We start from the raw sequence: 144,179 nt of genomic DNA, 5'->3' as shown, positions 1-144,179 counted from the left end.
GTTCTTTTTTGTTATGTTTTTGAGAAAGACAAACTATACATAATGGCTCCTTTGTCTTTTACAATTATTTTAGTAATTAACATCAGGTTCATTAATATATTACGCCATGACTTTATCATTATGATATTGTGGCTGCAAATGGAAAGAAAAAAGATTTTATTCTCAATAAAAATATCTTTCGTGGCATAAACAAAACAAATTTACTGGCGTCGGCCTTAAAACATTCAAACAATTAAGCGTTCAAAAAACAAAACAAAAAGCCACAATTCAATATATAGTCTATCTTCCTCTTATCTCGATTATCTTGCAGTCGAGTGGGCATGGAATCGACTAGTCTTTGCAAATAGCGACTGTTCTTAGACACGATATTCCAGGCATTCTGAACATACCCACATACATAAGTGTTCTGTCCATGGGCAGGTCTTTCATTGCAAACACAGCAATTTCCAATCTTTCCTATTTTCTGCCTTCCTCTTAGTCTCTGCATACGATCCACATATCCTAATGTCTTCTATTATTCTTTTCAACCAGAGACCCAACCAATTCCTTTTTCTCTTTCTAATCAGTTTCAGCATCATTCTTTCTTCACTCACTTTTTCAAACACAATTTTATTTCTTATTCTGTCTGTCCACTTCACACGCACCGTTCTTCACCACATCCACATTTCAAATGCTTCAATTCGTTTCTCTTCATTTCGTCGTAATGTCCATGTTCCTTCCCCATACAATGCCACACTCCCCACAAAGCACTTCACTAGTCTCTTCCTTAGTTCTTTTTCCAGAGGTCCGCAGAATATCCTTCTTCTTCTATTAAAAGCTTCCTTTGTTCATGTTTGCAGTTTTTCTTGGGAAGGATAGGCCTAAATGCGGTAACATCCCGTTGCTTTCGCACACCACTATCTCTTTCGCATCTTATTAAATTCCAGGGGACCCAAGCATGGAGATGAGGAGAGTGGATTTGACTAATTGGGCCCTCCGGACTTCACCGAAAGTCACGGCAAGGGTTAAATATTAATTCTATCAGAACGTTTGACCCGATCAGAGACCGGGAAATCTCAATTAGCCTTTGCCCCCCGCATCCTGGACTAGCTTCTACGAATCATCAGAAAATCTTAGAGTGTGATTGGGCCAATTTTTCCGAAAATGTTTCCACACTTTTGCCCTCGTAGCTCAGCGGACGAACGTCGAAATTTAGATGTCAACGTCTCAGGTTCAATTCCTCGTTACTCCTTTTCATTTTATTGTGGTTCAAGATAGTATAATGTAATAATACAAAAAGAAAAATTAATACCAGTATTATGCAAATGGATTTTTCCAAACCTAACATTAAATTTATGTTATTTATATCGCTAAAGAACGATTACAATATAAATAACTAGAATATTATTTATACAGTATCACTAAAGAACGATAACAGAATATAAATGATAAATATCGGTTTGTTTAATTAATATAAGATATTATATAATACTTATTTAATTATCTAAATAAAATAACCTATTTTACAAAGAAAGATGTTTATTTGTGTTATAATAATTACTTACATAAAATACAGATTATTTATATTTCGAAAGAACAATAACAATATAAATAACTTGAATATTATTTTATAATGCTAATGAAGGAAAACAGAATATAAATGATAACTTGAATATTATCTATATCGCTAAAGAACGATAACAATATAAAAAACGTGAATATTATTCATATCGGAATTTCACAGATTTATTACAGATATATTTCAGAAATTGTAGAATAATAGTAATTAGTAACAGTGTCCTATTTATTCTTTTTGGAGCCAAATTTGTAACTTTTAAAAGTGCGGTTACTATGTTGAAGTGTATGTGTTGTAACGGATGCTTGATTTGTTATGTATGTGAGTCAGTTATGTGATGCTTGATGTTGTCGCAATGTCGTAATTATAGTTTGATTGTGTTTGTGTGACTATTGTGTATTAATTTATGATGTATGGTACGGAAGGCTGCGTATTTGTGTTATAGAAGTGTTACGTATGTGTGTTGTTAATGTTTTTGTATGTTTCAAATTGATACCTGATATTTATTTTGCAATCTCAATGCCTAATGTACGGTTTGTTTATGTTTTGTTTACATCGCGTAAGCTAATTTAATTTTCTTTTCTATTTCTCTTTATGCTTATCTTTTTTGTGTATGAAACTATAGCCCTAACATACATATGAAAAATAGGGCTAACCACCATTGGAGTTACAATAATAATAATTGTTATTCATATCGTTATAAAACGATAACAGAATAGAAATGAAGACTTGAATTTTATTCATATCTCTAAAGAACGATAACAAAATATAAATAACGTGAAATCCATAAAGAACGATAACTGGATATAAATGATAATTTGAATAGCATTTACATGGCTAAAGAACGATTAAAAAATAAAATGAAAACTTGAAGAAGGCCCGAACCCACAACCTTTGAATCATTAAGCAAGCACTCTACCCGTGGCCTACGAGGCGCAGACATGGAACACTTTCATAGTTCGGGAACTGCTTGTACAAGCACATGCATCGTGTAACATCGCCGCGACCCGAAGTGGACTTTGAAAATATTCGCTGTTCACGAGTGCGGCCACTTTTTTTTTTGACAGCTGTACCACTTGATTTCTTCAGGAATTGCAGCCACGTGATAATGTGAGTAGAGTAAATTTCTGCAATTGCGTGTTGGATAATATTAATAATGGCTCTATTGATCCACATTTAATTTTTTTCACATGTGTCATGTAGCGACACAAAACAACTGCATAAAATCCGATCTTGAACACGAAATGCCATTGGATGATCAAAAAATTGGTGTATGGTGTGCAGTGACTGCTTACAGTGTTGTTAGCAGAAGAGGAGATGATACCAAGGGATATGCTACTGGAACTAAATGACATCTGTGAGCAGTATGGGATGAAGATAAATGCAAATAAAATGAAGACCATGGTCATAGGAAGAAAACTAAAGAAGATAAACTTAGGAATTCTAAATGAGGCAGTAGAACAAGTGGTTAGCTTCAAATATTTGGAGGTACTACAAGCAGTAACATGAGCTGCAGCCAGGAAGAAAGTCAAGAGGAAGATAGCAATGGCAAGTAACTACGTAAAGATTAATTTTTTGTTCCTTAATAACTAATGACTAAGGAAGCTTTTAATAGAAAAAGGAGCATCTTCTGCGGACTTCTGGAAAAAAAACTTTGGAAGACACGAGAGAAATGCTTTGTGTGGAGTGTAGCATTGTATGGGGGCAGAATCATGGACATTACAACGAAGTGAAGAGAAGCGAATAGAAGCATTTGAAATGTGGATATGGAGAAGGATGGAAGTGTGAAGTGGACAGACAGAATAAGAAATGAAGCTGTGTTGGAAAGAGTAGATGAAGAAAGAATGATGATGAAATTGATCAGGAAGAGGAAAAGGAATTGGTTGGGTCACTGGCTGAGATGAAACTGCCTACTGAAGGATGCACTGCAAGGAATTGTGAAAGGAATAAAAGTTCGGGGCAGAAGAAGATATTTAAATCTAAATCCATTTATTTATTCTGGCAAAGTTAAGGCCATGAGGCCTTTTTTTCCACTTAGCCAGAAACAAAAGAAGCTGATACAATTTTACAGACTAATATTTAAAAAACACTAATAGATATCAGATGACAGAAGACATTAAGATATGTGGATCATATGCGGAGACTAAGAGGAAGGCAGAAAATAGGAAATATTGGAGAATGCTGGGTTTGCAGTGATGTATGTATTTATTTTTTTATTTTATTGGGTTATTTTACGACGCTGTATCAACATCTAGGTTATTTAGCGTCTGAATGATATGAAGGTGATAATGCCGGTGAAATGAGTCCGTGGTCCAGCACCGAAAGTTACCCAGCATTTGCTCGTATTGGGTTGAGGGAAAACCCCGGAAAAAACCTCAATCAGGTAACTTGCCCCGACCGGGATTCGAACCTGGGCCACCTGGTTTCGCAGCAGTTACTCCACAGATGTGGAATGTATGTATGTATGTATTGCCTGATAATGTAATTTTATTAAAAAATGTGTGAGATGTGTGTCGGCACAAGGACATCATTTCCAATAACTTTTATGAAAAAGGTAGATCTACATCACCAATCTCATTGATGCTAAATAACCTCGTAGTTAATACAGCGTCGTTCAATAACAAACTAAAAAAAAAAAAAGATGATCAAACGCGACTACCGAGGAAATAGTGTGTGCATTTCTCTTGGATCGGGCGTCGGAAGATTTTATGTCAAGACTTCGTATAGGCCTATGCTTATCAAGAGAAAAATAAGGAAAAATGGAGGTAATTAAGCTATTATACAAACTTCTGCAAATAGAAAGATTACAGTGTCCATCAGAAAATATGTAAAGATCCATTGAAACCTTACATTAAGAATATAGTAGGCTACTTGATGAATTAGTAAGATGTACAGATAGTTACGTGTTGTTGTACAACACAAAATGAATAGCTCTCGTATTGTACATATAGGCCTATTCTTACGTTCGATGACATAATATATTATTTTGTTCCTGTCTTGTACCTGTTATGTTTCTGAAAGTGATAGAACGTGTATTGTGAGGAAGAGAAGTTTGAGTAAACATTATTTTTTACACGTCTTTCTCTCACATTACTCAATAATTTGATTGCTGATCTAGAACCCCATAATTACACCATTTTACAGTAATTATGGGGTTGATTGAATTTCTTTGATTCTTGTGCTAAGGATTTCCTCATTGTTCAATTATGTATCGATATATAGCAACGTAGTTTACATTAACTACTGTATTACTAGAGAACTTCCAGCTTCAAATTCTTCAATTTATTGGTTTCCTGCAGATACCTCACTTTTGTTCAGTAGGGCAAAAAAGGCTCCCACATTTGGAAACGTTGTTTTGTTCATATTACTTGGGTAAGAACGGTCTCGATGTTGAAGAATGGGCATCTTACTGCAGTGCGAGTTATAAAAGGATATGCAGGCTTAACAGTGGCCAAATGCGTTTACAGATTATCTTCTAACAACTCCTGCTAACAGTTACAAGATGACAAGATATACGACTAGGGAGCGAATTCCTATGTAATTAAATATTTTTAGTACGTGATGAAACTCAATTAACAAAGTTAAAAATTCCGACTGTGAAGTTCAGTGGCGTATACTGGTTTAAGGGTCTGGGCTACCACTGACCCTATTATTACACAAAATATATTTTAAAAACCCTATAATAAAATTCTTTACCTATTTATATGTGAATTCCAGACGTCTTGATTGGGACGAAAATATTTTGATGACTTCGTCATTGAAATTACATTTGGGCCGCTTGCGAAGTTTCTGTAGAAATGACTTTTCAATGGACATCAGTGCCAAGCCGGATAAACGTTCTTGTGTATGAGTTGATCTACAATAGGATTTTATTCTCTTCAACGCAGAAAATGTTCTTTCTACCGATGCTGACGTAGCTGGTATTGTCACAATTAATGTTGCCAATTTAAGGACTTCAGGAATAACTTGGTTCAGCTGGTTTTCATATATGGCAGATAATATTTCATGGATAGGTTTGTTCGAAAAATCAAGGACTTCTGCTGAATATATTACACTTCATTCATTTTTCAAACGTACTTGATCAAAATGACTGTTATAGGACTGAAATAATTTGTTTAGTGTCTCATTCGGAAAGTTTTCTCTATAAGCAGAAAATTTTTGAGAAACTAGAAGATGTGTGAACTGAAGTTTTCCATAATCAGAAAATCTGTCAGTAATTTCCATGTGCATACGATCTAGTATGCTGTAGTACAGCTGCCTGTATTTCAATTCATCATCTCCTTTTCTTCGCATGAATGGTGGCTCCATTGTATTGGCTGAAGAATTTTCATTTTCCATATTACTCCATATGGACGGAAACCCACTACGTCTGAACTCGGATATAGTATTTTTTAACTTTGATACCTTTTGCAAGCAGTATGCTATGTCTAGACTTTTTGTCTGAAGAATATTGTAGAGCACATCTGTATGTGCGAACACTCTAGCATAGACTTCAAGAAGAAATATATTCTGAAACTGTGTGAAAAAATACAAATATCCTTGAGCCTGCACAATTACATCATCATCCCAGTTTTCTTCAGAGTCATTACAAATGATATTTTCAAACAAAGCAGTCAGTTGTTCTCTGTATTCCTTTACTGTATTTACAAGCCGAGATGTAAAATTGCATCTAGTTGGTGCTACTTTTGGGAGTTTCTTGTTCATAAATTCCTTGAGTTTTTCTGATCTTTTAGGAGATGATGAGAAAAATGCAGCTAAACCCGACAGTGTTTTGAAAAAAATGCGGCATTCTGGAATGGATAAAGTAGTTTGTCGCAAAACTAAATTGAGAACATGGCTGTAACAATGGACAAATAGTGCTTGAGGATACTTTTCTTGAACTTTTGTTTTTAAGCCATTAATATTTCCCGCCATAACTGAAGCACCATCGTATGTCTGTGCAATTAACTTATTGCCGACATTGTATTCTGCTATAACACCTTCCACATGCTGAAACAAAGCAGCAGCAGTTTTGCCCGAACTGACATTTGTGAATCCTATAAACCGTTCTTGAACATTGGCAGTACTGTCGACGTATCTTAAAACAGTGGACAATTGACTCTGATTAGAGCAGTCACTTGTTTCATCAACAACAATGGCCATAAAAGGTGCTTCTTCTAATTCAGATTTTATGTTCTTTATCATAACCCCATTTATAGCAAATATTAAGTCATTCTGAATTGCAGGACAAGTACCACGAAATACTGTTGAACTCTCAAGATGATTGGCCAGTAAATGGTCAAATTCACTTAAGGAACTTAAATATTCAATATCATTTCCTCTATTATCTGATTCCACACTCTCATTATGACCCCGAAAAGCAAATTCTTGTTTTCCTAGAAAGCAGACTGCGTTAATAAGACGCAGTAAAATCTCCCGATTTTTTTTCACAAGAGCATTGTGTTGGTTGATGTGTAGAGCTTTCTGCTTATCTAGCTGTAAATCAATTCTTGTCTTCCCAAAGTTTGCAAAGTTCATGCTACTATAAATATGAGCTTTTGATTTGTCGTGTTTTAGGACTGCCGTTCGAAGGGAGTTGATATTAGAAAATCCTCTTTTGACCACACATTAGTTTCGCGGCTAAATAACAAACATGGCCAGCAAAATAGTTTAGACAGTTTAGAACTACCACACAACCAATTCCACTTACCAAATGATATTGAAGTGAAATGGCGTGTGTACTCACGTTGTTTTTCTTTTACGTCCATGGACAAATTTAACTCAGGAGTTGGTCTTTCCATTTTCACAATTTCAACTTTCTCGTTGTATGTACGACGGTTAAATTGCACTTTTAATAAACCTTCTATTACACAGTCATTTTCAACACAAACCTCTCCAGAAACTTGTTCTGCCATATTTTTCACATTATCACTTAATTGGGAAATTAAAAACTTAATAATTCACAATTAATATAACTCTTAGACAAATCACAAATTTAAAATACTGCACTGCAAGAACACAATCACATTAATGAGCTAGCGTACTAAGATTTTGTTGCTTCGCACCTGCCAAGAAACCGATCACGAGAGCGGCAACTCACCCGTCTACACTGCACGATAGAAACTGAAGGGAGTGGGACGGGCAGTTGTGCGACGTGAGCGGAACGGTCACAGGCTACCCTTCGCAGCAGCGGTTTCTCCAGTGATGCCGCCTTGACAACTTGTTTCTTTTCGAGAGCAGAGAGCGCATATAAATCTAACAATTACTTTAATTTTAATTACTGTGGTAAAACTAATACGGTAATACAAAATTATTACGTTATGTTATATTATAAACTTTTTCTTTTGTAATTTCCTTGGGCTACCGCCGGTAGCCCCGGTAGTCCGTAAAATACGCCCCTGGTGAAGTTTCAAGCGCAAAAACCAAATTTTAATTTCTAATAAAACAGATATCCCCACAAAAAATGTTTCATAAAATTTAACACATAAATCTTGGAGTACCTATTTTTTTTTATTTGCATTAATATTTTAGATGAACTTTCAAATATTTTAAAATAAATAATTTATATTAATTAGAAGCACGTTACCTTACGTTACGCGCTGTGTTGTGTATATGTGATCCATTTTGTTGTTTGACAAATATGTGGCTGTACTTCCTTAATAGTAATGCGTCAAGATCTGAAAACTGCTAGACAGTACATCATCAATGTTATTAAAGGCTGTGTGATGTATCTTGTCTCACTGTGAAAAGAGAGAGAAAGGAGATATGTCTTACTTCGTCTGTGTTGTTATGGCGATGGGGGAGTGGAGCGGTGCCGTCCGTCCATCCATCCAGTGGCGGAAGGGACTGGTTGATACATTCTGTAGCGCAAAATAAAATAATAAAATATATCTCTTCGTACTGTGTAGTTCCGTCACTGAGCTGTCTTTCAAGAAACTGAGTTCCGGCAGCCTGTACAATAACAAGATTTTGAAAGGAATCCTGAAAATTTACAACCCTCCCATAATCTCCACCCTCATTTGAAGGGATTTGGTTTTATTGCTACTGAGACAAGATAAACCTTACCAGATATAGAGGGTAAATTAACATGAACAAGAACGAGAAGTCTTGCAACATATAATTTCTAGGAATGCTTTTTATTGCTTTGTCCTCGTTTGAAATATACAACCGATAAGAGTTCAGTATAAACAAAGGTTCTGTCTGTCGCTGTCCAATCAAAATGAGGCAATACTGCAGAGAATAACTCAATAACTCGAGTCACAAGGTGCGTATTGTGTGTAAGAGGTGAAGTTGACACCGCTTTGCTGTCACAGCTTCGGAAAAATCGCTGTGACGGATAATAGGGATTTTGTCACAGTGTAATTTTTGTTTTCTGATGATTTCTGGTGATTGTGAATGTTTCTCATCACGAAACGACAGATGTTTATCGCTGTTCTGCGAATTGAATTAATATACGATACTGCATACCGGTGCCATGTCTTATATCAACAACAGTGATTAGCGCGGTGAGTATACTAAAAGTTCTTAGCTGTTTTATTGCGATGTGTGTGCGCGTATATTCGCCCAAAAATGTTTACGAATGATTAGGTGAATCATTTGTGGAAGAATATAGCGAATGGATTGCATAGCTTCAGTATGAAAGAGTTGCCGACGTTAACCTTTCGAGTGGGATGAAAATTAATTAGATCCAAGTTATGTTGTCCTTCAAGTTAATCTTGTGACTTACAGTTGTCTGGACTCTGGAGCAATCACATATAATACGTACACTGGCGTTCAAAGATATCTGACACGATTTTATGATCATGTAAGCCAACTTTCTAACTACGGGATAAGTCGAAACCAAAGATACAAAAAATCGACAAACTTTGAAATACCGGTAGTTCTCAATAGGTGGCACCATTATTGGGGCAGTTAAAAAGTGTCGGGGAAAATGATGATTTAGATTAAGCATAAATTATTCTCATATATAATTGACAATATCAGCGGTTTCCCGCTAGAGTCAGTGTTGTTTCACAATCAGCAGAGGGGGATGAAATATTGAATTCCATAATGCGGGTATAGTTATGTACGATTGGTAATACTGACTGTTATCTTCGCCATCTATTCATAGAAGTAATAATTAAAGAAGCCACACTTACACCAACAAATCACAATCGATTAGTAAGGGTCAGATATCTTTGAACACCAGTGTACATCAGTCCGGTGGCGGCTGGTGGTTTGAAAATATGGTGGTGCACAATGGATATCGAAGAGGAGTTAAACATACTTTACTTTAAAGTTTAAAATCGTGTATACCTGAGAGCGTATACATATAAAGCTAATTTATATGCAATTAATAAGTAAAATGACTAAATACAAGCATACCTATTTATACAGAAGTCCAAAAGTGGAAGGGATCGTGGGCGGAACTCTCTTTATTGCGATTTACCCTCATGAAAAAAAATTTGAGCACAGAAACGTCATCAGAATGCTATCTAGTTCCAAGTGCAACGTTTTCGTTCATAAAATTCAAATGCAGCTTTCGTAGGCTGTCGGGAGATAGCAGCACTTATTGTCAGAACGACAACTCTTAGAACTTTAAAACAAAATACAAGCTCCTTTATGTATTGTGCCGTTTGTGTGCATGTAGGTTGAGAAAGTAATATGCGAAATATGCGACTGTTCCTTGCACAAGCCGAATGAATGCATTTTGCATGCTTATTACTTCGGACAAATGTCTAGTTGAAACAGATACTTTCCCACTGAATTTAGTTTCTTCTGCACTGACGTTGGTGTCCATGTCAGGGAGTGCGACAAACAGTAAGTCTATGGCGACAAACCGTTCTCAATGAGGAAAGCAGTAGACCACGCCTCTAATCTCCTGTCCCCGCAATAGCCGAACATCTCTATAAACTACCTTCCCTAGATTTTCAATATCTTTGCAAACCAAGAGGCCTTCAAAGCCCTCTTGTTGCAAACCAAGAGGCTCGGAGGCTCCTGCAGACGTACAAAACAAGACGCCAGCCACAGATAGCCATGAATGAAAATTGTAAAATAAAATTATATTTTTAAAAGTAACAAAGCCGGGAGATTAGGAATGTTACTGGGGGTTTACAAACCTGCAACCCCCTTGAGAAGCCGCCACTGCATCAGTCACCATCGCTGTGAGTCACATACGGGGTAGAGATGGCGATTTCTCGGAGCTGTGATTTTGAAACAAACCTGTCACAGAGACAAAATCACAGATCTCCAAACCACACCCCACCACTATAGTGGAACACAGAGTTCTGAAGTGTTCAAGGTCGTACGTAGTTTCGCTCGCTTACCCACCCTCCTCATGTACTGTTCCCTTTAGAAGTTACGCTGCAAAAAATATTTTATCACAAGTGTTGCTCATAGGCAGGTGAATTTATTTAACATAATTTTGTTTTTGACCACCTCTGTGGTGGAGGGGTCAGCATGCTCGTCTCTTACGCACAGGGCCCGGGTTCGATTCCCGGTCGGGTTGAATTTCCTGGTTGAGGTTCTTCAGGGTTTTCCTTCAATCGTAAGGAAAATACCAGGAAATTCGGGCCAAAACATCCCTGAATATCACCGGCCTCATTCACACCAAAAATCATATTCGTAACAAATCAGTAATATATCTACAGACGCCATGTAGTTCACAACAATAGAACCAGTCTCAACAATAGTACACAATAGTTGGATTTCACCCAAAAGATTAACTCGCGATATGATCAGAGATGTTAAAGCGAATACGCGTAACAGCGAAAAAAAAAAAAAACAGTTTTAATAGTTAATATTTTGTTTTAATGTGTAATATAATATGTTTAATGTATTTAATAGTGTTTGGATATTATTCTTTTGTTTTTATTTTTATTTCCTATAATTTAAATTGTAAATTTCTTATGCTTTTGTTAAATACGTTATAATATTTAAATAACGATTGTGAACATGAGTGAGATTGAATTTAATTTTAGTAGATAAATAGGCTAATTGCGTCTTTTTAAAAACAAAAAAGAAAAAAAAAACATGTAGGCCTATTACTTTGAATTTATATTAGTGGTATGACAGAAAATGACTTACGATCTCGTCCTAGACCATTGCTTCTATTCCATCTTCGCGTTCTGCTTCTTCTTCCTCGTCGGTATCCGCACTGCCATCTGATTCACTGCTGTCTGTAAGTGTTACTATAATGCTCTCGAGAACATTGTCTCGTAAGCCTTCTTTCAAGAAATCCTCTTCTTGCAAACGTTCAGCATGTTGCACGCATTTTCTCCAGTTGTCAACACTTACTTTGTCCAGTGCTTCGTGAAGTAATTGTTCAACGTTTGATAACCGGAAAGAACTATTTCCATTAGCTACTTCTTTTTTCACTTGCGCCCATATTAACTCGGCCGGATTATATTGGCAATGGTAGGGTGGAAGTCGAATTACTTCATGGCCCAGCTCTGCAGATATTTTATCCAATTCGTATGTTCTGTACTTCTGCTTATGAAGTCGTACAAGAGCCAATAATTCGTTCCTGGTTTTAGAATTGTCATGAGGAATGGACTTCTCCTCGAGCCACTTTTCTATTTCAGCTTTCCTAGTGTTTGAGGAAGGGGGCTTTTCTGTAAGCACAGAATGGTAGCTTGCGTTATCCATCACTATTACGCATCCTTCCTCCAAACTGTGCAACATGTTAACATACCACTGTTTGAAAACATCGTACGTCATTTCACTGTGATAGTCGTTGTTGCTTGATCCGGATCTAAATACCAGTTTGGCGCCAGAAATGAAACCGAACTTAGCAGATCCCGCATGGCAAACAATAAGACGACCTCCTTTACCCAGAGGAACTTTTAAACCACCACAACGATTTTTATCTTGCCAAATGAACGATTTTGTGTGGTTCTGATTAACCCACGTTTCATCTAGATAAACGATAGGTCTTGTGTCTTTATTCACTCTTAAAGAGTGCATCTTTCTTAAAAATGCAATCCTAGCCGCAACAATGTCTGATCTCTCCATCAAGAATTTACGACCGTCGTTACATTTCTTGAATGAGAAACCAAAAGATCTTAACAATCTTCGAGTAGACTCTCCCGAACCACTGTAACCAATTTTGTCTCTTAATGCCTCTGAAATCTTAGCACACGTCGGGAACTGTCCAGCATCGTAAAATTCGTGCACTGTTCGACGTAAAATGTCCTTATTCAAATCATCCATACCAGTCACTGGCTTTTTATTGGAAGTTTTCTTCTTCTGGGGAGAACGAAAATATGGGCGTGGTTCATCTTCTTCTAGGGAGGCCGATTCATTCGCTTCAATGCAGATATTTCTTACGGTGTTTAAACTCACACCACAAGCTTTCGCCGTAACTTCTTGTGTTTTACTAAAAATTGAAGAAATAGCAGGCGACTCACTGGTAGAAAGATGTTTGAAGTATTTGTAAACGTTAAAAATAATCTCTTTTGTCTGGCTGCGTATATTTCGACTGTGAGGCATACTTGAAGTATGTACACATAAAACACAGAATAGGACAATATAAGTTTAGACAAGGCACTTAACTGTGTACGTATCTGTACATAAAACACAGACGAGCACAATGTAAGTTTAGATAGGCACTTAACTATTTACGTATCTAACAAGGAAGAGCACTGCACAAGGTTAGACAAGACACTGAATTTTGGCTTTTTCTTTACAGTGTAGGAACCTCAGAATTTTACAGTAGAACCGGTCCCCAACCCCTCGCGGTGGCAGGAGGGTGAGTAAGATAGCAGTGAAAAGAGGGAAAAGTGAGTGACCTTGGCAACCATAAATCCTTGTGGACGACTATAGTGTGTGTGTATGTGTGTGTGTTGTTGTTGTATCACTGAAGAGCGGACCTTATATATTAGTAATCCTTACTGACCTTACTAACCTTAGACATTATAGTGACTTCACTATAGGTAGCATTTCTCCGACAGTCCACACCTGTGGAGTAACGGTCAGCGCGTCTGGCTGCAAAACCAGGTGGCCCGGGTTCGATTTTCGGTCGGGGCAAGTTACCTGGTTGAGGTTTTTTCCGGGGTTTTCCCTCAACCCAATATGAGCAAATGCTGGATAACTTTCGGTGCTGGACTCCGGACTGATTTCACCGGCATTATCACCTTCATCTCATTCAGACGCTAAATAACCAAAGATGTTGATAAAGCGTCGTAAAATAACCTAAAAAAAAATTCTCCGACATTGTCAGTAGCTGGAAATATTTACGGTGCGTGTTTATTAGCCTCTTAAAATGCCAAAAATCAAATCGAGTTTAACGTCGCCTCTTCAGCAACATGTAGACGAATTTTAAAAATGTTTGGACAAATTTCAGAATGTGTCCGGGAGAAACAGTGGCTACAAGGAAAAGTGTCATTTTTCTCAAGTATTGGAGGGTGCGCTTGTAGGTGAAATTCACAGTGTATGTGTAACATTTCTCGCTTTAAATATGCACGTCTGACGTTCTGTGACGCGGAAAGATCGTATAAGTCGTTGTTTGCGATCGGGCTTCTACTAGCGAAGACCCGTAAGACCAATGCTTGTTTATTTCTTAAGGCGGAATACTCTATAGGAGAATGAATGCCTGCATTGAAATCAATTTTGTATCTGTAAATACAGACTAATAATAATAGATGGCGCCACCACAAATAAAATCGAATCTCGAGTAGCGCCACTATATATAATATGAAGAAATAGCGTAAAAATACGTGATGTAATGTAACCCAGCAATATTTTTATGAAGTGATTACGCTTTAAGTTCTGTTTATCACAAGGTTTACGGGTTGGTAAAAGAAGCTAATGACAGTGTAAAAATGAATTTGAATCGGTTGCCCGTGCTTCTAAACAAAAGTTCTTCAGATTTTTGCGTTGAGAAAGATTAATTCCTAATAAAGATAAGAAGAAGGATAATAGGCCTATATATTATGAAGCTGTAGGAAAAGTTCGTTGACAAAGAAAACAGGTTTAGATAGTGAGGGATTCATCCATGATGTTGTCAACCATCGTACTGTATATAAGCTCAGGGTGACACGAGCGTTGAGCGACTTCCGCAGATTTTGGAATAGACACCGACGCACTTGAACTGCCAACATAGAAAACAAAAAGTCACACTCAATCTTTCACCTTCATCTTGACGGGATAATAAAAGTCTAAACTAACTTAACCTAACCTAAGTGCGTCGGTGTCTATTGCAAAATCGGCGGAAGTCGCTCAACGCTCGTTTAACAAAAAATTAAAAAAAAAGAGGTGTGAACCTGCAAGAAAATATCTGTACGTTCACAAACACAAAATCAGCGGTTATAGCCTACTTTTCTTTTAGTGATGGACGAAGTTGTTCTTTTCCCGGAACAGTTCCGATTGTTCTGGTTCCGAAAAAATACTATGTTCCAAACAACAGTTCCGAAATAACAGTTAAAAATATACAAGTTGAGATGTATCTGAATCGTTCACTGATGCGAGTTATCTCTTTGACTCTCGCTCCATTTGAGGAGTCGTTCAAAGGGCGGTACAGTACCCCTCCCTCTACCCCAAGCAGCTCGCACATACGTTGGAGCACTCATCGCTCGGACTCCTCTTAAAATACGTTATCGGCATGACATCATAGCACACATGCTTCTCAATAGATGACATTCCAATGCACATTCGAATCGGTTTGGAAACTGGCTGTGTATGCGGATAGAAGCTTCATGTTTATTAGATAAACAGCTGTTGAATACAAGGTCAGAATGCAACACTAATTGAAGGGTCCAGTGCAAAAAATGCCTAAGTCCACTTTTTTCATTTTTGGGGTTTTAACACCCCTTAAGTGAAATTTACACGATCTATTTGAATATGCTTTCAGTTTTGTTCCAAGTAGTACCCTTCTCCCTATACACACAGTGCTTATGTTTGTGAAAGGCAGGTATTTCTGTTCGAAAAATGCCTAAGTCCTTTTTTAGGAACAAGAAATGCCTAAGTCCAAAGTTTCATTATTTTTTTTTTCAATAGCTTAGTTCCACTGTAGCTGCTTTAAGTGTTCTGTTTTATATTTAATTTTATCATTTCTTTAACTAAGTTAATTCAGTTTTTTTGGAACATGTAATATGACTTTTAAAATTTATCCTTAGGGACTATAGGACATTATTGTAATAGTTTGTTAAAGATGATTGTTCTAGTGTGTTTAAAAAATTCAGAGTACCTTGTTAAAGTAAATGTACATAATGGCGTACGGTATCTAAATATTTGAGATCAACCTAACAAATGATGAGATTTCTTCAGAGAGCGAATATCAAGCACTGGAAGAAATGCTGAAGTCAGATGGCAAGAAGAGGAAACATAATCAGGGAGAATGGGTACTGAACAAGAAGAAGAATCATCTTGTTATGTGCAAAATGTATATATCAACGTGAAATACCAAATTGTAGATGTAACTGTCAAGGAGAGCTCAGTCCTGAAAAGCAGAAAAGTATCTTTGACAAGTTCAACAACCTATATTCCCACAATAAACAAAATATACATTTTCAAGTGTGTATTCGTAGTGTAAACGTTAAGCGTAAGAGAAGGAATACAGATCTAGATGACAGAAATGACAGACGTATTTCCACGTAAGCCGTAATAGTTCGAGATAATACAGAGTTAATTATGTGTCAGAAGACATTCCTAGCTATACACGGTACAGAACGACAAAGATTGAGGGCTAAAGTTCAGTACCCGGAAAAAGATATCCTATATTGTAGATGGAAGCATGTGAATCGAACACCTCAGAACACCATGCAAAAAGCTAGGGAATTTACAGACAATCTTCCAGCTAGGGAATCTCATTATAGCCGATCTGAGAACAAACATCTTAAATATCTAAGTTCAGATCTTAACTTAGTTGAACTTCATAGGATATATTCCCAAACTTTAGGAGCGGAATATCCTATATCTTATGATATTTCAGGATGATTTTTAACGAGATTTTTAATAATATTGCATTTGTTCTTCCTAGAAACGATATTTTCAATATTTGTACGAAATTTGAAGTTGATATATGAGCTGCTGAAATTGAGAAAAGCCGGTATGTTTTGAATATAAACAAACAAAAGCAAGAGCTGCATCACAGACAAGATGAGGTCTTCTTCAAAAAACTAAAGACAGTAAAAATGATCCAAAGAGCTTAACTCTATGCATGGATTACCAAAAAGTATCTTCCACTTCCTGTAACTAATACCCAAGATGAATATTACAGGCGACAATTATGGATACATAATTTGGGTATCCATAATATGGTACAGAACATTTCGCTCACAAAGGTCCAAATGAAGTTATTTCATGCCTTGATGACTACCTATCTCAACCACAACAAAAAATATTTAAAAAATGCTGAAAATATTCGTGGACAACTGCTATAGCCAAAATAAAAATCGCAATCTTTTCATCTATCTTGATAATCTCATTGGTAAGGGGATCTTCGAGGATATTTTAGTATCTTACCCAACTTCAGGATACACAATGATGCCCATCGATCGTGATTTTGCATTCATTTGAGCGCTGTAGGAAAAAAAGTGACAAAGTGCACAGTCTTGACTACTATATAAATGTGGTGAACAAATGCAGAACAAAAATTCATTTGAAGTTGTATTCGTGCAACACAGTCTCTAGGCAGATGGAAACGCCGCTAATGAACGCGTTGTAAAGGTACTTGATTATAAAAGCTATTTCGAGTCGGATATGAAAACTTCTGTTCCAGGAATATCCAAATGGAGAAAAGTGCACTTTTCCAAAGGAAACGAGGAAGGGGAAACCATGAGTGGGCCCTTGTACAAAGCACAAAGTGGGAGGACACCGAAAAGGAAACATCTTCTCCTTACTTCGATGGACAATACATTTGAATAAATTCGAAAAAAAAGTAATGATATATTGCACCTCTACAACACAGGAAAAGCAGCAGAGGAAATTCAAGATGATATGAAATGAAAAAAAGAGGATATAGCCTAGATCTATTGAATGTAGTCTATTTGGTTCAAAATATTAAAATATGTAATATGTAGAAGGGAAAAATCATGATGGTGAGAATGCATTCAAAATGTGGATATATATAATCTAGTGTGTGTTAAAAGTTTACAGCACTGAAACAAACTTTATATATAACAGGGTAAAATTATTGTGGTGAGTTCATGATAATGAAACATCAAATATTTAAAAAATGTAACAAATTATCTTTGTAGTTAGAAAAAGAGCATGGTGATGCAACTTAAAACATGTAATTTATGCCAATATATGAGTTATAGCATAATAAAAATATTGTACTTAAGAAAAAATAAAAATAATACTGAGTGTTACAAATTCAAAACATTAAACTGAAAAAAGAGCCTCTTACAGTTACCGTTAAAATCTAGTTATGCTGCAAAAATATGTAATTTACAATAATAAACTATGTAAAAGTGAAATAACACAAAAAACATTATGTAAAGAGTCTAAAAAATCAGTTAACATTATTTGTGGATAAAAATGCCTAAGTCTATTTCTTTAAGCCTTAATAACTGGATGGAAATTAGACTATTTCGAAAAAAATGTTTTCTCAAGCAAAACCATTGGTCGGACAGTATTTCATGAAACCAAACTCAATTTACTTGAAAGGGAAGTGTTAACTGTGGAAACATTAAAAATATTCAAAGCTCATTTGCCACAAAACTGAAAAAGTGGACTTAGGCATTTTTTGCATTTGGCCCTCCAATTGTTATATAAAGTCATGTAGATACGGTAACCAACTCAAAAATTTAACATGTCATTTAAAACGTGTAGTATGTAATTTTTGTTCTCCGTGTTACATATTTAAAAAAAATTAAAATCATTAATTTTTATTTTTACTTTTCTTAATGCTTAGCTATAATAATAATAATAATAATAATAATAATAATAATAATAATAATAATAATAATAAAAGTTCATACATAATAAAAATATATAACTACTGTATATATTGATATATTAGCATTAGTGAAACCTGAAACCCCACACTTAGTAAAATGTTAGAAACGCTCTGTACCAAAGTGTAGTACTTTAAACTTCGCATCGCTCCTCGCTCTGTGTCATTACTTATGATCACACTACAGAGATTTCAATTTCCTTGCTTCCTCATCCATCCACGTGAGAGTTCCAAGTTCCAGCTTGTTCCAAGTACAACATAAAGAACGACGAGAACAGTGCAGCCGGCAGCCGCGGCCCGCAAGGTGAAGTGACTGAAGTGGCTCTTCACCTACATTTTAAAATTATAATCACAATAATTATGCATTTTCATCTTATCATAGTTATAACCTGCTCACAAATCTCCTATAGCTATCTGAAAGACGAAAGCCTCGTGAAGTGCCTGGGTGTATCGCTGCACACTTTCCCTTTCGTGTCGCTTGCTGACACTCACCCCCTATATAATGTAAGAGTAGCTACTGGTTTCCAAGAAGAAACGCTTCTTTTTCCACATTTCTAGTACACAGGCCTGTTGTAGGTTGCCATGGTAACGAGCATTGACCCTCCAAGGATAGAGGAGCCGTTCCTTTGCCTATTCAAGGAATAAAGAAACAGGTTTCTAAACACCCCTCACTTGTCCAACACGCCAAACCCCGACAAGGCGACAAGTGCAAACCCATTGTGAGTTTTATCCATTTCTTGGTGAGAGAAACAAGTTAATTTTGTTATTTGTGTATTATTTAGTGATGTTCATAAGTGATTTTGCGAATGAATCCAGAAAACGATGTAGTGTGTAATTTATTAGAGACACCGTTTTCTCGTTGGCGCGAGGAAGATAAGAGAGACTTATTAGTGTTTAATCGCCCAACTCCGCGTTTATCAGTGTCTGTTAGAAAACAAAAAAAGTCCGGAAATTCTTATCATTGCATTTTAAAAGTACCTGGTATGGGGAGTATACCTGGTTATGTGGCAGTGTTTTTCTACAAAAACTTTTCTGCTGGGCTTGCCTTTTATTAGGAGTGAAAAAGAACGTTTGGAATAACGCGGGGTTTGGCGATTTTGCGAACTCAACTCGTGCATTTCACAAACATGGGGATTGAAGTGCGTATTGCAATTGGAACAAGTCGAAAGAAATTTGAACTCAATTCGCGATGCTTTACAGGAGTCGTCCTTATTGTGTATTAAAATATTTAATGAGAATGTTCGGTTAAACAGGACCTTTATGAAAGTTGTGGTTCAAGCCGTTATATATTTAGCGAAACAAGAGTTGCCATTTCGAGGACATGATGAACAAGTTTCGTCACATAACCGCGGTAATTTCAAAGAATTGCTCCAAACTTTGCTCTCCGTAAGTTCCGACGAAGTTAGAAATCAGTACAATAAAATTAAATGTGTATTCAGCGGCGAGTCTAAGACAATACAGAACGAACTAATTGAATGTATTTCAGACTACGTATGTAACCAAATCAAGAAAGAAGTAAATGAAACTGATTTTTTTTTCATTGCAAATTGACGATGCGACGGACGTTGGACAAAACTGTCAATGCTCTATAAAAGTAAGATTCGTGACTTCACATGGTAAACTGGTGGAACGTTTCTTAGGTTTTTATGACGTAAGTTTTGATCGGACTGCACAAGCCCTGTTTGAACTAATAGACAGCATCTTAGGGCCTTTGAATTATCGTAATAAATTGATAGGACAGTGTTACGATGGCGCTAGTGTAATGTCAGGCCACATAAATGGCCTACAGAAAAAAGTCAAAGATGAAGTTCCTCAAGCTATTTTCATTCATTGTCTAGCGCATCGTTTGAATTTAGTTCTGCAACAGAGTTGCAACAGTATTTCAAGTTGCCGAATTTTCTTTGCAAACCTAAGCGGAATTCCCACTTTCTTTCATCATTCAGGTAAACGTAACCACATTCTAAATTCGATAGTTGGAAGGCGAATTCCAACAGCTGTGGAAACGAGGTGGACATCGAACTCCAAAACACTCAAAACAGTAGTAGAGAATTGGGACGGTTTAAAAGAGGTTTTTGAAGAAATAAAAATAAATCCTGGAACTGATAGTACTTCCATCCGTCAATGCGGAGGGTTCTTGAATGACATGAATGACTTTGAATTCAGTTTTTTGGCTCTGGTTTTTTATGACATATTCAGTCTAACTGATGTTTTGTATGATGTTCTGCAAAAGAATGTTTAGACATAAGTTACTGTGCAGCTAAAATTCGAGGTACTTACGATTTGATTAATAGTAAAAGAAATGAAGAATACTGCAACAAAATATTTCGTAATGCAAAAGTGAGAAGTAACTGCAACCATAAAAGTCAGCATGCCCAATTATCCGATGAAGACATTTTCTTCAAATACAAGTCATTGTTTTACGAGATAGTAGACAATATTCTGTCACAAATTAATAATAGATTTCATGACTTGAACAAAGTATCATTTCTAAATTTGGTAGATACAACAAAATTTAAAGACTATTCTAAAGAATTTCCATCAGTTGCTTTGCAGAACTTGATCGAGTGCTACTCATCCATATTTTTAAAAAATCAACGTTTACAAAATGAACTTGAACTTCTTTATGGTGATAGCAATTACAGTGGCGTTAACGCTTTGAAAGCATTGGAGATGTTACGTCAGAGTGATGTTCATCAAGACGTATTCCAGGAAGTGTATAAGTTGTTTTCACTTGTAGTGTCTTTGCCATCCACCAGTGTGTCCGTAGAAAGAAGTTTTTCGTGTCTAAAGAGAATAAAAACTTATTTGCGGAATACAATTTCCCAGCAGCGTTTGTCCTCCTTGGCCAACATTTCTATTCATAGAGAACTTCTTTCGGAACTTGAAGGAAAACCCAGCTTTTTAGATGATATCATTGACAAATTCGCGGCCCTGAAGAACAGGAGAATAGACCTACTCTACAAGAGATAAGGTAAGATAGAAAAAATATTGTTTCTTGTCACATACAGTTGTCAGCACTTCACTTGTCTTCTGAATCACGGGCCGCCCCTGGCAGCCGGAGCTGTCATGGTTCAACGGAACAGGTTCCGACTGTTCTCTGTTGTCTCGGAGTGGAACATGCCTTGCGCAACGCAGTACTGTGGGCCCGCAACAGCTAGACAAATGAGCAGCTCGGAGTCGGAGCAGTGTTATTTCGGAACAGGAGGTTCCGACCTACTCAGCGAATAGGGATTATAAAGAATGGACACTTCGCGTCGGTACCTTTGATGTAGCCGGACCGATTTCAATGACCTTCAAGCCAGCTAGAGCGTCAGATTCTGCTTTCTCCCTAGAGTTGGCGCTGACATCACACCAACTAGCAGTCGACACAGCGGAAATATAACACATACAATTAATACATCTAGGTACATTATGTAATCAAATAAAATAAATTGGATCCATAAAATAATAAATCCTTCATTAACTGTAATGTCTAGACTCTAGAGTGCCTTTATAATGAGAGTTCAGACGTTGACCCCAACAACAATAAAAATATGTAATGATTTGATAGCGCTGAAAATGGAAAAACAAAACTCTCACGAGAAGTAAAACCATATACCTATATTATATTATATACAAATATTAAACGAATTCGATACTTAATTTTATAATGTATTATATTATTTTATAATATAATTTATGATATCTGAAATATAAAATATTATTATTACAACTAGTTTGTCACTGAGAAATAAGGAAAAGCTGTTAACTTGAATTTATTTGAAGCAAAGCGTTACTGGATTATGCAATAAGGTAGGCGATGTTTGGATCCTGTGCCTTAATTCTATTCTCAATTATTATATTAGCTTATGCTCGATTACATTACCTCTAGCGCTTGAATGTGGAACTAGCCGCTGGCGCACAGAGAAACAAAACACAGGAAAATTCGCTCAGTGTCCATTCTTTATAATCCCTATTCGCTGACCTACTGTTCATTTTTGCAACAGTTCCGAGACCGGAACAGTTCCAAAATAACTGTTGTGTTATTTTTTACCCATCTCTATATTCTTTCATTAGTGAGAGAGTATCCAGAGCATGAAGAGAAGGAAGAAGCAAGCAAAGAAGCAGCTGCTGCAGACAGTGTGCACAGTAGAAGACACCAAAGACGTCTAGGGTAGGTGCATAAACGACATAATTATATGTTTCTTTTATAGAAAATTGGCATTTTTCCCGAGTAAAATCAAGGTACAATCACATCGAGTTTTCATAACAATGGGTGACTTTGCAACGTTCGATCTAATGTGCTTATAAGAATTAGAAATGTTGGTCATAAAGTAATAATGCTGTTAAGATAAATCTGATGGTGAATCTTCGACCCCGCTACCCACAACATCTGGGAGAAAAAACTTAAATTATTGAAAATAACCCCGGAATTGTAGCACTTCACTCTGCGAAAGCTATAAACCTACCGGACATGATTCCATATACGAACAACGGCAAATCATTTTCTCAGAATTTTCACACGAAATCATCATGTAACTCAGTGGTGCCACCATTAGGTCTATGTTGCACTACGTAGGGTAGCACTCCTTTCGTCGGTCCAGGGTAAATCTATTTGGTACCCCTACCAAAGATGTATATGCAAGGCCAGGGCTGGTTCTGGGTTATTTGACGCCTGCGTGCTAGATATAATTGACAGTCCTAAACAATGCACATCGCAAGTACAGTCACAGCTTAACCCAACCCATGGAAGCCTATTAGTACCCATATGTTTTTTTGTGACAACCATATAATTGATAAAAAAAAATCCATAAAAATTGTTACTTATATTTATTTGAAGTTTATAAACATAGAAACTGTAAATAATGTATCAGACAGAAGCAACTGTTATTCAGTATATTAGAACAGCGCTCTTCTTGCTTTCTTATTTGCCAGTTCATCAGTAACATCTGATAAATCTAATTTTTCACGCAACTCATTTTCTATAGCTAACAATCCTAAATCATTAAACCTTTCTTGAGTCATTGTTCTTAAATATGTTTTAATAAGTTTGAGTTTTGAAACATTCCTTTCACCTGATGTTACACTCATAGGTAATGTGAAAAAAATTCTCAAAGCTGCAAACAGATTAGGAAATGATGTCAAGTTACTCGTATTTTGTGCAATGTAGGTCAAGTTTTTTTAATGGATCAAATTCTGAAACGCCATCATTGCTATTGCTCAAAGTTCTGAATGTTATCAGCTCATTGAAGAGCTCAGAACCATCAACATCTTTAAGATTTCCACTTCCTTCATTAATTTGAAGGGAAACATCTAAATCAGAACAACATTTTTCAATTTCATCCTGTTATTTCTCTGAATTCACAAATCAATTTAAATAGCCTATACTATTACAATCATTCAGATTAATGGAATTTAATGCAGTGTAAACAAATATTAGATAAAATTGTATTCTAAACAATTCTTTTGGATCTTTTATTTCTCCGTCGGAACTTTCATAATCAAATTGGCGAACTTTAGTTCTGCTCCTTATAACTGGAAATTCGGATACTGCATTAACTTCTTTGGCTAAAACTTCTGCACGACTAATATATAGGGCTTTCATTTCAAAATGTCCCAGTCTAAATAACTAATTATTTAAATTAAATTCAATTTAAACAAAAAAATACGACAATTTAGATATTGAGGGGGAAAGTCTGAAACCAGGCTTAATTGCATTTTAGATTTTACTCCCCACCTCCAGCCACCCCCTTTAGAAATTTCAAATGGCACCCGTATATTTTTATATTTATACTAGCCGTACCCGTGCGCTCTGCTGCACCTGTTAGAAATAAATATAAAGTAATTACATAATTAAAATAGGACGTTTGATCCAGGCAACAACTTCTACAACAGCGCAAGATAATCTGCTTCGCTCATTACCAAATTTTCTTTTGCATTGCATTTATTGCATATATATTTTAAGTATTTTAACACGATTCAATTGAGCATAGTTAAAATTTGAATTATAAAATAATGGATTGCTAAGCTAACGTACTATTACTGCATACTAACACTCTCGTTGTTCGTTAATTCTCTGAGATTAAAATGAGTGTACATAAATATTATTTTAAGAAATACAGAAAACGAATGTACAAAATAGCCTATCAAATTTTCTGTGCATAAGAAGGTACGGTATTTTAATCTTACCTGTCCTCGATTTACTCAGACGTTACTGTAATAACATTATAGCATTATGTCCATCTAGAGAAACCACACTTTCCAATGGTGAAATAATAATAATTAATTATACAAATCGGTTATTTTAGCTTCTGATATCACTTCATACAAACACAGAAACATTCTCTGTAGGCTATGTTTAATAGCTTTCGATTGTTGATGGCCAAGGCCCCTGTTTCGATTGTTGTTGTCCAAGGCCCCTTATAGACGAAGTCATTTGTTCTTAATTCATTGCACCGTCTTAGATGGCGTTATTTTAATTTTAAAACTCATTTATCTCATTAAATATCAGTCCTATCAAAATTTTGTAAAGAATAAAACTTATCGGAAATCATTTTTAAAGAAACTTTTGTTATGTAACATTTTTCATAAAAATCAATAATAAGCGAGATATTTAGATTTATTCAATTCAGGCCCCCTTATAACCCCCCTTTTAAATAAAGTATTTTGAATGCCATATAGCCTAAAATCTAAGTTACAACGAACTTAATTTATATTCCAATTTTCATATAAATCGGTTCAGCCATTATCGCGTGAAAAGGTAACAAACATACAGACAGACATACAAACAACAATTTCAAAAATGCGATTTTCGGTTTCAGGGTTGTTAATTATATATGTTAGGACCAATTATTTTTGGAAAATCGAAAATTACCAGAAAAATTTCGGCTACAGATTTATTATTAGTATAGATATGAAAGAGCATTCAGTTGTTTATACACCTCATTCATTTATTTCACATCTTTTGTTTTATATCGTTGCCTGGCAACCTCGATTGTTATTGCTGTTGATTAGAGCTGAAGCTACAAATACCATTGGACATTTCTTGTAATACACTGCTCAAAAATGTGTAAGGAACAAGTACATTATTTCCTTCAGTTTATTATTCAGAGCAGTGAAATGGATATTACCTTATCTAAGAAATAAATTACCTTGTCTAACAAATAAATCAAGTAAATTTAAATGATTATTTTTATTTTTTATGTTGAAAACTAAACAATAACTGAAATGCTGCATGTTGAGTAAAATGTCAGAAACATTTTGACAGGACAAAATTGAATAATTGCATACCGATTGAAATGAATCCAGTTATTAGTAATGAGTATGACGTCTTCGTGCATTTAACACTGCTTGGCATCGACTCGGCATGCTCGAAATCAGATGTTCAATGTCTTCTTGCAGAAGATTATCCCAAGTCTGAATTAGAGCAGTCTGGAACTTTCCAGCGTTTCTTATATTCTCCATACCTGGTGTTACAACTCTCTGAAGTTGACCCCATGCATATTCTGTGGGACTGAGCAGACCAAGGCAGTACAGAAATCTCCCCTTGCTGAAACCATTCACAAACTGCTCGAGTAGTATGAGCACGGACATTGTCATGCAGGAGAACGAAACTTTCTCCTAGGCATTAGCAAATGGTCTCACAATTGGTTGCAGAACAGAATTTAAGTACACATTATGATTCATTGTCCCTTCCAGGAAAACGAGCTGTGTTCTTCTGTCCATCATTACTCCTGCCCACACCATGATCACCTCTGTAGCTATGGACTTTCTGAACATGACGAAGGATTTCTGTTGATCCACGTTGACGCCAAACCCTGATATGCCTTCCATTGGGGTGAAAGCAGGATCTGTACTCATCAGGAAAATAATATGAGCCCATTCTTCATAATCCCAATTGACATGTTTTTCTGCCCATGTTAGACTTGATGCCCGATTGTTTTCCCGAAAGGCTGTTACTCTGAGAGGGTGTCGAGAGAAGAGGGTGTCATGAAGTCGGTTTCTTTTAGTCTCGTCACTTACAACAACTCCAGGTGTACTGGATGACAGATATAACATGCCAGGCAGTGAAAGTCCACTGATGCTTAGTGTGCATGTAGGTGGGATTTTTTGTGACTTGGCTAAAGCATTTGATTGTGTAGACCATAGTATATTAGTAAAAAAATTGAAGTTTTATGGCATTAAAGATGAGATGTTGGGTTGGTTTACATCGTACTTATCAAATAGAAAACAAAAAGTAGAAATAAATGTACCAAATAGTCATAAAGTTACTTATTCAGAATTTAGAAATATTAAACATGGTGTTCCGCAGGGGTCAATTTTAGGTCCATTGTTGTTTCTAGTTTATATTAATGATTTAGCCTTGACCATAAACAATTCATCCCATGTAATTTTATTTGCAGATGATACAAGTGTAATTATTTCAAGCAAACAATACGATCATTTTATAAACACTTCTAATACAGTGCTGAATCTAATGAATGAATGGTTCCATGCAAATAAACTAGCACTTAATGTTGATAAAACCAGTGCAGTCAAATTTAGTACACACAATAGTGCTCAGGTTTCCTACAGTATTCGATTAAATGGAACTCATCTCAAAGAATCTATAAGCACAAAGTTTCTTGGTTTAGAATTGGATAATCACTTGAACTGGAAAACGCATATAGAATGTATTACTCGTAAATTGAGCTCTGCCTGTTATGCATTAAGATCCTTATCTACTATTGGTGATATAAACTTACTTAAAATGTCATACTTTGCATATTTTCACTCTGTAATGAAATATGGATTAATACTCTGGGGTAACTCGTCTGAAGCTAAACACGTTTTTGTTTTACAAAAGAAAGCTATAAGAATAATGGCCGGTGTGCATAAAAGGACCTCATGTAAAAATATTTTCCGAAACTTAGAAATCTTGACTTTACCTTGTGAATACATTCTTTCCCTAATGATGCTGTATATTAAGAACCAAGATAAATTCAGTACTAATCAAGACATTCATCATTTTAATACAAGACATAAATCAGATCTTCATCTACCCTCTGTTAGTCTAAGCTGTTTTAAAAAAGGAGTTCGCTATTCATATATAACAGTCTTCAATGCACTGCCTAATTATCTTAAAGATTTGAAGAACAACGAGAAAAGGTTCAGAAAAGAATTAACCAAATTTCTACATACTCATACCTTCTACACAATTGATGAATTGTTTATGCTTGTGAATTGAATTATTCTACTTAAATGACATGTACAATTTTATATAGCTCAACTAAAATATGTTTTTATATTGACTTAATCTGTTTACTATGTATTGTATTTTTTGTTTAGCATAACTGATGAATTGTATGTACTGTAAATTGAATAGTATACTGTATAGGTCAACTGATGAATTGTTTAAGCTTATAAATTGAATTAATCTACTTCATATGAATTGTATAGCTTAACGAAAATAAGTTTGTAAATTGAACTAATTTGATTGTATATGTTTGTATAGTTTGGCTGATGAATTGTATATGTTCTTAAATGATTACTAGTCAGTGTAGCTCTACTGATGAATTGTATACAGACCTACTGTAAATTGAATGGTAATATGTATAGCTCAACTGATGAATTGTTTATGATTATAAATTGAATTAATCTACTTGATATTAATTGCACAAATTTGTATAGCTTAATGAAAGTATGCTACTTTGTATTGTATATATTTGTATAGATTTGGCCGATGAATTGTATATGCTTTAAATTGAATAGTAATCTATATAGCTCTACTGATAAATTGTTTGTGTTTGTAATTTGAAGTAGTTTGCATGATATGTATTATCAATTTCTGTATATCACAACTGGTTGAATTGTTTATGCCTTAAATTTAATTAAATTGTTTTGTATTATAATATAGCTCAACTTATGAATGATCGTTTGCGTTTGTAAATTTAATAATCTGATTGGCTATGTATTGTATACTTTTAGTAGAGCCATCGATGTTGGTCAGTCGACAGACTCGCTGGGCTGCTGATCCGGAGCTGCGTTCGGGCTTGGGTTGGACCCCCCTTTGGACTTTGGTTTCTTCGGAGGTTTTCCCCAGCCGTGGGACTGAAGCCGGATGGTCTATGGCGAGTCCTTGACATCAACCCCTTTGATTTGATTACCCCCTTTGATTTGATTACCTGGTTGGGTTTTTCCGAGGTTTCCCCCAACGAAAAGGCAAATGCCGGGTAATATTTTGGCGAATCCTCGGACCTCATCTCATCTCACTACATCTCGCCAAAATGTAAAAAAATGTAAAAAAATGTAAAAAATTGTACAAAATTGTAAAAATTGTAGAAAATTACTAAATTGTAAAACTATAAAAATTTGTAAAAATTGTAATTGTAATATTGTAAAATGTTGACATGTTCCACATCTTAAAGCTTCATTGCTCATGTAAGATCTATGGAATAAAATAAATGAATGAATGAATGAATGTGCAGAACCAGAAATCGATCCTGCCATAATCGGTTAATAACACTTCGTGATATGTTCAACACTCGAGCAATACGAGCCTGGCTTTGACCATCTTTCATCATTCCAACAGCTCTGAGCATTTCAGAAGTTTTGAAATGACGACGTTCCATGATTAAATAAAATGACTTTGTATGATTCCAGTAAGAAAACAAGAAGATATCTTGAAATGTTACACTTAAGAACCATGCATAAATACCTTCAACAATATAATATCTATAAAAATCTATAAAATAAACAATTAATTGTTCAAAATGTTGTCATGGCAACGCCAAGGAGTAATTATTTTACTGATGTCATAATCAGAAATGTAGGAGAAGTATAAAATACACAAGAAATGTGGTACAAATTCTAATTGTCCCTTAGAATTTTTTGAGCAGTGTAGTAGTTATGTTCGTGTATTAAATTATTGTAAAATGGTGTATACCCTGCAAGAGAGAACAGAAATCATATCTATTTATGGAGTTGAAAACCGTTGTGCTCGTCGGGTTTTCTTTAATGAAAATTGGTCCAACAATATCATTCCCAAAAAATTCCAGTCCACACATTTATCTTCTGAGGAAACTGGATGTTATCTTCAAGAAACACATGATGATTTTCAGTGTCCCAGTATTGTGTTTGTTGGTAAACCCATTTAAGAGTCCACACCTGTGGAGTAACGGTCAGCGCGTCTGGCTGCGAAACCAGATGGCCCAGGTTCGAATCCCGGTCGGGGCAAGTTACCTGGTTGAGGTTTTTTCCGGGGTTTTCCCTCAACCCAATACGAGCAAATGCTGGGTAACTTTCGGTGCTGGACCCCGGACTCATTTCACCGGCATTATCACCTTCATATCATTCAGACGCTAAATAACCTAGATGTTGATACAGCGTCGTAAAATAACCCAATATAATAAACCCATTTAAGAAAAAAGTCGCTTCATCACTAAAGCAAATATTTTTTTGTCAAATTTGGATCATCTTCAATTCTCTGAGACATCTGTTCACAAAATTCTACTTTTCTATCAAAATCGTCTTCACTGAGCTGTTATTGACTTTGTATTTTGTATGGGAAAAATTTGTTCATGTTTAGCACTTTATGTATGGAACCAACCGAAATGTTTGTTATAGCAGCTACTTTCGGAATGGAGGTGGTGGGTTCATTAATGAAATGACCTAGTATTTCAATCTGCGATGTTTCATCGAGTTTTCTATGTTGGCCATTTGCTTTAATACATACAGAATCAGTTTCTTCAAATTTCTGTATTAGATCTGTGACGTATCGATGACTTAAGTTGTTCTCAGGATGTTTCTTGTTAAAATCTCTAGCAGTTCTACGAGCACAACGGTTTTCAGCTCCATAAATAAATATGATTTCTGTTCTCCCTTGAACGGTACCAGTATACACCATTTTACAATAATTTAATACACAAACACAACTATTACAAGAAATGTTCAATGGTATTTGCAGCTTCAGCTCTAATCAACAGTAACAACAATCGAGATTGCCAGGCAACGATATAAAACAAAAGATGTGAATTAATGAATGAGGTGTATAAACAATTGAATGCTCTTTCATATTTAAGTATAAAAATAATAGGAGTGCCATTTGAAATTTCTAAAGGGAGTGGCTGTGGAGTGGGAGGTGAAATCTAAAATGCAGTTAAGCTTGGTTCCAGACTTCCCCCTCAATATCTAAATTGATGTGTTTTTTGTTTAAATTGAATTCAATTTAAATATTTTTTTTGCTAATATTAAATTCATAATACTAATATTTACACACAGAAAACTTAATAAATTTTACAGAAGAAAGAGTTTATTCAAAGGGCTGGATTTGGGAAGAGTATCTAAAATTCTTATTGCATTTCCACGTTGAATAGCACTACTTAAGCATTGACGCAAATAAGTAGTGCAACAGCAATCACCAGTAAAGGAGATCAGAATTTGGCCGATTTGAGATACCAAAACTTTAGCGTCATGACTTCAAGGACCGAAGGTCTCCACAGCAAAGGGGATAAAGATATAAGTGTCTGAAAGATGAGCATATTTATTGGCTTTTTTCTTCACGGCTAATTCAGCAGCAGATGCTGCGCGTCTGGAGGTATTCGGCAAGTGAGATGGAGCTAGAGTTTCAACGCAAGTGGAATAATAAATTAAAGATTTTCCTCTAGACTATGGAATTAAGGTGAATTAATTAGTTATTTAGACTGGGAAGTTTTGAAACGAAAGCCCTGTATGTATTACATGCTTCATTACATCTGGCTTCACTTAGCAATTTAACAAGCTCGCTCAAAACTTTAAGGGATTCATTTATGTTGGATTGAGGGCAACATTTTGTTTATGACATCAATTTTTGAAAGAATATCGTTCCATATAACAATTGAGCAAATGAACTAAAAACATGCAACCTGATCTGACAAACACTGAGCTGTGTGCTTTGTTTTTATGTCTCTAGAATTATCAACTATTAAGTAATTTAAACTTTTCAAGACTTCATTTAATTGCATTCTGAGAGATCACACTGCTTTTATTCTACTCTCCCAACTTGTATCACTTACAGACTTTAATGTTAACCTGGTCATATTGCTTTTCAGTATATCTCACTTATAAGGAGATGCAGAGAAAAATGTACCAGTATATAATTCTTGGGTAATGTTAAAAAATGAACTGTTTTTAATGTTACTTTGGCAGCATTGTTTACAATTAGATTCAAAGTATGAGATGCACAGGGCACAAAAATGCTCTAAAATTGATATTCTTAATTTTGTTCTGCAGGCCATTGTGCTTACCACGCATATTTGCCCCATTACCGTATTCTTGTCCACGCATACTTTGAATATCTAACTCATAATATGGCAAGAGTTCACTTAAGAGATAATTATTGCATAAACCTTCCCTGAAGTGTCTGAAACAAGCTAAAATCCAAGAAATAATATTCGGTTCTCGAACTGCAACATCAGAAGTGCCAGTATTTACATTTGTTGCTACAAATGATATTTGTTCTGTGTGATTGGCATCTGGTGTGCAGTTGAGAATTACAGAAAAATATTTTGCTTTCCATAAAAATTCCTTAATTTTTTATTTAATACCACTTGCTAAAACAGATATAAGTTAATTTCATTTTGAAAAGCATGACCTAAGTAATGAGGCATGAGACTTCATGAAATTGATACTAAACCTTTGTGTTGTACTAGTAGACTATATTGTAAACCTCTTCTGTATATATTTCAACAAGGCTGTGACTATAAATTAAGACTTTATAGCAGTATTAAGTTTTTTTTACTTTTTCCATATTCTAGCTGTGAACAATGTATGAATACCATGGAATGTTAATACAATACAATACGACTTTTAGCAGTTTGAGAATGAGTTAAGTCATTGACATGCTGTGAAATAATGTGATCAAATTTCGCCAACATTTTTATAGCCTTTAAAAAATTTCCATGATTTTTTTCATATAATTTATCATTTGCACCTCTGAAAGCTAAACATTGCCCTGCTAAGAACTGCCATCTTCTTTATTCAGATTCAAAATACCGTTGTTGTTCTTTGTCAATTGTACAATATTATCAAGGCGTATTTTTAATTCATATCGACCACTTTTTACAGTTTAGCATATGTTCTGCACTTGTTTCATTCCGTTTCCATAGTTCAAGATAAAAGAAAAAAGGCGAAAGGAAAGATGCTCCCTGAATTTAAAATAGATAGGCGTACTTATTTGATTAAATATAATACGAATCCAATTTATTGAGTCTTCGATCTCGCTACACATCACACACGGGACTGATATCTGATTTGTGTTGCGTTATTTCGTAATGAGGGATAATGTAATTTTACAAATATAAGCTTACCAATAAATATATCTAAAAATAAATAGGTGAGTTTTCGTAAGGTGGAGTAGGCTATCAGTCATAGGTTAGATTTGGTTTGTTCAGGCTTTTAGTATGTCTTGCTAAATGACACACTGAAATGCAACGGAAGTTTATGTAACCATTTTAAAACGCATTTTATACAAGTATCAGTGTATGAAATAGAAGTTCATGAGTTCATTGTATAAAAGAGTTTAACTAATTATGCATTAATTTTAAGAGTAAGTGACTGAGGTATAACGGATCTTTACTGTAGGCCTATTCATGGACAGTTTTTTAAATAAATTTCGTCACCTGACGCATCGACTTGTAGAGTATCAAACCATATTTTATAGAAACCTTCTGCGATTTCTGGTAGCTACCACTTTAAGGGACCAGTGGGTTAAGCTATACTTTATCTAGAATAGCTCCAAAAGTACAGAGTGGGCACAAAGTCCTGTTATCCCCTATAAATACCTCAAATATACACACCATTTATGTAATTCCGCATAATACAGATATAGTATCCACTTTACACTAACTGTGTGCCCTAAGCATCCAAAAGATCAGTATGTTCCTCATCATAAACCGTTAATTGTTGATCTCAGCAGCGTAGTCGGTATAGCACTGGCCTTCTATGCTCGAGATTGTGGGTTCGATCCCGGCCCAGGTCGATGGCTTTTAAGTGTGTTTAAATGCGACAGGTTCATGTCAGTAGATTTACTGGCATGTAAAAGAACTCCTGAGGGACAAAATTCCGGCACACAGGCGATGCTGATATAGACTGACCTCTAAAGTTGCGAACGTCGTTAAATAAACCATAGTTTAAAAAAAAATTTAATGAACACCTCTATCTGTACCTGCTGTGGACTTGGTTTATAGGAGTACCTGTATTGAAACATCTTGGGATCAAAGATGATCGCTAGTTGCAGCAGGATGGGACTCCTGCCCATTATGCCATTTCCGTTTGTGAGTACCTACCTCAATTATGTGCAACCTAGTAGTCAGGATGCAGATGAAATTTCTAAATGTGTTTGGAATGAGTTAAATTCGTTTTTCGGAACAGATACCAGAAAGTTATAGCTCAAGCATATGATAATGCATCTGTTATGAGTGGATCAATAAATGGTATTCAGATCAGGATTCAAGAACATTATCCTCATGCGAACTATGTTCACTGTTAATGTCGATCAACTGAACCTTGTAATGTAAAAAACAGCTGCGCAAAACAAATCAGCAAGGATATTTTTCTGTATTCTTTTTGTGTTTACAGCATTTTTCTCCCATTCTCCTCAACATATCTCTGCATTACAGGAAGAATGTCCAAAACATATTCTTTCACCGTCATCAACTAGATAGAACTTCAAGTTAAGAACTGTGACAGCTGTACTACATGAAAATCAAGAAGATCTGCTAAATTGTATGGAGAAATTAAATTAATTGATGAACTAGTGGACTTACTCGTGTTAAATATGTAATATTTGTCCGGCTTACAGCTGTTTCAGTGCTTCACGCACCATCATCAGAACCTACTAGATCGTGGCGTCATCTCGAACTTCTCTGCCTGTTAGGAGGGTGTGTTTTATTGTTGGAAGTTGTTGAAGTGTGGAGTCGAATAGTGTGTGTGTGTACTGAAATTGATCTGTGTGTTGAGGATTTGATCGGGTGTGTTTAGCGTGAAGCACTGAAACAGCTGTAAGCCGGACAAATATTACATATTTAACATGAGTAAGTCCACTAGTTCATCAATTAATTATATTCAAGTGTTAAAAGTGGTGTACGCAAGATTCAAAATGGAGAAATTAAAAAACTACTTTGCAGTCATATAAAACTGTGCAGGAAGCCTCCAAGGTCTCAGGTTTAACTTGATGGCTGAAGATCTTCTATTTTGGCTGGAATTTTTTCACAGGGTAATGTCTCACGTCGAAATTCATCAACAATATTTCTGTATCTTATAGCTCTACTGTTTAAAATGTAGGTGTCTATGTTGACGAAAACTTAAGTTGGAATAATCAGATTACAAATATTACAAAAATGGTGTTCTCAGTTTCTACTTTCTAACCGACATAAAAACATCTCCTCCCCTTTTCTCTCAAGAAATCCTTATCCAGACTCTTATAATGCCGTTAATTGATTATTGCGATATTCTATTAACTGATATACCGTAACTTCAAAATTAGCCATAAAGCTACAATGTATCTATAATATGTGCATTAGATTTATATGCAACATTCGGAAATATATTTCACCATACTTCGAACAGGTGTCTTGGCTCTGACTTAAGAAACGCAGAAAACTACATTCGCTCTCGCTGCTGTATCAAATCATGCACACTTCTTGTTCATCTTACCTGTCATGTCGGTTTCAGAATCTCTCATCTCTTCATAGTTTTGGCACCTGGTCTCAAAAGGAAACTATTACTCATATACCTAAGCACAGAACATGTCTTATTCTCAATCATTCACAATCTACATCTCTCGAGTTTTCCCCAACCTTAAGGCAAATGTCACGTAATCTATGGTGAATCCTCGGTTTCATCTCGCCAAATACCATCTCGCGATCACGAATCCCATCGACGCTAAATAACCTCATAGTTGATACAGCGTCGTTAAATAACTAAGTACAGTATATATATTCTACATCTCTCGAATCTGGAATCTTTTTTCCGCCGATATTAGAACCTGTCGGATGGTAGCCTACTGTCTTTCAAATTTAAAATGCACAATTACCTAATTCAACAGGGATAGTAAATTACATTCGCTCTAAAATGTAATACTCATAAGGAATAATAATAATTAAGTTTTTTTCAGACTAGTTTACTGAATTGCTTTTCGCTTCATATGTTAAATAGTAATTATATTTAAATATCCAAATAATTATATTTTTATTTCATAAATGATAAGATAATTGTCTTTACATTTCGAATGTATTCAGATCAACTAATAACTTAGATAAGTTTCAATAATAGTATTTCACATTATTATTATTATTATTATTATTATTATTATTATTATTATTATTATTATTATTTATGCACTGGTATTAATTGTAGATGTGGTTGAGTGAACTAGAAGGCCTTATGGCTTTAACTCTACCAGCTAAAATAAAATAAATAATAATAATAATAATAATAATAATAATAATAATAATAATAATTATTATTATTATTATTATTATCATTATTATTATTATTATTAGAACTAGTTGAAATTTTCCGCAGTCGATCAGTTTGAACAGAATGTGGCTGTTTAATTTCTCTTTGTTATGCTTCTTTCAAGTTCCCTAGATCTTTTACCAAGGGTGCCCACAGGATTCAGTCTCATTGGTAGAAAGATGGTTAAAAAATTAGAGGAAACGGATGGACGAGGAGAGAGAAAATTGAACATGAAAAATAGCCAGTTCTGAAATCTAAATTACCCTGAGCACGCATTTATAGTTTAAAACACTCGCTTTTGTTGAATTGTTTACTGAGGATTTGAGAAAACATGTATCGAACACATAAAGAAAAATAAAAAAGAATACTTTAAAAATTTTTTAAAATCTCAATGGTAGCAATTGTTACCACTGGTTACCCACTGGGGGCGCCCTTGTCTTTTACACTTGTTTTGCTCCAAAGATCTTAAATCCCGGAAAGTAAATATGGAAAGCAAAACAAGGTATTTCTCATGTTACAGCTACAAATCAAGCGTGTTCTTCATATTCCTTATTAAAATATCTTTTGTATTTTTTATGTTTATTCCCCCTCATCGCCCTCTGTTTGAGTAATATTTAAGTGTGTAATTGGTTGTTTTTTTTTTCAATTTTTTTCCTCGAGAGTTTTCATGGAAAAGCAATGTTTCAAAAACAAGTCCACAGAATTAATATTGGGCCTATCAGAAATTGAACTGCATGAATCCTAATATGCAGCACACTATAAAAAAATGTTAATTATTACACAGTCTGTATGAAAATATTTTAAAATCAATTATTTAATAAATTTACGAATGGCATTACCTGAGAAGTTCACTAGAAAGATTAACGTAACATTATCCATTGCATAGAAATCACTCACAAAAAGAACACACAACTTACACAACTATCCACGTAGCAGGTTGGCATGCAACAACATGCGCAGCTTACTTGAAAACAGAGTTTTGGCACTTCACACAGGGAGAAAAGAGAGGGGAGGCAGCACTGGCAAGGAATGGTACGGGCTATCCATGTGATCACATGCTCACTTGTTCTTTCTGCCAACGCCATCTCCCATTCAGTTACATTTTGTACAGCATCACAGAAATATTAACGTTGTCTTGAACGAACAAAGTATACTATTAATTGTAGGAATGAACTAAAGAATTGAATATAATCAGTTTTTTAATTGTTCAGCACTGTAACCTATATTAAGAAACCGCCACTGGAGTCACTCTGCTGGGATGGAATTACACTGCTAGCTCTTGTAATGGTGAGTCACTAATTGTATTAAGTCACTCTTCTGGGATAGGTTACTCTAATGGTGTTGAGTCATTCTAATGGTATTGAGTTACTCTATGGGTGTTCAATGACTGTCTTGTCACTCTTTGGAATTAGCAGTCGCTGTTCTGGTGTTGTTGAGTCACTCTGCTGCTATAGAGTCACCCTGACGATACAGAACCAACCTCTCAGCAGGTGTGCCTGTTGTAGATGTAAAATTTCTATTTGTGGTACTGTTGATCCAATAGCTACGGGATTTCTTTTCTCCCAAAACAAAGAATAGAAAGAGCACAAAGCCCTGCAGGGTGGCAGTGATACAGAACAAATAAGCAAAGACAGTGCTGAGACTGCTCAGCAAGCCAAAGACCCAGCTGAGTCCGAGCAGGAAGAAGAGCAAAATGCTGGTGGCCACACGTCGGATTAAAAGTGTCTGCTCAGCCTTTACATGGCGCTTCACAGAATTTCCCGCGAATATTGTTCGCAGTATCATGCCAAACACAATGACGTTAGTGATTATGATCAGAAGCACAGGGCACAGCACTGCCAGATAGAAGGCAAGGCCTATTGGATAACAGAACTCGCGTGCATCTTGGTTGTACAACCCCACATCCACTACGAGAAGCACACACACTGGAAGAAGTGGCACTCCCCAGGCAAAGAGGGAAGACTTGAGGAGCAGATGCGAGATATGTTGAGCTCCGAACACAGATACCAGGCGCATAAACTGCAATCCGGCAGACACTAGCATCCAGCAGAAGGACACCAGCACAGAATAGTGGAGAATGACGCCCAGAACGATGCAGGCTGCCCTCGTGCGAGCGAGGCCCGTGGTTGTGATGAGAAACACGAGCATGTTGAGGGCTATCGCAGCAGATAGATGCAGCAGGATCTTGTTTCCCAGTTGTACACGCCATTGCCGGAATGCTGCACCGGTGAAGAAAATACCCAACAAACCCATGAGTGACAGGGAGCATCCCACCACAGAGATGATATCCAGAGCATCTCGATGAACAGGATCTACCAGCACTCCTGGTGGAGTTATTATCTCTGCGAAGTGTGTGAGGTGGGTGCAACGGCACACATCCTGCGAGCTGCTGTTAGATTGTATTAACTCACAACCTTCGGTCGACCAGCCACCCTCGCTGTTGAGAGTGAAGTCCCAGAATACGCACTGTTTATCTCCTAATAGCTTCTGGGGCTTGAAAATAATATTCACATTCTCTCCACATGGGAACTTGGAATTTCCCACAACATTGACACCCAATATGTAGCTGTTTGTTTGATAGTTTTCACGTGCATTATCTTGGAAAGCAGCATCGTCGCTGAAGAGAGTGAATGCGAGGTGCGAAGTATTGTTGGTGAGAGATGGTGGCAACCACACACCGACTTTCACTTCTGAGGACATAACTTGTTGGTACGAGTCTGCATTCTGCAAGGATACGCCTTCAAGGTCTTTATAGCTTTTACTACCTGTCAGAGTAATTCCTTGAGAAGGTTGTCCCTCTACATTGATAACAAATACTGCAATCTGTGTTGTTACATTTTTAACTTTCTGGCCAGGCTCCAGACGCACTCTTGTAAGCACATCATCAAGGCTGCGTATTATGGAAGTCAAATCTTGACGAGCATAAGTGAGGATGGAGTGGTTGACCTGCATTGGAAGAAAAGTTTATTCATGCTTCATAAATATTGATACGAATTCTTACTGGTATTAATGGTGACAGTGTTTAAGATCTTAATGGTAGTATATAAACGTTTAAATTAGGTTTCATGGAACATATTTGAGAATTATGTTGGAGTCATTCCACAGTAACTCACATTTGTGAATTTATCAGATATACTTACTAAGACAAAAAGTGAAGCTTTTTAGGAAAGTTTTTTGACTTATTTATTGAATTTAGGAAGTTCTCCATGGCATTAACCAGTAATCAGGAATATAATTAATTGTTTGTGATTTATTAATGAAATAGTTGCAGCTCACATTACACAAAAAAGACATTCCAAGCAATGACAGTAATATTAAATCATTACAGTTTTGTTATTATTATCTTAATATATTTAGAATAAACAGTCATTTTATTGAACCTTGCATAACAAAAGGAGGAATAAAATAAAATAATTTTATTAGTAAGTACTGGTAACTCACGTTACATTTTGTCCTTAAGTGTAAATTATAGATCATTATGTTTTGTTACACAGATGATTCATAAATCTTAGTGGAAAATATAGCAAAATAAATTTTTTAACAACTGTCTTTTATAATATTGCCACAAAAGCTGATTTTCTTACTTCATCATATGATGTAATACAGTGCGATCAGTTATGCTTTCCCCTGTGACACAGGGTTTTCCTATGAGCGAGTCCCACTCGTTTGCCACGCACTGGAGGGAGTAGCAAACCTGCTTGCTTACTTGTTGACCTTGTTGAATGTCGCAGCGCAGCTGTTCCCGGGTGTGTGTTGTGTTGTTCATTTATTAATTGGACAGGATACATAAAGTTTATTATGCCTTGTGAGTTTACAACCGCACAGCCTGTCTTTATTTACGATTCATATGTGTTAACTCAGTTCGTGAAGTTCGAAGATGGTTTCAAGGAAGATTCCTGGGTGTAGATGCTCCAGATCGTAAAACAGTCCATAATATTTACCATAAAATTCAGGAAACTAGAAGTATCTAGCCTAAGAAACCAAAAAAGCAGCATAGGATTCTCACTGAAGAAAGATTACATAACATTCGTAACCATTTAGAAAATTCTCCTAGAAAAATTTCTTCATCGTCTTGGACAACAAGTGGGACTTTCATATGGGTCTGTGCAAAAGCCTACTAAATTATGCACTTCAAGCCATATAAAATAACTGTAGCACATGCTCTTCAACCAGGTGACCCCGTATGTAGGCGCACATTTTGTGAGTGGATTCTGGAAAATGTGATGAATAACTTCCTAAAGAGTTGCGAAAAATGTGTGGAGAATGAAAGCTAACAGTTTCAACACCTCATTTGATAATTTGGTAAGTAATGAGCCTCTTAAGTTTGTTTGTGTATTGTTGTATGGTTGGTTTGTTTTATTGTTTTACCCTCCTGCTAATCATCGAGACCTGGCTAACTGGCTAACCAGTTAACGAGCAGCACACTCACTTACAGGCAAAACACTCCAGCGGAAAGCAAAACTGATCACTGATTATTTTAAATTTCCATTGCATACACAATGATCAATGAACATTTTTATTTCAAAAGAACATTAAATTCCAAGGTGTTAGCCTATACCGTATATAATATAAATCGATTACACTTCTTTAATATCAATTTTCGTATCAAATTTCTTTGTAACAACTGAAGTAGATAGCTTGCATAAAATATGGTTCCGTTTCACATATGATGTGAAAAGAAGGTACACCATACAGTATGCAATTTTTCCGATCTAGATGGACAAAAATCAAATTTCGACTTGTTTAGTTATGCATAGGTGAATATGAATTCGTGTCCTTTAATATCTGAAGGATGATGTGAGTAATAGCTTTTACTGATTTATCAGCGGAAAACTATATTTATAAGGATATAAACTTTGAGTTCTTCCTAACACTTCTAGCTCCGGTTCAATCATAGAGAGAGAGGCTTACTATGTGTGTGAAAAAGATCCAATTGTTAGTGATTTATTGTGGCCTGAAACATGGAATTTGTTCATATAGGTACGTTCTTACTAAAGTAGTTCAATTATAAGTTTGTAAAGTATTTTCCTTCTTACAGTAGGGTTTAAATATTACAATTGAAAAACTTATGTTTTTAAAGTTCTCCAGATATAATGAGAGTTCTAGTATAGCCGGTCACGTCCGGTTACAACAATTCTTTTACCATTTAATACAGCATCATTTAGAGTGTTGAATCCTTGTTTTAAAGTTTACGCGTTCTTGCACATTTATCAGTAATTAATTTTTTTCATTGATGGGGCGTACTGTAACTGTTTCATGTTTGGCTTAACAGCAGGAAAGAATCATTGACTAAGGAAGCTTTAATCACTGTGAGAGAATTTTAGGCCAACAATATTATTTACATGATATGGAATATCAGTTTAAAAATACATTGGAGCTCCTGATTGGCTGCCGTGTCCACCAACCAGAATGCGCCTGGCAGTCGGGACTAGGAACTAGCTCCTGATTGGCCCGCAGAGGGAAGCCCTACTTTTGCATATATACCGGCTAGACATGGTCCCACATCACTTCGTCCCTGAAGAAGATGGCAGAGCTAGCCGTCGAAAGCTTGGAAGCTAATCTCCAACTCACCTGGCTGAGAACCCGAGAAGAGTTATTCTATATCAAACACCGGGAAAGCCTCAAGTCATACAATCTCTAGATACTTTGGAGCTTTCAAGTTACTTGCGTGAGCTTCCTGCTCTTCAATCTCTAGATACTTTGGAGCTTTCAAGTTACTTGCGTGAGCTTTCTGCTTCCGGTGCTTCAGGGATCAGCGAGTTACAGCTCGCAAGGCCACCGGCCGCAAGTATACTAAATACTAATACTTGACGCTTGTCTGAGCAAGTAATGAAGAGAGCAGAAAGCGCACGCAAGCAAATCATTAGCTGGACAAAATTAATAACTTCTCTGCGGTCTAACGCATTGTTATGAAACTTTGTATATGATTTAAAGGTGGCACATATAATTTGTGTACAAACTCTGATTATGTTTACACAAGAAAAGCTAACCCTTTATAGTGGGTGCATTTAGACAGAATTAATAACTTCTCTCCTATCTAAAATATTTTTATGATACATTGTAGGGAAGTTGCAAGTAGCATATTTGTTTTTGTGCACAAACTGTATTTGCGGTTCCATAAGTGGACCTATTCTTTTTAGGGGTACATTTAAACAGAATTACTAAATTTTCTCCTATCTAACAGATTTTTATGAAACTTTATACAGAAGTTTCAGGTGGAATATATTTTTTTTTGTCTACAAAGTCTGATTACCTTTTATAAGAGGAATTGCTTCTTTATAGCGGTGCATTTAAACAAAATTAACAACTTCTCTCCTATATAATATATCTTTATGCAACTTTGTACAACTTCTAGGCCTACAGGTAGCATATAGATGTAATCAGAATTTGTACACAAAAAATATGTTACCCGTACCTGTAACTCCTGTACAAAGTTTCATAAAATCTGTTATGTAGGTGAGAAGTTAATCTTGTGTAAATGCACCCCCTGTAAAGGAGTACTTCCTCTTTTGGAACTGTAAATATAGTTTATACACAAAAAATATATCCTACCTGTAACTTCCATACAATTTTTCATAAAATCTGTTAGTAGGAGAGAAGTTACTATTTTTGTCTAAAACCACCCCGTATAAAGGGGTAGTTCCTCTTACACAATCGTAGTCAGAGTTTGTACACAAAGAATATGTGCTATCTATAAGATCTGTACAATGTTTCATAACAATCCGTTGGAATGCAGAGAAGTTATGAATTTTGTCCAGCTAGATTTGCATAATTGCACTCTGTGCACCGGTGGCAACTTTTCCTCATTATATGGTAGACTTAATGCAGTGTACTTGTGCTAGGCTTATCCCTTTTATGTCTGTGGCACTTTTAAACATTGTGCTTAAATTGAGTCTGCCACGAAGCATTGAAGTAATTAATCAAACACAAAAGTCAGACATTAGGCCAAGCAAACCTAAAAACTTCTTCGGCTGACATGCATTGAAAGTATTTTTGTTTCATGCTTTCTAATTTCAAGAATTTTAACATCTCATGAAGTGCAATATTTAAGCTTAAGGGAAATTGTATCTAAATGTCGTTATAACCAACGTTACATATGCATAACTCATGCTATCATCACTCAAATCTCCGAACCAAACAATTTTGTACACTGAAAGAGTTGCTTGTAAACAGGTGTAGCAAGTGCTAATAATAATCATCACCAGTGCTGTCATGGCAGTTCTTTTCTTGGCCATATGCCCCACCTCTTGTTTTCTCGCTTGAAATATATTTTACTCTCCTCTCTCTATCTCTCCGACTGTCATTAATGTTTTTCTTAATATTAAAGAAGAAGTAAAGAAATTGTTTTGCTTTACATTTTAATTGTACAACAAGTTTGATTTAAAGAATACATCATGTAGCACCACCGTAGATGCACACTTGTTTCGAACTTGGAGTGTATATTTACAGCACTTCTTGCTTCTTGTTTTTCAACTATTATTTTATATAATTCTGGATTCCAGTGCTGCAGAGATGGACAATTTTTGTTTATGAACATCAAACAAAAAACATTAGGAACAGCAAGAGATGATCTAAGATCTGTACAGATCTCCACGTACAAAACTTAGGCACCCATATGGCATATGGCTTCATACAGATAAAAGTTTCTTTTCCTCATATGATTAATTAAACAAATAATTATTGTAGGTTTTCATACAATGTATGGCCCCGTATGGCCTCCATGACAGCACTGATCATCACCAAACTAACTCGTGGGGAAATACAAGAATAAAGCATTTTCAGAAGAAAATATATTAATGTTGTGAAAATTCACTTAATGTAGACTACTTCAAGGAAACATTGGAGTTTAAGACAAAATGATGATTTTAAAATTCAGTGCTTTTGTTTTCCATTTCATGGAATGATCCATAGGTTTTTAAAACACTATTTTGAATTTTGTAAGGTTTGTATTAGGAAAATGAATGCTTATAACATCATTATATTTAAAGTTCTGTGTTTAATGTATCAAATCTTCTAACGAATCAGTTTCATACTTCGCATAAGGTAAGGTAGTGTGGTGCACAGTGAGACAGTGCAATTTTAAGAGTAACAGAAATGCTTAGTGCAAGTGGCGCCCCTGTCAGGAAAGGGAATATATTAAGCTTACTGCATGCTACCACAAGTGGGCAATTCTGAATGTTGCTTAGTTTTTTTAATTTTGTGTGATTTGTTGTTTTAAGGTAAGATTGATAAATTTTTGTCTATATATTTTCTTCTGCAGCATTGTTAAGCTATTAATAAACTACTGGTACTGTATTGTTTCATTCTGTTGAAAGCATACATATATAGCGTTCCTACAAGCAATGTCTGAAATATATAATCATTGTTAAGTTTTTTATTATGAGGAATAAATTATAATCAACAAATCAGAATGGTGCACATTGAGACGACAAACATGGTGCACACTGAGACATTGTCTCACTCTGCACTATGCATTTGCCATTACTGTAATAACTTCATAATCTTACATTCGTGGAGTGATGATGAAAAATACAAGAAAAATCAGAATCAGTGACTCTTAAAAAAATCAAAGAACCAAAGAAAAAACTATTTCCTAAGATAATAGATGAAGATGACAAGAACGAAGAAGAACTTACACCAGTATGGTCCAACACTTCATGCGATGGTGGATTATAATTTGTAAATGAAGATCCTGAAATTAATTATGATGAATTTGGTTGTTCTCCGAAGGAAGGAGATTTCATTTTGGTAGAGTTTAAAACAAAGGCATCAGTTTTCTATGTAGGAAAAGTTTTAAAAGAAGCAGACTGAGCGGGTCCAATTTCTTTGAAGAAGTCTGAAGCAGACAAACTGTTTTTACTTTTCTCAGGTTGAAGATATAGCATCAGTTGCTGAAAGTGATGTTTAGATTATTCTACCCAATCACTCAAATGCCAAAGGGACAAAAAGAACAAATTCATTTTTCAAGTTTGAAGTCAACTTTTTTGGTGTTGAGGTACGATAAACAATTGTTTTTTTCTTTTAGCAAATATATAAGTTTATGTTATATTAAATTTCCAATAAAGATGTCTTTAACTTAAAGATAATTAAAAAAAACAGTGATTTTATTGAATTACATTCATGTCTCTGCACTACCAATTCTTGAGTGATGTCTCATTCTGAACCACATGTGGTGCAGAATGAGACAGTGTAACTTTTTGAAAAATGTGGGACAATGAAAAACTCATAAACGATACCATCAATTTCAAACATGAAAATCATTACAAATGATGAAATATAACTTTGATTTAAAATTCAAGGATCTGAGGGAACAAATGTGGCGACCATGGGACTTTATAATAAAAATGTCTCACTGTGCATCACCCTACCTTACCGGTATGGAAAATGCCTTGATGTTTATTAGAACATTGAAACCATTGTTTTCACAGTCTTTACAATATTCGTAAAATGATAAATTAGTTTAACATGTGCCTAATGGTTGAATGTTCTAGCAGGCAGACATCAACAGGAATGTGATGAAGCAGGGTTTGTCAAGGCACTATATACATATGAAGAAATGAGCAGATTAGGGAACAAAAGACGATATAGAACGTTATAAATTTTTTTCATGTATGTCACACATAGCCTACACACATAAGCAAAGTTCGATAAGGATTATTTCTATCGTACACTTTCATTTTAATGTAACAGAATACCATGTTTGTAGGATTGGGTATCAGCAGTAGATATTGATCAGATGACCAATTTCAACCTAATAATAATCTCTGGACAACAGCAAACAAAATTTGTAGTGTAGGATACCATAAATTAAATATTATAAAACTCTTAACTAGAAAATCCACCAACTCCATTTGATATATAAGTGAAAAACAATATCAGACTAATTAGAGTATGCTGGTACTTAATGGGTTTCAACATATATTTCTTTTTATAAAGCTTTTTTAATATCATTGATCTAACAAAAAAGATTACAATTTTAAGAGTGTTCTTACCTGTAAAACTTTGCTGATCAAGTCAGTGGCCCTGCCTATGTCTGTGGGTGTGATCACAGCTTTCGTGGCAATTTCCTGCAGACTATGAGCAGTCTCAGACAAATTTGCTTCTTTATCTGTCTGAGCTAGTTCCATGTGATTAATTTCCTCAGTCACATTGAGCTCAGTACCAGGATTTTCATATTCACTGGTACTCTCCATGTCTGTGCTTGGCCAGGTCAGTACAGATTGTACTACTGTTGAGTTGAAATCTGCTTCTTCATCTGTCTGAGCTAGTTCCATGTGATTAATTTCCTCAGTCACATTGAACTCAGTATCAGGATACTCGAATTCGCTGGTGCTTGGCCAAGTCACTACAGATTGTATCTCAGTCGAGTGTGATTCTGGGACACACAGCTTGGGCCAATCGCCATTCCAAGTGGTTGGAGTGATGTACTGACCCCCATGTGTTGAATTCTTGATACACATACGTACTGCATCTGTGCATACTTTGTTGTGGTTGTTGTTGATGAGCAGAACATGGCTTCCTAAGATAGTTTTTAAAATGTTTATCACCTAAATGTAACTCATACAACACCATGTTAGGAAGAATGTGTACATTAATATTTTATTTTTATATTCTTAATATTATCAAAAGACACAGTTATTCCACCTATTATACGAAGAAGATTGTTTTTGGCATGTTGGCTATCTATATGTCTATCCGTGTACACTGTACATGGTCTTCATGTTTGCTATAGTAAGTCCAGCATTGAATGTTCCCGGTGTTTCAGCCAGCCAGCCAGCAGCAGATCTCCCTGCTACCACCACTGGTTGCAACCATGATCTCATGGCATTTTGCCGGAATAAAACTTGCGTAATAATAAATGTAATAAGTTTTCAAAATTGGACAGCTCTGTTTTATGATGAACCACTAAAGATGTCGATTCGACTGTTCTCACAAATTCGTCTCTTCTTACCTCCATGGGTGGTGAGTTCCCCAATATTTAGCTTATTTTGTCATTCCTGACTGGTGTTTATGTTATCCTCCACACATAAGCTCTTATTGACTTATTGTGTACATGCCAAGGTATATGTAGGGAATGAGGGAAAGAAAAATAGAGATCATCATGTTGAAATGGCATAGTTGGTGAATTATTGTCCCCCAGAATTAGCTGTGTCAGTCTGTCTTCAATAAAGTCACACAGTGAATCAGTTAAAAATGAGTGCAGTTTATTACGTTGTGTTGTGTTTTGCAATGGTTACATATGAAGACGTTATTACAAAAACAGCCGTAGTCACTTTTAATGAAATTGAGTTAAGGACACATTTGTTACTATTTCAAATGTTTATAGACTCCAAAAATGACACATATCAGGTGCAATAGCCACAAGGATAAACACCAGTTGCACGGAAACAGCTGACATGTGTTGTTCTATTTATTTTTATTGTTCTCCTCAAAAATAGCAATTTTGACAAGGGTTGTTTTTGTAATAATGTCTTCATATGCAGTATGTGAACGAGTACACATTTTGAAAACGTACGTATGGAAAAATAAATTGTGTGGCAGAATAAGGGAAAACTTTAGACGTAAATTTCCTGACTGCCCAGTTCGTATAGAAAAAAAAACTAAATTTAGTGAATAGATTTAATGAAACAGTTTCTATGAATGATATGATGTGAATTATCGCACAAAATTGACAACACTTCCAGCAACTACTGTGTGGAGGGTGAGTACCTAATGTTAGTAATGAACTTAGAACCTAAGTTTTAACCTGGCAAAGAGTCAGTGAGTTTGCATATGCGAACAGTGGCGGCAGCAGCAGCAGTAGCAGGGAGCTGCTGCAGGTTGGCCGACAGAAACACCAGAAAACTCTATAAAGTACAGGAATTTATGGCAATTGTATCATAATATTTGTAATCCAATTTTTAAATTACATTCCTTCTTAATTTCTTGAAAGTACAGTATCTATAAATTGTATCGTGAAATTTTCTAAGTGTCATTTCATTAGATTATTTCCAAAACATCAATAGTAATGCTAACTTCGTTTTATTTAGTACTGGTAAGTTAAAAAAATTGGAAAATTACAAAATTTTAATTATTGATATAATTAATCCAAAATAGAAAGTTCAAATTTAATAGAATTCGAAATTTTTCATCTCATCTCAAAAGAAAAAAAAAAGGAATTTATTTTGCTCTGTATATGACATATTATCCTCAAAAATGCCTATAGAACTGATTCCTAAACCTAGGGTCATTGGTCGTGAATCATCCTGTACGAGTATATATATTTTATTTTATTAATGGCGAGTACTTGACTGATCATCATATGAAGCCAATTGTATAGACCAATTTACCGACAGATTCTTTGCTTAGGGTGTGCCATTGAAGGTTGGTCTATGCTACATCTGTGATAAGATGAGATGATGATGGAGTATTGTCGGGATGCTACAGGAGAACCCTGGAGAAAACCCCTGTGTTACCTGAATCATGAGCCTGTCAAACACAAGTTATAAATTGGGAGTACACTGGAGATCAAACCTGGGTCCACAGGATAAGTCCAGTGTTCTAGTCACTGATCCATCATGGCAACATATGGATCCCAATATTGAAAGCAAATAAAGGTAAACGATTAATAAAATCTATAGACCAATTGATCTAACTTCTTTTTGTAGAAAATTACTGGAAATCAGAAGTGTCAATTAGGGCAGCTGGACTGGGCAATTTACCCCCCCCCCCCACGAGTTTAAGATAAAAAATATAACAATTGAGTAGTTCTACGAAAAAAATGTGAGAGCCGTATTATTAAAATATTTTAAGAAATAAAAGACGAACTAGTTAATGACTTTGCTAAATTGAAACAAAGATGTTACCCTTTGCTATATTAGTGGATTTTAACTATTGTAAGTAGAAGTAGGGGAAACTAGGGAGGTTTGACCCATTTTAAGTATTCTATTTTTTATTTTGTCATGGAAAACTTGTAAAATCAAATTATTTTTGTTATAGGATAAGGATGGGAAGTTTGACCCACGTACAAAAAACCTTATAGGTGTGACAATTTCTACACATTATAAATATAGATAAATTTGAAATAAGTTATCTAATACAAAGTAATACATGATTGAATTATGAAAATAAACTGCTATTCTTTGTCTCCGAAAAAAAAAAAAATGCTGTGCGCTAGGCTTCCTCTCCTCTCCCCACCCAGTTCCTTGGTACCTTTTTACCTCTAGTTACTGAGTATTCATAGGAAAATTTTAGAACTTCTTTAGGTATAAGTTCATAATTCAGTTTGGATGCAACAATTAATTTTCGAGCTCGGTTTCCTTTTTATTAACCATTGGAGAAAATTTGGCGGCTGTTGTGATTTGCCTTAAACATTGTCTTCTGTTCTTCTAGGACATTTTTAATATACCATCATTACGTTTTTCTGTCTATGGCGTATTCAGTTGCCACTGCTCGAACACATAAGTTACTGTCTTCAATCACTTGTTTCACAGTTGCCTTAATTGTTTCTGGCTCTACTTTCGTCTAAAGATTGGTCGCTGGGATTGTATCCTATTACAATAGTTATAAAAATCATATTTAATTATTATTTTAAGTACTCATTTATTTTTCTTTAAAATATCATGTGGGTCAAACCTTCCTCTTGGTCATTTTACTAATTAAAATATTTACACAGTTCTTTGTGAAAGAAACTAAATTGTAAATTGTACAGTATATCAATTTAAACCTTAAACATTACAGAATCAAATAAAATTATAAACATTTTCAATATAATTAATTTCATTCACCTAGATTCTTACAAAGTGGAACAACAGAACTACAGTTTTCACAGTCAAAGCAGACAAGAAGTGCTAGGTCACGGTCATCTGTTTATTCTTTCACTTTTTTTTCGAGCCTTCAGAGCAAAAATGTTACTAGAAGATGGCAGTTAACAAACTGTGGGATTTTTAAACAATAGATATGTGTCAAATCTCCCCTATAGTCAAACCTCTCTAGTCTCTCCTACAATAATTTCATTAATTGAAATTAAAATTTCTTTATCAGTAAAATTGTGTGTGTTCTTTTGTTCGTGCCTACGTCATGTTAAAAGCAAGTGCATGCTAATTACATATCGTATTTGTAGGCTAAGAAGTCAAAACTAGACCTATGTGTGGAAACTGGAAATGTATTGTGAAGTGGGGTAAACTTTACCATATAAAAATTAAATCGTGATATCAGCCCTATTTGTGACTTAAAATAATAAAAATGCTTAAGAAATGGAGAAAACATATTGAGCTTTAATATGTTCAGTGTATCTGATATCATGATTCATTTTATTTTATATTTTGTTTTATGGTCAAGTTTATCCCAGTTTACGGTGTGAAAAACAGTTCATTTCAGAGGAAATTGGGAGTGAGTATGCCATCTGATATACCCTAAGAACTCTTTCCAAAAAATATTCCCTCCTTCCCAAGGGCATACGCATCTTTTTGAAAAAAATGACATATTGTATTTAGATTTGAGTATTTTTTTTATCCATAATAGTTTTTCCTTCTCTAATTTTTCACTGTCAATGTAACAAAATCTATATCGACATAAGGCATAATTCTCCTACTTCTCCTTCAATATAATCCCTTTGCTTGGTGCTGCGGCACGTTCGAATTATAACAATGCTATCTTTATTATAGACTTATAGACAGACCTACCACCTACTGTAGTATCGACCTTATAACAAAATGAAGCTGACACAGTATTAAATTTAACTTGTTGTGAAATATATTGAAAAGATTGTTTTGACAGTACTGCAGTACAGATGTTGTTAAATATTGTGTATTATCCATTTTAAACTCATTTTAAGAGCTTTATTCACTCATTCATTAGTTTGAGTTCTGACTTCATTGTGAAACGTTCGTTTAACGTTTTGTGCATTTGATAGTTCATATTTTTAATATAAACTTCACATTACCTTTTCGGATTCTTTGATATTGTCTAAGCGACCGCAAAGCTCAGTTTTACAATTTTCAGCAAAAAGTCGTGTAGTGATTCTCGCGAGGTTAGTGAAAATTTCACGGCAAATGTTTTCTCGCAACCGCAGCGTGAATATGTTGTTGCAAACATTCTTTAAGGAACTAGTTTCACATCTCCCTGTGAAAACTTGGCTGATGATGATGATGATGATGATGATAATAATAATATTATTCAAGATTTTAAATACTGTACCGATAATGTAAATTGTAAACAATTTTAGTAATGACTCTCCCCCTTGACAAAATTCTGCATACATACTCCACTGCCTCCTCTCGTGCAAAAACTGAAATGATGCTCCTGCTAGAAATTATAATAAAAAATATAATAATTCGGAGACGAGAAAGTAAAGTCTTATAAATAAAAGCTCACAATTTGGCTTGAGACCAAAAAGGAGTACCACAAATGCAATAATTTCATGTACACTTACCGGTAAATTGTTACTGTAACAGCTGTGATAGAAGATGATCTGCCTTCGATAAAATCTTACATACAGTACAACATTCTTGCTACAGTTAACAAAATTAAATACGTACTTGTAAGATGGAAGATGCTACATTACCTAGATAATTTCTTACAGAGAAGAACAATAAAACAAAAGTGAAAATCACAGAGTTATTGAAGTCCGTAATAAATAATGGCATTTCATAAGGTTCTGTTCTAAGTAGGCACCACCCTTTTAATACAATACTGCATGACATAAAAATGCTCTAATAACAATACAATATGATGACGACTTAGCAGTTTTTTCCTCTCACTCTATTATCACTCAAGCAACAATTGATTTGTAATGTGCAATGGATAAGATTGTATTCTGGGCTGAAAAATGGGGATTAAAATCTCCAAAGAAGAAACTGAGTGTAACACGTTTACAACTAGATAACTAGTTCAGGAAAGTTGAATTTCATTGTTCTTGGCTTGTGAAGAAATAAAATGCAACTCAATCCAAAATTACTAGATTAGATCCAAAATTCCTCTGGAAAAAAATCACACTGAATCTCTAACGAAGAGTGCAGTGAAAAGAATAAATACTGTAGTCTATGCTGAAAACTATAGAAAACAGATCCTGAAGGGGCAGATCTGCTAGAAATAATAAAACAGTTCTACTTAGCTTACATTAGGCCAAAAATAACCTATCAATGTGAAATATAAGGAAGTACAGAAACTGTCCACTCAAATAAAGTACAGAAACTACAGAAGTGTGCATTATGTATCTACCTTAGGAGCACCAAAATAACTCTGAGTAAAGGTCATGGAAGTGGAATTGAACATGGAACCTTATACTGGTACAAGTAAGTCAAAATGATGGATCTGATTTCAATAATTGATAATGTGAAATCTAGTGAATAAATATTATTGTGAGGAATGTGCTTCGGAAGATAAACTCTCGAAGTTAAAATTTCCCACGTTATTTCCACTATTGGCCGCCAGGAACAGCTAAGGAAAATGAAGATGACTAGAGAAAAGAAAGCCTTCTCTGTGCTTGATTATCATGCAAAGAACTCTTGTCTTCAGCGTTCAACAGCATTTCCGAACCAAATTTCTGATAGACCACCTAGTGGAAAAAGCAATTCATAAGTGGTATGCACAATTTAAAGACACGTGTTGTATTTGTAAAAGAAAATTGACTGAACATCCATGCACTGGGGAAGAGACAGTGGAACGAGTTCGTGCAGCTGTGGAGGATCAACAACTCTTTCGTTGGCCACCTCATTCACCAGATCTCACCCCATGTGAGTTCTTCATGTGTTTATGAACTAACACTTTCAACGATGTTGGATGACCTGTGTGCACGTATCAGAGTAGCTGTCACTGAGTTTGACCCCAACATGCTACAAAATATTTGGCAGGAAATTTAATATTGGTTTGATGTGTGTTGTGTTACAAGGTGCTCACATTGAACACTTGTGATGTGTTTGAAGAAAACTTGGTTAGTTTACCTTCACCTTCATATATAAACTAATTGCACAGAGGTTGGATGCATGTAACAAAGAAGAATAAAACGAAGTAATAGTACCAACGAAGTCATTACACAAATTGCCCTGTGACAGGTGAAGTTACCAGTTTGAAGTGACATGTTCCTATTTTTATGTTATCAAGAGTTGAGAATGGAGAAGTGATGTTTCTAGACATGTAATTTTGTCTTTGTTTATCTTTGTAGTAAATGTTTTATATGGAAAAAATTGCTTTGCCTTCATCTGAAAGAAATTACTTAAACCCATTGCCTTTGGTTGGAATTGAATTTGAGTATCATGATTCCAGAGGCAGGGATGGTAGCCAATAGACCACCGAGAATAACATACTTTACAATATAAATTTCAACGTCTTAGCAAAAAATTAATACCGGTACATGAAGTTTCCTCAACATTTTGCATTTGTACCACTTTTCACTAAAGAATTGGACGATTATTCTTGTTTACGGGTAATATAATCTTTTTGGTAAATACTAGTAAACTGATATCTAGAGCCGGATTTATGTGCATTTATAAAGTTTAAAATGTATATGCAAGTATGCTCTATAATTCCTCTGATTGATGTTCTGGCTGATATATTATTGTACATCTATTACCGGTATTATCAGACAGTATATCTCACTTGATGATATGTGTCAGAGGAAGAACGATTGAGGTGGTCTCTGGAAAAAGGGCCCATAAGTAAAGCTCGTGTTTTGAGATATGGATGGTAATATAATATTTTGTTTTAACTTTACTTAAAGACGACCAAACGTCAAGACAACTAATATAGTTATATAAACTAAGTGCATCTTTAGATAGCACATAATGTGCAAGAACTTATTACCGGTACTTTGTTGACAGAAGATCACAAATAAAATGAAATAGTGTCTACTGTTATGGACCCTTTTTCTGGAGACCAAGTTGGTTGATAGAAAAATGTATATTATTTGAACATGTACATATAAAAGGCAAGCAATTACTGTCCTAATACTCTTGTATAATAACTTCATTTATGTATTTTCCAAACAACTGCACGATTTTAAAGGAAATAGGCTATCAATCTCACAATTAAACATAGAGTGAAATTATATATAAAAAAAAAAAAAAAAATTAAGAGGAGAGGAAAGAAAGACATTTTCGTAGGAGTTTCTTTCCATCAATGTGATGCTGTATTTATTTTGCATCTATATCACATCAGCAGTCATTCTCTGACTTTTCATCACGGTAATTTTCCTCCCAGAACATCTTGCTACTCTCGAGGATTCTCTCTAGCCGTACATAACTTCATTGTTCATGTACTTGAAAAGATCCCTACATCTCTTCATAGGCAGTACAAAAATCACAATTTTAGATTCTCGAAAACGAAAGTTGCAGTTCTGGTTGAAATATAAGTTTTGTATTTCATTTTTAGTTCACGTCCTGTTTTTTCTTTGAAATAATCACAAAACAGATTACCTAAATAGGATTTTCACGTTTAGACTTAGTTTATCAAAATAGATACTCCAAGTTAGTTTGATGTTGGCAGTAATGACTTTTACTTTGTGGTTGATTTCAAGAGCAATACTGTTGCCCTCGGTAGCGTAGTTGGTATAGCGCTGGCCTTCTGTGATAGAGGTTTGCGGGTTCGATCCCGGCCGAGGTCAATGGCATTTAAGTGTCAGGCTGATGTCAGTAGATTTACTGGCATGTAAAAGAACTCCTGTGGAGCAAAATTTCGGCACACCGGCGATGCTTATATAAGCTCTTCAGTTGCGATCGTCATTAAATAAACCATAATAATTTAATTTTTAAAGAGCGATACTAACATGTCCCATACATTTATGTGAATTTTATGCAGCCTGTTTCCATATGAACTTTTTTTTTTTCCAAAAGAATCATTGTTTAAGAGTTTCTTTTGTATCATTCTTATTCTTTTCGCAGAAATTTGAAATAAGTTGAAAACCATTCTGTGATACTCTTCAATGTTAACACCATTGGTCACAAAATGTTTTTCTTCTGTCCCTTTCGCTAACACATAACTTTTACCTTTTCTCCCTTTGATCTGTGTTCCTTTACGTTTCAGGTTAACTTTACTGTATTCCCTCCTTTTTTATTTACATTATTTTGACACTGTATTTCCTCCATTATTAATGTGATACCTAGGTTTATTGCTCCTCAACAACTGCTACCGGTAGTGATTGACAGACACACATGGCATGGGCTGACTGAACTGAATTCTGCAGTGCACATCATAATACAACTGACTACTATGTCCTTAATAGACAAGATAAGCTCACCAAACTTCAGATACTGTTAGTTAACAAACAAATACAGCTAATGATCGTTCTCTGATAAAATGGCCTATAGACCTATGAGCCTGTTTTCCGGAGACCACCTCAATTGTTTCTAGGTCTATACATCTGAAGTCTGATTAGTGCAGTATGTTAGTAGTCAGTGATGTATGCAATGGAGAGGGAAAGACACTGACCATCCTCCCCCATTATCTCCTGGCCTAGTTGTCTCATGAGTGATGCCTTATTGGTGTCACTTACGATATGAAATTAAAATCTGTCTTCAGACAGTTGACTAATCAACAACAACAAAACCTTAAAATATAATATACTATATAAATTTCGAAAAATAACACATCGTACCATAAACGTTTTTACTTTTGGATGGAAAGATGACAGTTTTTAAACCTCAATGCATGTACAATTTGTTGAAAGTTGTGAAAAACCTTCTACATTGCAATGAAACATAGTTAAACAACTAACTTGAGTTTCACTATATTACTGAAGTATAACATTTATATCTTTTATCCACATTAAAGCCAATAATTGAAGGAAATAATTAATATCATCTTTATATTTTCCATGGTGAAGCTACTGCTCCTATCCGAAAACAGATTTTTGTATCCTGAGAATGACCTTTCCACATCACAAGAAGTCAAAGGTGTATGGGATGAACTCCATACCGTATTTCTTCTTTTGTCAACTTCTCTTCTAATTCTGCTGCTTCACCATGTAACAAGTTTGCGATCTTACAAATAGAAGTTGACCTGGTTGGCACAGTTGGTATAGCGCTGTCCTTCTATGCCCAAGGTTGCGGGTTCGATCCCAGGCCAGGTTGGTGGCATTTAAGTGTGCTTAAATGTGACAGGCTCATGTCAGTAGATTTACTGGCATGTAAAAGAACTCCTGTGGGACAAATTCCAGCACATCGGCAATGCTGATATAATCTCGGCAGTTGCGAGTGTCATTAAATAAAACGTAACTTTTTTTTTTACAAACAATGGTACTGGTATCTATCCAGAATTTTTTGCGAGCACTGATTGAAGTTTTTCAGAAAGGTTTTTTGCAATTCCGTGAGTTTCAAGGATCATAGCGCATTAATAACATTTTGAACGAAGGACTCTTACAGTGGAGAACACTATGCTTCCAATTTTGTTATTGTTTCAGATATACCGGTACTGGCTCACATAGTACCAAAACAAACAAGCTGAGCATAATGCCGCGTTTCCACAGGGCGTGAATCGCTCCATATTCAAGTTTTTGTAGTACCTAGAAATATAGCCTATATAGCCTATATCAGAATATTTCCAGAAGACACCATACAAATTTTGTTCTGAAATTAAAAGTGTGCATGGAATGCAAATAACTTAAGTTTTAAATACTAACATATGCATAACAAATATGTATTAAGTGATTATTGTTGTCATAATAATCGGAAAAAAAGTGTTTTCTTATGTTAAATTAGTTGTATGCAATATGTATTTTGCATAGAAATCCGGGCTCTACTGATATACTTAACAATTTTTATTCAAATAATGGTTATTTTTATTCGTAAATTACAAAATAAATGAATCCAAACTATTGAATAGGATTTATGAATTTTTTATTTATTTTTTGTAATAAATAATGTAAATAATGCAGAATGGCTTACTGGTATATGTTTTCAAATGTTTATATTTCAGAAGAACACTAGTTTTTGCTAAACTATGTCTCATATTGCAAACTTCTTCATTGTAGTAGAGTTTTAAATATTTGTATTAGCCTACTCTTTACAAACTAATTAATGTAAATTAACACTTTTTGACATCCTCTTACCAAATACTTTGGACAGGAGCTTGCAAGCCTGACGATACTGGTATCTGTGCACTTACATAGGCTACATAATATCCGGCATACAGTAAAATTATTCCCTTTTCAATTCATGAAGATAATTTAATATTTTAATTCTTCCTTACTAAATTAAATGTACCGTATTATGGTGATGCATAGTCTAATAATCATTTTCGTTTCTCAGTACTTACCATAATAGACAGGGGGCAATTGGTATGCAATTCCTTGGCTTTCCATCTCATTACCGGTACATTTTGAAGATACGTTATGTGAAGATTGACCAAAGGTATCCGAGAATGTATAGCTGTCCCTCCCAGTAATGACAAAGGAATAGTTTCCCCTTCTGCTAATGGTGATCATATTACTCGTATATGGAGTCAAATTAATGCTTCTGCACCAGTAAATGGCATCATGGTCTGCCAGGAGAGAGTGACTTGTCGTTTTCTCTGTAAGTACTAGAATTCCTGTGTCGTTTGCATAGCAAATCACTGGCAGTAATACAGAAGGATTAATTTGCAGCTGGAGTGTGTTAGGTCTGAAAGAAAAATACATTTAACTGAAATTATGTTTGTTGATGACGCAGCTTCAATATTATTGTCTCATTATTGCTCTGGCTATCACAGTTATTTTGTCACTTTCTATTGCTATAAGGTACTTCAAGAATATTCTCAGTTTGACATTCAGCTTCTGTAAGCATGAAATGAGTACAGGAATGTTGATCAGTAATATACTTATTTCGTGATTATTTTTCTAATTCTTCTTTGTTAAAGGACCAAAATTCAGGTTTAATTAAATAATAACTGTAAATTATAATGTTTAAATAAAGGAAGTCTCTCATATAGGGAGAGGAATGTACGTCCGCGGCCCATTTCTTTTAGATCTCATCCCATTCATCTTAGTGCCTTAGGAAACCACGGAAACCATAGGCAGGATGAGTTGTTTCAATTTAGAAGACTATAGCCCGACCACTGACATTAAAACCTGCGCCACAAACCAGTGTTCGTTCGTGCGCAGTGGGGGGTCTGTTGTGTTGTAGATGCACTCCCTGATCGATGTCTCGCAGCGAGCATGTTTTCAATTATTCGAAACAGCACTCGTGTTCACGTCCAATCTTTCACTTTTCAATCAATTATTAATATTCCATTTCGTCGTATTGTGTATAGTTAAAACAGACTGTAATTTATAATAATGGAAGTGAAACCAAATGTGTGCGGCAGACTTTTGAAAAGTGATCCGCGTAAAATTATTTATAACGTTGTGAATTATTTATGGGTTTAGGTACAGCTTACAGCAATAAAATTTTTGGAAATATTCAACATTGTTTTCCTCCATTACTGTATCTTGTACAATAATGAAAATTGGTAGGCCTATGTATAAAACACTGTCCTTCTGCTGTATTAAAAAAATATTTATACGATTTATATGTTTTTTTACAAATTCAAAATGGTGGCAGTTCACTGTGCAGTGATGAAGCGTTTCCCTCATAATTCATACACTTGTTAACTTGTCCATGTTCTCTCTCTTTTATTTTATTACTGAAATTCATGTTTACAATATATTCCTTAATAAATACTATATTTTTTTATTTTGTTTTAGAAGAAAGTATCGATACTTGACCATTCATGTAAATGATTTTATTTTTTATCAGACAATCTGTCAAAGGTAGAGAAGTGATATTGCATCATATTGTAGATATAACATGCATAAATATACACAAAAAGTTTCATCACAGAATGTTGGATAGTTTTTGAGTTATGTGGAAAATGCTTCATCACTGCACAGTGAAATGAATTTTGAAAAAAAAAAAAATGTAAATCATATTTTTAATCTTAAAAATATTTTTTTCATATAGCAGAAGGACAGTGTTTTACACATACCAATTTTCATTATTGTGTAAGATACAATAATGGAGGAAAATATGTTGAATGTTTCCAAAATTTTACTGCTGTAAGATGTACCTAACTCCTTAGAAGAGAAAAAAAAAAAGAATTTAAGTAGAGTAGAAATATAATGTTGTCACATCAACAAGGAAGCTACGGGAGTTTCGGCCAGCTTGATAAAAAACGTTTTGAAGGAAAGGGCAGTGTCACTGTCTACCACAGTTGGAGTCCGATTAGTGTAACTCGGCCTAGCGAGCTGCTCGTATAGTGATGACATCTTTCCCTCCATGGCCACGTGAGTATTGAAAAAGTCGAAGGTCTTTTTGTAGTTGGTCGAGCTATAGCCAATTGACTCTTAGGTATCAATTGAAATATGGCTCAATCGACTATCACTTCAACACCACCATTATCACCACCACTATAATCAGGGCCTTCTTAACAGCATTATAGGCCCTTGGACAAAGCAGTTTTCCAAATTAAAACCTTCGAAATAAGAGCGTTGGTTTTCGCATATTTCCTTCGGTGCTTGGGGCGAGTTTTCTCGGGCCCATCCACAGGAGTAAAAATGTAATTTATCTATGAACTGAAATTATACCCGGTGTTTATTGTTAGCTGCCTCCAACAAAATCACCGTTTTGGCATTAAAAAAATTATATATAGCAAAGGTGAGTCAATACAAAAGTTTGGATAATAAACATGAGCCTTGAACTTGAAAAACAAAAATTTCATGTTGAATCTTTCATACACTACTTTTAACACTTGAATATAAATAACTGATTGAATGACGATCTTACTCGTGTTAATTAACACGAGTAAGATCGCCATTCAATCAATTATTAAAAAATTTCAATTCTTGGTTGGTAAATCATATTGATTGAAATAACACAAGCTCACGATATGAAATCACCATGAATTATTTATTATTGATCAAGTGTTCAACATAAACATTTGCGAAACTTCTTTGCAGAAAATTCCTCTATAATTGGCTTGAAATCAATGGTCTTCAGGATGTCAGACATGACAACTTTCTGCTACAAGTTATAATTTTTCTCCTTTTACAGAGTTAACAGAAGATATGAATATTGAGGTGGATGATCGGTTAATTAATGTTAAATTCTGGTCTGTGCATAGATTAGCATGGGACTACTATGTTCGTGGGGCCCCCAGGCAACTGCCTAGCGTGCCCATGTGTTAAGATGACACTGACCACAATCATCCTTACATCCATTTCCACAACCCTATTACTACTGCCAGTGCTATCATCACCGATATTGGGGTTATTGTTGTTATTAACGGCACCACCACCACATCACTACTGCCATCCCTACATAAATTCCATAAAACTACCTTCCACGCTTCTGCTGATACCACCATTATCACTGATATCGAGGTTATTATTGTTGTTATAACCACTAGCTTTTTCAAGACTTTTTTTTCGACCATATTCTACCAAGGGTTGTGTATCTTTTTTAACGTGAAACGTTTATGAGCTTGACATTCGAGAAATCTGGTCACACTTTCTGTTAATATGATGACGTCATTAATTACAATAGGCTTTGGATGACTGAAATTATGTGTTTAAAACAAAGTAACTTCGAATCCATCAGCCATGATATAACATAAAGGAAAAATGAATGTGAAATCATAATCAATCCATTAAGTATTATTCATACACAATTGGGGATGATTAGTAAATGCGGAGAGTATACAGTAGAGATAGAAATAGCCTAATATCCTAAAGTAATTAACTTTACCATTAATTACAATTAATACAATTCTATTGTCTGTTGATTCAGAGCTGCTTCGATTCCAGCATCATGGGCTGATTATTTGGTTTGGTTTTATTTTTCTGGGGTTTTCTCCAATAATAAGGCCCATGTTAGATAATCTCTGGCGAATTCTTGGCCTCTCCTCATCTCACTAGAAAAAAACCCTTGACTTGTTCCACATCTTAAAACCTCAATGCTGGTATAAGATCTATGGAATACAATAAATGAATTGAGTTGAATTACCGGTATTCATTAAAATTTCAAACAAGTCACTGGCATCATATTGATGTGTGAAACGTTTCGACTATTAATTGTATTGTTGCCTTAAATCCAAGCCTCATGGAATGAGAAAGCAAGTATGTATAGTTAATGAGAAGACTGCACCTTGTTAAACTTAAATTCGGGTAGTATGAAGACAGAAATTAGAAGAAAATTAATATCAAAATTTTGGAATATGTATAATAAGACTTTCTTGTGTTAAATTTTAACGTACCTTGTTTACATGTTTCGACCTATTTATGGGTCATCTTCAGAACTGGTTGTTGTTGAAGACCAACAACGACCAGTTCTGAAGATGACCCATAAATAGGTCGAAACATGTAAACAAGGTATGTTAAAATTTAACACAAGAAAGTCTTATCATACGTATTCCGAAGTGATACAGTGTTAAAAGTTGTGTAATCAATATGTATAATCAAAATTTTATTTAATATCCCAAAAATCCTTACAATTCCAACTGTGCTCATATAACAATCACTAATAGTGTAAACGTTTCACACAATTGAAGGGCCAAGTGGAAAGGGGACCCATGTCACATTCCTGTTGATTTTTAGTTTCTTCGATAATCCGACAGATCTTGTCATCTAGGACCTCTTTTATGAACTTCCAGTCTTGTGGCATGTGTCTACCAGATTGATAAGCATTTATAAATGCCTCTTCTCCACTTGAATAGAGAATCTCAGTGGAATAAAAGCTTCTCCTACAAAATTTAGTTTTTGTGGCATTGGGCTCCATTTTCACTGGGCCCCTCAATTTTAGGGATTTGATGAATTCTCTGCCTTTTTATATGTTATTTAATGATGCTGTATGGACTACATGTTTCCAGCGTCTGTGGAATTGCTAATGGCAATATGGTAGTGAGTCAAACGATTCGACCTAGCTTCTCTTTACAGGGGGAGAAAATCTTTGAATAAACCCAACAAGGTAATCACTCCATGAGCAGTCTCGGATTTACCACCGAGTTAAGATTTTCTATTTAACATATAGCTGTACTTTGTTGCTATGGAAGGAAACTACTGTATATCTGCAGTTGTTAAAATAATTAAAATTTCACTCTGAATATAATATGGGTTATGCCTGACATAATTTAGAAACATGGGCTCTGCCTGCATGGCAGGGGCAAGAAGAGCAGTTCATATGTACCATATTTATTATTTATTTATTTTTAATTATGTTCCCCACAGTTTTTGATTCACAATCACCTATATCTCGCTCGCCCTAAGGACATTACTCAGTTGATGTGAGGCATTTTAAAGTTTGTAAAAAGACATTTTTATATCGCAAACCTGAGATCATTACCAGAGAGGAAAACACTTGTTGTCTCTTGTTTTGCAAAATCTTAGTCTGATGCTTTCCCACTGAATTAAAACTTTCTTTCTCTTCTGTTATGCTATCTCCAAAATTGGTCACTGCTGTGTGCTAAATACTGTATATCTGTGCTGAGGTAATAGGGCACAAACACTTCGTACCCACGTAGCAAATTTTGATACTATCATTCATTTAGTGTTCTGCCCAAGGGCAGGTCTTTCACTGGAAACCCAGCTTTCTCCAATCTTTACTATTTTCTAACTTCCTTTTCGTTTTCTCATATGACCCATATGAGGCAAGGGCAAAAGGGCAGTTTGCAGTCCTGGTGAAGGATAAACTGAAGATAAACGGAAACCTAGTAGACCTAGAATACTGCCGGAAAAATAGAAACATCATGGAAGCAGGGGCAGCAAGAAGAAACGGGTCAAGATCCTCACCAGAGAAGAATGCGGAAAACTGGATAACAGCTGATTCAGGAGAAGTGACGGGGGAGAAGAGTAACCGGCAGAATTTGCAGAGGCAGCAGAGCAACGTATGGAATAGGAGCACCCATGAGTCAGCGTTAACCGGACAGCTGACAGCTGGAATTCATGACTCGACGCAGGGAAGAAGAGACGAAGAAGGGTTACGATCTTCGGAGCGCCGTGGAGGAACAGCGAGGGATATGTCAAATGAAGTGACGGTATCCTCACCCAATGGCAGCTTGATGACCTTAACATCAGGAAGGGAAAACAAGAGCTACAATCTCCGCAACTGGTGTATGACTGGAGATGGAAACACAAGCAAAGGTATGAAAAAATAGGTAGTTAACCTGGGCAATGAGACAATAAATTGCGGATTTATTAACATTGAAGGGGTCCTGAACAAAATAAAAAAATAAAGATCTGATAAGGTTGTTAAGTGATCATGATATACTAGGCTTAGCAGAAACATGGTTAAAGGAAAATGAAAAGTTAGAATTACAAGACTTTATATGTATTAGTAAAACTATGCGAAAACAGTGAAAGGGGGGAAGAAATCCGGGGGGAATTGCCGTTATAATTAGAAAGGAACTTGAAAGCAGGATAATTGAAATTAATTCTAAACTAGACGAAATAATATGGATTGGAATATTAGATTTTAAAAGGAAAGTGAAATTCATAATTGGCTGCACATACGTGCATCCAAGGAATTCTAAATATGTCAACAAAAATTTTTGGAACATGCTAAAGTTGGAAGTGAATAAATTAAGAGAGGACTATGAAGTGGAGGAAATATTATTAATGGGGGATTTCAACGCAAGGATAGCGGAGGAGGATATTGAAAGCATAAGTCTTTGGGACGAGGATAATGAGAAAATTAGGAACAGTAAAGATAAAGTAATTAATGAAGAAGGAAAGAAACTAATAAGATTTTGTGAAGAAGAGAATTTTGACTTGTTAAACGGGAAATATGGTGAGGACTATGAAGGGAATTTCACGTTCGTTTGCTCGAATGGGCAAAGTGTGATTGATTATATGTTAATAGCAGGAGAGCTGAGATATAAGATAAGTAACTTTAAAATCGAAGACCGATCGTTAAGCAATCATATGGCTTTAAGTATCGAACTAAAAATAGAAGCACCTTCAAGAGAAGGGGGCAAAGAGATCAAATATGGACGGGGAATGAAAGGGAACAAAAGAATCGTGTGGAGAGAAGAGGAAAAAGTTAACTTTAATAATTTGTTAGAGGACAAAATGAGCGTATTACTACAAATGGGAATACAGGAAGCAATTGATAATAACTTTGATAAAGCAGTCAAACTACTCTACCACAGTATCGAAAGAGCTAGTAGAAGTATGATGCACAGCTTAAATGGGCAAAGGAAGATAGAAAATGGGAGTTGGCACGATTTGGAATGTATAGAAAGCAAAAAGCGATATAAGAAGGCATATAGGAAGTGGAGAGGGAGTAACAGTAGAGATGATAAAGAAGCATTTCTAAATTTGAAAAAAGAATATAAAGACCTACTCTTAGTAAAAAAGAAAACTTTCGCAAAGAATGAGCTTAACAAGCTGAATGTATTAATTAGCAATAATAACATATCAGCAGCATGGAAGGAAATTAAACGGGTGGTGAAGTGGGAGAAAAAGACAAATGAAATTGGGGAAGATGATTGGCTGAGGTATTTCAATAAATTAATGAGAAAATGTATGGGTGCTGAGAGTCCATATACCTGTGGTGCGGGCATAAATGAGAGATATAATGAAATACTCGACGAGGATTTTAAATTAGAGGAACTTAGAAACTTTATATTTAAATTAAAAAACAAGAAATCTGCGGGAGTAGATGGAATTCCCATTCAGTGCTGGAAAGAATTGAGTAGGAAGGAGAGTTGGTTAAAAATATTAGTGAAAATGTTTAACGGAATGAGAAAAAAGTTCAGGATCCCGGACTCGTGGTCTTCAGCAATACTTGTGCCAATTTACAAAGGGAAAGGGGACGAAAAAGATACAATAACTATAGGGGCATATCACTCTTATCGTGCTTAGGAAAAATGTATACAGGTCTGCTAACAAGAAGGTTAAGATCTTGGATGGAGAGGTATGATTTCATCTCTGACTTTCAGAGCGGATTCAGGGAAAAGAGAAGAACAAGCGATAAGATTTTAATCATTAAAACCATAATTGATAAATATCTAAATTCTAAAAGAGGCTGTATGTACTGGTGCTTTATTGATTTAGAAAAGGATTTTGATTTAATTAACAGAGAGAAATTGTGGTACAAAATGGAAAAAATTGGTATCAGTTCCTTATTTTTAGAAAATATAAAATCAGTGTATAAAGATGTGGGTTTTAGGATTAGGCTAGAAGATGGAAATCTGTCCAAATTGATCGAGCAAACGAGAGGAGTGAGACAAGGTTGTAACCTGAGCCCTTATTTATTTAACATATTTATTAATGATATTTTAGATAATGTAGCAAATGTGAATTCTCATTGCCCAGTGTTAGATAACATACCTATTCGGGGACTACTTTTTGCAGATGACTGCGCTATTGGAGCATTTTCGGTCAACGGGCTTCAAAAGGCGATTAACGAAATTAATAGTTTCAGTAAAACTTGGGATCTGAAAATAAACGAAAAGAAATCAAAAGTCCTAATCTGCAAAAAGGGCAATGTGCATAGTAAGAAAGAGAAATGGTACGTGAATAAAATTCCAATTGATTGTGTTTCCAGATTCAAGTACCTAGGAGTGATAACCAATTTGTGTTGCAGGATTGGTACCGGTAATAAATTCTATAGTTCGAATAAGTTGATGGGTACACGACAACATGAGTGACCAGCTCGAAATCCAAATTGTTCGTTTGTAAGGAAAGCTTAGCTCTCCTTTCGGCCTTGGGAACGACTAACTGGTCTATAGTTTAATGGTTCACTATTATCCTTTCCTGATTTAGGAATTTGAATAATGTGGAAATGCTCTCAGGCTTTTGGAAAATGCTCTGTCTGGAGAGTAGCATTTAAAATGTATGTTAATAATTGGATAGATTTTTTTTAGATAATGCTTCTGGTCCTGCGGCTTTGTTGTTTGGCAGTTGACAAAATTGCCATTTTATTTCATCCAAACACTATTATGGATACGGGGCGTGTTATTGTTGTTCACTAGGGTGTATTGAAAAAAAATTTTTTTTTGAAAAATGAGGGTGGCTAGTGCGGAAAAGTTGCGACTTGTGGCAGAAAGACTGCAGGAAAAAGAAAATTAAATTTAATCAATATCTTGTGTCTCCGCATCAATACTGAAGATTCGAATTTATAACGCATCTTGTAAAAATTATTACGACAGTCTGCATACCTATACAGCTACCCCTCATTAACCAGATCTTTTAAAAGTTAGCAAAGATAGTACAAGAAGAGAAGTATCTGGCACCAGCATCTTCTTGTGGAGTAAGAGAAGAGAGGGATGCTGGCAGTCATGGTAGAATCTGCCCAGCAGTCGTATTTTGTAGGCTACGCTGGCCAGGTTTGTATCGCTGTTGTTCCTGTGAAATCGTGTATCATATCAGTGGTTTAGTTGTACATGCAATAGTTCTTATGCATCGTGTTGTCATAAGTGGATAAAATAATTCCGTACTCGCCGTACTGCTGAGTCCTTTGTTCGATATACCAGGACCGATAAGAGAGTTGCAACTTCCAACCTATAAAGATGTGATAACACATTTTCTTTGGATCAGAGAGTTAAAGAGAAACGAACTAGGTGGAAAACACCTTTCAGTAAAAGATTTCGCTCATGTTACTGCTGACAGACTTGTCGAGGTTTGAAAAACAGCAAGCCTTCCTACCATCAGCAATCGTAGAGTAGTGGAAAAGATGAAATAGTATCATAGTAAATATCAGAATATTCTGAAATCGAACTAACGAACTGGGCCAACCTCAAGGGCGCATGAATAGGCTTTTATTAATAAAGGCCGAAAATTGTTTGATATACGCACTTGTAAGTGCCCGGACCTGGAAAGTCTTTGTGAATGTGAGTTAAGTAGGAAAGTTCCATTGATAGGAGTATCCTTTCTAATGGATTAGAAAAATTAACGAACTATGATTATTGATAATATCGACATTATGACGACGAAGACACTATTTAAGAGTGAAGAGACAAAAGCGAAGAGGCCCATTCGCCATCGATCTGAAGAAGTGGGACTTGAATTCTGAGGAAGAGAAAAACAGACATCAGTTACAAGCTCTGAGTCTTCGCCTTCGCACCACTCGGAACAGAAGTGAAGGAGTGTGTATTCTGACTTCAAATCGAAGCCTTCTGGTGCTCAGGCTCGCTTGCCTCTACCAACATTACCTTCAGCAGCCTTCAGATAGGCACCTCGAGGAGAGATGTGGCTTTAATTGCGACAGATATGCTACAAGCACGAGAATAATATCTACTAGGAATAAGAGTCACGAGAGAAATGAAGATTGGAGATAAAATTCAGAAAGAAGAAACAGCTAATAATAAGTTCATTCGAACAGTATATATTGATGGTCGAAAGGACAAGGCACTAACACAGGCGAAAAATGACAACTGATTATATCGCCGAGAAAAAGAAGAGGAGCATAATTATAACTTTATTATAAGAACCATATTCAAAGTATATTCGACATGTCTCCCCTTGCTCTGGACATGGACATCAGATTTGAAGAGCAGTGCTTCAATTTTTGAAGGCAAGTAAATTAGATGTATCGCCCCTACAAATACAGGAAGAAAGAATTGATCGATGATGTGCATCAAAAAGGAAGTCTGTAGGCCACTCCAACGAATAATTTGTCTTCTTCATGCAAATGAACTTCGACTCCGCTATCTCAGGAAACATCTTGCTGGTATCACTACAGATCCAGAAACACGTTCTGGACGTATCGGAGAAGGGTTACTCTATTATGAGACAAAATCATGGCGAATTTCAAAGTTATTGAAGTACCCTGGATCAACAAAATTAACGTGGAACGGATCTCCGAACTTAGTAGGCCTACTGACTAGGAGTATCTTCTGGGGTCTACCAAGCCGTTTATTCTGGTCATTGTCCGATAGAGCTTGAAAGGAAGAAACCAGGGCCAGTTGTTCAATCTCGATGACTTAACAGCTGCTTATAGGATTCTCCGCCTGTATGTGAGCTGTAGTAACCCTTCACATAATTTAGTGTGCATAGCTGAGAAATGCCATGCTTTGAAACGAAGTCTGAGTACGCAGCGTAAATCAACATTTGACACCGGAGTATACTACTAAGGGTGGGTGGAGGGATGGGGCTGGAAGTGCAACCACCTCCTCATAGTGAGCCCTGGGTTATTTTTTTAGTGTAAATTTAAAGAAATAGGCGAAGAGTTGCACTACGAAACAAAATTTGAAAACAGACATAGAGCATTAATCTTGCAAAACTTTAGAGCTGATGTGGAGACACAGGATATTGTCGAATTACTATTTTCTTTTTTTCTACGTTATTTCTGCCACAAATAGCAACTTTTCCGCACTAGCCACCTTCATTTTTCAAGAAAAGTTTTTTTTTTTTCGATACACCCTATTGTTCACGTCTGTGAAATACTAGTAAGTCTGCGTCCCAGAAGTTATTTCACCATTTAGGCGTAGGTCAGGATGTGGAGTGAAGAAATGCTGGAGAACCTGTGAAAAAATAGTGACTTATCTTTTTCACTATTACACAAATTCCCATCGTTCCTTATGGACTGTATGTTTTCAAAGAATTTGGTGAAGAATTCAGTTATTTTCCAAACTTGGCTAATATTGTCGGTATTTAGTTTTTTTCACTCTGTTAGCCCATGCAATGATTACTTGAACATTAATTTATTCATCAACTTGCAGAAGTTTCAAATACTTTACAGAACTTTCAGAGGAGGGAGGCCCTGTTCATGATACTTTTCCCGAAGTACCACGAATGATGTCAGAGTAGGCCCTAAAGATTCCATATCAGAACGTTACAGCTTTTCTAATTTGTACCTTAAACATAGACCTTCCACACAAAAAAGTGACTTTTCAAGAAGAAGATGGCTTATAGCATACAACATTACAAGCAAGAACCAGTTATTTAGTGAAATTAAAATTTTGCAAAGGTTTGCTTCGGTATTTGTATATTTTGTTTAATAAAATTAACTTAGCTATTAATATTGCTATAAAACTCAAATTCATGTGAGATTTTATTTATTTTTATTTGTAACGTTTAATAGATACAAGGATACGTTATCGATTTCATCATCAGGGAAGGCTTCACTTTCCTTAACTTCCCTGATGATGAAGTCCAATGAAACTCGGAAGCGTTGCGTGACAATGTATCAGTAATATGGTATGCTGAAAAAGAAGGAAAGTCTCGCACCATGAAGCATTCAGTCGTACTTTATACTCGTAGGCTACTCATTTGTTATCGCAGCATAATTATAGAGAATGGGAGGACAGTTTTTGCTCATAATGACTCCCAAATGAGCTCCGTATGCATAGGCGGAAAAATGTCTCAATTCTTTTTTTTTTTTTCCTATTAACGTAGAAAATATTGAATCCAAAAGATCTTTTTTGCTTTTGTTTATGATTAAGTTTCTGTGTTTAAATGGACGAATTAATGTCTTCTCCTCATGTATCTGGACTATAATATTTATTTTAAATTTCTGAATGTATAAGAATTCCTATAGGTACCTCATTTGAGGAATGGAAGGATTGCCATGTTTCTTTTGTAACAGCCTGTACTCATGTGTCAGAAGTCTGCATGTGTTCAGGCCCACTTGGAGAATATGAACAACATATTGCACAACAATGCAGATAAAAGAAAAGTGATCCAGGTATAATGTGTAAACTTAAAGATCAGAATAAATAAAATAAGGTTTACATTTCATATGATATCTTCAGGAAGGTAAGCTTCATATAAAAAGTTTCTGTTAGCACTGTTACATAGTTTTATTGATGTATGCATGTGTTTCTGTACGAGAGACAAAAGAGAGGGAGATTCTTTTAAGTTATACCCTATTATAATTTGTAGTAAACCTACAGTTCAAGCCCTATACAACTCGGTCCGAAACATCGCGGATATGGATGTAATTCTGTAAGAAACATGCCCCCGAAAATACCTTTATTAAATGATCATATTCCGATATACTGTACCACGGTTAAGCTATAACGGGGGAGGAGGTAAATAATGTCCCCCATAACCCTGTTATATGGGGATTCTATTGTTTTGCTTTGTCTTCCTCGCAAGGAAACGGTTCTCTCTCCATCTATGTCCGTATGTATCATTAGGACCTATAACTTCGTGAATCACACTATACGTAGGCTATATTAAATTTTTAATAAAAACCATTAACTTCTTCAGTCCCGAATTTATATTTAAAAAAAAATTTAAACACAAAAATCGGTCACATAATCATTCTGGAGTTCCAAAAATCCCAAATCAAGTCATCACAGAAAATCAAATTTTGGGGAAATTTTAAATTATAATTTATAATTCTAGTATGTAAATGTTGCAAAAGTGATACTCTTCAGTTTTATCAAATTTAATTTTTCAAAATTTCAAAAGTATCCAAGACACTGCAAAAAATTAAAAGAAAATTATGTATAGCATATTCTACAACAGGACTGAAGAGGTTAGGCTGAAAGATTACCCTGCTCTCTTCACCGACCTAAAACACTTTTCTGTTTACAATTCTAAAAATTCTAAATCTGAAATATTTTATACGTATGTTACAAAATGATATATAAGGACTAACAATATTAAAGTGCTGGATTTCAAATTGCTAAAATTAACCAACTCTAATAATACAGATTTTAACACAGTACATAACACAAAATAAACAATAACAACTCATGTATTACTTCTCTTTACTGATCAACAGCTTCAATGGATTCCGTTTGTCCACCCCACTGTCGCTCACAGACGCCGCAAGTAGGCCTAGGCCTAAATATGCAGCAAAGAGAAGGGCTGCCATTATCTGTTGTTCATCCTGTGAAGCAAAAGGAGAAGAAGCTCATTTCACTAATTTAATAGTAGCAACATGTTTTATTTAACAATCGTTTAAATTCGGAGAATTTATTGAATCGATGAGGTAACGATATGGCAATAATGGAATAATGTTGCAAGAAAAAAGTTGTAAAGAAAAATCTGTAAGTACCGGTAAGTTTACTAGGAATAAATATAACTTGTAACAACTTTTTATTGTTTCTGTGCTCCACCCATCCTTCATCATATAGCAACTTTGTTTTCCAAAATTGTCACAATTCCTTTGACCTATTTTCGTTGTTTTCCATAGTAACTTACACATGCATATAGAATGTCAGTTTAAACTATAAATATCGCATAATGAGCCTTCGAGTATCATGCAATGGTAAATGCTTTCCAGCCAGGACACACATGCTGCAACATGTCCGGCGTCTCATGATGGCAGGCGTCGACGATGTAGGCCTGCAGGTTTTCTTCTGGTAAACGTGCGATTTAAGCTGATTCCAGAGGTAAAAACCAAGTGGTGTGAGATCTGGGGAGTAGCGTGGTCATTTGAAGGGTCCTCGTCGGCCGATCCAGTGATTGAGAAACTGTCCTTCCAGCCATTGACGCATAGTATGGGCGTAATGGGGAGCTTCCCCTTCCTGCTAACTGTACGCTGGTAAATCTTCTTTCCCTTTCAACACCAGTGGCATCGCCTTCTCCTGCAACATTTGAAGGAACCGTTCCCCATTCAAGGTTCCCTCATTGAAGATGGGCCCAATCAACCTGCTTTCCCACAGGCCACACTGCACCTTCACTTTCTCGACACCTTGCATTTTGGAATTCTCCATCCAGTGGAGATTTTTGCCTCCAGTAGGCCTAACGTATGTTCTGGAGTTAACCTCTCTGTTAGCGTAAAAGTTGGCCTCGTCGGAGAAAAGAATGTCAACACCAAAGTTCGCCTGGTCACATTTAGCCTATCTTGCACACATTCACAGAATTCGACACTTCGCGTCGGTTGCAGGCTAATCATCTCCACTCTGCTTCTGCAGTAGCTACAATTTGTAAGAAAGAATAATCTTCCTATGCGGGCCTATGGTGACTTTTGAGACACTCTTTAGAAGCACATGAATATATTTCCTCTGGACTTCTTTCGTTCTGTGTAGTCATTATTAATAGGGCTGACGGTTTCTGGCACGAACTTAGAGGTCAACTGTTACATTTACTATTGATAACGACAATGTGAACTGTAAACCAATAAGAATCTCACCTAATTCCGTGAATGTTGGCGGAATAGAAGCCATGGTATTTTTTTTTTCTAAAAAATCTGTCGTTTACCGATACGATAAAGAGAAAAACCTGACTACGCAAAGCTTGTAATTATCAAAAGGAAACTTTCCTGATATAACTTTCTACATGGAAATTGTTTACATTGATCACCTCTACCACTTCCAAAAATTGTAACAAATTTACAGTTACATCCTGTATATTTATATTGTATTAACAATATTTTATTGATAGTCTTATTCATGTGTTCTTTGACAGCCCGACATTTTTCTTTGCAGGAAAAGCCTATCATTTTCGTAGCATCTCTGTTTGACATTTTTATCATCTCAGCTTCAAAATCATCTATAAACGTCATAAAAACTCTGTACAAATTGCTCATATTCTTGTTACGTACAGTAGCATTTGAAATTGTCACTTTTTGTTTCACAATGGGTCCAGGGGGAGGTGGCATACTCGGTGCAGGGAAAGACGAAATTCTGCGTCAAAAATTAATTGGTCAGGTGAACTGACCCTCTCTTCCGAGTCACATCGTCAGAAAACTATCATCGAGTAGATCTCAGACATCTTCGTAGCAGTATGCAAGGCGCATGTTAAGAACACAAAATTATTTACTATTAGCCCTTTAATCGCTAATAGTAACTTTCGGAGCTGGATCCAGGGCTCACTTCACTAGCATTATTACTTCATCTCACTCAGATTTAAGTGTGCTTAAATGCGACAGGCTCATGTCAGTAGATTTACTGGCATGTAAAAGAACTCCTGCGAGACAAAATTCCGGCAAATCCTGCGAAGCTGATATAACCTCTGCAGTTGCGAGCGTCGTGAAATAAAAAATATTTCTCACTCAGACGCTAGATAACCATAGCAGTTGATAAAGTGTCGTAAAATTACCGATTAAAAATCTAGACATTTCACATTCAATACTGAGGACACCGAGTTCGCTGAGTCTATCTTAAGTTATAGCACCACGTAGATGGTAGTCCTTTATAAGTTGTAATTTTGAAATTGGTCTCTCGGACAAAGAAACAACGATAGAAAGAATTATAAATAAATATAATGCTGCGCATAAATCTAGAATGCTACGATTGGGTTGTCTATCTAATAGCTTTTTTTATTTCAGCTACAGAGGTTGACGATGAAATTTCTCCTATCAGTGCGTTTTTTAATCCAATTACTTGGAATTCACTGAATAAATATTCATTATAGTCTTTCTGGAAAATCACTGCTGCGTTATGAATCTCTTCATCGGAAGCAGAATTTAGAATTTGGAGGAAAACTTTGAAGAAGCGGCTAACGTTATGCATATCCTCAAATCTGTTTTTTGCTTGCGACACAATAACATCCAAACAACCATTAGAAACAACTTTTATGAAATATACTTTTTATCTATGTGTCGCTCATCCTGACATAATTATTAAAAATATCTTTCCACTCCTGGAATTCGTTTATCTTCAAACTGTTGTGAAATGTCGCACATCTCTGCCAAATCTGTAGCTGTTGACATTGCTTCTTCAAAATTATTTCGGCAGCAAGATAAATTATCAGGAGTATTTTGAAAAATAGACGACGTTTTATCAAGATCCGCATTTTCTGATTCCAAGAATTTGTGACGCTAAATTTATACATTCCAGATTCTTTGTTTGCAACACTATCTGAAAAATGAATTCAAATTTTTGTAAATTATTTTTCAAGTCAACAGCTTGTTCTCTTTCGTCTTTCTTTTCAGATATCAGTGTTGACAGAGTCTTGAGGACAACTACGTATGCATAAAGTAGAGCTTCAATAGACTGGCAACTCGGACATCGACGTATTGGGGTTAAGCTTATTTAGCATATTAGAAGATAAACTATTGTGCCATAAAAGGGCATAATTTCTCTCTCTTATTCCACATGTATCGTTGAGTACTAAGTTTAAATTGTGTGCAGCACAACGAACGTATTTTAAAGTTAATTGTTTTTGTTGAATTATATTCGTGACATTATATACGCCTGACATTTTTGCACAATCATCTCTGATCATGGCATTTTCTTAGTAAGAGTCCATTCACTTCTATTGCATTCTGTATTTCCTTATCTATTCCTAACGAACTTTGATCTTTTATTTCGGAAAAATTTAAGAAGCTTTCATTCATCTTTAAGTAACGTGTCTTTCCAGTTATACCATACAAAACTGTATCTTTTTTGTCCTGTAATGTATAATAGAAAATAATTAGATGACTTTAATGTTATTAACAATTTACTTCTTTTTACGCAACTTCACAGCCCGCCTCAAGAATGTTTTTCCTCATGAATTCCGGCTCGGTTGTTGTATTTTCTTTATTTTTGTTGTATTTTATACAGGCTGAGCATTAATTATGTATTATAAATTATTGTCGAGTATTTTATACACCAGCGGTTCCCAACCTTTTTCGACTCGCGAACCCCTTCCACAACGATCTGAGTTGGGTGAATCACTGACTTTTAAATATGCATAGGCTACAGTAGACATGCATAAAATTTAATTCCAAGCAAAATATAATCTTGAATTAACTTAACCCTTAACGGTTAAAACCTATAGTTACTTTAGTTACGACTTAAAAGTTACACAACGTGTAGGCCTAGTTGCAATAATAAATACAAGTTTTCATTGTAATTACTCACCTCTTCCTTGGAATTCATTGAGAATATTGCGCCTGCTTTCCATGGCACAAGTTTGAAGTCAGGAATCACAGAAGTTAAATAAAGTCTCAAATCACTTTCAGCACAAAGTCTGTTTCTGTATTTATTTTTTAAATAGGCATATGAAGAAAACGACTTTTTGCACAAATATGTGGATGAGCCGTTATGGCTTTATTCGCTAACACTGGGAACTCCTTTAAACTCAACCAAAAACCAATTAATGACAAAGATTTATAACTTTTTCTGTAACTGAAATTCAGTGGAAATTTCAAGAAGCTGCCCTTTTTTCATCTACGCTTAATGTGGATTCTAAAATTGTTGACTCTTCGAAGGGGTTGCGAATCCAGTTATTGTTATTATTGGACATAGCAGGAAAATATTCTCTGAAGGTTTTTCCAAGTCCCTTCAAATATTCTTTAACCATGTTCTTGACATTTTCGTCCAAAGAAAGATTATTTTCCACCAGGAAGTCGTGAAGGGTATCAAAGCACTCGGTTTGATTGCTATTGAAACACGTTTCCCAAAAATTAAGTTTTTAATGAATGATTCGATACGGTCTTGCACAATATAAACGTTTATATTTGACTCCTGGAGAGATAAGTTTAAACTGTTAATTTTTTGGGAAAATGTTTGTCAAATAAGCTAAAGTCTGAAGCCAGATTTCATCTTCCATGCAATTTGCTTGGCATGGTTGGTGAGAAAAACGTAAACTTCGTCTTTAAGCTCATACAGTCTGGAAATAGTTCTACCTCGAGATAGCCACCTAACTTCAGTGTGAAACAATGAACACTTATAAATGCTTCCCATTTCCTCACAAAGCACTGCAAAGATACGGGAATTTGTAAGGCGAGCCTTAATAAAATTAATTATTTTCACTGCATCGTCCAGCACACATTTCAATCCATCGGGCATGCGTTTAGAAACAAGAGCCTGTCTATGAATGCAACAATGTGTCCAAGAAGCATTCGGCGCTACCTATTTCACTTTGGCAACAAACCCAGCATAACACCCTGTCGTAAATTTCGCACCATCTGAACAAATGCCTATACAGCGAGTCCAGTCTATTGAATTTTCGTGAAAGTATTCGTCGGTTAACTTAGATATATCTCCTCCCGTAGTTCTCTCTTTTAAGGGTTTGCAGAATAGTAGCTCCTCTTCTACAGACTCCCCATTAATGTAACGGGCGAAAAGTAACAAAAATGGCTAAATTGGCAACATCAGTCGATTCGTCAAGTTTAATCGCAAAAGAAGGACGGCACGAACTCTTCCCAAAATTTCATTTTCGACATAATTTACCATGTCTTTAATCCGGCGGTTGATCGCATTGTCGGACAATGGTACCATATTGACTTCTTTGTGAAAGGTTCTCCAAGCATGCACTGTACTACATCATTTATACATGGCCGCACTAAATCTTCAGCTATTGAATGAGGTTTTGCAGTTTTAGCAATTCTGTAGCTAAGGCGATAAGACGCTTCAAGAGCATTCTCATTGTCACTGTTTGCAGCGGATACAAAAGCAGTTAAATCATTTTTCCACTCGTTAGCTTTTCGTGTAAAAAAGTCAGCAAATTTGTTTACGTGGGTGGAGTGTTTAGTTTCTAAATGGCGTTTAAGTAGAGAAGGTTTCAGACTACTGTTAGCAAGAATGTCGCCACAAACAACACACTGTAGTCTTGGGCAGTCCTTGTCACCTATATATGAAAATCCAAATTATCATCGTACTTTCTTTTTACACACGGTTCACTTTTGTCGGATTGACACACATCACTAGAAGCTGAATGACCTGTTGACACAACACTAACTTGCGATTTTGTTATACCCTCTTTCCCTTTCAAACTTCCACTTTTCAACCAGTTATCCATTTTAATATGAACGGAAACGATTCTGATACACAACTGAAAACTTACTGCTTTTGCCACAAGGAAAGAAGAAGTAGGCTATTGTTGAAAATACAAAATTAAATACAAGTTTGTTGAAATTCCACATTAACATCTAAAATCAAAGGCCTGACGACCATGTAACCATTCCTTAGTCGGGTCGCGGTACTGTTGTTAGTATTGTTAGAACACAAAGAAGCTGGCAGACTAAATTTCCATTGTAGCGAAATCAAATGCATTCCTAACGTTGTTACATAACTGTAAATCAGGCATTCGCGGTAAATATTAATTTATTGTGGAAATAATGTTACACATATTGTATATAACAAGGGGCATTATAGGGTTAATTTAATTTTAAACTAATAATAATAGTAGTAGTAGTAAATTATTATTATTATTATTATTATTATTATTATTATTATTATTATTATTATTATTATTATTATTATGACATGCCGCAGAAATGAAGAAAACAATAATAGGCCTAACCTAGAAACCCGCCATTACGGAAAAGTTTTGGCGAACCCCTTGAAATATTTTGTGAACTCCCGGGGGGGTTCGCGAATCACAGGTTGGGAAACGATGCTGTACACCAAAACAAACATATTTTGTCATAAATGTATAGTCGATACTGCATTGTTATCAAGATATGGCAACATAGAGTTATTTCATAGCTAATCTACCAACGAGTTAGTCCACCAATTACCCGTGGCTAAAATCGGAACTAACAGTCGGTGTTTAAAAGAGATGTATTCATAGTTGGCCATGTCTTGTACTATGGTGATGTTTTGTTGATTCATGATGTTGAGTATTTTAACTGAGATTAGTGTTTACTGAATTGCATAACATAACAGTTGGCACTAGTACAGAAAAGGGGGAACCATATATAAACAGTGAAATGACAGATATGAACTTGATTTACGGTGAAGTAAGAAACAATTCTGCTGCTGCCAGCATGTACGCTGAATGTTTTGCTGCCCGACGGCACCCAACCCCAAAAACATGTCGCCTTAGGGAAACCGGTCGCTTTGCACCTGTGATGAACAGTGCCGGTAGACCGTGAAGTCGCAGGACTGCTGCTGCTGAAGAAAACATTCTGCGTTCCGTAGACCGTTCACCAGGTATACAGCGTATTCCAAATTTCACTGGTCCGGTGGCATCAATGACGTCACGTTGCAGCGAAATAAGGAACAAAACTGCTGGAAGGATCGATGCTGTCATGGCGACTGTACAAGTTATCTGTGCTACGCTAGCAAAATTTTGCGAAATTTTCGTACTCCCATCTCGTTCAAAGAAAAGATAGCATAAACAATTTATTTCTTGAACCAGTAGTAGTAACTGGTCCGTTGACATGTTCGCTCATAAGCCATTAACATATTGTTTTTACGTTGTGCTCATTACAAACAATACAGCAGAACTAAAGCAGAACACACCGCCATGACACAACAGTGCACGATGTTATTCGTCTGCTAATTCCCGCCCTATACAAGAACCAATCAGATTCATTGATGGCGGCTGATGGGCACTGCCACCACTTCTGCAAGTTGATGGCACCGGTGCGACACCGGTGGAGCATCAATGACGTCATCGGTGGAATTCGGAACATCATGATGCCATCGGATTGCTCACCGCTGAGATTCAGAATACGCTCATAAGTACCACAAACAACACCGACTGTTAGTTCTGATTTTAGCACTGCCTGCTGGATCACATCCTAAGATCACATCGATAAGATGCGATCCAGCAGGCGGTGGATTTTAGCCACAGGTAATTGGTAGACTAGCTTTGAAATAATGCAATGTTGCCATATCTTAATAACAATGCAGTATCGGCTATACGTTTATATGACAAAATATGTTTGTTTTGGTCTCTACAATACTACTCTGTATAATTACCATAAAATTTGTTGTTTAGTTCTAGCAGTTGTTAAACACGATCCGCACCCGCCAATGGATAAAGATTGTAAATATAGTAACTTAAATTATCATGATGATGAATTTTATGTAGAAATTAGTACAGATAGATGCGTGTGTGTATATATGTACATATACAGCTATGCACACGAGATCTATTTTCATAACGCCACTGCACATTTCTTATGTTAGCAAGCTAGTGACACTTTTTGGCACAGCAAACATCTAATGTTCTCACCTTCCTCTCTGTGCGCTCGCGCGCGCTCACACACACACACACACACACACACACACTAATATTCGACAGCAAGCTCATTTTCAGAGAACACGTGAACTACATCTCAGATAAATGTAGCATACTAAACTCATATTCCAGCTTTCTAAATCGGCGAAATTAACATGGGGACTGCAGCACAGGGCTTTGAGAATCATATATACAGAAGGAATCTTACCCCTGATCCTGTATGGAGCACCGGTTTGGAAGGGAATCTTAGACAACAAATGTTACATCATTAAGTTAATAAGAGTTCAAAGACTTATAAACATAAAAATAGCAAAGGCTTATCGAACAGTTTCAAATGAAGCACTATGCTTGATAACGGGTCTAACACCAATTAATATTAGAGGAATTCTCAAAATACTACGAGTACATAAGAGAGAAAGGTAACTTGATCGATAGAGAAATGGAAGTAAAGTTCTGGTCTCACCCAGCGAACTTCGTCAAAGTTGTAAATGATGAAAAAGACAACCAGCATCAACTACAGGTATATACAGACGGTAGTAAGAGTACAGAAGGCACAGGATCAGGTATAGCAATATTCACCAGCAGTAATCTTATAGCCCAGGTAAAGTACAAGCTAAACAGGAAATGCACAAACAATCAGGCAGAACAGCTAGCGATATTGAAAGCATTAAAGCACTTACAGCACTCAAATGGACAAAGAACAGTTACAATACACACCGATAGCCGGATGACTCTACAGTCGCTGAAGAACCGAAAAATTCACACTAACTTGATTGAAGAAATAAGGAGAAAGGCGAAGGAGATGGAGCTGCAGGGATGGGACATAGAATTGAGATGGATCAAGGCACACGCAGGGCATCACGGAAACGAGATTGCAGACCGATTCGCGAAGGAGGCAGCAACCAGCAGGGAGATCGACGAGTGTTACAACAGGATCCCGAAAAGTGTAGTGTTAAGTGAAATGAGTGAAAATAGTGTAGTGACTTGGCAAAGAGAATAGGACCAAACGACGAAAGGTGCAACTACAAAATCTTTTCTCCAAAATGTAGTCCAGAGATTAAAACTCAAAATTAATACCTCTCCCAATTGTACAACTTTGATAACAGGTCACGGTAATATAAAATCATATTTACACAAGTATAAAATTGTAGACAACCCTATGTGCACTTGTAATACAGCAGAACAATCAGTGGATCCCCTTATACAGTATATGATTGTAAATTAATAGAGCAGGAAAGAGAAACTTTGAAAGCAAAAGTTCTACGGTTAGAAAATTGGTCAGTCAACAAAAATAAACTGATCTCAGAATATACCACAAACTTCATTAAATTTGCTAATAGTATAGATTTTAACAAGTTACAATGAAAAGAATAATTTGTATATCCACCATATTGTAAGAAAGTAACTGTAATATTTAGTTAACATAGCATGTATACCAAGTTAATATCATTGCATGTAATATTACTCCATAGTAATGGAGCATGCAGGTTGAGTTAATAAAAAAAACACACACAAAACACACACACACACACACACTAATTGTTTTTCTCATTCTTTATGGAAATAATATTTCCTCGCCTTCTTCGATTTACTTACTTCCTTTGAAAGAGACATTCTTTCTGGTACTACGCGAGTGAATACATCGAAGCTTGTCAACAAACTATGCAGATACAAGTGATGTAGAGGGTGCGGGTTGAAAAGTCGCGTTCTACAAGCTCTAAATGCACTACATTTGCCGACTGCTGCATTAACCTGTCAATATTTCTTTCTGTCATGGTAATCAACAATTAGGCCTACCTCGAGGACTGTACTTCGAGAAAAATTTGAGTCCTGACAAATCCACTGATGCTGGTTGTGGAGTTCTTCACGTTTTTATATTCTCCACCATTCTTATTCCACCATGTCTTCGTTATGCAATTGCGATATACAGTCCAGTTTATTGATGGAAGATGTAAACAAAGACGTAAACAATAAATTCTATTTCTTCTCCGAGTAAGATGTTTGGCAACGAGCTTTGGTGGAATTCAACACCTACTGGCTAAATGTTTGCGGACAAAGAATTTATATGGAGTAACAAAAATACATTTGCATAAAAATATAACATATTATATTTCACCTCGATTCCAAAATAAAATAAAATATTATATTTTAATTTAATACTAACAAGGAGAGAACACGCTCTGTATATCACCGAATTAAATCAGATTTTGTGACATGAAAGTACAAGACACACTGTTTAAAGTCATACCTGGTACGGGTGGCCAATGACCCCTCGTTTTGGAAATATTGGCCATTGTTTATGACATACTTCCGTTAGGTGCCTAATAGGGAAGCATTAGACTGTGTAACGGCGTAGCTCATGTGGTTGAATGCTGAGTTGTCATCCAGGCAACCCGAGTTCGAGTCCTAATGCAGTCTCATTTTTTAAAGCTTGATATTATTATTATTATTATTATTATTATTATTATTATTATTATTATTATCATCATCATCATCATCATCATCATCATCATCATCATCATTATTATTATTATTATTATTATTATTATTATTATTATTATTATTTTAATTCACTTTCAGTTGTCAGTTCCTATATTCAAAGCCATGTTGAAATATGCGTGGTATGCATCAAAATTGATAAACGAACGAGAAGTGTTTGTGAATGTGAAAGATATCTGTTTCGCAGCAGAAGTGCTGAAAAATGTGTGTGACTGTGGACAACCTTCTTTCATTTGCTGTGCATGGTGTAGGAAATATGTATGTTTTGTGTGTTTTTATGACATCATAATGAATCGGGTACAAAATGAAATGGAATAGCTGCTACAGAAATAGAACAAACACCAGTGACACATCTTACCTTCCTACGTGAGCAGTATTTCATTGTTTATCCTTTACAATACAATGTTAGTTAATTAGTAATTTGTTTAAAACATGATGAAGCATTCAATACATTGAGAAATATGATATAGGTATGTAAATAGATAACTGTGATCACAATATTAATCATTATTAAAAGAAGAAAATATAGGACCAGTTAAGATTCGAACTGAGGTTGCCTGGATAACAACGCAGCATCCAACCATATGGGCTACGCCGTTACACAGTCTAACGCTTCCCTATTGAGCACCTAACTAAAGTATGTCACAAACAGTAGCCAATATTTCCAAAACGAGGGGTCATTGGCCACCCATACCAGGTATGACTTTAAACAGTACTTCTTGTGCTTTCATCTTACACAATCTTATTTAATTCGGTGATATACAGAGCGTGTCCTCTCCTTGTAAGTGAATCTTAAATTAAAAATATAATATACCTATAATATAACGTAATAAAGTCTGCAGTGGGTTGAACTCAACAAAGTGAACGCCTTGCTTGCATTGCAGCTGCCACTCGTACATTGGGGAGGGGTTATGGTAGGTAGCATTTGTTTATATGCCGTCCAACCTTCAATACACTCGAGAGTACGGTAGAATAACATATTTAGTTTAAAAGAGTCGCTAAACGGAATTACTATAAGTATTTCAGTGTTATGTATGGTTAAGTCAGTCTCTGCTCTATTACGCGCGCTAGTAGGAATGACGCCGGTTGTGTGGTACCAGCTATAATACATATAGACTTCGCACTCACCGATCAGCTGAGTCCCATGTCCGCTAAGGCCCAACCAAGCAAGCGTGCGTCTCACATTAGCGATGTCCCTTGCTAATTTGAAATTGGCTCATCGCTCTCCTAATCCTTGTGGGGTGTGATCCGACCATCTTGTCAGATAAGATATATTTCATCCAGCGCCCGATAAGGACTATTCCGTGAAGTACACGCTTTTCGTGGGAGGGCGTAACTCACAGTGAATCTTTGGTTTTCCTGTTGTATCGGTTCCACGAATTTTTCACTAGGGTACAATTTCAATAATTCTAACTCGTTCTGATTTGATCTGAATTAAATAAGTAAACTAATATCCCGCGCCGTAGCGTCGTGGTCTAAGGTGTCCTGCCTAGGATCGCGTTACGGAATGCACGCTGGTTCGAGTCCTTATGGGGAAAGAGATTTTCTCATGAAATTTCGGCCAGTGTATGGAACCAGTGCTCACTCAGTATCGTGATGCGACTTGGGGAGCTACAATAGGTAGCGAAATCCGGTTACGAAAACCAGCTATTATGCCTTGGGGGGATCATCGTGCTAACCACACAATATGTCTATTCTGGTTGGATGATCGTCCACCTCTGCTTCGGCATGTGGACGTGAGGCCAGCAGCCGGCTGGTCGGTCATGGTCCTTCATGGGCTGTCGTGCCTTGTAATATTATTTGACTAATATTATTATAATATTCTTTAACAGAAATGAAATAAACAAAAATAAGCTATTCTAAAACTAATTAAATTAAACTATAATTAAACTAAATAAAACCCAACTGAATTAATCTAAAAAGTTGAAGTGAAGCAAACAAGAATAATTTAAAATATATAAACTCGTTAAAAACTAAACAAGAATAAATCGAAAGTGGACTAAACTAAGTGGAACCAAATCAAACTAACGTAAACTAAATGGAGATAATAAAAAAAAAAAACTTATTGGATTAAACAACTGAATTAAAGTTATTTAAAGCAATATAAACTCTTCAAGCTGAATTAATGTAAAATAATACAAACTGAACCAAGGTAAACGAAAATGAATTACACTGTATGACAGTGAACTAAACTGAATTCATCTGAACTAAAACTGGACGGAACTAGGCTAGACTGTAGCGTATAGGCCAGTGGCTGTTTCTGGCCTGGTTGCAGGTTTTCGCAACCACCACATTCATTATGTTTTTTAATTGGTTATTCTACGACACTTTATCAACTGCTATGGTTATCTGGCTTCTGAATGAGATGAAGGTGATAATTCCAGCGAAATGAGTCTAGGGTCCAGCGACGAAAGTTACCCAGCATTTGCTCTTAGGCCCTAATGGATTGAGGGAAAACCTCGGAAATAACCTCAGCCAGATAACTTCTCCCAATCAGGATCTGAACCTGGGCTCATTTCACGATCAGGCTTGCTAACCGTTACTCCACAGCGGTGGACGCTTTATTATATTATCTGAATTGAATCGAGGTGGAATCGTTAGTTCTCTCAATAGCATTTCAATAAATTCTTTCTTACCAGCGATTCGTTTAACAGCGACACATTCATTTCCATTCAGCAGCAATTGTCACCGTCCCTCGTGCGAGCGCAGCTAGCGTAGTAATTTCACAAACGGGAGCCCTTAAGCTGTGTAGGCCCTATTGCAAATGGTGGTAACAATCAGGGGCGACCGATCCTTAGGGGCCACCGGAGCCGTACCCCACCAATATTTCGTCTCCCAGAAATTTTCTTTTCGCATTTAAAATACGTAAATTTTATTCAGGACAGTGTACTGGATTCATAATTTTTTCAGTAAATTTCGGCACTTGACGCGATGTGTGTCTGTAAAACGTCAAAGATTGTATGACACTGAATATTTTGAGCTTGGGCCACGTATCAAAGGGCCCCACAGCTTGAATCACTTTAGCGCTCTACTGCCATGATGCACGCCATGCAATGTCGCATTCGCTACCGACGGAGTTTCACGAAGTGTTACGAACAGTGGCGGCTCGTGATAATTTTTGTTGGTGGGGCCAGATATTTCACAAATTTTGCGGTATAGTCTACGTTAAATAATGCACCAATATTTTTTATTTCGTTTTAGTTAATTGTTTCTGCTTAAAAATTAGTTCAGCACAATACAACTAAAACTACCAATTACATAATAATGCAAATTCAACATTAAACTCATCAATTTGCAGAATTATTTATAAAGAAGATGTGCTCGTCTGTCGTACTGGCTGGCAAACTTTTCGATGACGCTGTTCTTGAAGTTCGGAATTTGATTCAGATGCTCTTTATGAATAAAATAATAAGTCAACGAATTCAACCTATCTTGATCCATGGTGTTTCTGAGAAATGTTTTTATCCTGTTTAATGTGCTGAAACTCCGTCCTGACTCGGCTGTTGAAAAGATGTTGTTAGTGCGATCTGAAGGGCTTTGCCCACTTCAGAGAATGAATCTTCAAAAGAGTAATCCATAAAAAAATTGAACAAATCACACACGGAGGAAATGCCATTAAATGTATCATTTCGATAGATCACTGATAATTCATTAATAAATTTTTCTTTAGAAATCAATGGACTATTTTTTCACGAAAATATTAGCCAGGTCGTTGGAGAATTTATCTCTGTTTGAAGCCAATTTCTTTGGAGCAAATAGGCTATATTAAAGTTGCCAAACATATATGACTGCAGGAAACGTCTATTGAATTATTTGATGATGATGATATCACATACTTCTTTGGCATCTGCTGACAGGTTTACTTGCCTACTGAGTTTCAGCGTTTTTCTCGGAGGAAACGAACATTCTTCTTCAGCATCGACATTTATTTCATATCTGTTAGTGTTCTCTCTTATTTCCATTACAGCTGACTCAAAATGACAACTGAATTCTTACTTTCTTGGTATTAATTACTGATGTAGGTTATTTTAAAGTAATGAACGATAAGCGGTTCAGGGTCTCTCTTCATTATCTTATCTGTTAATCTGTTCTGTCGGCGATTTCTCCCTTAACTTTATAATAACTTCACGGCCCATTTCATTAGCTATGCTGTCTAATTCGTATTGTTTCTGTTCATTTTTAAATGGTGCACCATTTGAAGTAACTCAGGAATGGTGTCTGTTGGATTGTAATCTATATTTTTTTCCTAACCATTCTCTTATTTCCTGTTTCTTATTGTTAGTATTTGGAATTTTATTTACGATGATGGAATGGTAACTGGCAGTGTCCATTATTACGGAACCCACTTCTAAAGAACACAGTAAATTATTTGTAACCAAGTCTTTAAATGTTCGTGAATTCATTTCTGAATGATAATCTGTATTGGGATTTTGACGAAGATAACAAGAAATCACTTTTTCTACGAACGTGCAGAAAGACAGCATTTCCAACAAGAAAACTGGCCTGAAAGTAAGGTTTGCTACACGCTTCCTAGTAAATGCACCTACAGGTATGGCCATAAGTCACGTTAGCCCTGTAATATTTTAAATATTTCAATATTTTGCAGTTAGTCAAGTGCAATTTTGCTGTGGCAGAAGCATTCAGGAATATAACAGAAGATTTTCTTCACAAAACCTGTCGTCGAACATGGCGTCGTATTCACTTAAATGTCACGATAACTACGGTGCACACACAGATATTCTGGATAAATAAGTTATGTGCATGGATGGGCAACTCGTGCTCACGAAGTGCTAAAAAACCTTGAAAGAAAGACAGACGGAGCCAGTCGCAACAGTTATAAGTTGTTTGTAGTTTCGCTGCAGAATTTCAGAATGACGCATGGTACAATAATTGTAGTAATTTTAGACAGACTGTACCTAAGCACACATAACAAAATTATATTATTTCCTAACTTTGTACATTAGTTTAGTACTGGAAACACAAACTGAATACAACCTTTTCAAGATACAACAAACATAGCTGTAACACTTACTTATTATTACACTATTTGTTAATATTTCTTATTTATGTTTTATTTGAAACATAGCACGTGAGAATTTTCCAATCTTTATAGGCTACATGAAACAGTATTCCTCTGTTCTTAGAAAGATAATAGTCTGTATTCGCGAACAACCACAAATTCAAGGAAGTAATTTGTTTTACAAGTAACGGCAAATGAAATAAACTTACTTCTGAGCTCTTTCTGTACATTGAGAGCTTTTACACTTATTTCTTGTAATAAACTCTGCCTCAATCACATATATATGTGGAAGCAAAGAGTATATTTGGAAATTTTGACTTAGGCAATATTACGAACAGTTTGGTTCCTGATTTCGCTGGAATCTGAGTGGCGTGTTGTTCTGTACATTTATCAATTCAAACTACAAAGTTTCAGGATCTTCAATCGGCTGTAAGCCAAAAGGATTTCAGAAAAATCTCGAGTCCTTGTCAATTGTCACTGTTTCTCCAAACTTACCAGTGAATTCTGCTGTAGATCTTGAAGCAGGGTCTTATATTTGATAAGCAGATTTCTTATCAATCTTCAAGATAGTCAAGGAAAGTGAAGTTGTCTATGTTCTACATGATACTGCCACATTTCAGATTTATCAGTAAATGCTCTTAGCTAGTCGATCATGTGTCGTGCAATTCTGTAACTCGCACACACAACGTGCTAACGATATTTGATATCAGTCTCACCTTGTTGATACCCCATTTTTACCTTCAGCTGTTCTAAAGCAGATCCAGACAGTATTTCTTTACTAAATCTTCACTGTCTTTATTTGTAACATAAAATGTGGTGCGTAAGAAAGTGTAATAGAACATAATGCAAGCTTTACCTCCCTTCTTAATAAAAAAATCTTTCTCTTTTCACTCATCACTAAAGGGAAATGATCTGATCGGATTATATTGTTTTTCACTTAAAACGAGCCGCCACTTACTGCAAACACGAGCGAACTTGCGTGTTGCAAGAACCGCATACAGACACTACAGCTAGTACAGAGTCTGTTCTACCTGCACTGAGGTTGTGTTGACAGTTTGAGAACATGAGTTGCCCACCCATGGGTATGTGTATGTCTATTAGTCGTTAGTTGTGAAATAAACAAGTTGGGGGGGGGGGGAGGTAACTGACTTATGGCCCACTTTGTACATAAGAATATTTTTATAATTAATACTTTAATAATATCAATAACAATGTAATAGACCTAATAATATTACATTATTATTATTATTATTATTATTATTATTATTATTATTATTATTATTATTATTATTATTATTATTGAAATAAACATTTCTACAGTGATTTACAAATATTTATTTTTGGTTAATAGGTATTAATATTAATCGCAAATTTCCTACTTAAAAAACGAGAACTGTTTAAAACAGGGCTGGGCACCAAGAGCGGATTCTACTCTCTTACGAGGAGCCATATGACTTCTCTTCAATCCCTATCTTCCCCGCCGAACATCGCGCAACGTTGATGTCGTGATGGATGAATATTAAGCGTCCCCGTTTAGAGATTGGATTCGCTCCCGGTGCCCAGCCCTGGTTTAAAACAACAGTAGGCCTACACTATTGTTGTCACGAGATCACCGCGTCATAGAAACTTATCTTACAATATCCGCGTTTTGAGATGAAATATAAAGACTTACCATTTTCATATGAATAAACTTTCCCCTGATCTGTTTAAGTCTCTCACTTTAGTAGAAAAATAGCGTACCGTTATAACACATTTGCGGAAATGAAAATTACAAAATTCGTATGATTGGAACACTAGCTTCTCTCGTGCTCCAACTTTCATAATACTCGTTTTGTAATAGACACTTTTCGCACTGGTATTACAATATAGCCTACTATTACAATTTGGTACAACAGAGCGAGTTGACTCAGACGGTAACGTTTGAGACTCAAATTCCGGATGTCCCGGTTTCAAACCTCGTGGTAGACCAATCTGATTGGCGTTTTTCATGGTTTCCCTCGGTCACAAAGACAAACGTCGGATTGGAAATTTACATAGACCTACAATGTTTCACCACGCCTCAATCACCAGTATCATGCATATTATCAAGAACTAAAATTAGTTACATGAACACAAGCTATCTATAACACAGCAATAGAAACAGGAGCTCAACAATAGTAAAAACGGTCTACTGATAACCTAAGATCCTAAACACGCGATATGACCACAGATGTTAAAGCGCGTACAAATAAACTTAAGAAAAGAAATGGTAATTTCCACTCCGTATGGCATACGATCAGCCTGCTTCCTTATCCTGTGGAACTTTCTTACCACCATTGCTTTTAGAGTCTTGCGAAATATAATTTTTAGAATGAGTTTGGTTAACCCAGGTTCCATCTACTAGATGATAGAAGGCGACAGTGTTCTGAAGCTTTGAAATGATGTGATTTCTTAATGCGAGCTGCAGACAATATTTTCCCTTTCCATTAAGAATTTCCAACCATTATTTCCTTTCCTATACTTGAAACCAATGCTCTTAATTACGTTACGAATAGAACACACTGAACCCTGGTAATTTTTTTTTCTGTTGGATATTCTCCTTCGTCATAATACCTGAGAATTGTTCTGCATAAAACGTCTTTATGAAAATAGTCCAATCCAGGATTTCGATGTTGAACTTTGAGTAGGTATACTTATCTTTCTTTCCGTACCCTCCCTTGTTCTGCAGCAGAAGCAGCCTCACTACTAGTTCTTGAGTGTATGTACTGTACACAAACTACATCTATACCGTACGCCTCAAAAGTCAGTTCTCTTTCTCTACATTCTGCAGAGGACAGTAAAAAAATGTATACATTAGGCCTATAATATTTAGCCACCGGCGTGACTCAGTCGGTTAAGGCGCTTGCCTGCCGGTCTGAAGTTGCGTTCGGGCGCGGGTTCGATCCCCGTTTGGGCTGATTACCTGGTTGGGTTTTTACGAGGTTTTCCCCAACCGTAATGTGAATGCAAGGTAATCTATGGCGAATCCTCGGCCTCATCTCGCCAAATATCATCTCGCTGTCAGCAATCTCATCGACGCTAAATAACCTAGTAGTTGATACAGCGTCGTTAAATAAGCAACTAAAATAAAAGAAAAGAATAGGCCTATATAAGTTATTTCTCTGCTTTGAGCACGTATCATTTCACATTTATGAAATGAGAAACCACTTGTACCAGGTTCAAGTGACATTTTCATTCCTACGCATACACACACGGAGGGAGAAAGGAATTAAATAGTAAAGAAGGAATATAATATAGTACGTAGTCTATATATAGGACTGATGATAGTACATTCAGAGCACAGCTTAGAAACCGAACTAACATAACAGTATCTCAATGTCTTTAGTAATGAACTACTATTAGCTGTTAATCCCAAAATAGGGCCCCACTTATCTGCAGTGTTTGGATTTTGGTTGTGGGTAATGAAAATACTGATCCAAGGAAAAAGAATCCGCAGTGCTAATAAGTTTGAGAACCGCTGCTATAGTGTATTATACGGAAGAGGACAACATTTTGGAATATCTGCTCCACTAACTGCAAAACATTTTAAAGCTGTTTCAAACAATGTGCAGTAGAGGAGGCAATCCTACATACCTGCCGTGGACCTTACCATGAGCTATGGCTGTATCACCAATGAGTACGAAGGAAGAAATTTTTTTTTTTTTAAGGAGGAGGGACCCGAAGGCTTGCACTCCAACCGGAGGCTTATTGTGCTTAGCACTCCTATTGTATGAATGAATGGGTAGCCGAACGGCAGCGCTCTTGTACAAGTATAGCAAGCCGTACCTGAACTTAACTCGGGCTATCGCATGGATAATGATGATATGTGAATTAATGATGGCGAAATGAGTCCGAGGGCCAACGCCGAAAGTTACCCAGAATTATGATTGAATTGGTTGAGGAAAAACCTCGGAAAAAACCCCAACCAGGATTTGAACCCGGGCCCACTCGTTACACGGTCAGACGTGCTAACCGTTACTCCATAGCGGTGGACCAGTTGAAGTTTAGTCTCGATAGATGATTCGTAACCATTATGAAACAAACTCTCTTTCTGTTCACTCATTCTTTCCTCTCTCACATGCCAGGTCTCGCATCTTGATCTGTACCGATACATGTATTGTATACTTGTCAGCTGTACGCAAATATCATTAGGCCTACCTTACGTATGAAACATTTTATTTACTGAACCAGAACTAATGCAAGAAAAGTTTGTATACATTTTTTATTCTACTCAAACTCTGCTTGGTTGATGTTAACCTTTTGGAAGATTCTGTATGACACTAATTTTGTGTTCAGAATCCTGGGGCAACCCTAGTGTCTCAAATTTATATAGGATCTCCCGATAATAAGTGGTAGGCCTACTGTACTCTTTTAAATTCCATTTTTGAAGGATAAAAATAAAAATTGTGTAATATAGTTGAAAATGAAACTGTACGTGTAGAATTTGAAGTTCACAGCAAGCCAAGTGTGTGGATACCAGTAACGATAAAAAAATTTACGATGTTTATTTAGTAGACAGAGTTCACACAACTGTAATCCATATACTGCTGATAATCTAGCTGAAGTGACAAGTAACAGCATTCAACATTGTGAAGCAGAAACGTTGTGTAAAGTGACGTCTGTCTGTTGTCACAGGTAATGCAGCATGTAACTGCTCTTATGCAATGACACTTTGGAGATCGCCCAATTTCTTGTGGAACTCCGTTCTCGTACTCTTCCTGCTCCCCGATCTCACGGCCCCAGGTGCCTACATATGGGGCATGATGAAAGAATCAGTTTTCAAGACAGATGACCTACCTACAAATTACGCGAGCAGATAACGTCATTTTCTGTTTCCTTACAGCAGCCTTTGTCCATTAACATGTTCAATAATATTCAGCAACGAACGATGTGTGGCACGTGATGGTACACATACCGTACTGTACCAACGCAACTAAATAACATTTCATTTTGCCGCAATCTGTAGATTTGTTGGGAAGCCACAGAGGAACTGGAGCTCCCGGAGAAAACCCCTTTGTTGTCTGGACCACGGGCTTGGCCAACACAAGTTATAAATCGGGGGTCGAACTCGGGTCCACAAGATTATAAGTCTAGCGCTCTAGCCACTAGACCACAGTGGCGTCTCAAAGAGTAAAGAAATAAAATGTTTAAATTGAATGGAAACGCGTTCCCTGCAATTTAACAGTTAATCAGAGCTAAAGCTTCCTTTGTTAGTGTTGAGTGCATTGTTTTCAGCATTTGGAATACTTCATTCTAAGCTTAGAAACAGTGATTATGGAGGGAGAGAATGTATAAAATTGTTTTTTTTATTTAAAGTGTTCAATTTGAATATTTTTTACATGAAGTACTGCCGGTATTTTAATTGCATAAGAGAAGGGGAGCTCGATAGATATTAGCCTATATCCAGAAGCCAATAGACTAGCAGGCTACTGTACAGTCTAGAACAAATTTTAGGAGCGGCAATTTTCTCTCCTTGAAATAAAGAAGAATTGCTTATGTGAACATAGCTTTTCTAGTTTACGGCATTGAGAACTATTTGCATTCAGGACTAAATTAGTAACATTCGGGCAGAATGTTTGGGATCATTGGAATATGACGATCTAACAAATTAATTGACTTGACAAAAGTCAAGACGTCAAAAAGTGAAAATTTTGCATTTTGACCATTGCACGTCCCAAGCCGATATACCTTGATTTGTCATACCGTACATACGTATGCCTGTTATGGTGGTAGTCTTTTACTTATAAACTGCAGTATATGTTTATATGTTTAGGGCCGTATTCATAGACATTTTTAGCGTGGGCTTCCGGTGGATAATCAGCGTTTTTCGTATTCATAAACCAGTGTTAGCGGTAGGATATGATTTGAATTCTGTACTAGTAACCAGTGGATAGCCGGTGCTAGCTTAGTACGCTCGTAGCGCGTGCTGCGAAATGTCTATGAATAGTACTCTTAATGTTTAAATACAGATAAATAAGCAATGAAGGCAATTATGGTTCCTCCATCGTCTGCTTCAGTTGAGAAGTTTTTTTACGCTCAGTTATTTTGAATTCTGATAGGACATGTTTGACAGAAGATAATCTTGAAGCTCTTCTAAAACTTGCAATTAATCAATCTTTTCAGGGTCATGCAGATGAAGGGACTGAACGACGTAGAGTGACTAAAACTTCCATTGTTAAGCATTGCTTTGTTATTACTGAAATGTGGTCTTTATAAGTGATAAAATTACATTTCAGCACAGCATTTGATTTAAGTTAGGTATGAAAAACTTTTATTCATAAATTCATAACATTAATAAAGAGATAAATAAGCTATTTAGAATAATTGAGTTTCATTATGTATGTTAAACACAAATGGAAATAAAGAACAATAATGCATAATTTTTCTAAAAGATAAAGCATAATTAACAAAATGTAGAGTATAATATGGATTGCTTTAATCATTATGAAATACAAGTCACCTAATTGTGTGATATGTTTGCATTTGTTTTACTTTAACGTGGAGAATATGTCTCGGAGACATGCACGTATTCAGGAATTTTATTTGGAAAGTGTTCAAAATAGTCATAATATTTAATATTTATGTATCTTATTTATATATAGGCACAAAATAAAGAGTAGCAAGGTAATTAGACTATGAATGCTATTGTAAAGAAGACAAGAATGTTTTTAAATTTTATATTTGCCTTACTTAAAGTCAGCAACAAATTTTGAGGATCTTGGGGGATGTCAGGAAACCCTGGATACATGGCTGCACGAGTGTAACGGATCTTCATTGTATTTGAAAACAGTCTAAATAAAATTCATCACTTTGTTTGAAATACTGAGAATAAATCTCTGGTGGGAGAACAAAAGGACTTAAGTTAATCTATGCAAAATTTACAAAGATTTAAACAACTGCTGTAAATCCGAAAAGTAACATGTTTCGGCTATTTCAAATTTCTTTTATTTTTGACGTCAGTGGTTTTAATCTCTTTTAAGAAACGGGTTTAATGAAGGGATATAAAATTAAAATCTTATATCACAAAAATTTAATGATTTAAGCCCTTTTGTCCGCCCACCGGAGAAATTTTTTTATTATTTCCAGCATGTAATTTTAGTGTGGTACTAATTATCTTTTCTCTTAAAGTTTCAATTGGAATATATGAAAAGTAATTTGTAAAATAAGTAATTACTTGTGGATTACGGCACTGTCTGCAACTAGGTCTACATATTGCATAAATTAACTGTCTCTTTCACAGACGTCACTTCATGCCAGTTTATGGGCTTCAGTGGAATTATATCATGATACATTTGGCATAGCAACTAAATCTCTGAGTTACAATATAAAAACAATAAAATACCCTAATAAATACATTTTAACAAGATACACTTGATTTCTTTCTATCTAAATCTAAATAAATCAATGAATATATCTTACAATCGTTACATGTAATAGACTAGGAGTATTGTCATGCTCAGTTAAAGTTTACTACTCTTCAGCTTGCAAATTTTAAGTAGGTACAGAAAAATACAAAAATTCACATAAAAGTTAAATGTTTAATAAAGTTATTTATTTCTTATAGTGAATGAATAGTAAAGCTGTAGAGACTGACTCTGCAGATATAAAGTGACTGTACTAGTACAGAGTCACTTTGATGGTACGTTTGCTGAGACGTTTTTATGTAGAGTCATTTTGATGACATAGAGCCACTTTGCAGCTATTGAGTCACTTTGTTGGCATAGAGTCACTTTGCTACTATAGGGTCTCTTTGCCGGCATAGTTACTTTGCTTGCATAGGGACACTTTGCTTGCATAGAGTCACTTTCCTGGTGTAGAATCTTTTGCTGGTATAGAGTCACTTTGCTGGTATGGAATCGCTTTGCTGGTGTAGAGTTGGTTTGCTGTTATAGAGTCGCTTTTGCTCTATAGTTACTTTGCTGGCATAGAGTTGCTTTGCTGGTATAGAGCAACCTTGTTGGCAGAGAATCACCTTAAGTCACTTTGCTGGCATGCAATCGCTCTATTTTTCAGTAACTATGCTGGCATAGAATCACTATACTAGTGCAGAGTAATTGTATAAATAAGTCACTTTGTTACATAGTATTAAGTCATTCTGCTGGCATAGTCACTCTGTTGGTATGCACACTAGTGATTAGAACCACTCTTCTAGTCTTAAATCATTCTGCTGGTACAGACTCACTCTGCTGATTCAGAGCTAACCTCTCAGCAGGTGTGGATGTTGTAGATGAAAGAGTTACTTTTGTGGTGGTATTAGTCCAGAAGTGACGAGACTTCTTTTCAATCACCACGAAGAATAGAAACAGCACAAAGCCCTGTAGGGTGGCAGTGATACAGAACAAATAAGCAAAGACAGTGCTGAGACTGCTCAGCAAGCCAAAGACCCAGCTGAGTCCGAGCAGGAAGAAGAGCAAAATGCTGGTGGCCACACGTCGGATTAAAAGTGTCTGCTCAGCCTTTACATGGCGCTTCACAGAATTTCCCGCGAATATTGTTCGCAGTATCGTGCCGAACACAATGACGTTAGTGATTATGATCAGAAGCACAGGGCACAGCACTGCCAGATAGAAGGCAAGGCCTACTGGATAACAGAATCCGCGTGCATTTTGGTTGTACAAACCCACATCCACTGCGAGAAGCACACACACTGGAAGAAGTGGCGCTCCCCAGGCGAAGAGGGAGGACTTGAGGAGCAGATGCGAGATATGTTGAGCTCCGAACGCAGATACCAGGCGCATAAACTGCAATCCGGCCGACACTAGCATCCAGCAGAAGGACGCCAGCACAGAATAGTGAAGAGTGACGCCCAGAACAATGCAGGTTGCCCTCGCGCGAGCGAGGCCCGTGGTTGTGATGAGAAACACGAGCATGTTGAGGGCTATCGCAGCAGATAGATGCAGCAGGATCTTGTTGCCCAATTGTACACGCCATTGCCGGAATGCTGCACCGGTGAAGAAAATACCCAACAAACCCATGAGTGACAGGGAGCATCCCACCACAGAGATGATATCCAGAGCATCTCGATGAACAGGATCTACCAGCACACCTGGTGGAGTTATTATCTCTGCGAAGTGTGTGAGGTGGGTGCAACGGCACACATCCTGCGAGCTGCTGTTAGATTGTATTAACTCACAACCTTCGGTCGACCAGCCACCCTCGCCGTTGAGAGTGAAGTCCCAGAATACGCACTGTTTATCTCCTGATAGGTTCTGGGGCTTGAAAACAATATCCACATACTCTCCACTCGGGAACGTAGAATTTCCCACCACATTGACACCAACTACGTAGCTGTTTGTTTGATAATCTTTACGTGTTCGATCTTGGAAGGCAGCATCATTGCTGAAGAGAGTGAATGCGAGATGCGAAGTATTGTTGGCGAGAGATGGTGGCAACCACACGCCGACTTCCACTTCTGAGGACATAACTTGTTGGTACGAGTCTGCATTCTGCAAGGATACGCCGTCAAGGTCTCTATAGCTTTTACTACCTGTCAGAGCAATTCCTTGAGAAGGCCGCTTCTCCACGTTGATCACAAACACTGCAATCTGCGATGTCACATTTTTCACTTTCTGATCAGGCTCCAGACGCACTCTTGTAAGCACATCATCAAGGCTGCGTACTATGGAAGTCACATCTTGGCGAGCAAAGGTGAGAATGGAATGGTTGACCTGCATTTGGAAGAAAAGTGTATTTATGGTTCATATGGGCAGCAATGTCACTGTTGTACATAAAAACAATGATTAAGATCCGATTGGTAGTATTTTAATGCTCAAAATAGGTTCGTTGACGGTATTTTAGAATTTTATAGATTGTTAAAATTAAATACCAGTTTGAATTTAGTAAGACTTTTATAAAAGAAATGAAATCTCGCAGCCTAAGAGTATACGAGTTAAAGCAAGGTACTGTGTTAGTGTATCATCTTCATATCATAATTTCATACGTTTTATAAAACACTATAGACAGAAAATGATGATTGGAGAAAGAGGACCTGAAGAAGAAATGTGTCAAAAGTTGATTTTGTGAGATACTACACACACGCACGTACACACATTTTAATAAATACTTCTTGTATCTCGCACTTTCATTTAATGTAATAAAATATGTTTATAGTAGTCACTGATCAGATCAAAGATATCAACTTGTGCAGAAGCAACAAACGTTTAACATGGAGGCATCAGATGCTACAGAAAGTGTTCTTGATAAAGTTGAAATGCTACCCTCGAAACGTATCTCACTTTTACATGCAGTAAATTTAATGAATATGTCACGAAGCTGTATAACAAAAACTCCACTAACCTCTTCCTTTGGCTACTTTTCGATTGCTGGTAAAATTCATGTTCTGGGAATAAGTTAATTAAGTAGTAAAATATCGCTGCATTCGAAAAGTGTTGGAAATAAATTTGAATAAGGAACAAAAAAAAGTTTCCTTCCCAGGCAGGATTCGAACCACGAAAATCTTACTTACCAGTCTATCGTGCTCTGGAGTGAACAAGGCTGTGAAATCAGCTACAAGGGTCGATCCGGTTTTTTTTGCCACTACTGTACAATGTTCATCTTTTAGTTCCTCAAAATCTCATTTGTGATATCCTCTGTCCAGTGTTTATTATACGAAGCAATTGATATATTTTGAAGCTTAATTAGGCCTAATCTTATTCCAAGATTAAATATGTGGGGTGTCCTTTCAAATCGTATTAAATGCAGAAAAAACAAATTTTATGGGAAACGTGAAAAACGTTTCACGGCTAAGATAGTGGAAAAATTTTAAATATCTTAATGTCACTTTTTAGGCATTGTGAAATGATATAAAATGCAATAAACACTGAAGGTACTATTCATAGACATTTCGCTAGCCCGCGCTAAGAGCGTGCTTAACTAGCCCCGGCTATCGACTGGTTACTTGTACAGGATTCATATCATATCACATCGCTAACACTGGTTTATGAATACGAAAAACGTTAGTTCGCTGATCATCCACTGGAAGCTCGCGCTAAGAATGTCTATGAATACGGCCCTGATAGACCTACTGATTGTTTAATGTAATGCAAGATATTGTCAATTGAAGTTTGCACTTAATACGTTTTGCACCGTCACAATGGATTTAATACATTTTGAAGCGATTTTGTGACATAATACGATTTGCAACTATAAACCACGCTGAATTGTGCCCTGTCATTAGGCAGTTTTTTTCTGTGGTCTTTACAGGAGCATACTAGGTAGGATGATACATCAATGGTTTTTATTGCTTTCTGCTGGAAAATAATGATAAGGAACAGCGAGTTTCGTACCTGCAAACGGCCACCCGGGTCGATCTCTAACTCACATTAAATATAAATTTTAAATAATTATGGCATCTACAGGGTGAGCACAAAGTACCGTTACCCCCTTAAACATCCGAAATACCTCAAATATGCACACTATTGATGTAATTCCGGTCATAATTCAAACATACAAACAAAATAACCACTGTACACTAACTGTATATACCTAATTGTCTAAAGAGTCAGTATGTTTACCATCATTCTCATGAAACACAAAAATAGGGGGTAATGGGACTTTGTACCCACCCTGTATACTTTATTCTTCAATCCTTATATATCAGTATTTTATTAAGCCCTATAACAAAATTATGAAATATGGTGTGAACACTTGTATTAATTACTATAATATCTAAGTAAACTTTCTTTAATAACGAAATTACGAAATGTGTGAACACTTGTATTACAATATTACACACTTTTGTAAGCTTCATAATGGAATTATAAAAAATATATTGTAAAGATTTGTATTAAAATACAGTATTACAATATTTAAGTAAGTAAGCTCTGTAACAAATTTATGAAATGTGGCGTGAACACTGAAAAATGTATTAATCATTGCTTTAAATTGCACACACAAATAAAATTCATTAACATTTTAAATACTACCTATACGTAGTTCTTCATGCAAACAATCACATTCTTCATTCTCATTGTTTTAACTTTCAGTACTCAGATTTGTATTAATAACAAAATCATACAATTTCAGTGAATCAACCTCTTTCCAATTTCCGAAACTACTACTGAGTAGGTTTTGCAAATCAGATTTTTTGGCATCACTGATAGATCTCAAGGTGGTGACTTTCGGAGGTACTTTGACATGATCCATGAACATAACACATTTCATTAGACTAGCACATGATTTAGATGGATCGTCACATCGGCGTGTAGTTTCCATTTTGAAAGTGATATTCACTTTCCCATTCTTCTCGCATTTCTTTAGCATTATTTTTTTCATTTCTTTTATGCCATTGAGGTTATGAAATTCATTAGCCAAGAGCTTGAAATCCCTGACATGCCAATCTGTGCCTAAATATTTTACTATCCCTACTGTTTCATATATCGCCTTGTACTCCTCAGAAGTAAGAATGTCATTCTTCTTACGCAGAGCCTTTTCTACTAGCCCAAAGGCTGTCAGCTGGTAGAAAAGAATGGCCTCTTACCGGAAAAACTAACAGAATTTTAGAAACCTGAGGAGGTGCTTTTCTTTGAAGCCAAAGACCAACAGCATGTACAACATACATGCTATTTTATCCACCACATTCATCGGCGAACAGCCTAATGCATTTGATGGAACTGTCGAAATTAAATTTACTGAGAAATGCAGTGACACAAGATACCACTTCAATAGCTCCCCGCCCAGCCTGTGCTTCATTCCATGTAAAGAAATTTGGCTTCTGTGAAGCTTTATCAGTTGCACGGAGAGCATAGAAATCTAGTTGTCTTGAATAATATGCTTCACTTATGCTGACTTTCGGGAGCGGTTGCAGTTGCTGTAAGTCGAAACAAAATGACTGTGTCTCATTAAGTTCTGTTCTCATAATTTTATGGAACGTATTGGCACGAAGTTTATGTGCGCCTAAATCGGCCAGGAGCCTAGTTTTTTTTTTCAGTGTGTCATCACAGTTTCTCATTTGGAAACAGTATGCGTGCGCAATAACTGCATTGATCATTGGCCGATGTACCAAATCCTATAGCCTATTGAATTCTGTCCGATATTTGAGAAAAGGAAAACCTCTTTTTACTCTTAAGTCAGGTATTAATACTTTAATTATACATTTTGAAGAACTTTGTAATATTTAAGTCGGAAGCCAAATAAAGTCTCTGACTTTACTTCTGTTGTAATAATATGATTTCCTTGCTCTTTTTTCATTAGGTATTTTACGACGCTTTATCAACATCTTAGGTTATTTAGCGTCTGAATGAAGTAAAGGTGATAATGAGTCCGGAGTCCAGCACCCATAGTTACCCAGCATTTGCTCATTAAGGGTTGAGGGAAAACCCCGGAGAAACCTCAACCAGGTAACTTTCCCCGAACGGGAATCGAACCTGGGCCATCTGGTTTCGCGGCCTGACGCGCTCACCGTTACTCCGCAGGTGTGGACCCCTTGTTCTTAATTTAGAGATAAATTACACTACTTCCCTCTTCTTAGCTACATATAGTATTCTCTTTCGGGCACCTCCTCTCCTCTCTCTGATTTCCTTACCACTCCTTAATAGATTTTGCTATTGTACATAGCCTGATAATCACAATGTTTCAAAACAGCGGGAAACTCAAATAATGGCGGGAAAGTACAGCACGCTGGCCAACGCTGTCCATTTAAGATTTTAACTAATGGGAGTTGTATAGCTGTCAAAAAAAAAGTGGCCGCACTCGTGAACAGCGAATATTTTCAAAGTCCACTTCGGGTCGCGGCGATGTTACACGATGCATGTGTTTGTACAAGCAGTTCCCGAACTATGAAAGTGTTCCATGTCTGCGCCTCGTAGGCCAGCGGTAGAGTGATAGTTTAATGATTGAAAGGTTGTGGGTTCGGGCCTTCTTCAAGTTTTCATTTTATTTTTTAATCGTTCTTTAGCCATGTAAATGCTATTCAAATTATCATTTATATTCAGTTATCGTTCTTTATGGATTTCACGTTATTTATATTTTGTTATCGTTCTTTAGAGATATGAATAAAATTCAAGTCTTCATTTCTATTCTGTTATCGTTTTATAACGATATGAATAACAATTATTATTATTGTATCTCCAGTGGTGGTTAGCCCTATTTTACATATGTATGTTAGGGCTATAGTTTCTTACACAAAAAAGATAAGCATAAAGAGAAATAGAAAAGAAAATTAAATTAGCTTACGCGATGTAAACAAAACATAAACAAACCGTACATTAGGCATTGCGATTGCAAAATAAATATCAGGTATCAATTTGAAACATACAAAAACATTAACAACACACATACGTAACACTTCTATAACACAAATACGCAGCCTTCCGTACCATACATCATAAATTAATACACAATAGTCACACAAACACAATCAAACTATAATTACGACATTGCGACAACATCAAGCATCACATAACTGACTCACATACATAACAAATCAAGCATCCGTTACAACACATACACTTCAACATAGTAACCGCATTTTTAAAAGTTACAAATTTGGCTCCAAGAAGAATAAATAGGACACTGTTACTAATTACTATTCTTCTACAATTTCTTAACTATATCTGTAATAAATCTGTGAAATTCCGATATGAATAATATTCACGTTTTTTATATTGTTATCGTTCTTTAGCGATATAGATAATATTCAAGTTATCATTTATATTCTGTTTTCCTTCATTAGCATTATAAAATAATATTCAAGTTATTTATATTGTTATTGTTCTTTCGCAATATAAATAATCTGTATTTTATGTAAGTATTATAACACAAATAACCTTCTTTCTTTGTAAAATAGGTTATTTTATTTAGATAATTAAATAAGTATTATATAATATCTTATATTAATTAAACAAACCGATATTTATCATTTATATTCTGTTATCGTTCTTTAGTGATACTGTATAAATAATATTCAAGTTATTTATATTGTAATCGTTCTTTAGCGATATAAATAACATAAATTTAATATTAGGTTTGGAAAAATCCAGTTGCATAATACTGGTATTAATTTTTCTTTTTGTATTATTACATTATACTATCTTGAACCACAATAAAATGAAAAGGAGTAACGAGGAATTGAACCTGAGACGTTGACATCTAAATTTCGACGTTCGTCCGCTGAGCTACGAGGGCAAAAGTGTGGAAACATTTTCGGAAAAATTGGCCCAATCACACTCTAAGATTTTCTGATGATTCGTAGAAGCTAGTCCAGGATGCGGGGGGCAAAGGCTAATTGAGATTTCCCGGTCTCTGATCGGGTCAAACGTTCTGATAGAATTAATATTTAACCCTTGCCGTGACTTTCGGTGAAGTCCGGAGGGCCCAATTAGTCAAATCCACTCTCCTCATCTCCATGCTTGGGTCCCCTGGAATTTAATAAGATGCGAAAGAGATAGTGGTGTGCGAAAGCAACGGGATGTTACCGCATTTAGGCCTATCCTTCCCAAGAAAAACTGCAAACATGAACAAAGGAAGCTTTTAATAGAAGAAGAAGGATATTCTGCGGACCTCTGGAAAAAGAACTAAGGAAGAGACTAGTGAAGTGCTTTGTGGGGAGTGTGGCATTGTATGGGGAAGGAACATGGACATTACGACGAAATGAAGAGAAACGAATTGAAGCATTTGAAATGTGGATGTGGTGAAGAACGGTGCGTGTGAAGTGGACAGACAGAATAAGAAATAAAATTGTGTTTGAAAAAGTGAGTGAAGAAAGAATGATGCTGAAACTGATTAGAAAGAGAAAAAGGAATTGGTTGGGTCTCTGGTTGAAAAGAATAATAGAAAACATTAGGATATGTGGATCGTATGCAGAGACTAAGAGGCAGGCAGAAAATAGGAAAGATTGGAGATTGCTGGGTTTGCAATGAAAGACCTGCCCATGGACAGAACACTTATGTATGTGGGTATGTTCAGAATGCCTGGAATATCGTGTCTAAGAACAGTCGCTATTTGCAAAGACTAGTCGATTACATGCCCACTCGACTGCAAGATGATCGAGATAAGAGGAAGATAGACTAAATATTGAATTGTGGCTTTTTGTTTTGTTTTTTGAACGCTTAATTGTTTGAATGTTTTAAGGCCGACGCCAGTAAATTTGTTTTGTTTATGCCACGAAAGATATTTTTATTGAGAATAAAATCTTTTTTCTTTCCATTTGCAGCCACAATATCATAATGATAAAGTCATGGCATAATATATTAATGAACCTGATGTTAATTACTAAAATAATCGTAAAAGACAGAGGAGCCATTATGTATAGTTTGTCTTTCTCAAAAACATAACAAAAAAGAACATAAAAAGCACGAGATTTTAGTCGAACGCAGGACCTCATGAATAAGAGTCCTGAACGCTACCATTACGCTATCGAATCACAGAGAGAATACTTCAATTATAACTGTAGATATCAGGCAACGTGGTCCAACAACATGTAACATCGCCTGTCTCCGAATTGTATCGAAGATACCCGAAGGGAACTTTGTTCCAGGAGAGCGGTCACTTTTTCTTTTGACAGCTGTACATAATACGAATTGATCCGACACATCATGGGAGTTGTACATAATACGATTTGATCCAACACATAATTTTATTCATAGAAAAAAGGCGGGAAAGAATACGAATTGCTCCAATATGAGATCATGGTCGTAAATATTACCGTCTCAACTATGCGAAATCGCTTCAAACTAAATTGCGACCGAAGATGTATTTAATACGATTTGAAACGACACTCCACAAATGTGAAGAAGTTTCTTCTTCTAACTCTCAAAGGTTACTCTTGTAGTTTATATATCACTGAATTCGTTCCTATGCTTGTATCGTGGCTCATCTGTAAATTCAGCGCTATCTTTAAAGATTTCTTTTTAAACCCAAGACTTAACTAAGAACGTTCTTAATATCTTGCAACAATCCCTTTACTATTTCATAAAGTTGTGCCGGTTATGAATGAAATGGTAACGAAATTGTTGTATTTGAAGGGAAAGGGATTTGCTGGATTGAAGTAGCTACCGGTACCTTTACTTATGGTGTATGCGAGGATAATAATATATAGAATAAGATACGCATACTTTTTTAATTTTATTTCTTACTGTAAACTGTATTTGCTTACCTGTAGAGCTTTGCTGACCAAATCAGTGGCGATGCCTAAGTCCTTGGGTGTGACCACAGCCTTCTTGGCAATTTTTTGCAGATTGTAAGCAGTTTCAGACAAATTCGATTCATTTGTCTGAGTGAATTTCATGGAATTGACTTTCTCAGTCACATTGAACTCAGTACCAGTGCTTTCTATGTCTGTGCTTGGCCAGGTCGTTGCAGATTGTACTACTGTTGAGTTCATTTCTGGGATACATGGCTCAGGCCAGTCACTGTTCCAGTAGTTAGGAGTGATGTACTGGGCGTCATGTGTAGAATTCTTGAAGCATATACGTACTGCTTCTGTGCACACTTTATTGCGATTGTTGTTGATGAGAAGAACAGTGCTTCCTAAGAACATTTAAAATATTTACTATCTAAACAATATTCATAAAACACTATGTGAGGGACAGTGTGTCTAATGAACTTAAATAATTTTCCATAATTGAAAGTGAAATCATTATGTCTGTCAAGTTTTGATATATTGACCTGTTTCTGTTTCAAAGGAGATCGTTAATCTTAAGAGTAAAAATTTCACGAAAATGCAAGTTTAATAAGAAGATTATTTTGGAATGCCGACTACTTCTGTACAGTGATCTCTTCTGAGCTGTTGAATGGACTTTGTTCGTGCTCAATATATACGATTTAATTAATTCAGAAATGATGTAGGACTACATGAAATAAGGAATGAAAAATGGATTTTAATTAAAAATAATACAAATTTACGAATTACACTATGATTACTTTCTTCTTGATTAATTTTTCTCACACGTGGTAAAATACTTATACGCCTATAGTAATAGGCCCATACAGCACATATCTCCTGAAATTAATGAATATTAAATTTACAGTATTATATCTCCAATCGTAAACTTTTTTCAGATAACTTTGGACTTTGAAGAAACGTCTATGAATTACGTCCTAAAATTAATATGTATGAATTTCCATAACATTTTTTTTATCAGATTGCGTACTGTCATGTCTTTCTGATTTTGATGAAGAAATAAAGTTTTTAAAGTCTTAATACTATTATAGGGGTTGGTAAACTGTCACATAGTTCCTGAGGTATGTACGTAGAAAACTCCGGAAATGTGATTTTTATGACTTCATAGAGGAGAAAGATTTTTAAGAATGCAATCGTGAATAATTACGGAATCCTTCATTTAATACTAATTTCCTTGACCGTAGTATATTACATACGATGAGAAAATGTGTTTCTTTGGTGTTATCTGTGTTTTAGGTTTCGTGAAAAAGACAATATTATGGTAGTTCTGGAAGCATAAGTGGAAATTATATGAGATATGATATAACTTTTAAAACAGGCAAGGCCTAATTTAAAAAAAAATGGACTGGTCCTGTTGCTTTTTCAGTCTAGTCATGGAACATTAGAAAACCAAATAGATCAATTCAGATACTAGAATATATTGATGACATAGAAATTTTAGCATTAACTTTATACTTTATCAATATGGTAGCTTTCAAAGAGCTTTTAGAAGTCTATTTGAATAGGGTAAACATTGGTAATTTCGTGATAATTTCATTAAAACTAATTTAAAATGCAAATGTGTAAATATATCCTTATTCCGATTTTTTCATCTAAAAGACGATAACTTGCTGTACAAATCTGGAGACATAAAAGATTGGATACGTTCTTGAATATGTGCCAAAAACCACTTTTACAATTTAAGCTGAAAGGTTGGTAATTTCGTGACATTGCATTGATAATTTCGTGAGAGGTAGAAGAATTGTGGAAAAATTCATTAAAGTCAAATGAAATTCTCATTTATTGTTACAAGACTTCAAACATAGTAATTCCGTCTAATATTCATAGCAAGAAAACATAGAAATACATATCAACACATAATAAGAATGAAATCAAAGTAAAAATTGAAGTTGAAAAGGGATCTTCTTTGCCCTGAAAGGGTGAACACTTTTATTAGGGACTTTACTATAGCCTATATTACTAGGGTAACTCCAAAAGTAACGCATAACGTTTGTTTAAAAATTATATTTTTATCCTACAGCTTTGCTATTTTCACAGAATGTAGATGCATCCTTAAGGAACAAAATGTCACTTTTCCACATAATCCCTGTCCCTTTCAACTGCCTTACGTAACCTAGGAACGAGGGCCTGTAGACCAGCACTGTAAAAGTCTGAGCCACTCTTTAGCAGCGTGCACAAGGGAGTCATCTTCTAACCTCGTTCTGCGAAGGGATCCTTCAGTTTACCAAAGAGATGGTAATCGCACGGTGCCAGTTCAGGACTGTAAGGCGGATGTTTCAGTGTTGTCTATCCGAATTTTCTGATCTGGTCTGTGGTCTTGTGACTGACATATGGCTGTGCGTTGTCGTACAATAGCAGAACATCCTGCTTCTCCCGATGTCGTCGAACACGACTCAGTCAAACTTGAAGTTTCTTGAGAGTTGCAACATAACCCGTCAGAATTAATGTTGGTTCCGTATGGCATGATGTCCACAAGCAAGAGTGCTTCTGAATCGAAAAACACAGTAGCCATAACGTTTCCTGCCGAAGGTGTACTTTTGAATTTCTATTTCTTTGGTGAATTTGCATGATGCCACTCCATTGTCTGCCTCTGTCTCCGGTCCAAAATGGTGAAGCCATGTTCCATCTTCTGTCACAATTCTTATAAGTCATCTAGCACTTATCATTGACACTTAGCATGATAACAAATCAAACAGAAGCTATACTGAACCCATTGCGTCTCCATTTTCTTTTTTGTTATCACATCTTGTCTTCAGATTTCTAAAATTCCCATTGTAATACATTTTATACTATTTTAAAAATTGTAACACTTAATGCTCAACAAAATTTCGCCTCAAACTGCTAAGATTTCTATCAGTAAAGCTAAGCCTATATGGCAACTACAGATGTATCTAAAATTCCAAAAAAATTTCCTAAAATTTCATGAAGATACACTAAATCTTTGTACTAAATATCATATGCTTACCTTTAGTAATAAGCCTGTAATGTAATTACAAACATCCACAAAATTTGTATGCCTGAGAAGTCGACGCAAACTTGCTCTCTCCAAACATAAAAGCTCACTGAAGCAACTACAATAGTCACGCAAAGCTTAGCTGTATGTTTCTGGAAACTAGACAACATATGCAATCCCTTGGCGGAAATTTGGATCTCGTAACACCATTGGTTAGCTCACAAAAGAGCAAAGAAAAAGTATCACGAAATAACCACTGCCACGAAATTACCAATGTTTACCCTATATATTTTAATGAAACAAATATTGTGATTTTTTCCTCTTTTTCTTTATAGTATCAGTACCTTAATCCTATTCCGGCTATATACGTATGTATATTTGACGAACAAGGCACGTAGACAATCAACATGCATCCAGAAATCAGAAAATAATATTTGAGTGAATAATTTCACTAAACTACGGGTATTTATAATATAATAAGCAAAATTAATAAATGATATGTATTGGAAGAAGAATTTCAAATGAAAATAATAGTAATTTATGATACAAGTTCGTAAAGGTTCTCTTTTTGACACGAGTGTAAAGTTTGTGAAATGGAGCGAAATCGAGTTTCATAAACACACGAGGGCCAAAAATATAACTTTACGAATGTTTTTCTACGATGGCACAAATTTACATTAAATAAATATTTCAAATTGGAGAGGTTATAGGATCACAATGTCATGGCCGTCTAAACTCAGAACCATTAAGAAATAAGTACTATCCATGGAAAGACAGCCTGCTTTATTCATGGTCACGATTTCATGACCATCCAAAACGGCCATAATCAACAAAGCTGTTAGGAAAAGTTGAATGCTACATCTTATTACAATGAGTACTACATTATTATGTAACTTCAGAATGATACGGGATGAAATTGAATATTAATGTTAAATGTGATACTTATTTTTGTTAGTGTAATATTTGCGTCATGAAAGATCGAGGTAATGCATTAACTTCTTACTGAATGAAGTTTGTATATTGAATATTGCATTTTCTTTGGCAGTGCGTGAAATGAATAGCAGTGTGTAAAGTGATTACTTACTTTTTTACGCACTAGTGTTTTAAAGGTTCACTTTACGCACTGATAACTGTAGGTAAAATGAAACTTTACGCACTATCGTAGAAAATAATTTATTTTGTCAAGTTAGAATTTATAAAACAGTTATATTACCGGTTGTTCTGTATGGTTGTGAAACTTGGACTCTCACTTTGAGAGAGGAACAGAGATTAAGGGTGTTTGAGAATAAGGTTCTTAGGAAAATATTTGGGGCTAAGAGGGATGAAGTTACAGGAGAATGGAGAAAGTTACACAACACAGAGCTGCACGCATTGTATACTTCACCTGACATAATTAGGACCATAAAATCCAGACGTTTGAGATGGGCAGGACATGTAGCACGTATGGGCGAATCCAGAAATGCATATAGAGTGTTAGTTGGAAGGCCGGAGGGCAAAAGACCTTTGGGGAGGCCGAGACGTACATGGGAAGATAATATTAAAATGGATTTGAGGGAGGTAGGATATGATGGCAGAGACTGGATTAATCTTGGTCAGGATAGGGACCAATGGCGGGCTTATGTGAGGGCGGCAATGAACCTGCGGGTTCCTTAAAAGCCAGTAAGTAAGTGAGTAAGTAAGTAAGTAAGTAAGTAAGTAAGTAAGTAAGTAAGTAAGTAAGTACCCTTGGCAGTCATGAAGGATAACATCAGTAGAAAGATAAAAATACGAGTGTATATATAAGTGAGTTTCTACAGTTGTTTTATGCATGTGAAATCTGAATGCTATACCCAAGTTGCTAATGACATAAATTCTTCTGAAATCAAAGTTTTGAGCGGGAACTTTGGACCTGTTAATAACCATGAACGTTGGAGAATAAGAAAAAATGAATTGGGTAAAGTTTCGGAAATTTTGAAATACTAGCTACCTTAAACATATGCAATAAACAGGATATATAGTCCACTTGAGTAAGACAAAAGGATTTCTGACAAGAAAGGAATGTGTCAGTGGTTGTTCTTGGAAATGTATTTTGGGTAGACCTGTTTCATGCTTAAAATATTCTAGCATTTCTAGCATTTTTTGAAGTAGAAAATATAGAACATTTATTTTCCGCTCGATTTTTTCTTTTCTAAACATTTTTCCGCCCCTACGAATTTGCCGAGCTCGGCCAGGCCCATGTGACCCATGCTTAAATATGGATCTGCCTATAAGTCTAGTAAAACATATGCAGATGAATTAGAGTTCTATTTTTCTTCGCTACGGGTTATGAAATAATCTTTTATTCAACTTTAATCCACTGCTTGCAGGATTGCATCCAATGACTGCGTAAACTGCCTGCTCAATCAAAGTTATTTTGCCGCTAAGTGCGTGCATAATAGCGGTATGCACTACCTGCCACCTAGCGGCTACTCGCACATAAGGTTGATTGAGCAGGCAGTGTAACAGCCATAGGATGCGGTCTAGCAGGCAGTGCTTTATGTATCATTACAATTTTGTAGCATTTTATGATATTCTGAAGTTTCCTGTTTTCGTTGAAACACTTTTCTTCTTTATTTCTATAAAATTGCATCTAGAATGTAAAGCAGAGAGGAACATGTTATGAAATTACATAATACTACGGTATATTTGTGTGTGTATGTGTTTGTGTTTTTTCTATGGCTCTTTTCTTTGCATAAGAATATCTGTGCGTCTGGCTGATAAATTATAGCAAGCAAGGATTTGTTTATAATATGTTGAAATAGAAGAGAAAAATAATGTAGTCCCAACATTCACCCAATTCGTTGTAAAAATGAATAGCTATTCACTTTGTAGGGGTATTCAAGAAAACTGAATGACAGTTTATACGCATTGTATTATTTATAAGCAAACAATCATTGCTTTCCTTGTCTGTATGTGTTCAGAAGTGCAATGTTGTTGCTAAAGAAAAGTTGAAACGTTTCTGCAACATTTATCAAGTATTGTTAATAATAAGTAAACTTTTTAACACTTATTTAGTTATTTTTACAGTGGTGCAGTATTTCTTGTTTCTGACACATCTTTCTACTTTTAAAAAATATTTTTCCTAGAGTGTAGGTGTGGAATAACTTTGTGTCATATTTTTCCCTCAGATAGGTTACATAACAGATAATTCCCAGAAAATATTTATAAGAAAGCTCGAAAGTAGAGAATATGTAGACTATACATCGGATACCCTGGAAAAGTAGCCTGTCTGTTTGCGAGGGCACTATGACTATAAGCCAGCGACAAGCAGAACAAGAGTGTGAGGAACACTGAACTCGGATAATAATAATAATAATAATAATAATAATAATAATAATAATAATAATAATAATGGTTTATTTTAACTGGCAGAGTTAAGGCCATTCGGCCTTCTCAACCAGTATGATAGAAAATTACTACAACGGATGTCTGTAGGAAGAATAATCCTGTACTTAAGTGAAAATTTTGTGTAATACCTGTATACTGCCTTTATTATTATTATTATTATTATTATTATTATTATTATTATTATTATTATTAGTAGTAGTAGTAGTAGTAGTAGTACTATCAATGACATAAATACTGTTCACATTTTTTTATGTTCTAGTGATATTTAACTTATTTTATATTTTTGTTAGATTTGTTTATCTATAATGTGATAAGTTGAGCTATATACTGTTCACATTTTTTATGTTCTAGTGATATTTAACTTATTTTATATTTTTGTTAGATTTGTATATCTATAATGTGATAAGTTGAACTATATATAATCATAATTTTTCTTACTGTGTGTACTTAAAAATATTATATTCATTGTATGCTTTGTACTGCACTATTTTATTACTACTACTATTATTATTATTATTATTATTATTATTATTATTATTATTATTATCAATAATTGTCTTATTTTTTATACTTTGTATGTCTAATTTATTTTGACCTGCTGTTCACATTTTATTATGCTTTTTCCTTTCTTTCTGTATGTTATGTATTATGTCTGATTTCTACTTACTTGTTGTTTACATTTTATTATCATTATCTTATTCAGTTTTGTGTGTAAAATTGTAGTGTACTTTGTAAATTTGTAGTGTTTTTTGTAACGCAGTTTTACTCCTGCTTGAGTGTTAGAGAAGGCCGTATGGCCTTAACTCTGCCAGGTTAAATAAATTATTATTATTATTATTATTATTATTATTATTATTATTTAATATTATCATGATGTATATTATCTATATTCTTTACTATCTAATAAAATAATATTGCATAGGAATACGTACAACCCTGCATGTGGCACAGTGTATTCCCTAGAAGAGATATTATTTTATGTTTCCCAAGTAATTTAATGCATGACACAAAATTACCCCATATGAAGGAATGAACGAACAAGTCCATAAAGGGCCTCTTACGAGAGGGGAAAGCTCGCTCTTATAGCTCATGTGATGAGCTACTCCATATGAGCAGTGTAATAAAATTACACGTGTTACTTAGTGAAGCTCCTGGGTTCTTATGACACTTTTCAAGTTATTGTCTCTTTCAATTTGTGACTGGTCCTGATCCTGGTCCAGTGGGCTTCTACCAGTTGCTTAATATACACCAAATGGTTTTCTTCATTTGGACTCATTATCAAATGCCCCAAGTTTGAAAAGTGCATAAAACTTATGTACTTTCAAATAACTACATATTTTGTGATTGTACAAAGCCAGCTATACGAGAAATATTGCACAGAGTAACGCCTAATATCAAGAAATGATTAAGCATTGTATCGATAATCTACAGTGTGTATCAAAATTAAAAGCGAAAACTGAAAGGGTTGGAAATATACGATAATATAAGCAAAAAAGTTCCAGTAAACATGGGTCCGCAAACGATCTGATTGCGAGATAATTGCAAATATTTGGTTCCAACCCTCCACTGACTTTTTTTCGTTATAAACATCATGCTTTACACGTTGCGTACAAGAAGCGGTCCGCGTTGTGCTCTTGTTTACAAAACTGAACATTGCCGAAAGGTGGAACACTCCTTTAACAGGTAAGAGTGTACAATAAATTGTAACATGTATGTAACGTGTTGTAGTAGTATTGTATCCTTGTTAAGGTAAGCCATGAGTGAAATTTGAGCCAAATTGGATGGGGAAGTAAACGAGAAGTCTACATTTCAATTAAATTTGTACTAACAGGACGAAATTTAATTGAAATGTCGACTTTTCGTTTATTTCGCCATCTAATGTGGTTCAAATTTCACTCATGACTTACCTTAACAGGAATAATACTATAATACTTCAGCACGTTACGTATGGTACATGTTACAATTTAATACTGTACACTCTTACCTGTTAAAAGAGTGTTCCACCTCTCGTTAATGTTCAGTTTTGTAAACAAGAGCACATCGCGGACTGCTTCTTGTGTGCAACGAGTAAAGCAATGATGTTTACAACGAATGAAATCAGTGACGGATTGTAACCAAATATTCGCAATTATCTCGCAGACGGCTCCTATGCGGACCCATGTTTGCTGGAACTTTTTTACTTCTATTATCGTATACTTTCAACCGTTTTAGTTTTCGCTTTTAATTTTGATACATTCTGTATTTAGATTGGGAAGACATCGCCAATTGAAAACATCTTCAGACGAAGGTATAGTGCTTAAAATATCTGCATCACTCTATAGAAAATGGAATTATGTAAAATTAACTGTTTAACGAGCGTGACTTTCCTCTTATTAAATACCATTAAAAGTTGCAAGTCGTTCTGATAGCTGTAGCTTACAGGTTTATAAAACTGCTACAAATTAATTGCAATAGGAGCATGAGTTTTAACTAAATTTTAATTTTTATCTCTAAGCGAAATGTGTTGTGGCGATTTATCGTGTTGCAGTCATTTTCGTTTTTCGGTACTTACCATAAAGAGTACTGGGCCATTGGTATGGAATTCCTTGGTCTTTCGTCGCGTTACATGATGAAGATAACAAATATCGAATTTCATTCAAGCTATGGAAGAATGTGTAGTTTTCCATCCTGGTAATGACGATGAAATTACTTATAATAAAATTAGTGGTTTTGCACCAATATACGGCAGTATGGTCTGCCAGGAAATAGTGATTTGTAGTCTTCTGGGTCAGTACTAGAATTTCTGTGGTGTTTGCGTAGCATGTCACCGGTGGCACCACAGAGGAATTAATCTGCAGCCAGAGTGTGTTAGATCTGCAAGAAACACACATTTAATTGAAAGTGAGTTTATTGATGGTATTACTTCATTATTGCTGTTTCATTTCTTGCTACTGATCATAATTGTTATTGTTTCATATTTTTTTTTTTTTGCTATAAAATCAAGAATGATCTCAAAAGACATCATTTCAATTTCTGAGGACTGCAGTATTTATACCCTGGCCTATGTAATACAAGCAACGGCTAACTTCTGCCTAGGGATCCAACCTCAGAGGGGGCCCGGTCAGGGGGGGGGAAATTAATAATAATAATAATAATAATAATAATAATAATAATAATAATAATCGTCGCTCTGATTTCAAATTTGTTAAAAAAATATTTTCATTGCTTAAAGTTTTCGAGTTAACCGTGAGTTTTGAAATGTAATTAAAATATTTCTAGTACATAAATAACATCTATGCTGATTAAACACTAACATGACATACTTTGAAATTGAGAAAATTGAAAAGAATATCATAGTAGTCTTTAAATTTATTATGGGTATTACTGTCACTATTATTATTATTATTATTATTATTATTATTATTATTATTATTATTGTTATTATTATTATTATCATTATTGTTATTATCATCATCATCATGATTATTTCATGGAATGAAGTTCTCTTGTTTCACTTTCCTGCCCTAGCAGAAGAGCTAATCCTCTCCAATCGATCAAGATCTGACATTGTCATGGATACACGATAGGGCAATGTCTTATCCGCAGGTAAGAGACGCTAGCCCAAGGGTGCACTATGCTGATCACTGCTGATATATATTGCCAAATAACCGTTCATGCACTAATCATTCAATACAAGAATACTCTGAATATCAACAAACATACCGAAAAATCCATCCGCCCCCGACCCCAGATTGGTCCTATTTTGGCGCTGGAAAATGAGGTATGAATCGACACGCGTGAAGCAATGACAGATGACGTGACATACCGGTAATGGATAATTATTTTAAAGTAACAACCTAACTTAAATCATCGAATACATGCGGGATTTTTACAAGAATGTTCCGACATTATGAAGTGTCCACATGGAGTTAAGAACTGCCAGGTTGTGATTATGTTTGACACCTGAATTACCGACAACTGGCTCAACCATGGCGATGGGGAACTGAGCATCATGGATAAAAAGTCCATTTGAACCTCTTTCAAGGTTTAGCACCGTTTGTTTATGAAGTAGTGGCGCGGTATATTGAATCAACATCAACATTGCAGTGGACTTCCAAGTAGGCCCGTTACACAGTCATCCGTATGCTACGCGCTACGGACTACGGATCCGTAGCAAAATACCTTACATATATGGGAGCTTACACAGTTCTGCGTACTGTACGCATCCGTAGGAACCATACGGACGTCCCGCTACGCGCTACGGACTACGGAGAAGAGATGAATACCTTGGACAAGTGTGGGCTTACACAGTCCTGAGCACTACGCATCCGTAGCAGCACAGTGCAACAGTACAGTGAATTGTTGAATGCATCGTGGATGTGGATACAGAGCTGTTAATCAGTGACGTAGAAAAAAGACAATGCTTATGGGATCCTTCTTGTGAAGAATACAAAAATAAAAATATAAGGTCAAAGTCATGGCATGATATATGTGAAATTTTACTTGAAAATTTTGAAGAAATGGACAGCAACACACGACGAAAGTGGGGTGAGTACATACACTATGTTTATTGTAATCATTTACAGTTACACATATTCTAGTAAGCTATAGTTATTTTAACCAACAAAAATGACATACATTTATTTGAATTTACATATTATACACAGTACAAAAGTCTGTAACTTTAAGCTTACAATATAAAATTTCTCACAGGCTAAAAATACAATTTCACCCCATTTGCTTATCTAGTGGATTTTAGAGTCCTGCCATGGAACTTTACCAGTAGTTACGAAATAATTTGCAAATGTATCCCTGATTGAATTAAATGATCTGTTACAAGTAGGCCTATAAGAGGGATTGAGATTTTGAAAACCGACTACTGTGAGTGTCTCTTCAAAATTGTAGCCATCTCTTACTCTAACAAAATTGTGTAAAATAGAGCATGTTTTAACTATAGATACAGCCAAATCAATATCTACATTTAGTGGGCGATGAAAAATGCGCCATTTGTTGCTCAGAATCCCAAAGGCACATTCAATATACCTTCGGGCTCTAGTAAGTCTATAATTAAAAATCTTCTTGTTATAATGCAGATTCTTTCTGGAATAAGGACTAACAACATGTTCCGACAAACCGAAACCTTCATCTGCTACCAGCACGTGTGGCAGTAATGGTTCACTCGTATCAGGTAGCGGTTTCCATGAAGGAATGCTTACCTGGTTTGCTTCCAACTTTTTCCAAAAAATACTATCTTTAAAAACAGCAGAATCACTGTTTCTTCCGTAAGCTCCTACATCAATATAAGTGAAGCAGTAATTTGAATCACATATTCCTAAAAGAGCAATAGAAAAATAATGCTTGTAATTCATGAAAAGAGAACCACTCTTTATTGGTTTTATTACTGGAATATGTTTTCCATCAAGTGCACCAATACAGTTTGGAAAATTAGCCTTTATTTGGAAACCGAAAGCTATTTCTTGCCATTTTTGCAAAGTTGGCTCAGGTAGGCACTCCTCTGCCATAACTTCCCATATTGCTTCACATACTTGTCGTACGATTAAAGCAATCGTCGATATTTCCATTCTGTATGTGTAATGCAGGTCAGTAAATGTATTACCATTGGCAAGGTATCTAGAAATAAAAAATACAGTAGCAATTTAGATCCAGTTATAATGTTTACATGTTATCAGTAAAGCTCAGTGTTTGGCCACCGATACAGTGCACTATGGGCCTTGAATAAAATCTAGTGGGGAGAAAAAAAAAGTCGCTTTTCACAGTGGACAGAAACCATTTAAACTATATTTGTTTTGTCTGGCTCTCTTCGAGGTTCACGAATGTGTCTATAATTACATCCTCTGTGATGTGGGAAGATAACAGCGCGTGCAAAGTTATGACTATGTTATCACTTATCGCTAGCCTGCTTTTTGACGCGTCATTTTACAAGGGATTCTCCTCGTAATTACTCCGTGAAGAGTATCTTGATATATTATAGTAATTGGTGAGTACTATTGTATTTAATTTTTAGAATAAATGCCCACTTACTGGTCTTTCTGGTCCCATTGTAGGCCTATAGCCACGAGTGTATTTTTAAATTTACATTCGGTAATTTCATAGAAGACGGGCACTTGGTTGAATGTAGTAAGTATTACCAACTTCTTTATTTCAGAGTTAAATGTTAGTGATCTTTTAGTGACTTTTACATGTTAATTCTAGGTTTTTTGTACTAGGTGTCGCCGTGATATTCTTTTAATTTTATTGGTTATAGTTGTCATTTGTTCTAGAATTTTCGTTAATTTTGAATGGATAATGACGTTATCAGTTGTTCTTGGTTGTTTGACGTGAGTGGTGTTATGTTGTGTCTCATGGCTAAAGCTATTGAAAGTTTCTCATTTTATGATTTTTGTGATTTTCTTTCGATTTGATTGGCTATAGTTGTCATTTATTCTAGTAGAATTTTCATTAATTTTGAATGGATAATGACGTCCTGTTGTTCTTGGTTGTTTGACGTGAGTGGTGTTACATTGTAGATTTGGCTGTATTTGTCGAATACGCATCATCATGCTTACGAAAAGCCACTTTTCAGTGCCAATAATTTATTTTGTGTGCACAAGGTTGGAATTTTGAAGTAAGAGGGAAAGGAAGGAAACCGTGTTCTGAAATTTATCCATTAAATTTTGTGTCGATTTTGGTTTAGTTCTTTCGCTGGTGAAGAAGGATTGTGTTGAATGTTGAGAAGAAAACTGATTTTCTGTGGTTTAAAGGAATTATTTACTGAATTTTCTGTAGAAGTTAAGGTGTGATAAGTGTTCGAAGAGAATTTCATTTAGTGTAAACACGTGGTTTATTTATGCAAAGTTGACTGTACGACAAAGTGTTGGTTTAGTTCTTTGTTGCCTGCATGGTTTAAGTTTAGATTGCCTTAAAGCCTGTGTCATTTACTTGAAGTGAAGTGGTTGTCGTTGAAGACGTCGATGAGAATTGAATTTTATTTGATAAGATGATAAACTATTATGTTTTGTTTTATAAACTATTATGTTTTGTTTTGTGTTTTAGTGATTTTTGGGGGTAAAGTGCGGACGAAAACTGCCAGAAAAGTACTACCAACTATGAAGTTCGAATGCCACCTAACGCCAAAAAAATCGAAGGCGAAAAATTAAATATATTTTCATTTTTTGGAGGGCTTGTTCTTCTTTAAAAATATGAATATATATTTGATTTTTCATCTTTGATTTTGCGATGTTTGGTGACATTTGGACTTCATAGTTGGCAGAACGTTTTTGGTAGATTTCGTCAGCCATGTTGGATTTTGCCCGTCTTCTAGGAAATTACCTTACATTCTTCAGTAATTGACATTCTCCATTAGTGGAACACTTTCAACAAAAAGTAAATGAAGCGACAACATTGCTAGAATCGGTAGAGCGGAGAAAAATTCTCTCCAACACCGGGACTCGAACCCGGGTTTCCAGCTTTACGTACTGGCACTTTATCCAATAAGCCACACCGGATTCAAGCTCCGATGCCCCGGATTGAATTCCTCTTATTTTTAACTTCTATCTACTGTGATAATTTAGATGTTTAGTTATTTCGGCAGTAATTACGTGTACATTAGGCAATTACAACGTTTACTTTTTTCATCTGTGTCTTTTGTCTTTCTGTATTTGTATTTTTCTATTTTTTCATTTCTTTTGTACCATTGTACCTTTCATACATTTCTTTTCTCTGCACTTGTTTTTTATATTTCGTATTTCTGGTGGTGTGGAAGAGAAGACCTGATGGCGTTAACTTCACCGGATAAATAAATAAATAAATGAGTGAAAAGTCGGTAAATAAGTTAGTAAGTCAATGAATGAATGAATAAATAAATAAATTAATAATTAAGAACTGAATGAGTAAATAAATAAATGAGTGGATGAGTGAATAAGTCAATAAGTCAGTAAATAAGTAAGTTAGTAAGCGAATGAATGGATGAATGAATGCATGAAGAAATAAATGAATAAAGAACTGAATGAATAAATAAATAAATAAATGAGTCAATAAGTCAATAAATAAGTTAGTAAGTGAATAAATGAAGAAATAAATAAATGAATAAAGAACTGAATGAATAAATAAATAAACAAATAAATAAATAAGTAAATAAATAAATGAATGAATAAATCAATAAGTCAGTGGATAAGTTAGTAAGTGAATGTATAAATGAATAAATTATTTAATTGATTAATTCATTAATAATTAATGGGTAGGCAGGTTGGTATGAAAGGCAGAGAGACAGACAATTTGTTTCTTATTTAATTTACATTTCCATGCAGTTCCCTTATTCTTTTATATTTAATTTTAAGTTTTGCATTTGTTGTGTAAGTTTCTTGGAGCTTTTATTCGTTGTAGCTTCTTATTTATCTATTGTAGCCCATACAAGGATTATATACAGTAGTATATCATGAATGAAAGCATTGTTTACAATTGTATACCATTTATTGTCAACCGACTGTACTCGCATATATGATATACAAGAGACAGGGAAGTAGGTAGGCGCACCGTCACTGCTTACCTAACTTGCGTGAAATGTGACCAAACACTGGGCTTTAGTTATGAGCATTTAGAAGTTTTATTCTAGCGCTTAATTTTCCAGTTGAAAAGGTGCAGACCAGATGGAGGACAGCAAGAGACGCCTACATGAGGTTCAGAAATAATCAGAGGGAAACATACAAATCAGGGTCGCAGGTGAAGAAAATTGCCAAATACACATATCAAGACCAAATGCAATTTTTGTAACGCTCGGAAACCAGAAAGACCGCCACAAATTTTGATTTTCATGAAGATATTTCATCTCCGGGAGAGTCCTCAACTGGAACAGGGACTGCACAATGTGCTGATGAGGATGATGACATCAGTACTATATCATCTAGGGAAGAAACGACAGAAATTCCAGAAAAAACATTCCGCAGAAAACGGCCCCGGGAAAACAAGACTTTTGAAGATAATTTACTTCTTATGCTTCAGGAAAATAAAGAGAAGGAAGAAGATGAGGATCGTGCTTTCCTGATATCAATTTTACCAAGTCTGAAAACTTTTAATCAGGACCAGAAGATACATTTTCGTATGGAAGTGTTGAATACAATTTCGCGCATAAGAAGAATGAACCAACCCCCTGTCATGCAAATTCCGTCCTTCTCAGCTACATCACTTACCCATCCTGTAGGCCTACCTTTATCATATTCTGGTACTCCAAACTTTCAATTTCAGCAATATTCAGAAATATCACCACAGCGAACAATGCAAGGACACACAAATATCACTTCACACAGCCAGATTAAAAATATTTCCCAAACAGAACAACAGTCTCCTTTGTCATTTCTGCAACCTCAATCATCCTCCAACGATACTCTTTCATCCACAGGAAGTTACCACAGCATATAAGCAACACAATATAATGTAATCTCTTCTCTATAAAATAACAGGAATAGTTAATTAGGATTAGGATTAGGATTAGTCGATATAGAGATTTCCTTAGTATAATCAAAACAGGTAATCTAGATTATTACAAAACTGATTATAGTGGATATGTATATATTCATAATAAAGGGTTAATGAGCAATTAATTGATTAATTTGTATTACCTTATGGTGACAGTCAACCGTTTTGTAGGACATATGGAGATCCTGTTCAAGTTGCAATGTTGTAATCTGGATGTTATTTTTCCAATTAGTTCATCGAATGATTGAACAGACATACGAAAATAGTTGAAGAACTTTCTTTCGTCCTCACGCTAATCACTGTATAGATTCACAAATGCTCCCTTCAGCGTTCTTTTAACTAGTAGCGGATGAACCCAATAATGTCTATTATGACCTCTTTTCTTCCTTTTTTGGTACAAATAATGTGCAGCCAAAAGCTTTGCTTGAAACCCGCTCATTTCGAACCACACAAGTCGACTGACATAATTAATCTGCTACGGATTTGCTACGCATGACTGTGAAAACAGAACTCCTACGGATCCGTAGTCCGTAGCGCGTAGCATACGGATGACTGTGTATCGGGCCGTAGACCTTACCAGTTCGCCTATGCGTTTGCGAACTGCACCTTTGACCATCGATAGTAGGGGTCACTAGCAGTTGATAATGTAAATATAGGCGCTAACGGAACTTCTGGTCAAAGCAGTGCCAGTGCAGGTCTGGACTGGTGAAGTGACAGGTTTCTATTCTTTGTCTGTGTACCTTACGACGAACAAAGAAATCCAAGGAAATGGTTTTAAATAAAGCAAACATTGCTAATTACACTTGGAAAAGTTGAAGACGACCCATTTCAGGCTAAAATCATCTATCACCAGGTCACAGGAGAAAGCGATCTCGGTAAGTAAATAATAATCAGACCTGGACGATAACAATTTCCAATAGGCCTATACGAATTCACACAGTTGTAATAAATTGAAAATGTTGCCATATTGTTTATAGATGTCGTAACTGATGAAGAACTACTATTCGAAACAAGACGTGCTCTTGATACTGTAGAGGAGATGATTCATCATGGAATAGAGGACCAAGAATTGTGTTTGGGTGCAGAAGGAAGACATACACAGGATTCTGATTGTGAGGATGGCGTTATGAGATCGACAGCACATGAAAGTACATCGGACGCTTCACTTCCACTTCATTTCCACTTCACCAAAACGCAAGAAAGGCGAATCGCTTTCCACAGAAAAGAGGAAAAAAATTCTTGACTACATGGCACAACACTCAAACCATGGCAAGAAGAGAATCTGTGCCCGTTTTCGCATTAATGAGTGGGTATATGAACGTGTTTTCAATAAAAAGCAACAAGGGATATCACGGGAAGACTAGGCTTCGCTGTTACGAACCAGTGTATAGGCTACAACATGTTTACATATGCACGTGAAGAACTGTTGCAAACAATTTCTGATAGCGATCTGCAACGAATGGCATGGCAAGTGGCTGGTGATATAGAATATTAAGATTTCAAAGCCTCTGATGCCTGGCTAATGAACTTCAAACGACATTACTATATAGGACTACAGAAAGTCACAGTGTTTAAGACAAGAGTTCAAGACGAACGCCAGCCGCACACAGTGCAAACTGCTGACAGACTGTGTTAGCGGCATACAGCAGATGTTACCTACTTTTGATTACAAATATGTCTGTAACGCTGACCAAAGTGATTTTCAGCTTGAAATGCATCGCCCAAGAATTCTGGCTGTAAAAAACAGAAAGAAAATTGAAGCTGTTGCCATGAATATAAATGCTATGACACATTTCTATAAGGTAATGCCTTTAATTAGTTTACAGGGAGCATTGGTTTGTAAGCTCTTCATTGTACTAAAAGAAAAGGAGTAAATAGTATCCGTCACATTACAGACTGGATTTAATGGATTAGTACAGAGACTTGACAATCTACATGTTACTGCATCAACATCTGGTAAAATGGGATTACAACAGCTGTGGGAATGGTACCTTAATTTGCTATTGGCCAAATGTAGGTAGCAGGAATTTACTTATGGTGGATAGCTGGACATCGTTTAACAATGAACAAGTGCGAACAATAAAAACTCCGGCTCGGAAGTCAGTGGAAGTCCGACAGATTCCAAAAGAAACTACGAGTAGGATTCAACCGTTGGACGTATTCTTTTTGAGACAGTACAAAACATATTGGATGACTATATCGGATTATGCAATCATGGACGACCATTTCCATTCAAAACTTCATGACAGAGATACCATTGTCACTCTGCATTCATTTCTCTACAATCAATTTCAGTCACCGCGATTCAAAGAAATGATTCGATATGCATTTTATAATTCAGGATACATTAATAATTCCATTGAATGGTTTGAAGTGCCGGAGAAGTACATACCAGGAGTTAACTTTTGCGACATTTATGGAGGGTCTTTCTATAGCAGGTGCTCATGGTGCACTGCAAAGTTCTGTTGTGATCACTTCATGAATGCTGGTGAGTTGCACTTTGCCCACTGTCACATTTTTGTCCATTAAGAATAATAAATCAGCAAATACATTCATATACATTGATTATTTGAAGTTCACACTTAGAATTTGTACCTCCATTTTCCGTGACATTAGCAGCTGAAAGGTATATCAACAAACTCTACCAATGCATACTATGTGTCATTCTGAAAACCCACAGGCGAACTGGAGAGGTCAACTTGTTAGCATTGAATATGACGGAAGTTTCTTATGTTTGATCCTAAGTAAACATTCCGCTTTTCCATCTTGAAAAGAGAAAAAAAAAATACTATTCTTCCTGTTCATTCTAGAAATTAAATCTTCGTTTCGAAGTCATCTTTATGTTGTAAATACCTAGGAGTGTATTTAAACTCCAAACTTTCTTGGGGAGAGCATGTTGATAATGTTACGGGTAAAGCATGGAGGGCACTTCACTTTATTATGAGAATCTTGAGAAAGGCTAGCCCCAAATCGAGGGAAATAGCATATCTAACGTTAGTGCGACCGTTAATGGAATACGGAACTACATGTTGGGATCCCTATAGAATATACCAGATAAATTCCTTAGAAAGAATCCAGTATAGGGCAGCTAAATTTGTTAAAGGTAAAAGAGAAGATGGAAACGATACGATAAAAGAACTTAAATGGGAAACTTTGGAAAACAGACGTAGGAAAACTAGAATAACATCATTGTATAGAGCACATCTAGGTCAGAAAGCATGGGTAGACATAACGGCCCGGTTAGAAAAGCCAACGTACTATGGTAGGAACGATCATGATTTTAAAATCAAATGCAGGAAACAGAAAACGGATGTAGGTAAATTCTCATTTTTAAATAGAACTATAAATGATTGGAATGACCTACCTGCAGCGGTCTTTGAGGGCTGTCCTTCCTTAAGGAGATTCAAGAATAATTTAAAAAGTTGTATATAAAGTGAAAATTAAAATTAAGGTGACATTCAACATTTAATTTTTTAAGGTGACATGTATTTATCTAGGCTGACGAGTTTACTTCCTTTGTTTGAATTGTAAATTATTTAAAACTAGCGTGTAAGAGGGCCTTAGACTAGAAATGTTTAGTTTAAATGTAGTTCTGTTTATAAGTATGCATAAGGGTGTAATTATTTGACTTATTTGAACTGTTGTATCAGTGAAGCGAGGTGAGTCAGTGAAGTTATGGTTTTACAGTGCAGTGAACAGTTCCGATCAGTGATAATTTATAGCGTCAATGAAATGTGTTCTATAGTGTCAGTGAAATGTGTTACAGAGTGTCAGTGAAATGTGTGCTAAAGTGTCAGTGAAATGCGTCATAGTGCCACTACAGGGAATGAGATGAGAGTAAAGTGAAAGACTATTGAAACTTATGTAGGACCTATAGATAATTATGTAGGTTGTATTGTAAAATGAGGTATTTTATTTTATGTTTTATTATTATTGTGTTAAATTGTATTATGTATTATTATTGTATTGTGTGTAAAATTGTATATGTGTTGTAAAATTGTATTGTATATTGTAAATTTTATTATGTATTGGTTATCATTTTATTGTGTATTGTTAATATTGTATATACCACTGCCACCGGGTGCTTGCCCACTTGCAGTGTAAATAAATACATACATACATCTTTATTTACTCGATAAGTAAACGCAAGGTTTGGAGAGAGTAATGGGTCAACGCCAGTAATCACAGCAGAGAGGGATCAAGACCAAGTGCTCGGCACTAGCATTGGACTGGGTTGAAGGAGAAAAAGGGGGGAACGTACTCAGTGAGTACATGATCCACATCCTTGGTCTACACTATCACATATGTCGTAGAACTTTAACAATATACGATTTCAAAACAGCATAGCACCAATACTGTGTTCTACAAGTACAAGGAGAGTAGAGAAACTGGCTGATCGGCTACTGTTCCCATGTCCATGTTTGGGTTATGTTGTGAGTTGTGGTGACGCCATATATGAATTACAGCTCGATTCAACGTTATTGGCCCCTGTCCTTGGTTGTTTGGCTAGTGAGCGAGCTGTGTGTTGCGTCATAAGAAAGAAATTTAATCACAAATGTGCATAGGAGGGGAAGAGGAAAGAGGAAGAATGGAAATAATATCTATGCTCGTAGCTGAGGGACACTCATGTCAAGAACATATTAGTCATCATGACATTGTTTAGTGAACAGACGTAGTGGTTAGGAACGGTACGTGTGGACGAATATTGTGTTTTAAGACGGAGTGTACTGCGACATGATAAGAAGGAAGTGTCAGGTGTTATCATTGCGCGGCCTGACCTGTGTAACCCAGCCCGCCAGTAGTGATGAGTAACTCGCTCTTAGTCTATATCTACTTACTTTTTGCAGGAGTCAAAATCCCTGAATCAAGCTGTACACATCCTGCCTGTGATCTTATCATGATTCGTTGCCAAAGGTCAGTGTTCGACTCCGCCTACAAATCACTTTCCTTTTCGACAGCTCCATTACTTTTCCAACGGTTTGATATATCGTATTTTCTTTTAGTGTTTAGAAAAACAGCACATTTCTTACCAAATCTTTGAAAATATACAACAGGTTATTTTTTCAGACTGGATACAAATTAACGTCATGTTATAGACTCCATAAAGAAGTTTTTTGTCCTGCAGTCAGTAGGATGGGCTTTGTACACGTGCATTTGTTTACATGCGGAGTGTTCTTGTATGGAATGAAGATTACACTGCACTTCACATTCGGGCCTTCCTGGCCATGGGATCGGTATGACGAAGGACCACCGCTGAAACATCACAGGACAATCACAAGACAACGGAAAAACATTCAGCCCCATGGACTGAAGACATTTCTTTCATTGTCCATTCCGAGAATCGAACCTCGGACCGTTTGGTTGGAAAACGAACGCGCTCTCCACACTTTTATTAGCCTACTCTAGTCTAAGTTACCAAACTAACGTGAGAACAGATTAGGATATTACTTCTCTTTACTGATCCACAGCCGCAAGTCATCCTCTGCTCGTACCCCAGCGCCGCTTACCAACGCCGCTACTATAGACGCGGCAAAGAGAACGACGGCGTTCATGTTCGTTGTTGTTCATCCTGTGAATCAAAAGAAAAGGAAGCTCAGTTTTATATCTCAGTAATAACTTGTTTATTAACAAACTTTCTAAACCACCGAAGGTAATAATCCAATGATATGATGACAAGACATTAAGGCAGATATATTCTAGTTTTGTAAGGGAAGAATGCTATCGGAGAAAGCACTGCAAGAAAATTGTTCTGTCATTTCACACACAACACCCCGTACAAAAGTCAGTGTCCATCGTTCTGTATTAATACAAGTAAATAAATTCTTTTTACTTTCCTTCTGAATTACTTACAATTAGAACTGCAGCGTCACGTCAGCTTAACAAACCACAGAGCAATTTTTTGTTTCCATGCTACACTCTTCTGTGTTGTGAATCAAATAAAAAGTGGATTAGCTAGTCTCACTGTTCTATTCAGCTTCGGATAAATCATTATAAATCTGATCTTGTGTTAGTGTTATTTTCTGAATATATAGACTATTGTTTATTAGCAAGATCAGGAATTCGGAAATACAGTATTCCTATTTTTAACACGGCACGAATGTTTCGAGCCGCCTCCGCTGCCTTTGCTCCTCTTAGCGTCATGCAATACAGGCGCTATGTTCGGTTCAAGTTTGTCGAGTATGGTGAAGTTCGATATTCGTCTATGTTCGCTCGGCAGGAGGAGGCCTGTCGTATTTGTTTCGCCTTATTATAAAAATATTCGCGGTCCTCCACTTCCACCCCTTCATGTTTTAACCGCTTAAGGATTTTAATAGGCCTCCAGATCTTGATTTTAGTTTTTCATATGAAATAAGACGAAGTTTTTAATTTCTTGATTGCCTCTCTCATGTTCGAACATTGCAAGGAAAGATTGGTTTCATAGCCCATTTCTGCGTTCGCTGATGTAGGCAGAGTTTTACTGGCTGATGTTCGACCTGTTGCAAGGTAGCCAGATCCCGTGTTACGGCAGCCATATATATTAAGGACCCTGTATCTCGTAGGTAATGTGTTTGTGTTTTCACCAAGTGTTCCGGAAATTCTGTTAATTCCAAAATTTCTTCTAATTCTTTTATGCTATACATTTCTGTCTTAGGGTCTATACTATGTTCTTCTGGATTATATTCTTGATTCAGCATAATTCCTTATTATGAGAAAACTGTTACTGTTACCAGAAGGAAACAGAAAGTATTGGCCATCCTGAATAAATATGGGAAGATAGTCAAATGAGAATATTTTTGATATGAGGTAAAGAGGTGATGATTTCAAGTCTTTACGGAACCAAAAAATTAATATTGAAGTATTGTTGAAAGTAATTCTACTCGTTGCAAAAAATCTTATTAACCGTAAGAAAACTTACAGGAACAAAACTGCATTCAAACTACTTTATTTTTTACGGAGCATTACAATTTTGTATCTATGTTAATACACTGCACAATACAATAAAATTAGGGGGGCACTTATAATAAATTGTATAGGTTACTGTTTTTTGAAGCTGTGATGGTAAAAATGGGTAAATATATAAATTGAAACATAAATTTCATTTATGAATAAGAATTTTTGAAGATTTATGGCCTAAATTCAGAGTAATTATCTGAAATAAGAAAACTTCGATTATGGAAGGCCCTGACAACTTCTAATTGGTCAGTTTTCTGACATTGCTATGGTAACGAATTGCTTTGTTTATTAAAGCTTCTGACAAAATGAGACATTTAAGTTGGCTTGAAGTGTATCGTGCTCTACTTCTCTTACGAGAAGGTCAATCTCTGAAACAAGTGGCTAGAGAGTTTGATGTTTCTCCTTCTGTTGTGTCCAGGATACGCAGCGGGCACAGAGAGACAGGTCAGTATTGTAGAAGACCTGCCAGGCCCATACACGTAAAACAAACCTCCGCCAAGACAGACACATTGTCACATCTGTTCTTCGACAGCGTACACTTGGTCAAAATGAAAGTGGCCGGTCTCTTGAGCAGCGAAAATTTTCCAAGTCCCTTCGGGTGAGCGCGCAGTTCACTACCGTAAACCTCCGTGCGCCGCTTTAGTTAACTCCATAATACAAGGCGCTGATTTGGGCTACCTCCACAGCATGCTTCGAATCTCCGTAGTGAAATTTTTGTTTTGTCCTTTCTTTTATTTTTTACAGCTCCTTTTAGTGTAATATAGACAAATAATTTTGCTTATGTTAAGGGGACACTCAACTTAAAAATTGGAGAAAAAGTGTCATAGAAATAAAAAATTAAATTTCTACACTAATTTACGTGACATAACTAAATCAATACGCAGATTGATTTCTTCCCCTATTCATTGAGAAGTCACAGTCAAATGCACAAAGCCAAAAAATAAAAAATAATAATTAAAGGTGATATTTCAATTAATGATTGATTAAAAATTGAAATATTTTTTATTTTGAAAAGTATTGGATCTAATGAGCTGAGATTTTGCATGTTACTTTCCAAGTGTATATTAAACTTTTTCTCCAAATTTGTAAAAGATTGGTCAAATAGGAAAAAAAGTTCCAAAATATAGTTTAGTGTCCCCTTAATTCATGTTACTTACAGATAATTACAAAATTGGTGAAAATTTGTGGTTATAATTCCAGGAAATCAGAATGTATTTTGTCATCAGAATTATGGGTTTTCTTCTTGTTTACAATTACTACGTTTAGGCTCTGATGATCACGGGTTTAGATTAGTATATAATCATATTCCCTGTAGCACAACTTGCAAAATAATTATCGCCAATTATTTAACCGTCAACATATTTATTGAATGTTACTTAGGCAATAGAGTGTAAAGCAGCAGGGATAAATAAAGTAATTAACACAACATTTTAATATGAAAGTTCCTAATTGTCGTCTTTAGTGTTAATTCCATCCATGTCAAAAGTTTCTATTAACACGAAAGAAATAATAAAGCGAAAAGTAGTCTATGGATAAAAAATGACGAAAATCTGTTATATTTTCACTGATGCATTTAAAAGGCAACAAAAAAATTTAGTAACTCCACGAAGATTTGAACTTGCAACCTCACGAACTCTTACTACATCTATCGCTCTACAAACTACGCTAAGAGTTTTACTGCAGTCAGAATGGCATTTTAACGAGCAATGGTCATACTCCACTTGAGAATATGTTATACAGTATATAGTGTTTGTGTTACAATATTCACTGTTTAAACACACTGAACGATGTCTGTTTTAAATTTCGTACCTATATGAATTATTTTCTCGGAAGATTTTAGTGATTAATAGTTGTGTTCCCCATTATAACTACAGAAGAATATACGCAATCTTTTGAACAAAGCCTGGCTGTCCCGAGCGCTCACGGAAATACTCGATTCGAACTTAGTCTCTCAGACGCCGGCCACTTTCATTTTGACCAAGTGTTAGAAAAGTCTTAGAAAAATGTTTTGTAGCACAGATACTTTTAAGGAGGCAGTGCGCATGATCAGATATACAACGAAACAAAACTAATTTTATTACTTCAACTAGTCGTTCTCTTGTGAACCAGGCCTCTTGTCCTCTGATCATGCGCACTCCCTCCTTTCTGGGACTTCAAAATATCTGTGCGATAAATTTTTTTTCTAAGACTGTACAAAAACTGCAAGAGACCTGCTAAATGACCTTCATATAGCTTCCAGAGTCCGGATTTCAGACCAGACCATAAAGAATAGATTACAGGAAGAGAATATACGGCCAAAAAGTCCTGTTAAAAATCACGCTTAACAAATCGACATAAGGCATCAAGATTTATGTCTGCTGAAACCCATGCTGATTGGAACCTGAACCAGTGGCAGTCTGTGCTCTTCTCGGACGAATTCAAATACTGTCTCACACGTTGTGAAGGTCGTTTAAGGGTGTGGGCACGGCCAAGGGAAAGGCTGTCTGCAGCATGTGTCCAGGAAGTTGATAAATTTGGTACGGGTTCCATAATTGTCTGCGCCGGTATTATGTACGGACTTCGTAATTATTCCCCAGCAAATGAATGCTATCCGGTATATTGAGAACGTTCTGGAAGAACATATAGTACCTTCTGCCATTGAAGTACCCTCTGGATTTCTGTTTGTTTAGGATAATGCCACAGCACATTCTGCGGCTGTCACCAGGAATTTCCTATGGGAGAATGAAATTGAGGTATTGGGATGGCCAGCGATCAGTCCAGACCTGAACTCAATTGGACACTTGTGGAATCTTCTAGATAGGAATGTCAGGAATCGACCTGCAGCTCCACAAACACTGCAGGAACTTGGAGATTCTCTAAAGGAGGAATGGGAGAATATTCCCCAAGAGGAAATCCAGAATCTCATAAGGAGTAGCCTATGCCACAAAGGTGCTAAGCTGTCATCGAATGTCGTGGAGGCCATTCACGATACTAGACCTTTATAAAGAATATTTAAGTTTGAAAAGTTAGGACAAGATTTAACTGCTTACTTAGTAGAATTTTTAATAAAGTTGTTGTTGGCATTAAAATTAATTATTTATTTGCTTTTTAGTGACATGATGTTAAATGATGTCACAAATAATGTATTTATTAATTTTCCTGCCAGTACCCGTATCCAATGAAAAAATATTTATGTAATTCATAGTGTTCCCTAATTGTTTTGAACATTGTATTAGCCGTTTATCTTTGTATGTTCGGCATAAAATTTAATAGGCACAAATGTTTGTACTCAGTGTAACAAAAGTTTCTGTTGCAGATACATTTTTATTTTTTATATATTTTCTTTACATATGTATACAGGAATTTGAAGCAATACTATATTTAAATTGTACTTAGGTTGATTGTTCCTAATAATCAGTGTGTTTTCTATTTCGTTCAAGCAGGGTACGAATTAAAATTCCTGATGGGTGATAGAATCCTAGATAGAGAATACCATACATAAAAATATTATTATCCTCATTTGATACGGCTCAACGCTTGATCGCACTGAATTGCTTGTCTTGCATCTTGATCATAATAATAATAATATCCATGAGCAGGCTTAAGATAAGATTTGTAATTCTTAAGTTATTGATTGTTGTCAGATTGCCAGTGATGATATACATTAATAGGCCTATTATTGTCTTTACTTACTTTATATTGTACTTTATAAAATATACTTGTATTAAAACAATTATATTTTGTGAGGAGGTATAGAAGTTATCCCTGGCAGGGATGTTAATATTAATTTATGAGAGGGGGATAACGTTCCAGCAGAGGGGAAATCCCTCCCATTCCCCCGTTAATTCGCACTCTGCGTTCAAGACATTGTTTCATACACTCCGCAAAACTCTAGATGAGTTTGAATATGTCCTGATTTACGGAGTCCCACTCTCCCTTCATATGGGTCACCAACTCAACACGGTTTCTCGGTATAGGGGCTCGAAACATACTGTCCTGTAACCTGCTCCATATAATATGCTCCACAGGATTCAAGTAAGGTGAATTTCGAGGCCAGTCAGCCCACATACCGCTGCACTTTTTCTTGATTACGTTTAGTGAGAATTTTGAAGACAGCTTTTCGGCCCTTGAAAATTATTTTTTTAAGTTGGGTAAAATAATTCACTCATTTTTGTGGGGAGAGAAGCTATTTACCAGTTCCAGCGTACAACAATGTCTTGACCTCGTAACTGACTGTTGTTTCTGATAAATGAACTCGAATGGCAAATGACAGCTTATTGTTTTCCAGGAGCAGTATTTCCCGCGAAATTTCTCATAGTAGAAAGCAGCACACTCTAGTCAATCACGTGATAGCATGAATCGCTAGAATTCAAAGACTTAGCGCAACAAAAATAGAAAAAGAAGTAGAGCGTTTTAATGCGCTATTGTAACAGAAACTTTTGTTTCACCATATAAATTTGCAACCAATTTCTGTAAACTCGCATCATAAACAGAACTCTGGCCGCGAAACCAGGTGGCCCGGGTTCGATTTCCGGTCGGGGCAAGTTACCTGGTTGAGGTTTTTTCCGGGGTTTTCCCTCAACCCAATTTGAGCAAATGCTGGGTAACTTTCGGTGCTGGACCCCGGACTCATTTCACCGGCATTATCACCTTCATCTCATTCAGACGCTAAATAACCTGAGATGTTGATAAAGCGTCGTAAAACAACCTACAAAAAAAAATAAACAGAACTTCATGTTCTATTCTAATTCTTTCGTTAGACATCTACCATGGAAGAACGAACTATTTTTATGCGTTAGTGAATCTCTGAAATTTTCAAACAATTTAGTAATGAAAGGAAGGAGTCTCAGTACAGTTAGTATAAAATAATGTAGTTTAACATTCGTATGATCTTTAATTTTATTGACGATGTCATTAAATGGAAAAATAATAGAAATGATTGTAATACACGTACAGCTATTTTATATAAATTCATGAAAGTTTAATTATATACTGTACATATATTTATATTGCTTATATGTACTGAATACCGGAGTCAACATTTCCATAATCTTATCAGATTTTTAATTTATTGATAAACATTCACGTTACTTGTAGCAACATTTTTCTTATCGAAAGTGAGAGTAGAAAAATATACTTCATATATTACATGACACTGTTCCTATCGAAAACGTGATTATTCTGAACAGCTTTTCATACCAAAACCTTGTGTTTCCTGTCCTGTTTCTTAATATAAATTTACTCAACATGTCTAAGAAATATAACTTTAGAATAATCATTATATTTCACATCATGCTTGAGTTGTATGTAGTAACGATCCATCCCCTATCACCCCGTCACATGCACGCACGCACTCTCTCTCTCTCTCTCTCTCTATATATATATATATATATATATATATATATATATATATATATTACAATCATTCTTAACGTAACATGTACAAATTTGTAAAATTAACTAAAATAAATTGATAAATGTAGCCTATACATATAATGATTCTGTAAAGAAGAAAGAAGACAAACAATTTATGTAATTTAGATACTATCAACTAGGATAAATATTGCCAATGTAAAATATACTGCAACACCAAAGACACGAAAACAGTCGTCTTAAAGCTGTAAGGATTATGTGTTATCTCTTGATTACCTAAACTGCAAAATATTTCCCCAGTGAGATAAATATTATTTCCACACTTGACTACTCTAACTCTGACACACAAAAAATTTTCCAAGCAACAGGTACACTTTGTATGATTCCATAAAAATAATCCACATAACTACCCTTTCATACACACACTTTGCACACAATTATACCGTGTTTATTTACGAAGCGCACAAAATGTATGAGAAGAATTATATACAGATATACGTCATATATAATGTGTATGTGTCGGAATGTGTATGTGCGCGCGTCTATTGAAGAAGGTAAGGGAGAGCTAGAGTATAATATAATGTAAAAACGAAGACAGGAATGCAACTGATAATAACGATACAACACTCAAATTTACATCTCACAAAAAAAGATACATCATTCTAATGTATTTTATATGCCATAATTATAAAAGTAAAATCGTTTTTTCGATATCGTTCTGCAGTACTCTCGGCCCCAGACCAAATTTCCCAATCAAACATCTTGTCAGTAGTAGGCCTATATCTACCTGTATGGCATGCTCAGGGTACGAATTGAATGTTTTATCCATGGGGGACATCACAACTTTAATTGTCGTAAAAGGTACTGCCCATTATTATTATTATTATTATTATTATTATTATTATTATTATTATTATTATTATTATTATTATTATAGCAGTGTTGGCCGACTCGTATTGTGACTGCTTTCAACTTATATTAAAGGAGAAAGACGAATCGATCTTAAGTACTGCATTAGCAATCAGTGGCGACCGGTGAGGCATTCTGGTGGTGGTGCCAAAAATGAAAAAAGGTCTTACGCTAATTACCCTAGTGAAACTGATAATCGCAGCTCACGTTTGCATTATGTTAAATAAAACACATTAATTAAACCAGCTATTTTACCAGGTGTATAGTTAATAATGCATCTAGTAACAGTTACAATAACATTTCCGAAACTAATAACGAAATTTACAGATACAGATAATGCAAAACTTTCACAGTATTGTTAGTCAAATACAAATAAATTTTATAACTAATAAAATTACTGGCAAAAACACACGAGATAAACAGTGATATAAATAATAAACGAACACGTTTGCATTTCATTTAACAGGCCGATGAATCCAAGGCAGCGGCCTGAATAACATATGTTCATGTCCTGCATAGATCTCATGTATCGTTAACAAAAGCATCAATACTATAGCAACAGTGTAGCGGTATTTAGTTGCCGCAAAATAAAACAAATATTACACAGTGTTACATAATATGAAAAAAATATTTATCTTTCTAAAAAGAACCATGACTATCTCTGCTTTCAATATAGTTAAACGGATAATACTTTACACATTCAAATCCAAGTTATGTACATTAGTTTTGAATTGGCAACATTACATTAACATTTGGCGCGGAACTTTAACTTGTGTTTTCGTGCAAGTCTGCGGTTGATGATTTCTGCCTAACGTCTCCAACAACCCTGCCATCTAGCGAAATTTCTGCATTACTGTGCTCTAGCGGGCGGAATATTAACTACCGAGTCAAACTGAATTCGGCTCAAAGTCTGCCATAAGAAACGTATATAAACTAGAATCAGTAGCCTTTTGTACAGTGTTATATGGACATTAGGAGTGCCACACAGAAGTGGCTCCAAAGTTCCGAAAAACGCTGCAAGAGTGCGTCCCGATCTGTGCGCGCGCTCGTTCAGATGAAATACGAATAAAAGTGTAGAAATAAACTATTACAACTGCTTTTTACGATATTATTTTTGTTTATTTCATTGGCGGTGCCATGGCACACTAGCACTACCCCAAAAGCCGCCCCTGTTAGCAATACACAAAATACACGAAAACTATAGTCTAAATTAGGCACTTGAAGGGGATAAAATGTTGTTCCTGGTAGGGAAAAATTAATATTTTTTTCAGCAGGAGACATCAAATTCTCCAGGAGCAGATGATTTCCGACATCACACCCCTCACGTCAATTCGCACGCTGGGCATGGCAGGACTTGGAAGTGTAAAGGGTGGCATTGAATAACAGGTTTTAAATCCAGCGCTACGGTTAGTATGCCTGACCGTTAAACGAGAGGGTTAGGGTTCAAATCCTGGTTGGGACAAGTTATCTGGTTGAGGTTTTTTCCTGGGTTTTCCTCGATCCATTAAGAGCAAATACTGGGTAACTATGAGCACTGGATCCTGGACTCAATTCGTTAGCTTTATCACCTTCATCTCAATCAGACGTTGTATAATCATAGCTGTTGATAAAGTGTCGTAAAATAACCAATTAAAAACAGGTTTCAGTAACTTACAATTTATTTCAGTAGTATTTTTTTTTTTTTTTGTCTTTGTAAGGTAAGTTACAGTTGTTTGACGCTCTATGTCTACTGTTCTCCAACCAGGAGATTAACCGTGAAAGGAAAGTGTTTACTATTCCGTCATCTATTGGAGCGAAGTTGATAGATAACATTACCGTTATAACGTCAGTTTAAAAAAAACATGCGCTCTACTGCCTATTTTATTTCCTATATGGAGGGATTAAAAGACCAGGAGATTAACCGTGAACTAATTTTGTAACTAGGGTAGTATAAGTATGTATGTATGAGTGTTATCGTTTGTGCTTTGAGAGTTAGCCAATGGAGATGTATGTACCCACGTGTGTCACCTTATTACATCTTATGACATCAACATTCATTCACAGCATCACCCCGCTGCGTCTCATTCCCCTGAGACTTTCTCCTGGTTGGAGTACAGTATGTACACTGGTGTTCAAAGGTACCTACCCCGACTAATTCTTGTTATAACTTACAGTACATATTGCATAAGTTGGAACTAAATCCATAGTAAATATGTAAAGATGTAATAGGCCTACCATTTAATATAGTCGACAGTAATACTATTTTTCTGTTGTTTGTTAACTCGGCTGTACAGACTATTCGCGGCTTGTTTACTTGATTACATGCCCATCCCGTCAGTCACTCATATCCTCCGCGTTTTAATTCTAAGTACTGGAGTAATGGTTTGAGTGTAGATAACTTGATGCTGACTGCTTAACAACCCCTAATCCTGGTTATCAGATTATTGAAATTGGGCCAGTTTAAAGCGTTTTTGTAATAAATTTAAAATATTCCTGGAGAAACTGTGCGTAGTAACGAATTTTGGATTCCAGATCTGGGTTCAGAATATATTAGTCATACAAAATCGCCTGTTTTCAGTCTCGTGTAAAAAAATGTTGAAATTTACTCTTTATTGTAATTTTTATAAGACAAAATAAAACGGCACTTTCATGCGTAAAGATGAATGTTCGTAACATAGTTCTGATTCACATGAACGAATTGATTCACTCATTGTGAATGACTCGTAGCTTTCAATATTTACATGAACTTCAAATACGGTAATATTAGAAGCGACCGAAATACGCGAATATCTGAACCGTGTGTGACTGTGAACAAATTGATTAGGCTGCACGGATTTACATAATCTGTACAACATTGATAGACAAAATGTTACTTTCGAGATTATAAAAAAGTGACTTGTGTGCAATGAAAAGAACGAAAAGTAATCGCCCCGTTTATGTGATGATAATGACAGATCAAGGAAGTGAAACGCAAGTATAAGTAATTTTGCGAACACGATAAGGAAAAGAAATGTTGCTTTAACGTTTAAAAATAACAATGAGAAAATATTTGCTGTCGTTATGACACCGATTTATTAGTCTCTTAAACATAGGCTAACTGTTCGAAACTAGTTTTTTTTTTATTGATACACATTTTTCACAGAAACTTGAAGCAAAAAAATAAACTTTTGAAGCCATTAACTTGTAGGGAAGTTCACAAATAACTGATAATATTATGATTATTAGAGGAGAAAAATTCGCTTCGGTGCCGGGGATGGAACCCGGGTCCTTGGTTGTACATACCAAATGCTCTAACCACTGAGCTACGCCGAAGTTCAATCCACAGCACCGGATCGAATCCCTCTCCCTTTGTGGTCTGACTCCAAGTTCGACATATATGTTGACATAATATTAAGCCAACTGCCATTATACAAGGAGGGCACTCAACTGAGTGACTTAGTGGCCGAGATTCCACAGTAATATGCACTGTTGTGCGAAGAATCTACGTAAAGGGTCACTCAGACTGATCGTAGCTGGCAACCTTGCCTTACATAATTCCATATCCGTGTTTAGAGAGAAACGTATTGCTAAATCGCATGAACTTCTCAATATTTTTCTTCTATCAGAGATCGTCAATGACCTTTACCCCGTGAATTGTAATTTGAGAAACAGTACATTAGATAAATTTTTCTCAACCCCTGACAGATCCACAGATACTGGTGTGGACACGAACAGAGCAGTTCTTCGCGTATTTGTGTTGTCAGCCATTTTTATTCCACCATTTCTTCGTTATGCGATATAAAATAACGTCTGTAGAGTTGCTAAACAAAGAGATATATCAATATCAGTATACAAGTCAGTCTCTGTGCCTCTTGGGCGTGCTGGCTGTGTAACATGTTACGGACTTTGTACTCACCGATCAGCTGAGTCCTGAATCTCATGTCCACTCAGACAGCTGCGCTCATCGCAGGTGGCCCAACCATGCGTCTCACATTAGCGATGTCTCTTGCTAATATGAAATTGTTTCATCGCGCTCTGAATCCTTGCGACGAGGTGTGATTCGGCCGTCTTGGGAGATTAGATATGTTGCACTCAGCTTTCGATAAGCGAATGTTCCACGAAATATATCCTTTTCCTTCGGGAGGTTGCAGATCTCTGGAACAATTGATTCTGCTGTTGTAACTTGTCGGTTCTGCGAAATGTTCTTCAGTGTACAATTTCAAGAATTGTAACTGAAATAAATGAAACCGCTGTGATTACAACAGAAGTAGACGAAACCTAACTAATCTCAAGAACCTAAAGCAAACAATATTAATGTGAAACTGAACTAATCCAAAGTATGACAAACTAAATCATTATGAACCAAATTTCTAGCCTCATAAGATTGAAAGTGTAATGATGTAGTCTGATTTTTTTTTCGAATATACTGTATATATCGATATTATTAGGAAAGGAGTTCGATCCGGAGCCGGGGGTTGAGTCTCCGCGTAGCTCAGGAGTAGAGCATCTAGTGCGTAGAACTGGGGGTCCTGGATTCGATTCCCGGCGTCGCACAGTGGTCTAGAATGCAAATTTAGCGGGACATATTAATAACTTTACAGCTACCGAACAGATTTTTATGAAATTTTACACAGTAGTTACAGGTAGCATGTATGTTTTGTATACAAGCTCTCGTTACGTTGGTATAAGGGGAACTACCCCTTATAGAGGGGCGCATTTAGACAAAATTAGGAACTTTTCTCCTATCTGACAGATTTTTATGAAATTTTACAAAACAGTTACAAGTAGCATATATGTTCTGTATACAAGCTCTGATTACGTTGGTATAAGGGGAATTACCCCTTATAGGGGGCGCAATTAGACAAAATTAGTAACTTTTCTCCTATTTAACAGATTTTTGTGAAATTTTACACAGCAGTTACAGGTAGCATATATGTTTTGTATACAAGCTCTCGTTACGTTGGTATAAGGGAAACTACCCCTTATAGGGGGGCGAAATTAGACAAAATTAGTAACTTTTCTCCTATTTAACAGATTTTTTTTGAAATTTTACAAAGCAGTTACAAGAAGCATATATGTTCTGTATACAAGCTCTGATTACGTTCGTATAAGGGAAACTACCCCTTATAGGGGGCGCAATTAGACAAAATTAATAACTCTTCTCCTATTTAACAGAGTTGTATGAAATTTTACTAAGTAGTTACAGGTAGCATGTATGTTTTGTATACAAGCTCTCGTTACGTTGGTATAAGGAGAACTACCCCTTATAGGGGGGCGCAATTAAACAAAATTAGTAACTTTTCTCCTATTTGATAGATTTGTATGAAATTTTACAAAACAGTTACAAGGAACATATATGTTTTGTATACAAGCTCTGATTACGTTGGTATAAGGAGAACTACCCCTTATAGGGGGCACAATTAGACAAAATTAGTAACTTTTCTCTTATTTAACAGATTTGTATAAAATTTTACAAAGTAGTTACAGGTAGCATGTATGTTTTGTATACAAACTCTCATTACGTTGGTCTAAGTGTAACTACCCCTTATAGTGGGGCGAAATTAGACAAAATTAGTAACTTTTGTCCTATCTAACAGATTTTTATGAAATTTTATACAGTAGTTACACTTAGTACATTTGTTTTGTATACAAACTCTGTTTACGTTGGTATAAGCAGAAGTGCCCCTTACAGGGGGATGCATTTAGACAAAATCTTATGGGGGGGGGGAAATGTAACATTTTAGGTACTATTGCACCTTTTGGACACTCGGGAAGCTCATTTGGTACATAATTAACAAGCTGTCATCTTGAATTCCCTGAATTATACTGCGGAAGCAGATTCAGTTCACAGATATTGAAATAACTGCAATCGAGAAAAATTCCACTACTGCACCTCGAAAAAATAGTGCTCATAAATTATTACTTCCGCAAATCTGCGCACCTTAAGACTAGATTTAAAATAGAGGTAAATAGTGGAGGAAGTGAAAAAAAATCATTTTTGGACGAACCAAAGGGTTTTTTTTCTCTACCTTAGCAAAGTCTGCACTCAATGGTTATATTTATATTTTGTCCCGTGTCCATTCATGCTAATTTTACATACTATAATAACATTCAATGTAACAAAAACAAACAGTGTTACATACCTAAAGAACTACTTGACACGTTGGTACCAAATATGAATGGAATCGACCACTTACAACAGAGTTACAGCACAAAGAAAACGCAGACTCGCGGCGCTTGCTGAGTAAGAATGCTGGGTGGCGAAATGTGGCATGTTACCGGCTTCTTATCTCGCTATGCAGCCACCTCCGCTGATTAAGATTATCAATTTAGTGTTACTCAGTTATATAGGAAAAATAATTTAAAGGTTTAATTTCATTTTTTTACATGTCATTTTTCTGCATTTGTCCTCCTAAATATGGATTTTAGACCACTGTGCGTCGGCACGAATTTTTCTCCGTTATTAATCAATTGAACTAATCTAGACTAAAATTAAGTAAATCAAACTAATTTAAACTAACATAAAATCCTTTAAACTGAAGTAAAATAAAGCGAAATTCCATTCATTCATAGTTTTCTGCCCAATGGCAGGTCTTTCACTGCAAACCCAGCATTCTCCAATCTTTCCTGCTTTCCGCCTTCATTTTTCTCTCCGCATATCATTCATATATCTTAATGTCATCTATTATCCGATATCTTCTTCTGTCCCGAACTCTTCTCCCGTTTACCAGCTTCCAGTGCATTCTTCAGCAGACAGTTTCTTCTGTCAGTGACCTAACCAGTTCCTTTTTCTCTTCCTTGTTAGTTTCATCATAATTCTTTTTTCACTCATTTTTTCCAACACAATTTCAATTCTTATTCTGTCCATTTCACACGCTCCATCCTTCTCCATATCCACATTTCAAATGCTTCTAGTCGCTACTCCTCACTTCGTCGTAATGTCCATGTTTCTGACCCATAAAATATCACACTCCAAACAAAGCACTTCACTAGTCTTCCTATGTTATTTTTCCAGAGATTCGCAGAAGATGCTCCTTTTTCTATTAAAAGTCTCCTTTGTCATTTTTATCCTCCTTTTGACTTCCTGGCAGCAGCTCATGTCACTGCTTTATAGTACACCCAAAGTATTTGAAGCTGTCTACTTATTTTAGGCCTACTGCCTCGTTTCGAATTCGCACATTTACCACCTTTATTTTTTTCCGATAACCATAGTCTTCGCCTTGTTTGCATTCATCTACATCCATACTGTTCGCAGCTGTTATGCATGTCCAGCAGCTTATACCTTAGTATTGTCTCCTCTTCTGCTAACAACGCCATATCATCAGCAAATCTTATGTACGTACGTTATTCTTCTTCCTCCTACTATCACCCGTCCCATGTTCTGAAAAAAAAATTTCACTAACTCCTCCAAGTAGATGCTGAACATGGTAGGTGATAAAGGACATTCTTGTCGTACTCCTCTCTATGTTTCACTTCCTTCTGGCATTTCTTCACCTATTCTAACTTTGACTTGTTTCATAATATAAAGATTACTCGTCAGCCTCTTCTTTTTCCAATCCACACCAATTTCCTTCAGGATTGTCATAACCTTATTTCAATCTACTTTGTCAAATGCCATTCTAGGTCCACAAATACTATATACTCTTCTCGAGGTATCTTTCGTCGATTGTTCACAGGAGTCCAATTGCATCTCTCGTACCTTTTCCTTCCTGAAGCCAAACTGCTCTTTTTCCAATTGTCCTTTCACCTTAGAATATAAACGCCGATTCATCATTCGCAGGAGAATCTTCGCCGAGAGTGATATCAGGCTGATAGTCTTAAACTCGTTACATTTCTTGGCATTATTTTTCTTCCGTATTAGCAGCAACACTGTCTCCGTAAAATATTCAGCCATTCGCCTTTCTTTAATCTTTGCTGCATTATGATGAAATTTCCTTCTTGGCTTCACCCAAGCATCCCATTAATTCAAAGGGGATTCCATCAACTCTTGTTGCTTTTCCATTCCCTAAGCGCTAGTTTAACTTCTTCCCTTAAAATAGAAAATCCTTTTTGCCTTCTGATACGTTTGCTTCGTCTTCTATAGCTAAGTCATCTGGACGATTCTCTGTCTCATATAACTCTTCTATATATTTCGTCCATCTGTTCAGTATTCCTTGTTTGTCTATAGAGTAAAGTAAAGTAAAGTAAAGTGAAGTAAAGCAAACAAAATTAAAATAAACCCGAGTCAACTAAAATTCAATTCAATTCAATTGAACTAATCTAAACTAAAAAAATCACTGATCTGAACTAATTTAAACTAAGGCAAATTATACGAATTTGATGATTTAATCTAAAATAACTTAAATAATTAAATTAACTAATCTAACCTAAACTAACAAATTAACACAAACGAAACCAATGCAAACGAAAGTAATGCAAACTAAATTCAGTAAAATTAAAAACGCCCAATTATTTTAAATTAAGCTTAATGAAGCTGAATTAACCTAAACTAAATTGAACGAAGCTGAACTAGATTAGACTACATTAGACTAAACTTAATTGCTAAACTAAACTAGCCACCGGCGTGGCTCAGTCGGTTAAGGCGCTTGCCTGCCGGTCTGAAGTTGCGCTCGGGCGCGGGTTCGATCCCCGCTTGGGCTGATTACCTGGTTGGGTTTTTCCGAGGTTTTCCCCAACCGTAAGGTGAATGCCAGGTAATCTATGGCGAATCCTCGGCCCCATCTCGCCAAATACCATCTCGCTATCACCAATCTCATCGACGCTAAATAACCTCGTAGTTGATACAGCGTCGTTAAATAACCAACTAAAAAAAAAATAAACTAAACTAAAATGAACTGAATTGAAACTACATTGGACTAATATCTACTAAATTGAATTAGATGAAACTCAACGAATTTAACCTAACCTAAACTAAATTAACATAAACTAAACTAATACAAACTAAACTAACTGAACTAAGGCAAAGTAAACCTAAGAAAACTGAAGTAAGGTAAATTAAAGCAAGACGAAGAAAATTGAACAAAAGTGAAATTATTCAAAAATAAATTGAACAAAGCTGAATTAACTGAAACTAAATTGAACGAAGCTGAATTAGACTAGACTAAAGTAAAATAAAGTAAAGTAAAGTAAAGTAAAGTAGAGGAAATTGAAACTAAGTTAAACTATTCGACAGTAAATTTAATTGAAATAAACTCATCTAAACTGGATTAAACTCAATTAATCTAATTGTAAGCTAAGTTTAAGGTGAATGAAACTGATGTAGTCTTAAGAAATTTATACTAAACTGAGCTAAACGAATCCAGATTATTGTGGAGACTGTAAGGAAATCGATCCAATTAAATTACTGTAGAATGAAAATTAGGTCTACTAAGAAAATCAGCTTTACAAATGTGTTGATCATCATCATCATCATCATCATCATCATCAATAATCATCATCATCACCATAGGCTGATATGGCTTGCTCCGTTCATATAGGAAATATTTACAAATTCATCTTCCCATCTTCTTCTTGGGCGTCCTACATCACTTTGCCCTCTAGGAATGTAGTTCATGATTTGTTGAGGCAACTTTCGATGATCGATTCGTAAAAGGTGTTCTTGTCACTTTGTACCCTTTCATTCATATCAAATATTTGCAGTGCATTTCCAATATCTTATTTTCTTTTCTTATCTCGGAGCGTATACCCAGCTGTTCTTCTCAGAAATCTCATTTCCGCTGTTTCAGTTCTCCTTCTGTCATTTAACTTCAATTATGTATATATGAAATTACAATGAGCTAGAGAACTTAGAAGCTGGAGGAACAACTATAGCTTTAATACCATATTATACATTACACATGTAAGCTTAGTACCTACTTCAGACATGGCTTGATCAGATGGCTAATGACATTGTTTCGTAAGAATCGGAGATAGATTCAGCGAGTGCATAATGGAAAATAAACCATCATCGGAAGGTTTTCTACGAATACTTTAGTTCCTCTTGTCATTCTTATTAGCTGCACCATTTCTTGTCGTTTTAGGAGATATCATGTTTACTGGGTATATGATTTTCTTATAATTGGAGTTTCGCAGGTTAAAATGGAACTGAGGATAATGGCCTTTTAACGGTGATAAAAGTCCTCAGCATGCTTTCCTTCGGAAGAACGTAAAGCTGGGACCCAGTCTCGAGGTTTACTGCACATAAAAGAATTTTGTCTCTCCAGGACCAATTATCTCCTGTGTAAAAAGTTGGAAGGTAGCGCTTTGGGCTCGTTTAAGTCGCCAAAGAGCTGTTGAGTTTGTCCCACCCTCCTCAAAATCCGTCCCATGCCATCCATCATATCTTTATTACTACAGTTTCATATCATGGGCTCTTGCTCACCAGAACTTTGGTAAATGGTCAACAATTTTGAAGTACCTAATTAAAGTTGTAAAAAAGAGAGAATGGAATCTACAGGCATAATGAAGTCGGGGAATCACAACCACACACTATATTAATGCGTCCTCTCAGTAAAAAATAATTAATTATTTTAAAATGGTAGTCATACGTCAGCCTTATACGGAGCTAATAATATTGTGACAGTTTAGATGGGATAAATGAAGTTATCAGAATATGGTATTCGTAACCGCTTGTTTCGTAATCAATATGAATACTATAGTAAAACAAACCTAACAATGGGGCTGTTTTTTAGTCATCAAAGGTTAGACAACGTATAACTTAAGATTAATGTGCTGGTGGATATAGAATGCTGAATAATAGTAGTGCAAGTGCAGTTCTTGAAGCTGTAAGCAACGGAGTGAAGAAAGCAACAATTTGGTCAGGAACAACATTTTTTCTGCAGAATATTTTATTCTCCAGTGACTGCCTTGAATGTGACTACATAGTTCACTGTATACTTTAATTGTGACTACATCTATTACCATAAACGTGACTACATCGAATACCATAAATGTGACTACATCGAATACCATAAATGTGACTACATCGAATACCATAAATGTGACTACATCGAATACCATAAACATGATTACATTAAATAGTAAATGTTAATACATGGAATAATGTAAATTCTGCTACATGGAATAATGTAAATGTGATTACATGGAATACAATAAATGTATCTGCATTTAATACTATAAATGTGACTACGTCGAATACCATAAATGTAACTACATCAACTACTAGATATGTGACTACATCGAATGCTATAGACTACATCTAATACTATACATGTGGTTGCATGCAATGATAAATGTGTGGCTATATCGAACGCTAAAACAAACTTGATAATTACTCTCTTTTGGAGTTAATATTGACACAGCCATCAAAGATTAGGCGACTTACGACTTAACGTTTGATAAGTTTGTGACTACAGAACTGAGTGAGCAGTAGGCCTACATGTACACTGTGCAGCTTTTGAGATTGTAAGCAAGGGAACAGAGAAAATAGCAATTTGGTCAGGCGGAAAATTTCCCGGAAAAATATAGGTGAAAAACGATATTCGTTGTCTATAATGAATTTTTTATAGGGCGGAGAGAGCTCTCTAGTTGTCGTGAAAGTAGTCTCTTCTCTAGGGGAAGGAAACCCCAAAATCAAACTTCTGGCCCTACAAGTTGTGGGCTTGCTTCGGGCTAACAACCCGACCAAGAGATCCTTTTAGGAGAAATAACCTTGTTGTGAATTCCCCGGTTTTCCTTCTCTTCCCATTGTTCTCCTTGTCTTCTTCTTGTTCTACTTGTATTCCCCTTGGTTCCCATATATTCCTATTGTTCACCTTGTCTTGCCCTTGTTCTCCTTGTTTTCCTTGCTTTGCTGCTGTTGTTCTTGTATTCTCTTTGTTATCATTGTTTCATTTATCGCACCACCCACACGTAGTTATACGTAAAGATATGCAACATAGTAAAGTTATGTACAGTCTTGGAAAAACGTTTTGTCGCACAGATACTTTATAAGACCCAGAAAGGAGGCAGTGCGCATGATTAGAGGACGTGCGGCCTGGTTCACAAGAGGACTAGTTGACGTAATAAAATTAGTTTTGTTTCGTTGTATGTATAATCGTGCGCACTGCCTCCTTTCTGGGACATATAAAGTATCTGTG

At 35.8% G+C, this 144,179-nt stretch overlaps 1 protein-coding gene across 2 annotated transcripts; it reads right to left on the bottom strand.

Annotated features, from left to right (window-relative positions):
* Window positions 1–36,477: 36,477 nt before the first annotated feature.
* Window positions 36,478–138,370, bottom strand: LOC138701520 (adhesion G-protein coupled receptor G2-like). 2 transcript variants are annotated; one of them, XM_069828495.1, is made up of 9 exons: window positions 138,246–138,370; window positions 136,019–136,257; window positions 124,399–124,519; window positions 112,052–112,353; window positions 103,155–103,528; window positions 70,440–70,567; window positions 57,093–57,436; window positions 45,857–46,383; window positions 36,478–38,810 (listed from the first exon to the last, which is right to left on the bottom strand). In XM_069828495.1, exons 3-9 carry the CDS (start codon window positions 124,500–124,502, stop codon window positions 37,302–37,304), a joined length of 3,288 nt encoding a protein of 1,095 aa, XP_069684596.1. In that variant the 5' UTR covers window positions 124,503–124,519; window positions 136,019–136,257; window positions 138,246–138,370; the 3' UTR covers window positions 36,478–37,301. The 2 variants fall into 2 exon arrangements, with proteins under 2 accessions (XP_069684596.1, XP_069684597.1); XM_069828496.1 differs by having other exon boundaries at window positions 136,019–136,334; window positions 138,246–138,336.
* Between the last annotated feature and the right edge of the window lie 5,809 nt (window positions 138,371–144,179).

The sequence above is a fragment of the Periplaneta americana genome, chromosome 6, assembly GCF_040183065.1.
Source record: "Periplaneta americana isolate PAMFEO1 chromosome 6, P.americana_PAMFEO1_priV1, whole genome shotgun sequence".
Taxonomy (NCBI): Eukaryota; Metazoa; Arthropoda; class Insecta; order Blattodea; family Blattidae; genus Periplaneta; species Periplaneta americana.
The sequence above is the reverse complement of the archived record's forward strand: the minus strand, read 5'-3'. Positions and strand labels throughout refer to the sequence as shown.

What these genes read in the sequence shown, in the direction of transcription:
- LOC138701520 (XM_069828495.1), bottom strand. Translation starts at nt 124,502, where the DNA reads ATGAACGCCGTCGTTCTCTTTGCCGCGTCTATAGTAGCGGCGTTGGTA. An exon ending in TGGTCAGCAAAGCTCTACAG is followed by an intron (nt 70,568 to 103,154) that starts GTAAGCAAATAC and finishes TTTGCTTCACAG; the next exon opens with GATGAACAACAGATAATGGC. An exon ending in ATTGCCCCCTGTCTATTATG is followed by an intron (nt 46,384 to 57,092) that starts GTAAGTACTGAG and finishes AAACTATCTTAG; the next exon opens with GAAGCCATGTTCTGCTCATC.